This window comes from Punica granatum, chromosome 3, assembly GCF_007655135.1.
Source record: "Punica granatum isolate Tunisia-2019 chromosome 3, ASM765513v2, whole genome shotgun sequence".
NCBI classification, from domain to species: domain Eukaryota; kingdom Viridiplantae; phylum Streptophyta; class Magnoliopsida; order Myrtales; family Lythraceae; genus Punica; species Punica granatum.
In genome coordinates this window covers 11,076,140-11,219,291 of record NC_045129.1, presented here as the reverse complement: position 1 = coordinate 11,219,291, position 143,152 = coordinate 11,076,140, and the positions used below count along the sequence as shown (strand labels likewise).

The window sequence follows — 143,152 nt, the reverse complement described above, 5'->3', positions numbered from 1 at the left end:
AAGGGCCACCGGGCCGCCATTGGATGTAGCTCATTGGGGGGTGCTTTGATCTGGTCGGCGTAGACTTGGCACAAGTGGCAGTGTCTGACGTGTTTGGCGCAGTCGGCCTCCATGGTGGACCAGAAATAACCCAAACGCATAAGTTTCTTGGCGAGCATGAGCCCGCTCATGTGAGGTCCGCAACTTCCCTCGTGTATCTCTCCCATAAGGCGTTGTGCCTCAATCTCATCGACACACCGGAGTAGTGTGGCGTCGAAGGAACGGCGATAAAGGACCTCTCCACTCAAGAAGTAGTGTGCTGCGAGTCGCCGAAGTGTTTTTCTGTCACGCCGGTTGGCGAATGTCGGGTATTGGTCGGTTTGCAGAAAATGTTTGATGTCTTCATACCACGGCTGTTCGTCAGTTGCCTCGATTGCGTCGCAGTGAGCAGGGCCCTTGGCAATCTCGATTTCAAGTAGCTCAATGAGATTCTCTTTCGTGATGCTCACCATGGATGCGAGGGTCGCAAGTGCATCTGCAAATTGGTTCTTGATGCGCGGCGTATATGTGAATGAGATTTTCTCGAAGTTCTCCGCTAACTCCTCGAGATACTCGTGATATGGCACTAGCTTCGCGTCCTTCGTCTTCCATTGCCCCAACGTTTGGAAAATTGTAAGCATGGAATCACCAAACACTTCTAGTTCCTTCACCTTGAAGTCGATCGCTGCCTGCAGGCCGAGGATGCATGCTTCGTATTCGGCCACGTTATTAGTGCAAGGGAAATCAACCTTTGCTGCGACCGGATAGTAGCGTCCGTCGGGGGATATCACCACTGCGCCAATGCCGGACCCAGTGGAATTTACTGCGCCGTCGAAATACATCTTCCATGCGAATTTGTTCTCCTCACTGTCCACTTGGAGAATCCCTTCGTCCGGAAAGTCAGAGTTGATCGGCGTATCGTCTTCGATTGGGAACTCCGCTAAGTGATCCGCAATTGCCTGCCCATTGATCGACGTGCGGGGCACGTATTCAATGTCGTATTCCGTCAGCTGACATCGCCACTTTGAAATATTCTTCATGGAAGATAGACTATCGAGCAAGTACTTCAGGGGATCCGCTTTAGACAATAAGCGGATAGTATGATAGAGAGTGTACTGCCGGAGTCTTTGCATGACCCACACTAGCGCACAGCACATCTTCTCAATCTCTGGGTAATTGGACTCCCCTTCGGTGAACTTCTTGCTTAAATAGTAAATGGCGTGTTCTGCGTGCGTAGACTCGTCTTCCTGCCCTAACATGCATCCTAGAGATTGCCGGCGCACTGTCAGATAGAGAATAAGAGGGCGATCTGGAGTAGGCGGGACCAATACCGGGGGTTGAACCAAGTATGCCTTGATAGTGTCGAAGGCCTTCTGACATTCTTCGTCCCACTTAATCGCTGCATTTTTGCGAAGCAAGCAGAAGAGTGGTTGACATTTGTCTGTCAGGTTTGCAATGAAGCGCGCAATGTAATTCAGCCGTCCCAGAAAGCCTCGTACTTCGCGGACTGTCGATGGTGGAGGTAACTCCCTGATTGCCTTCACCTTGTCGGGATCGACCTCAATGCCTCGTTCACTGACCACGAATCCTAACAGTTTCCCTGACTTGGCGCCGAATGTGCACTTTGCCGGGTTAAGGCGAAGCTTGTATTTCTTGAGTCGGTCGAAGAGGCGTTTTAGATTAACAAGGTGATCCTCTCCTTCTTTTGATTTAGCAATCATGTCGTCGACGTAGACCTCGATCTCTTTATGCATCATATCGTGGAATAGCGTGACCATGGCCCTTTGGTATGTTGCCCCGGCATTTTTGAGGCCGAAAGGCATGACTCGATAACAGAAAGTGCCCCACATTGTAATGAACGTCGTCTTGATCTTGTCCTCATCGGCCATCCGGATCTGGTTGTATCCGGAGAAGCCATCCATGAAGGAGAACAATGTATGGCGTGCGGTGTTGTCAACTAAGACGTCAATGTGAGGCAGGGGGAAGTTATCCTTGGGGCTGGCCTTGTTGAGGTCCCGATAGTCGACGCAAACTCTGACTTTTCTATCTTTCTTCTCTACAGGCACAATGTTCACCACCCACTCAGAGTAATTACAAACTTCCAAGAAGCCCGCGTTGATTTGCTTGATGACCTCTTCCTTAATGCGGAGGAGAAGGCCGGCTCGCTGACGCCGTAAGTGCTGCCGTTTGGGTGGAAACCTCTCCGTATCGAGCGGAAGGAAGTGCTTAACTATTGAGGGATCCAAACCTGGCATGTCGGCATAAGACCAAGCAAAGACTTCTTGGTACTCCTTAAGGAAATCGATCATCCGAGCCCGCTGTGTGGGGTCGAGACCCGTCCCGATTTTCAGAATGTGAGGTTCTTTTTCGGTACCCACGTTGACCTCTTTTGTTGGCTCAACTGAAGTGAATTGACGGTTCTCAAGGCGGCGCAAACTCTCCTCTATCTCGGGCACTCGACCATCTTCGTCGAGTCCTTCCCCGAAGTATATGGGTCGGGACTCTTCGAGGTGTTCCTCGGATGAGTTCGAATCAACGTGTCGATGATTTGGATTCGAGTGGAGCCTGGCAATTTAAATGAGTAGTCTTAGAAATTTAGAGCGTTGCGAGATAAGTGAAAGAAACGAGAAAGTAGACGCGGAAATTCAAAAAAATGCGTGCAGAGATTTTTATTAATGGTGTAAGCATGAAGCCATAACAAAATCCCTCTTCCCTCATGTGGCTTATGGCTATGCCGACACGCGGGGAAACATCAAACACATAGATAGCCTTACACATCGGCGATCACAACCGAGTAGCACGGGACTGAGGTCCAATTGTTGAGCTCCTTATTCTCCTGTGCAAGGCGGATATGGACCCCTAAAGGAGTCTCCTCAGTGATGGCGCATATGGCCGGCAGATCGACAGGCTCGGCGTCTGAAACCGAGGAGGGGCCGTCAAGAGTACCTCCGATGACGTGTGGCGGTGCGGGAAAAAAGTGAGAGAGTGGGGGAACCGGGATGCCCCTTTTGATCTTCCCATAATGCGCGGCGAGATGGTGGAGGTGTTTGCCCCTACGGGCCTCGATAATTTCGTGGCAGGAAGGGCGAAAACCGAGTCCCCTCCTGTTCTTGTACTCTTCAATCTCGATGGGGCAATTGATCCCCTGCCCCTGTGCTCCAAGCCCGGTACCAGGAACGTAGTTGTGACGTAGAAGGACCTTCCCGACCATGCGGTCAGCACGAGATGGACGAACCTCTCCATAGTCCCGAATGACGGAGATGGTCTCGAATGAATGGAATGGGAGGTTCTCGTTGTCTCCGATGCTAATATAGGGCACAGCCGTTTCCTTGTAGATGGCGTAGTCCTCCTCACCCTTGACCGTAATGAGCCGACCATCCGCGATGAACTTGATCCTTTGGTGCAGGGACGAGGGAACGGCTCCAGCTGAGTGGATCCAGGGTCTCCCGAGGAGCAGGCTAAAAGCATTCGGGATGTCAAGGACCTGAAATGTGACGCTGAATAAGCACGGGCCGACATCGATCAAAAGGTCAATCTCCCCATTCACTTCCCTCCGCGAGCCGTCAAAGGCTCTAACCGCGGTTTTGCTCGGGCGGATGCGGTTGAGGTCCACATTCATTTGCTTCAACGTGGACACTGGGCAAACATTGAGGGCGGAGCCGTTGTCGATCATGACCCGGCCAATGATGAAATTGTTGCACTTGCAGACGATGTGCAACGCCCGTGAGTGTGCCCACCCTTCGGAGGGGAGCTCGTCATCTGAAAATGAGATGGCATTGGAGAAAATCGAGCTGACGGTCTCTTCAATCCGATCCGGGGCTGTCTCCTTAGGAACCTGTGTTGCAGTAAGGACCCGTAGGAGGGCTTCTCGGTGTGGCTCTGAACTCAAGAGGAGAGCGAGTAGTGAAATGTGAGCTGGAGACTTACCCATTTGTTCTACTACCTTGTACTCGCTCGCCTTGATCACCTTCATGAAAGCCTCGGCTTCTTCTTCGGTCACCTTCTTCTACGGGATAGGCGGGGCTTCCGGAGCAGCTCCGGATGCAGCAGGAGCCTTTCCCTTGCCTGCGATCTCAGGGTTCGTGTATACCCGGCCCGAGCGTGTCACGCCCATGACACTGAACTGCTGCTCCAGGTTTCCGACACTTCCTTCGTAAGTCCAAGGGACCTTGCTGTCCTGGTACGGCTCTCGAGCGGGGACTTCTATTATGAAGGGGGTGGGTGCTGCACTAGACCCTGTGAACCCTACGGTGGCTTCCGCGGGGACATACTCGATTATAAATGGAGTAGGGCCCTTCTGTTGGCTCTCGTCCTCTCTCACAGTGCAAATACTGATCATATTGATGGTGGGCCCCAAGCTCGACCCATGATCAGGGAGAGGGTAAGCTTGCACGTTCGAGGGCCTAATGGCATTGAACGAGATCTTATTACTGTTGATCAACTTCTGAACCTCCTCCCGCAATTTCCAACGGTTGTCGGTGGTGTGACCGGGTGCACCAGAATGGTACTCGCAGCGTAGACTTTGATCTTGGTTTGCAGGAACGAAACTGGGACCGGGAACCGTTGGTCGGATCATTTCGCCGGCTAATATTTGCCTGTATATGTGGGAGAGCGGGGTAGGCAGGGGTGTGAACTGTATGCGCTGCCGAGCTTGCATTGCGCCGCCTTGTTGACCCTGTGGGGCTGGGGCCTGTTGTGTCGGCTGAGGAGTTCTCGAAGTCGGAGGCCTGTACTGCGGGGTCTGAGGAGGAGCGGGAGCGTAATGATGGACGACTTGTTGCGGGGCCGATGGAAATGCTGTCGGCGGAGCCGAATAATAAATCGGTTGAGCGGGATGCTGAGACGGATAGGGCGAAGGCGGTGGAGCATACGCGGGGGTGGTAGATGGCGCGGGCGTGAAGCTCACCGAGTACTGTTGCGGCGCGTTGTGGCTCACATTGATGGCATTGACTGATGCCTCCTTACTCCTTCTGCCGCCAGTGGGGGTGGCTGCTGAGGCAGTCCTCCTCGAGGACTCTCCTTCCCCTTTCTTTGTCGGGCCCTCTAACCTTCCGAGTTTGATACCCAGGTCTACCTGCTTCCCGGCCATAATCATCTCCGAGAAAGTAGACTTGTGACCCATGAGGTGAGAGTAGTAAGCCCCCTTGAGAGTCCCATGAAACATTTGGATTTGCTGCGCTTCGCAAATTGGAGGGAAATGTTTTGCTGCTTCCGAACGCCAATTCGTGGCGTAATCCTCAAACTTCTGCCCCTCTGCCATTTCCATCGTGCTCAACTCGAGGAAGGACGGGGGCGTCTCCATGTTGTACTGATACTGCTCAACAAACTTGTTGGCCAGTTCGGTCCAGGAAGGGATGTCCTCCGCTCGAAGCGACATGAACCAATTAAGGGCCGATCCTGATAGACTTTCTTGGAAAGTGGCGACGACGAACTGTTCATAGTCCCAGTACTGAAGCATCTTTGTATGATAGTGGCGAAGGTGGTGCCGCGGGTCTTTGGTTCCATCGTATTTCTCGAACTCTGGCATTTTGACTTTCGCGGGTAACTGCATCCCCGGGAAGAGAGTCGAATCTAGATAACTAGTGCTATGTCGGGGATCACTAGCTTGGAGGGCCCTGATAGTCTCTTCCATCTTTTTCAATCTCCTCTCCTGTTCGGTCTCTGTTTCGGAAAAGAAATTTGTGGGTGGAGCTCTGGGGGCCGCTTGAGTCGGCATGCCCGGTTCGGAGAAAGTAATATTTATGGGAGGTGGAGCTTGGTAGGGGAGGCTGATATGGGGTTGTGGAGCTTGGTGAGGGAAAGGCTCAGTTGTGTGAGCGGGAACAGGGGCGTTCGATGTCGGGAAGCCCATCGGCGGAGGAGCAGTATAAACTGTAGCTGGAGCTGGCACGGACACAGGAGGTGGTGCGAATATGGTCGGATCCGGCACGGGAATCGTCATAGGCGGAAGTGAGACAATTGCTGGAATGGTGGACTGAGGATGGCCGGAGTCGACTGGGTGAATTGCTGGCGCGTGCTTCGGATGAGGAGCGGGCACTGGGATAATTGCTGGCGCGGGGGCGGCCGCTATGTCGCCCTCTGATGCATGAGTTGGCGGGACCCAAGGAGCGGGGTCGACAGTTGGCCCACGTGCAAGAGGCGGGATGGAGCTCGAAGACGCGTGATTTGGTCCCCTGAGCAAGGCCATCATCTCGGCCATATTAGCGGCCATAACGTCAACCGTGTTTTGAAGAGTTGTGACGTTGCCCTCGAGCGTGGCCATGCGAGTAGGATCATGGGCAGGCGGTGGTGCTTGAGTTGCCGACGACGGCGCGTGCATCGGTGGTGGCGGCGAGTGCCCAGGTGGTGGTGGTGCGTACCCCAGCGGTAGTGACATGCTTGATGAAATCGGTTGTGGGAGATGGGCCGAGGGAGTCCCATGATGTGGTGGTGGCGCATTCATCGCGGGCTGTGGAGAATAAACCGGCGTCGGTGGTGTATTCCCTTCGAAGACAGCGAGTTGATTTTCCTCTGCCATTCTTAATTGGAAGCGTGTGGGATACCGGTGGGGCGCCGCCAGTTGTTAATACCTGGATTCCATAAGTGTGTGAGTTTCGATGCAAGAATATTCTTTTTAAAATAAACATGTAAAGTAATGAAGAGGGAATGCATGAGATGCATGAATTTTGAAAACTAATGCTGTCATTTGTATTAACTCCGAATGGTTCAAAGTGCAATACAAATTTTGAAAAAAATAGTCCTAAATCGATTTTCCACCGCGCCCGGGGAGCAAGCGACCATCGCTATGGAAAGCCCTAGTTCGAGGGCCCAGCGGAGATGTTTATCCTATGGTGTATATGGACCCCGCGAGCCCTTTTCCTAGACCTCTCCAAAGCGGCGTTCGCTCGCACCAATTCCTGATCGCGCCTCTGTAGCTCGGCACGGGTCTGGGCGAGTTCTCTCTGTAGTTGGCGCTGATCAACAAGCTGCTCGTCCTTCTCTGCGACTTCCCGACGAAGACGATCTCTTTCTGCTCTGAGATGAGTGAGTTCGGCTTGGATGGCCATATACGGAGTGGGAGTTGCGACGGGTGACTCGCCATCTTCAACTCGCGGAGAGTTGACGAGATCCTCGTGTGCTGCTGGACCCCATCGGTAGAAGCGAATGATGTATTCTTCTGTAGCTTGGAAATCCCGCTCATCAAGGGTCGGATGCTCGGGGAAGTATGGACGCTCAGTAATCACAGTTTGCCACGCATCCAGGACCTGTTTGACGTTACTTTGGCGATCTGCGGGTGTTTGATCCTCCCGCCAAGTATGTTTGTTCGCGCCGTATCCTCGGGGACCGTCTGTAAGCCACCGAGCTGCCTCACTACTCGCGCCGGAAAATAAGTGGTGGACCCCGCATGACTCATGAGTGGGACTCCATAAAAATCAGGACACCTAAGGGCCATGGGTCCGGGTGGCATCCACGCGGCACGCCACTTGAAGCCCTTAGGTGCTATTTCACGAAAAATTTTGACCCACTCAGAGACCTTGCGTTCTTCCACACGCAGGAGGGACAACAATCGAGAGATGATCGACTCCGGGCTATTAAAATACATAATCGGGCGCACTAGACCGAAGGGGTTTGCATGGCTTTGAAACCAAATTTGTAAAAGGATGGGGGATCCTCTTATTCTTCGGTCGCGTGTTCTTAATACACGGTCGAGGGACCGAATGGTCTCAGCTACAAGGGCTACCTCGTAACCGCGCCCTCCGACCACTTGGAGGACAACGCTGGCCAAGGCCGCGTCGATGAGACCATGCGAGCGAGGAAATAAAAGGGTCCCGAAAATTAGTAGTAAAACAGCATGACATAAATCCTTTCGAAGAAAATCCCCCTGGACCCTGCGTGCTCGGGACTCAATAAAAAGGAGAAGTTTCTCGATTGTTATCTCCGTGCTGCCGGAGTATGCGAGTTCAGCATTCAAACGAGTCGTCGGAACCCCAAGTAGGCGTGAGACTAGGGTTGATCGGGCAGTGTGGAAGTTGGGTTCCACAATGCTGTGGGCAACTGTGGTTCGACCGATGAGTGTCCGGTATTCCTCAATGGTCGGCGTGAGCTCGGTACCCTGTATGTCGAAGACGGCGCGACTTGGGTTCCAGAATGTGATGGCGGCTTCGAGGAAATTCCAATCGACGTGTCGGGTAGCCAGCAAGGGAATATCTCCCACGAATGCAGCGATATAGTGGCGGTCAACCCGGCGCAGCGTCGTCCATATGCGGGCAATCTCCTCGAGTGGCGGTATGACTCTGTCGAGGCGTGGGCAGGAGACTAGGCGTGACATCCCTTACCAAGATGAAAGGAAGATCGACTTAAGACTAGTTAATACAAATGACACCCTAATTTTGAAATTGGATGATGCATGCATGTAGAAAATAAAATGCCCACGGCTTAATGAATAGTATACATCGCACATCTCTCTCAAGAACAGAAAAAATTCAATTTGGCACGCAGGCCGACTCAAGGACTGTTGTTGGAGCCGAGTTTGAGGATGGCGTGGAGCTCCTGCAGAATGCATGGTTTTAGTACTACAGGGACCGTGCTACGTAAGGATGGGGGCTCCCGACTCAAGGGTGTCAATTCCTTGAAATCGAGCGGGGATCTTTGGGGGCCTAATCGACGGTCCAACCGTGCGACGTACCCTTACTCGGAACCCCTATCTAACCTGTGTTTCCTAAAATCGGTCGTAGGACGCGACCCGTAGGTACCTGAATCTAGTATGATATGCAATGTGCATGCGAGAAATAACGGTGCGTAAAGTAGATAAGCGGGAAATTGCGAAAAACGATAAATAAACAAGCAAACAAAGCAAGCGGGAACGAGCCCGAACCCTCTAAGTGTCCCCAGTGGAGTCGCCAAGCTGTGCGCACCCGAATTTCGTCTCGTCGGGGCACGCATGCGCGCGCTTAAACAACGCGGCTTGGGAGTATCCACCTTCCCGGGGACGCGCGACGGACGCACGTGAGAAGGAGTCGCCACTTGCCATTTTACGACCCGAAGGTCGAGGGCCGGCAAGTTACCCGGGTCTAGGGGTACGGGGTACACCTAAGATGCTAAGGCAATGGTCTGTACGGAACCGAAAATTCCGAATTCGGGGGTTCTATTACGTGTGGGCCTATATCCCACACGCCCTTTCGGTACTCTAACTTGTTTAGGCTTGCCATTTTAATTTAATTACCGCTTTATTAAGTTCCGCTCATCTTATGCGTTTTGACACTGTAAATTCGAAGAAACACTCTGACCGTCGACTCTCCGACTGGGATTTTACATGAATATATGTATAATATAAAACCTTACATTGTTCTCTTAAATAAACAAAAGACAACTACAATGACTAAATCCCAGTCGGTTCACATTCGGCCATGATTTCACTCATGCTTACCGTATAGTTTGAAAAATATCGAAAATTAAATTAAATTAAATGCGCACTCGGTGTATGGGGTATTGGATCCCGTGATCGACGGTTATGGGCATTGGACCCAGTGTGAATCGAGTCCTAAAGGATTGGGCTCGATCCACATAACAATCAAGTGCAAAATATGTAACAAGCAAGTTCAAATAAACGAACAATGGGGGTTTTGTTATCGCCGAATTTACGTGAATTAACTGATTATTACCCGAGATATCTTGGCACATAAATCCTACCTTAAAACAAGCAAAAAGGGGTGATGGATAGGGTATGTAGCATTCGGCATTATTTAAAATGGACCCGATAGACATGACGTCTGTAGCCGAGTCTCAAAGGTGTGGGTTATTTTTAGATTATTCTGTATCGTGGCAATATGGCTTTTACAGATTAAAAGTATTTTCACCTAAAAACCCGAAACCTAACCCTCTATTCGACTATTGCCCATGTTTGATTTAAGCCGAGTTTGTGATTAATTTGTTTTCCCATGTTTTGACCAATTCTATGCACAAACCTACGTTAGGATCACGGCAGAACAAGAACCGGTAATCATGCCCTTGAATCGGTAAATATGTGTGTGCATGTAAAACAAGATTACGCTGTACGTATCTTAGTGCTTTTGAAATTGTGAATTTTGAAAAGGGCATGATTAACAGTTCTTGAACTGTCGACGCGATTACAAATTATTAATCAATTCGTGCAATCCAATTAAAGAAATCAAGTGTTTTAATTTAGCCAAATTTAACGTCCCGATTATCCCGTATGTAGAATTTTAGGTTAATTAAAAATTTGCCGAATGCTTTAATCTACGGATTTCGAGCCGTCGAGATAGCCATTAGTTGACCGCCCGATAAACTCTAATTTCCGACATGGTCACATAATTACAAAAATGAAATATTTAAATGGGCACATACATTGTCGGTGGGTGATCCAAGTAAAAAAAAAAAAGGGCCGGATATTTTTAGAAAATGTCCAGGGGACTAAATTGAACGATTTTAAAAGAGCAAGGACTGATTTGAAAATTTTGAAAAAATTGGGACTGATTTGAAAATTCTAAAAGTTGGGGGACTGATCTGAAAATTCTAAAAAATGGGGACTGTGTAAAAATTTACTGAAAATGTTCTAGGACTTATTTGACATGAATTTGAAAATCGGGACTGATCTGAAAATAAAAAATGGACCCAGGACTAAACTGAAACAACTTGAAAAGTTCCTAGGGATTCTTGAAAAATTCTGAAAATTCCCGGACTGATTGGAAAATAGTAAAATGACTGGGACTTGATTGAAAAGAAATTTTGAAATTCGGGGCAGATCTGAAAAGGGTAAAAAATGGCCCAGGGACTAAACTGAAACAACTTGGAAAGTCCTTTGGGATGCTTGAGAAATTCTGAAAAAATCCAAGGACTGATTGGAAAATAGTAAAATGACCGGGACTTGGTTGAAGATAAATTTTAGAGTTCGGGGCACATCTGAAAAAAATAAAATGAGTCCTCTGGACTGAAATGTGACAAAATGGAAAGTTCATAAAATCGAGTTTGGGACAAATCCGATCACCCACGCGACCCAAGAACACTCATTTCATATTATATCCATCAAGCAAGTAATAATATTCATGAAAGGAACCCTAATCATGCCACTAAGTCGAGAATTTACCTAGTTTGGAAAGTTGAGGGGCTTCTCTGTAAAAAGTAAAAAAATCGCCGGATGAAATCGGGTCGGATCGGATCGCCCGCCCGAAGGAGAACTCGGCCGGAAGAGCGTTGGGCCGGACTGGAGCGCGTTGGGCCTGGCTGGGCTTGGGCTGGGCCTGCGAAAAAAAAGAACTGGGCCGAGGCCCGTTAACCGGAGGCAATCGGGATCGGGGGGCAGCGGCGGCGACGGTGCCGCGGGAGGCGGTTCTCGCCCCTGGACGCCGCGGTGAGGGCCGGAATGGACGCCGGTGACGGTTCTGGACACCGCCGACGCTTCGCCGAGGTCGATATGGGCCTCACCGGAGTTAAAACGGTCGGGATCGGGGAGAATTTTAGGGAGAATTTTGGGATATGGGCCTGCCCGAGATTTGAAAATTTTTTATTTTATTTTATTTATGATACATATATATATATATATAATTTAATTAATTAATTAATTAATTAAATTAAATTAATTTTTTTTTTAGAAAAGGTAATAAATTGAAAAAATGACGATTTTGCTCCTTGGAGCCGATGGACCGAAATGGGGTGCTGACAGTAATATTCTTCTTTTTATTTTTATTATTTTATAATATTTTTTACTTTTTGGCTTAAGCTGCCTGCAGCAATCCTGATTGATAGGTCTATTCCCAGTTCGAGAGATAATTTTCTGTCGCAACTGGCTATTGACTTGATTAGTGAACCCTGCACTTGGGCAATCAATTTTGATAACGTACTTTCATCCTATCATTACTAGCTTTTGAAATTAAGAGAGAAAAGCAGGCGAACAAGCGCATTACAACTTCGTGGTTACATAAACACTTATACATGATTTCCTCAACGCTGATTTACATATCTTAAAAGCATCATCACAGCAAGCTTATGAACAATAACTATTTTTTGTGCACTATGCACGTGATGATCAATGAGAAACTATATTTTGATAAGGATGAGAATGATTACTTGTATCTGCTCCTAAACGATCCTAAAGGAAAAAAAAAAGAGTACATACATATATATGTTATATATGTATAGAGAAAATCTTAATGGTACAGATCTCATATTCTACCCAAGTAAAAGATGAAATTTCTTTTGCTTGATACAGGGGACATTTTTCCCTTCTCCCGATGCCTAAGCCCTACCGTCCCCAACCAACACCAAAAAACTTTTGTCTTGCTTAATTAGCCTAGATAGTTGCTCATTTTGTATTCTTATCTTAGGGAAGTAGATATTTTATCTTAGGGAAGTCTTTTGCTACTTTACAGTGTATGTACAAGGACGATTGAAGTGAATAGATGAGATGAAGATTCCTTCAATTTTGCCTCTGCAAAGTTTATACTTAATCTCTTCCTCCCTTCAATTTGATGCTTCGAAATCCCATGGTGTCCCCAGTAATGTTTCAAGTTTCTTGCTCAGTAAAGGAACTTTCAGGCCCTGGTTTCATTCCTCTGCTTCCCCTTGATGAGAGAGAAATTCATTTGATGGGGACTGAGAGAGAGATAATGGAATGAGAATTGATTGGACATTTTCACTTTTCCCTAAGCCGGAGTAAAAATTGGAGGACTTTTCAAGATGGTCGAAAATTTGGAAGAGGAAGAGAAACATTATTAAGTGCTGAAAAATCTTGCTGACGAGAAACTTTTGCTATGTGTCGCAGCCTGATTACGAGTAAATTGGGGGCATACTTAACAAGTAAACCTGATATTCTGCTTCCACCGAAACGCAGTCCAGGTAAAGCAATTTGCTTAATTAGTTTGGTTCGGTATTACACGTGGCGCAATAATAATTGTAGACGAAAATCACATTTTATATAATAAAAGGGTTAGATCATGATTTTTTATTGTGTTTTTTGAATTTTTAAAACTTATAAAAATGAATGGTTTAAATAGATTAAGGGGAATCTAAGGGTTTAATTAGTTGTGTATGATATAAAAATAAAAATATGCATTGAAAAAGCGGCCTTTTCTCTCGTCCTCTCTAATGAAACCTCCACTAATTATGATCATTACTTCGTGATTGGGATAAGTAGTCAGCCTGGGGAATTCTAAAGTGCAATAAATCAAAAAGATTGTACCATACAACAGAGAAAGTTACGAAAGTTAAGTAAAAAATATATACTTTACTAAAAAGTTAAGTAAAACTATTTGAAAATTATGTATATGATTTTGAAATTTGTATAATTTGCCTTAAAATTTTGATAATTTACTTTAAAATAAGTGTAATTTACTTTACTTGTTAGTAATTTACTAAATACCTAAGTAATTTACATAAATTGTATGATACAATCACTTTAAAATGATTGTATCATATATCTTCCTAAACGAAATAAAAAAGGCAAGGGAAGTTCCCGGTCAACTTGTACCGCTGCAGTAAAAGTTCCTTTTGGGTATTTTTTTTTTCAATTTCTTGGTGGATACATCTCTCCCACCATATAATGAATATATATATATATATATATATATGTATGTATGTATGTATATTGAGAAGGGAAGACTTGACTTGTCCGGAAATCAGGGAATTAGTTGTAAAATGCCAGGAATAAGGGACCAATTTGTAATAAAAGTGTTAGTTTGAGGTCAGTTTGTAAAAATCATGAGTGCTGTCTTGGAAGGTCGTTGAAGATGTATAACTTATAAGCATAGTCATCTTCAATTTCTCCCAAAGATTGTCAAGTGTTTGTTTTGTTTATTATTATTATTATTATTTTCTCTCACGTGTTAAATTGAGGTACTAAATATATTGCATTTGAAACTTTTGGACGGCTTAAAATTACTAAACAAGGCAATGCAAAATAAGTACCAGCGATTTGAAAGTTATGTGCCAAACTTTGTTTTTGGTCGAATTTAACTTTACCGAATTCTTTTTATTTGGTAATATAATCTAATTACTGATAATTCTGTAACTTGTTCTAACACAAAATTTCAAGTAGAAGAGCAACTTTTCGGACCGAGTGAGCAGGGCGCTTGCTATTTGACAACACAACATTTCTCTCTCAAAAATGGATCGAATACATAAATCCAACATTTCCATCACTGCATCATTCTTGTGTGTGTTGCTTCCTAAATCTTTATCTCATCAAATGCGATAACTAGATGGAGACATTCCATGTTTAACTCCAAAAGCATCGAAGCTGGATGAAAGTTTAAGTAGATTGGAGTAAGTCGAAACAGTAAGATTATAACCTCATTCAGTTCCTTTTAAGAGATCGTCGAATCTTGTATGGAAGTGAAAAAAACCCAAACTACCTCAACATATATCGTAGTGTCATCCGAAATTTAAGGTCAAGTTTACCCAATGTCCATGTGTACCAAACTAATATTTGAGGAGGCTATTTATTAATCGACTATTAAGCAGTTGCATCCATACTATGCGTGAATTTTATCGAGATTTTGTCATTTAAAGCTCATTATTGGAGTCTTGGAGATATTTTACGAGAATCTCTTCTTGAAATGAGCAGTGTAATTTGAAAAGAAGAAAATGAGGGCCCTAAAAGCTTTGAATGGAAGAAACATTAAGGGTACGGACCACAAATATAGTCCAAGTCTTTTGTATCTGGAAAGATAATGGGATAGAAGAATAAGTCTTGCTACGGGTTTAGCCTTTTAGATACGTCCCGAATTTATTAGGACACAACATGCCTGTGATGTGATGCAATGATATTCAGTACGCACTAATCATACCCTCGGAAAGCCTATCATTGAACAAGTACAATGGAAAATTAACACGGTAGATAGGTATCCAGCTGTCACTCAAATCTTGATCCATTGTTTGGAGCATCCCCCACAATCCCACATATGAATCCTTGTATAATTTACAGCTCGGATTCCACAAATAAACCTTGTGAGCAACTAGGGCTTCGGCCCCAAATTCACCAAAAAAAAAAACACCCTTGTGACTAGGTTTCTTAAGAAGGGAAGACTTGACTTAGGAATCAGAGAACAAGTTGTAATATGCCAGGAATAAGGGACAATTTGTAATAAAAGTGTTAGTTTGAAGTCAGTTTGTAAAAATCATAAGTGAGGTCTTGGAACGTCGTTGAAGACGTATAACTTATTATTATTAGTATTGTTGTTGTTGTTGTTGTTAGCATTGTTATCAGAACCGGACCGGATCTATGTCCGGTCCAGTTAGGTTAAAAACTAGATATGCACAAATAAATCAATGAACCTAAAAAATCGGTCGATTTTTAGGCAAACCCATCGAACCCATGTGAACCGGCCGGTTGGATGGGTTTAGAGTTTTTTAAACATAAAGGACCTAAATGTAAATCTGAAAAATAAAAAAACTCAAAACTAATGAAATGAAACCCTAGTCTTTGTTCTTCTCTTCTCTGTTGTAGTTGCTGAAGGCCAAAGGCTGCAACATCTCGAAGTCTCCAGGTGAAGTTTTGAACTGACGACTCTTCTTGGTTTCCTCTTCTCCTTCTGTCTCTTCTCGGCTGCCTCTTCTCCTTCTGTCTCTCCTCGGCTTCCTCTTCTCCTTCCGTTCTCCTTCCTGCCTCTTCTCGGCTCATCTTCCAGTCTTAGAGAAGTTCTGACCAAAGTTACAAGAGAGCTTTTGTAGAACTTTGCTTGATCTTTCTTCTTCTTTTGCAGGAGAGCTTTTGTCGGCATTCCAACGATTTGGGTATTGATTGGTGTTATGCACTTGCAATTTGGGTATTGATTGATTGCCTTCCACTTGCAATTTGGGTTCTGCACTTGCAAACACTTTGATGCTACATTTGTTTTCAAAGTAGGATTTTAAAATTAGATTTTGATTTTGAAAAAAAGTGGTATAAATGGTTATGTATGGGGCCCATCCTTTGACTTTGTATGAGTTATTTTGTTTTGTTATGGAAAAAAGAGTGGTATAAATAGGGCCTACCATTTGACTTGTATGAGTTATTTTGTTTTATTGTTGATAGAATTAAGTTAAAGTGTTATTTTAAAATCACACTTTGAAACCAAACAAGCTTTCAATCTCAGAAATTTGACCACTCTCAGATTCCATCTCCATCTGCACTTGCACTTGCAGTTTCAGTTCTGCTTGAATTTTCCCCCAGCACCTTCTCCTTGATTGATCTTGGAGTTGTCCTGTCCTGTCCTGTCCTGCAATGGCGACCCTTTCGAGATTTGTCCTCAAGGACTGCAAGTCACACACATGGGACGCTGGACACGGGGCTGGTTCTTGTTCTCTTCTCGCCACCCGAAGGCCAGTGCGCTACCTTGGTACGTCTGATCCCCGACTGTTTCAGCTTGATTTGGCTTTCTGGGCACGGCTAAATTTCTGTTCTTAGGGCCATTTTTGTGCAATTCTGTGCAAAATGTTTGTGGGCAGTGCTTGTTTTCAGTTCTTGAGTTGAGGCCATATTGGTGCAAATCCTGGCGCTTGCCTCGTGGTTTTGGTTTTTCGGGTATTGTCGTGGTTATTGAATTTTAGCTGCTTCTAAGTGGATTAGTTTGTGGCTTGATCATTGTAGGCAGTGTCCTGTTTTCTTAATTTTGATTGTTAGATCTTAGGAGGGGATACTGTGTGTCTGCGAACGTAAGGAGTATGACCATTCAGGACGGGCCGAGGAGTCCACTTGTTCTAGCAAGGCCGCTTCCCACTAATCCGGCCACAAGGTATGCTCTCTGATCAACATTATGATAGATTTGAATGATGAATTCCGATTCCCAACTCAACTGAAAAAACTAAGCTGCTGAAATGAGGCGGAGGCTTGTTCTTGGTTCTGTGTTTGATTGTTTGGTTAGATCTATCATATGTTCTTAAATCATCAGAAATGATAGCCTAAGCTTCCCTCAGTCAAACAGCAACTTGATGAAGAACTGTACAAAGCCTTGATATGGGTGATGAGGCTGAAGATAATATCGATGGAGGGAATGTCAATGACCAAGTCCAAGGGAATCCATTGTTTGAAACTCCTCAAGCACCAAATGATACTGTAGCTGAAGATAATATTTGTGAAAATTAAGGTGGAGATTGGAGTGCATAGAATTTCTGATGATATTGACTGATTAGTTAGTCATTGTTAGATTTTTGAAGCGATAGTGATTTATCTCTTGTGATATTGAACTGTGATTTATCTTTATACTTTTTCATTGTTAACTTAAGTGTGAGTTGTGTGATTTTTCAATTTTATCTCAATATCTCAAACAACTTATGGTTTTAAATGCTTTCATCAACTATCCCAGTGCTTTGTGTTCCTCTTGAAGATTAGACACTTGTGTGCTAAGGTCGAGGTTGTTGTGGTCTTACAACTCATGTGTTGTATGCTGATTCTAATCCATTTTATCTCTTCGGGTGATTTCTTTCGATATATAGAAATTTTTTTCAGTTCTACGAGTCATTTGCAATCAAATGCAAATAGTTTTTTTCATGTATTTTTTGGACACATACTATCTAATATTTATTATTATTTTCTTGTAATTTATATTATTTTCTTAAAATAATAATATTTTTTAATTAAACACGCGGTCCGACCCATCGAACCCCCGATTGAACCCATAAACCCATGAACCCATAGCTCGATCGGTTCGATGTTCGGTCCGGTTCGGATAACACTGATCGTTAGTATTATTTTTTCTCTCAAGTGTTAAATCGAGGGCACTAAACGGATTGCATTTGAAACTTTTGGACCGCTTCGAATTACTAAACAAGACAATGCAAATTAATTAAAAGCGATTTGAAGGTTATTCGCCAAACTTTTTTTTTTGTTGAATTTAATTCTACCGAATTCTTTTCATTTGGTAACTTAATCTATATTACTGATAATTTTGTAACTTGTTCTACCGCAAAATTTCAAGTAGAGGAGACCTTTTTGGACCGAGTGAGCAAGGCCCTTGCCATTTGACAAAACGACATTTCTCTCTCAAAAATTAATCGAGTCCATAAATCCATTATTTCCATCACTGAGTCCATAAATCCATTATTTCCATCACTGCTATTCTTGTGTGTGTTGCTTCCTAGATCTTTATCTCATCAAACGCGATAACTAAACGGGGACATTCCATGTTGAACTCCAAAAGCATCGAAGCAGGATGAAGGCTGAAGTGGATTGGAGCAAGTCGAAGAAATAAGATTAAAACCTCATTCAATTCCTTTAAGGAGATTAAAGAATCTCGTATGGAAGTGAAAAGAATCCAAACTACCTCAACATATATCGCAGTCTGATCAAAATTTAAGGCCGAGTTTACCTATCCGAGTGTGCCAAACAAAATTTAAGCAGTTGCACCATACGATACCTGAATTGTATGGAGATTTTGTTATTCAAAGCTCATCATTGGAGTCTTGGAGATATTTTACAGAATCTCTGCTTGAAATGAGCAGTATGATTTGAAAAAGAAGAAAATGAGGGCTCAAAAAGCTTTGAATGGAAGAAAGATTAAAAGGATGCGGACCACAAATATAGTCCAAATCATTTGTATCTGAAAGACAATTGGGCAGAAGAATAAGTCTTGTTACGGGTTTGACCCTTTAGATACGTCCTCGAATTTATTAGGATGCAATGATGTTTAGTACGAACTAACCATACCCTCGGAAAGCCTTAAGTATCCAGTTGTCGCTCCAATCTCGATTCATTGTTTGGAACATCCCCCCGCAATCCTACATAGAAATCCTTGTATAATTTATAGCTCGGATTCCACAAATAAACCCGGTGACTAGTTGGGCTTCGGCCCCGAATTCACCCAAAAAAAAATAAAACAAAATAAAAAACCTTGTGACCAGGTTTCTTAAGAAGGGAAGACTTGACTTGTTAGGAATCAGGGAACGAGTTGTAAAATGCAAGGAATAAGGGACCAATTTGTAAAAAAAGTGTTAGCTTGAGGTCAGTTTGTAAAAATCATATGTGGGGTAGTGGAAGGTCGTTGAAGACGTATAACATATAAGCGTAGTAATCTTCAATTTCTCCCAAAGATTGTCATTGTCTTTGTTTTGTTTATTATTTTCTTCTCTCACGTGTTAAATTGAGGGCACTGAACGGATCGCATTTGAAACTTTTGAAGGCTTCGAATTACTAAACAAGGCATTGCAAATTAATTACCAGCGATTTGAAGGTTATGCGCCGAACCCTTTTTTTTTGGTTAAATTTAACTTTGCCGAATTATTTTTATTTGGTAATATAATCTATATTGATAATAACTCTCTAACTTATTTGGTGACGTATCAAAAGACACCGATTACGAACATTATGTTCCACGACAAATTAAGCTCCCATTAAGGCAAATTTCACTTGCAGTGCAAAGATTCGAAAAAACAACTCGTGGCCAGTCAAGCCATCGCTCGAATCAAATCAATTTTCTATCACTAAGTTGGGGTGCCCGTGATATTAAAAAAAATGATATTTGTGACTTTTTCTTAATTGATTATTTGAAGTTCATCAATGTATTATCGAAATCTAAATAAATTAATAAAAGTAGTGACGAAGTGTAGTGCAACAAGCAAGTTGCCCGATCAGTGAGTGGACTTTGCAATGCTAAAAAAACTAGAGGAATCATCTCGTGGTTAGAGACAAATGAATACTCGATCATAAATAGTATTTATCTATCAATTTTTAGGAATATATATATATATATCTTATGTTATATTATTATTTAAGGGATGTGATTTTATAATCATTTTCTTATTTATAGGGTGTCTCAAAAGTCAAAAGTACTCATTATTTTTAATTAAAAATTTATTACAATTTGAAACTAACGAGAGGAGTTAAAAAATAATATACTACATTTCACATTATTCTTCCTCTCTCTATTATCTCATGCGTCGATATATTCGTTTTTCTCTCTTCCTTTCACCTCTCTATCTCACCTTCAATCATTCAAGCTCTGTTCTTTATATATATATATATATATCTCCAGCTTACCTTTGTACTTTTCTCATCCTTAATTTTTTTCTGCATCTTCCAAATCAATTCAACTACTGCACTTGCCGCGCATAACGGACTGACAGAGTCTAATCTTAAAGAAAAAGAAAGAAGTTTAAATTCATGTTGGGAGAGCTATGACCCTTAATGAGTCGATCCTAACTAATTGAATTAGTCAGAGATCAATATATATATATATATATATATATATGTGAAATCTGCAGCAAGTCAACAATGGGAGCAAGAACAATTGACAGAAGATAATCTTTATGTGTTATTCCCTCGAAGAAGACTGTTCTGGACAACAAACAGATAAATACAATTTACCTATTATTTACAAGGAAGGAAACACTGAGAAGGAAATAATGAAAAACTAAATAATCTAGAATAAAGATATAGGAAACTAAATAAAATCCTTCCTTAGTAATCCAAAACTTCCATCACTCCCCCTCAAGTTGGAGCATGGATGCTAGTAATGTCCAACTTGCCAAGTAGAAACTGAAATTGATCACGACCGAGGGCCTTTGTAAAAATATCTGCGAGTTGGAGCTTTGAAGGAACATGGCAAGTAATAATAGACTTCGTTTGAACATGTTCCCTGACAAAATGGCAGTCGATCTCTATGTGTTTAGTCCGCTCATGAAAAACAGGATTTGCAGCGATATGCAGTGCAGCCATGTTATCGCAGTACAGTGTCATAGCTGATGTAGTGGGCACACCAATAGAAGCCAGTAAAGACCGTAACCACAGCAGCTCTACAGTGGTGGGTGCCATGGAACGATATTCAGCTTCGGCGGAAGAACGGGCAACAGTGCTTTGTTTCTTGGTTTTCCATGAAATAGGACATCCACCGAGCATGATGAAGTAACCTGTAAGAGACCTTCTTGTCATTGGGCAAGCTGCCCAGTCGAAATCACAATATGTAGTAAATGGATAAGGAAGATGGTCTCCGGAGTAATATGCCATTCCCTGGACTTTGTTTTAGATAACGAAGTACCCGTAGAGTGGCATCCCAATGTGTTTGTTTCGGCCTCTGCATGAATTGAGAAAGAATATGAACCGGGTAACTCAGTTCGGGTCGTGTGATAGTGAGATATATGAGTCGTCCCACAAGGCGACGATAACGTGATGGATCTTGCAAATCTTCCCCCAATTTTGAGTTGAGCCGTAAGTATTGCTCCATTGGAAAAGATGCTGGTCTACCTCCAAGCATCCCTGTTTCCTGCAAAATGTCGAGACTATATTTCCTTTGACAGAGGAACAAGCAGTCAGGTTGTCGAGCAACTTCAATTCCCAAGAAGTATGTGAGTTTCCCCAAATCCTTGATGCTGAAACAATCATCCAAATACTTCTTGAACTTTTCACAGTGTGCAAGATCATTACTAGTTAAGATCAAGTCATCAACATAAACAAGTACGATCAATATAACTCCGACTTTGTTGTAAACAAACAACGAATAATCAACCGAAGATTGATTAAAGCCATAAGACTTCAGTGCAACAGATAACTTCGCAAACTAGTTACGAGATGTCTGTCGCAATCCATACAACGATTTCTGAAGGTGACATACTTTCTTAGAACCTGCAGAAGTAAGTCCTGGAGGCAACTTCATATACACTTCCTCCTCAAGATCTCTATGTAAAAATGCGTTATTCACATCCAGCTGAAATAACTCCCAGTTCTTATAAAGAGCGACAGTAAGCAGTACTCGAACACTCACCAACTTCGCTACTAGAGCAAAAGTCTCATCGAAATCCAGTCCTTCAATTTGTGTATAGCCCTTTGCTACTAGTCGGGCTTTATAACGCTCGATCGAGCCATCAGCCTTCTGCTTGACTTTGTATACCCATTTGCAACCAATTGCTTACTTTCTAGGTGGTAGATCAGTGACTACCCATGTCCTGTTTCGCTCAAGTGCAGACAATACTGCTTGCATAGCTTCCCGCCAATGACAATAACGGGTAGCTTCTGAATAATTTCGAGGCTCAACATCTTGATCAAGCACCAATATATAACAGCGATAGTCACTCGATAACCTGGAATAATCAAGAAAATGTTCTAAGGCTAGGGACGAACCTGGGGAGATTCTGGAATCGGCGAGAGCTTGAGATGAGGGGGGGGGGGGTTCTGTTGTCGCAATACAGCAGTTGTAATCCTTCTGCCAGGCCAGTGGACAATGGGTGCGTTTCAACCTTGAGCTCGTTCGCAACAATCGTCGAGTTTCACCTGTGTCAGGTGGAGAAACAGGCTGAAGATTTGCGTTCAGGGTCTCCCGTAGCTCAGTCAAGTCGGGTGGAGAAGTTGATGTCGACGAACTCGGGTTCAGATTTGATAGACTTGGGTCTGTTTCACCCCCTGAATCAGACGGGCTTGAAGCCATCTCATTTGCAGTTGGGCTTGTATTTGGGCTGAACATTGGACTAGGCTGGTCCCCTTCACTAGATGAATTCAGGTCAAAATCGCCCACATATTCTCCCCAATTTAACTGATTTCCCGAACCCAAAACCGGCTGTACTGGAGCATTTTGCTCTTTGCTGAATGGGAACACTTCTTCATGAAAAACCATATCCCGTGAAACGAATATTTCTTTGGTCTCAAGGTCATACAACTTCTATCCTTTTTGACCATATGGATATCCCACAAAAATACAACGACGTGCTAGGCTTTCAAATTTATCAATAGGCCTAGGTCTCTTGGTAGCATAACACAAGCAACCAAAAACCTTGATGTGATCAAGCCTCAATGGTTTTTGAAAAATAACTTCAACTGGGGCCTTCCCAGATAATATAGGCGTAGGTGTATAGTTGATCAAATATGCTGCTGTAAGTATGCATTCTCCCCACAACTTAATCGGTAAATGTGCGTCAAAACGCAGAGAACGTGCCATCTCAAGCAAATGCCGATGTTTTCTCTCCACACGCCCATTTTGTTGTGGCGTGTCTACACAAGATGTCTGATGAACTACTCCTTTTGCATGATAAAAATCATGCATTGCCTTAGAAGTGAATTCCCATCCATTATCTGAACGAAAAATCTTAATCGATTTCCCAAACTAGTTCTTTATCATATTGTAGAAACCGAACACCCATTTATATGTTTCAGCTTTGTCTTTCATCAAATACACCCACACACAACGACTATGATCATAAACCAAAGTGAGGAAATACCAAGCACCTGATAAAGAGGTTACACGATAGGGGCCCCAAACATCTCCATGTATTAAGTTAAAACAAGTCTCAGCAGTATTCAAACTTTCAGGAAAAGGACTTCGAGAAATCTTTGCATGTGCACAAGCATCGCAAACAAATTTATTATCTGGTTTTATTGCAACACCAGGGATAGAGTGTAGGACTTTACTAGACAGATGACCCAAACGTTTATGCCATAGAAGATGATCACCCGTGTTAACCGCCAAGTGAGCTGATGTAGACTGTTCGTGCTTAAGCCAATACACCCCCCTCCACAGCTCACCCGATCCAATCACTCTCCCCGTGGGTCGATCCTACAATTTGCAATATTGAGAACAAAACATCAATAAGCAGTCATGATCTACCGTTAACTTCCCAACCGATATTAGATTGCAATTAAGCCCGGCAACATATAACACATTCTTCAGGACAAAATCATTCAAATGAATATTGCCACTCTTAGTAGCAAAGATGGACTTGCCATCTGGGATACCAATCGAGATCGTGTGTGTTTGGTTCCTCACGTCCGAGAGCAAATCGAGATTTCCCGTCATATGCATTGATGCCCCGGTGTCTACCACCCAATTTGTCAAGTAGTTAGGTAAAATGGCGTTACTGGCTATTTGGTCCGACATGGTTGCACGTCCTCCAAACAACGTGACCAGTTGGTTGAGCTGGTCCTCAGAGATTCCAGTGACCGTGACATTTCCCCTGGTTCCCCCTTGATGCACCAGTGCATGACCAGCTTGGTTGCTTGTTGCCTTCATCGAGGGTTGTTCCTGCAATGTCTCAGCTGAAGCAAAATGGGCTTTGTGCCCTCTGTTGCCTTCCGTTTTCTGTCCATACTGCTGCTTGGACCAACTTCCTTGTCTCGTGTCGTTTCTTCCTTTTCCTCTGAAATCTCTATCTGTAGGATAGCCATGAAGCTTCCAGTAATCTGGTCTTTGATGACCAGTCTTTCCACAATAATCACATTGGACTCTCGGTCCTCTCATTTGTGTCGAATCTCCTGCATAATAAGCTGACGAATCTAGTTGTTCATTGCGTCCTCCTTGGGTCATCGACCAACGCAATTCTTCATCGGCTACTTGTGCAAAAGCCCTATTTAACGTGGGCAATAGATCCATATTCAGAATTTGTGAACGTACCGTTGCAAAGATATCCGTATCTAGACCCATTAAAAATTGGTGGAGCTTCTCAACTTCCTTGTTCCTTGCCATTTGATCTACGGCTCCGCATGTACAACCACCACAGGAGCATTCCATGGTCTCGAGATATCCTTCCAGTTCGTCCCAGAGGGACTTCAGCTTAGAATAATGCTCAATTACCTGCTGTCCTGATTGCTTCAGATTGCATATGCTTGTTTTGATCTGTTGCACTCGAGGAGCATTACCTCGTGCAAATTGTTGTTTTATTTCATCTCACATCATCTTGGCGTCATTTGCATGAACGACTGCCCCCTGCAAACTTTTGTCGAGTGAGTTGAATATCCACGAACTTCTCATGGAATTATTGATCTTCCACGATCAGTATTCTGGACTCGTCGGGTCTGGTTGCTTCAACGATCCATCGATGAATCCGGTCTTGTTCTTGGCTTCGAGTGCTCTAATCGTGGCCTTTGCCCAGGTCTAATAGTTCTATCCATTGAGAACTACAGGGACGAGAGCTACGCCCGGATTGTCCGAATGACTCACGAAAAATGGTGAAGTCACGTCCACCGCTTTCTTGTTTGCCATGGCTCTCTTCTTCCTTTCAAGGCTTTGATACCATGTGAAATCTGCAGCAAGTCAACAATGGGAGCAAGAACAATTGACAGAAGATAATCTTTCTGTGTTATTCCCTCGAAGAAGACTGTTCTGTACAGCAAACAGATAAATACAATTTACCTATTATTTACAAGGAAGGAAACACTAAGAAGGAAAGAATGAAAAACTAAATAATCTAGATACAGGAAACTAAATAAAATCCTTCCTCAGTAATCCAAAACTTCCATCAATATATATATATATATATATATAAAAGAAAGAAGTTTACTAGTTGGAGATATTTGTTGACTTTGACTCAGTCAGTCAGCCCACATAATGAACGAACGACTTTGACTCAGTCAGTCGTAATAAATTTGGAAAATGACTGACCAGTCCAGTCACTTTCTCCTCCCTGATTAAACTCGAATTAGCTATACGTACTTTTCCACGGATAATACACACGGCACAACATATATATATAGTATGTAACTTGAGAGGGAAGTGATACGAAGAACAAATTCCTATGGCAGCTCTCCCCCTTCTTCTTGTTCTTCTCATTCATCTTCACATGGCATTCTCATTGTTCCCACTAGCAGCCTCCCGGAGGAACTCAACCATACTCCCCGGCTCTTCTCTGACCGCGGCCACCCCCAACAACTCCTACTGGCTCTCTCCCTCCGGAATCTATGCCTTCGGTTTCTATCCAAGAGGTGGCGGCTATTCCATCGGCATCTTCATGGTCGGCATCCCACAGGAGACCCTCGTGTGGATGGCCCGTCGGGACGACCCTCCTGTCCCGGGAAACTCCACCCTTAGTTTCACCTCCGATGGGAATCTCGTCCTGCAGTCGACCCAGCGTGAGGTCATTGCCACCCCAAACGATACCGCAGTCTCTGCCTCCATGCTTGACACGGGCAACTTCGTCGTCTACAACTCTCAGCAAAACATAACATGGCAAAGCTTCGATAGCCCAACCGACACCCTCTTAGAAGGGCAGTACATCTCGGCGGGAAGGGAGCTGCTTTCAGCTGCCTCAGATGCCGACAATTCAACTGGGATCTTCCGTATCAAGATGCAAGAGGATGGCAATCTTGTCATGTACCCGATCAATACTGTGGACGCAGGTCCTTATGCTTACTGGTCATCTGGCACTTTTGGACGAGGGGACACCGTCACGCTCAATCTTGCGGGCGATGGCCTTCTCTACCTCATGAATGGCACGGGTGCATATCTGAGAAACCTTACTGATCGAGGATTGGCAACGCCTAATATAGTATACCGTGCACGAATCGATCCCGATGGGATTTTCCGATTGTACTCTTATAACATGACAGAGATGGGAAACTGGTCGACGGTGTGGTCAACAACATATAACAAGTGCGACCCAAAGGGCTTATGCGGCTTCAATGCCTTCTGCACCAACTTTGATCAAGTTGCTAGATGCCAATGCCTCCCAGGGTTCGACTTTGTGCAAAGCGGGAATGAGACATCGGGCTGCCAGAGGAGTTTTACGGCAGAGAGCTGCACGGCGATCAACGCACCTGCCAGTTACAACATTTCGGTGGTCTCCAACACTGTATGGGAAGATGATTCCTACTCGGTTGTGGCAGTGCAAACAGAAAATGAATGCCGAATAGAATGTCTGCAGGACTGCAACTGCGAAGCCGCGTATTACCAAGACGGTGCATGCAATAAACAGAGGCTCCCTTTAAGATATGGTAGGAGGGATTTCGAATCATCAAATGCAGTCTTTGTCAAGGTAGGACAAATGACACCCGGTGATAGGAGCGACCCGCAGAGGCCTGAAGGACGAAGAAAGGAACGCATTCGCATGGACATTTTAGTAGTAAGCCTCATTTTAATTGCAGTTGCACTAGTAATTATCATAGCCTGCGGGATCCATCTTTACAAGAACCGTGTTTGGTTGTACAAAACCATTCCGACCGACTGCGCCAATGGGATGATCGAGGATGTTGCACCTAGGTCATTTACGTACGATGAGCTCAAAAAAGTGACTGGAGATTTTAGAGAAGTGATCGGGAAAGGAGCCTTTGGGATAGTTTATAGAGGAACCATGTCAACTGGAAAAGCTATTGCCGTTAAGAGACTTGAGCGGGTGTCCACAGACGGTGAAAGAGAGTTCCATACAGAGATGAAAATCATCGGGAGGACCCATCATCGGAACCTTGTTCGCCTTCTCGGTTATAGCTTTGATGCATCCAACAGGCTTCTGGTGTACGAGTACATGAGCAGCGGGTCGCTTGCTGATCTCCTCTTTGCACCTGACAAGCTTCTTTGTTGGGGAGAGAAGATGGGAATAGTGCGGAACATAGCCCGGGGCCTGCTCTACCTTCACGAGGAGTGCGAGACACAAATTATCCACTGCGACATCAAGCCCGGAAACATACTCATTGATGAGCAGCGATGCGCGAAGATATCCGACTTTGGGCTGTCGAAGCTGCTGAAGCCGGATCAGACCAACACCTTCACCAGGATCCGGGGCACGAGGGGCTACGTCGCGCCAGAATGGCACAAAAACCTGCCTGTCACGACAAAGGCCGATGTCTACAGCTTTGGCATCGTACTACTGGAGATAATTTGCAGCCGGAGGAACATGGACCAGAGCGTTCCAGAAGAAGAGATCATCCTGGAGAACTGGGTCTACGACTGCTTCGAGGCGGGTGAGCTGCACAAGTTAGTCGATGAAGAGGAGGGTGTAGACAGGAGGCAGCTCGAGAGGATGGTTAAGGTAGCTATATGGTGCACCCTTGAGGATCCTTCGCTTCGCCCGCCGATGAGGAAGGTTCTGCTGATGCTCGAAGGCACCATAGACATCTCCTCTCCACCTCGTCCCACTTCATTCATCAGCAGCATCTGAAGCTGGCTTGAGGTGATGAGCAGAATTATCAGAATTGAGATTTCCTATTTTTGTTTCTCGTACTGTTTTGATTAGATCAGCCCTTCTTTGATTGTATGACAATGAAAATAACAATTTGCTTGGCTAATAATCTACAACAAGGTCAGGCACCTCCGATATACTCAGTCATGATTGCAAAATAACGCCAATGACGGGTTTTGGTTCGTCAAGCGACGGAATCTAAGTTCAATTGATTGGCAGGCGACAATCGCCTCATTAGAACCCTCGTGACCAGGTTGGAGGCTCTGTAGACTTTAGCCATAGAGGCTATGGCAATGGCATCCTCTGAGATCATGGACTGAAATCCTGATCCAATCAGCCTGTGTTCCAAGCGAATTGATCCAAACAGACAGTCTTTGTCCGATCTAGTGCATTCTCAAAGAATCACCCGAGATGGCCTACGAGCAAAAGCCAGTTACAAGACTTCATGCAGACTAGCAAAAGCCATCTTTCTCTCGGAAGTGGACGAAATCCATAATTCCATGATTTTTATCACAATACTATTTTTGTTTATTTCTTCCGAAATCTTCAACTCACGTAACTGGCTTAGGTTACGTGAACACGATTTCTAGATGGAGAGTCCATGTTCAACTCCAAAACAGATAGAACTTCGTTCAAGCGAAATGGATAGAACTTCGTTCAGTCCCTACTTGGAGATATGGACTAATTCTCGTGTAGAAGTAACCCAAACAACCAGAATCGCCATCGATTTCTACTGATATTTAGTTACTTCACTGGTCAGTATAAGGGGTTGAGCCCATACTATATATGCACGAATGACACAGATTTTTATTTTAAGCTCATTATCGGCTATATATTACCGGAAGTTCTACTGGAAATGAGTAGTCTGATGGGGAGCATCCCTATACTTTACCCTGCCACTTCCCCTGCTCGTGGAAAGAAGAATTCAAAGCCTAAAGAGCTTTGAATGGACGAAACATTAACAATCAGATCATAAGATCTGTGTTGATATCTTAGGAGTCAAAAGTCTTTTATATCTGAAAGACAATGGGGAAGAAAAATAAGTCCCACTGTTGGGTTTGCCCTTTGTGTACGTTTCGAATTTATAAGGACACGGCATGCCTGCAATGTCCAGTAGGCACTAACCGTACCCTCAACGAGCCCACCAGTCGGACTAAACACGCCGAAAACATGGTTGGATGTTGATGATGTAAACTTTAAGAAGTGAGCCAACTAATGTGTTATACAAGTGTAATTCCGATCTCATGGGTCTGACATGTTACCCTGACCTTCGTAGGTAAAGAACACATGTTTATACTTTCGGAGACTGACTATGAATTTGACATACTACGAAAGAGATGCACAAGGTATCAAATTTCAGAGCAACTATCGCAGAAAATAGAACTGCGAAGACAGCAACGAGATGAACTTCAATATTTGCAAACCGAGTATATATTTCTCCATAGGAAAGCCTCTCATCTTCCCAGATGATCGAGGGCATGGGTTCCAACTTTCATTGGCACGTGTACACATAGATACAGCAGGACGCAGTGGACACAGAACAGGAAAAGACTACATGGAATGTAAGTTCAATTTAATGGGACCTCGATTTATGCTCGAAGATCACCTCAAATAGAGCCTTAACAACCAGGTTCAGGTTGCCTAGACCTTAGCCTGTGTCAGCCTATAAGTAAGATCAGTGGACTGAAATCCTGGTCCAATTCTTGGTTGACAACAACATACACGAATCATTTTTTTTTATTTAACAGTCGAGTGTCCCAAGCTCAATGCATCTTTTATGTCCACTTGAGAGCTAGTTCAAGCATATGAAAAATCAACAATGGGTCGAACTGGGATAGAGAAACAAACAGATGAAAGGAATAATCCTCAGTCTTATTCATCTGATCCTTTCTGTCTCGGGTCAATACATATATACAATCTTCCTGTGATGTGCGAGGAAGAGAACTCAAAAGGAAAGCAAGAATAAAAAATGCAATTGAATGTTCTAGAATAGGGAGAATAAGGAAAGATAAAATTGTCAGTATCCTGTCAAATCTTTCCTAATCGAGCTGAATCTCCATCACTCCCCCTCAAGTTGGAGCATGGATAGTAGTAATGCCCAACTTGCCGAGTAGAAATTGAAATTGTTCTCGACCAAGAGCCTTCGTGAAGATGTCAGCTATCTGAAGTCGTGAAGGAACATGACGTGTGATGATTGACTTTGCCTGTACATGTTCCCTGACGAAGTGGCAATCAATTTCGATGTGTTTTGTCCGCTGGTGAAATATCGGATTCATAGCTATGTGTAAAGCAGCCATATTGTCACAGTACATCGTCATTGCTGATGAAAGAGTCACACCAATTGAAGAAAGCAAAGAACGTAACCATAATAACTCCGCAGTAGTAGACGCCATGGAACAATACTCCGCCTCTGTCGAAGACCGAGCCACAGTACTTTGTTTCTTTGTTTTCCATGACACCAGACATCCACCAAGTATGATAAAATACCCCATGAGAGATCTTCTCATCATCGGGGCAAGCGGCCCAGTCAGAATCGCAATATGCAGTTATAGATAATGAAGACAGCCGTCGCAATAAGAGACCATGTCCTGGGCTCTGTTTGAGATAACGAAGAACCCGAAGAGCTGCATCCCAATGTGCTTGTTTTGGGCTTTGCATAAATTGAGAGAGGATATGAACTGGATAGCTTAGCTCAGGTCGAGTGATGGTGAGATAGATCAGTCGTCCAACTAATCGGCGATAACGTGATGGGTTTGACAAGTCTTCACCCGATTATGAGGTAAGTCTTAGATGCTGCTCCATTGGAAAGGTTGTTGACCTAGCTCCAAGCATCCCAGTCTCCTGTAGAATGTCAAGAGTATACTTCCTTTGGCAGAGGAACAAATAGTCAGGTTGTCGAGCTACTTCAATTCCCAGGAAATATCTCAGTGTGCCCAAATCCTTGATACTAAAACAATCATCCAAATATTGCTTGAACTTGGTACATTGAGCAGGATCATTGCCAGTTAAAATCAAGTCGTCGACATAAACAAGTACGATAAGTATGACACCGTCCTTGTTGAAAGTGAATAATGAGTAATCAGCTGAAGATTGAAGAAAACCATAAGACTTTAGAGCAATCGAGAATTTGGCAAACCAATTACGAGATGCTTGCCGCAATCCATACAACGACTTCTGGAGGCGACAAACTTTGGTACTTCCTACAGAGGTCAACCCTGGAGGTAATTTCATATAGACTTCCTCCTCAAGATCTCCATGCAAAAACGTATTATTCACATCCAATTGGAATAATTCCCAATTCTTATAAAGGGCCATGGTAAGAAGTACCCGAACACTCACCAGCTTCGCCACTGGAGCAAAGGTTTCATCAAAATCTAGCCCTTCAATTTGTGTATAGCCTTTCGTGACTAACCGTGCCTTATAGCGTTCAATAGACCCATTCGCCTTCCGTTTGACTTTGTATAACCATTTGCAACCAATTGCTTTCTTTCCTGCAGGCAAATCAACAATCACCCAAGTCCCATTACGTTCAAGGGCAGATAACTCTACCTTTATAGCCTCCTTCCAATGCTGATACCGCATAGCTTCTGAATAGCTTCTAAGCTCAAAATCTCGATCAATTACTGTGTTAATCGGGAGTAATCAAGATATTGTTCTATGTTATAGGACAAACCTGGGGAGGATTTGGAGTCGGTGGGAGCTGCGGATGGAGGGGGTTTAAACGCTGCAAGTCGACTATCGTAATCCTTCTGCCAGGCCGGAGGTCGACGATTGCGTTTCGGTTTTTTTTTTTTTTTTGGAGATTCGTAGTTGCCCGAGCTATCTGCTACCGCAGTCTGAGACTGTCGCCTGCTACCTGAACCCAGTGAAGTATCTGTCTTAATACTCGGGTCTAGCAAGTTCTGCAACATATCTAAGTCAGGTGGAGAGGCTGAAGAAAAACTTGGACTCATTTCTCCCCCTAAAGTGGATGATGGGCTTGAGCCCATGTCACTTGCTAACGTCCCTTGATCACTGTCTTGATGAGCCCCGCAATCTTCATTTTCTAATGGGCTGGGCTCCTCCATGCTCTGGTCCACTTCTTGCAGCCTTATACCTCCCATAGGCTCTCCCCAGTTCACCGATTTTCCTGAGCCCAATTTTGATTCAATTGTGGCATTTTGATCCTTGTTAAACGAGAATACTTCTTCATGGAAAACCACATCCTGTGAGACAAAAATTTCTTCGGTCTCAACATCATATAATTTCCATCCCTTTTGACCATATGGATATCCCACAAAAATACATCGACGTGCCCGACTCTCAAATTTATCAGTAGGCTTAGGTCTCTTCGAAGCATAACATAAACAACTAAAAACTCTGAGATGATCAAGTCTTAATGGCTTTTGAAAAATTACCTCAATTGGAGCCTTTCTCGATAACAACGGTGTAGGTGTATAATTAATCAAATATGCCGCTGCAAGTACACATTCCCCCCATAACTTGATCGGTAGATGTGCATCAAATCGTAAAGAACGTGTCATTTCTATCAAATGTCGATGTTTTCTCTCCACACGCCCATTTTGTTGTGGCGTATCTACACAAGACGATAAAAATCACGCATCACTTTAGAAGTGAACTCCCTACCATTATTTGATTGAAAAATCTTGATCGATCTCCCAAATTGGTTCTTTATCATATTATAGAAACCAACCACCCATTTATAAGTTTCAGTCTTGTCAGTCATCAAATAGACCCATACACAACGTCTATGATCATCAACTAGAGTAAGGAAATACTGAGCACCCGATAAAGAGGCTACACGATAAGGTCCCCAAACATCTCTATGAATTAAATCAAAACATGTCTTAGCACTGTTCAAACTTTCAAGAAAAGGGCTACATGAAATCTTTGCACGAGCACAAGCATCACAAACAATCTTCTCATTTGTTTTTACGGAAACACCAGGAATAGAGTGCAAAACTTTACTAGACGGGTGACCCAATCCCTTATGCCACAAGAGTTGTCCTTCTTTCTTTGTTGTCATGTGAGCTGATGCAGGTTCCCTTTGCTTGAGCCAATATACCCCCCTCCAAAGCTCACTCGATCCAAACACTCTCTCCGTGGCTCTGTCCTGTAATTTGCAAGATTGAGAACAAAAGGTTAACATACAATCATGGTCTATCGTCAACTTCCCGACCGATATCAGATTGCAATTAAGTTCAGGAGCAAATAACACATTCTTCAATTTGAAATCATTCAAATAAATATTGCCACTTTTGGTAATATTTCCATTGGGCTTATACGGGCTCGAGCTCATATCCACTTAAAAGCTCAAGCTGATAAGTGGTAGTACCCAAGTCATATATTAACCAATGGATTTTCCTTTTCTTTTTCGATGTGAGATTTTTCCCATTTTACTCCTCAACACCCGCCCTCACATGCAACGTGTGGTTTATTTCTGCCTACACGTTGTCATGTACCCTTAAACACCCGCCCTCAACAATTGACCTCGAGCCGGGCTCATCTTTCGTGCTCGAGCGATGGGGGACACTAACACTAGATGCACTCTTGGCTGCACTCGACATATTAGGCCTCACGTGGTGTGGGTGCGCACACGCGCGTAGGCACGCATGCGCTTAACCTAGGCTCTGATACCATATGAAAAATCAACAATGGGTCGAACTGGGATAGAGAAACAAACATATGAAATGAATAAACCTCAGTCTTATTCATCTAATCCTTTCTGTCTCAAGTCAATACATATATACAATCTTCCTGTGATGTGCGAGGAAGAGAACTCAAAAGGAAAGCAAGAATAAAAAATGCAATTGAATGTTCTAGAATAGGGAGAATAAGGAAAGATAAAATTGTCAGTATCCTGTCAAATCTTTCCTAATTGAGCTGAATCTCCATCAAAGCAGACCATCTATATGTTCGGTGTAGTGTTGTTTAGGTATAATAGTCAAGTGTCCCCGGACACGCAGCTAGCTATTTCCTCTTTCCCAGGCTAGTCCAAGTCGACTTTGTATATCAAGTCCAGTGCATTGGCGAGAATTATTTTAGATGGCCCACCAACGAAATTCTATCCCAAAATTTCAAGTAGATGAGCAACTTTCCGGACCGAGTGAGCAGGGCCCTTGCTATTTGACAACACCGCATTTTCTCTCTAAAAAATGGATCGAATCCATAAATCTAATATTTCCATCACTGCATTACTCTTGTGTGAGCTGCTTCCTAGATCTTTACCTCATCAAACACGATGACTAGATGGAGACATTCCATGTTTAACTCCAAAAGCATAGAAGCTGGTTGATGGTTGAAGTGGATTGGAGCAAATCAAAGCGGTAAGATTAGAACCTCATTCTGTCCCTTTTAGGAGATTACCGAATCTCGTATGGAAGTGAAAAGAACCAAAACTACCTCAACATATATCGCAGTCTAATTCGAAATTTAAGGTCAAGTTTACCCAGTGCCCGTGTGTACCAAACTAATATTTGAGGAGGCTATTTTATTGATTGACTATTAAGCAGTTGCATCCATACTATGTGTGAATTGCACAAAGATTTTGTCATTCAAAGCTCATCATTAGAATCTTGGAGATATTTTATGAGAATCTCTCCTTGAAATGAGCAGTATGATTTGAAGAGAAGAAAATGAGGACCCAAAAAGCTTTGAATGAAAGAAACATTAAAAGGGTCCAGACCACAAATATAGTCCAAATCTTTTGTATCTGGAAAGACAACGGGGCATAAGAATAAGCCTTGCCACAGGTTTGATCCTTTAGATATGTCCCAAATTTATTAGGACACAACATGCCTGTGATGTGATGTGATGATGTTCAGTACGCAATAACCATAACCTTAGAAAGCCTATCATTAGGAAAGTACAATGGAAAATTAACACGGTTAATAGGTATCAAGCTGCCACTCCAATCTTGATCCATTGGAAAATTAACACGGTTAATAGGTATCAAGCTGCCACTCCAATCTTGATCCATTGTTTGGAGCATCCCCCGCAGTCCTACATAGGAATCCTTGTATAATTTACGGCTCGTATTCCACAAATAAACCTTGTAACCAGCTGGGACTTCGGCCCCAAATTCACCCAAAAAAGAAAACACCTTATGACCAAGTTTCATAAAAATGGAAGACTTGACTTAGGAATTTGGGAACAAGTCGTTAAATGCGAGGAATAAGGGACCAATTTATAATTAAAGTGTTAGTTTGAGGTAAGTTTGTAAAAATCATAAGTGAGGTCTTGGAAGGTGGTTGAAGACGTATAACTTATAAGCGTAGTAATCTTCAATTTCTCCCCAAGATTGTCATTGTGTTTGTTTTGTTTCTTATTATCATCGTCGTCGTGGTCGTCGTCATTATTTTTCTCTCACATGTTAAATCGAGTGCACTAATGGGATTGCATTTGAAACTTTTGGACCACTTCGAATTACTAAACAAGGCAATGCAGATTAATTACCAGTAATTTGAAGGTTATGCGCCATAACTTTTTTTTTGTTGAATTTAACTTTACCGAATTAATTTTATTTTGTAATATAATCTATATTACTATAATTCTGTAACTTGTTTGGCGACGCATCAAAAGCCTCCAATTATGACCATAATGTTCCAAGACAAATTAAGCTCCCATTAAGGCAAATTTCACTTGCAGTGCAAAGATTCGAGAAAGCAACTCGTGGCCAGTCAAGCCGTCGTTCGAATCAAATCAATTTTCGACCACTAAGTTGGGGGTGCCCGTGATTTTAAAAAATGATATTTGTGACTTTTTTTTAATTGATAGTTTGAAGTTCATCAATGTATTATCTAAATCTAAATAAATTAATAACAGTACTGATGAAGTGTAGTGCAATGAGCAAGTTGCCGGATCGGTGGGTGGACTTTGAAATGCTCAAAAAACTAGAGGAATCACCTTGTGGTTATGGACAAATGGATACTCAAGCATATGTAGGGGGCGTTTGGTTTCAGAGTTAAAGTAATTTTGATTTTGATTTTGATTTTGATTGTGGAAAAAGACAAATGAGATGATATTATAAATTTGACTTGGGAAACGCGTATTTTTGTTGTTTAGTGGGTAGAGTTAAAATCAAAATCATGATTCTAAAATCATTTCATAAAATCAAACAACCCCGTAGTTTCTATCTATCAATTTTCAGATTAAAAATAGATATATATGTATATATATATATATATCTTATATGATACCTTATTTATAGAGGATTTCAAAAGTCGAAAGTATTTATTATTCTTAATCAAAAATTTATTACGATTTGAAACTAGCGAGAAGAGTTAAAATATAATATACTACACTTTCTCCTCCCTGATTAAACTCGAATTAGTTATACGTACTTTTCCACGGATTATGATCATTAATTCCTAATTTCTTATAAGCTGAGTGCGTAGTATTTACTTCAATCCTGGATAATACACACGGCACAACATACGATGAATATATACTATGTAAACTGGGATCGTGACCTCTGGATTTAGCTTCTCTTCGCGACTTCAGGCCACCGAAGGTGATTAGAGGCTGTAGGAGCTTACTGAAATTATCAAAATGTGTCCACTTTGCTAGAACACAGAACAATATTGGGCCAACTTTACTCAGTAATGCAGGATTCAAAACACAGTGACAATGGAATATTTCATGGTTAGAATCAAGCAGATATCGAAATAAGAATTAGTTTAAGCTAATACATTGTAATATCCCGTATTTCAGAAAACAGAGAAAAATATTACGGCTTCTTCTTCATTCTTTTTTTTTTTTTTAATTTTTGGGACAAGGAAGACTTTTTTTTTTTTGGGACAAGGAAGACTTCTTCAATCTTGATCCATCGTTTGGAGCATCCCCGCAATCCTACATAGGAATCCTTGTATAATTTGCAGCTCAAATTCCACAAATAAACCTTGTGAGCAACTGGGGCTTCTGCCCCAAATTCACCCAAAAAAAAAGAAAGAAAACCCTTGTGACCAGGTTTCTTAAGAAGGGAAGACTTGACTTAGGAATCAGGGAACGACTTGTAAAATGCCAGGAATAAGGGACAATTTGTAATAAATGTGTTAGTTTGAGATTAGTTTGTAAAAATCAAAAGTGGGGTCTTGAAACGTCATTGAAGACGTACAACTTATAAACTTAGTAATCTTCAATTTCTCCCAAAGATTATCATTGTGTTTGTTTTGTTTCTTATTATTATTATTATTATTATTATTATTATTATTATTATTATTATCATTTTTCTCTCACGTGTTAAATTGAGGGCCCTAAACAAGGCAATGCAGATTAATTACTAGTGATTTGAGGGTTATGCGCCAAACTTTCTTTTTTGTGTTGAATTTAACTCTACCGGATTCTTTTTATTTGGTAATATAATCTATATAATTTTGTAACTTGTTCTACCACAAAATTTCAAGTAAATGAGCAACTTTCCGGACCTAGTGAGCGGGGCCATTGCCATTTGATAACACAACATTTCTCTCTAAAAAATGAATCGAGTCCATAAATCCATTATTTCCATCACTGTTATTCTTGTATGCGCTGCTTCCTAGATCTTTATCTCATCAAACGCGATAACTAGACGGGGACAGTCCATGTTGAACTCCAAAAGCATCGAAGCTGGATGAAAGTTGAAGCGGATTGGAGCAAGTTTCGACAATACGATTAGAACCTCATTCAATTCCTTTAAGGAGATTAAAGAATCTCGTATGGATGAGAATGATTACTTGTATCTGCTACTAAATGATCCTAAAGAAAAAAAAAGTACATATATATATATATATATATCTGTGTGGGTATAGAGAAAATCTTACTGGTACAGACCTCATATTCTACCTAAGTAAAAGATGATTTTTTTTTTTTGATACAGGGGACATTTTTCCCTTCTCCCGATGCCTAAGCACCACCGCCCAACGAACAGAGAAAAACTTTTGCCTTGCTTAATATTGACATATTTGTCGGGATTGTTTATATTATGTAAAGCTATCATGTAAATTAATTAGCGTAGATAGTTGCTCATTTTGTATTCTTATCTTGGGGAAGTAGATATTTATTACAGTATATGTACATGGACGATTGAAGTGAATAGATGAGATGAAGATTCCTTTCACCTCTGCAAAGTTTATACTTAATCTCTTCCTCTCTTCAGTTTGATTCCTCGAAATCCCATGAGGTCACCAGCGATGCTTCAAGTGTCTTGCTCAGTAAAGAGCTTTCAGGCGCTGGTTCCATGCCTCTGCTTCAATTTGACAAGAGAAAAATTCATTTGATGGGAAGAGGAGAGAGAGATGATGGAATGAGAATTGATTAGACATTTTCTCTTTTCCCTATGCAGGAGAGTAAAAATTGGAGGACCTTTTAAGATGGTCGAAAATTTGGAAGACAAAGAGAAACATTATTAAGTGCTGAAAAAGCCTACTGACGAGGAACTTTTCTCATGTGTTGCGGCCTAATTGCAAGGAAATCGGGGCATACTTAGCAAGTAAACCTGATATTGTGCTTCCACCTGAATGTAGTCCAGTTAAACTGATTTGCTTCACTGATTTGGTTTAGTATTACAGTTGGCGCAATAATAATTGTGAATGAAAATGACATTTTATATAATAAAGGGATCAGATTGTGATTTTTTATGGGTATTTTTTGAAATTTTAGAACTTATAAAAAGGGTTCATATTAGATTAAGAAGAATTTAAGCGTCCAAATTAGTTATGTATGATGTGAAAAAATTAAAAATATACACTAAATAAGCAGCATTTTCTCTCGTCCTCCCTAATGAAACTCTAATTAATTTTGTAATCCTCCACTAGTTATGATCATTACCTCATGATTTGGATAAGTAGACAGCCCAGGGGATTCTAAGGTGTAATCAATCAAAATAATTGGACCATACAATCGAGAAAATTATCAAAATATTAAGTAAAAAGTAGATACTTTACCAAAAACTTAAGAAAAATACTTTGAAAATTATGTAAATGACTTTAAATTTGTATAACTTACCTTAAAATTTGCATAATTTACTTTGAAATAAGTGTAATTTACTAAACATCTAAGTAATTACTTCAATTATATGGTGCAATCACTTTAAACTAAAGTGATTACACCATAGACGTTTCTAAACGAAATTAAAAAAAAAAACACGGGAAGTTCCTCGTCAACTTGTACCGCTCCAGGAAACCTCCTTTTGCGTAAATTTTTCTTTTTCAATTTCTTGATGGGGACATCTCTCCCATCCCACCATATAATGAATATATATATATATATATATGCATATTGATAGGGAAGAGATATGAAGAACGTACATTTGTAGTCATTCCCTCTCTCCTTTCTTCTTGTTCTTCCTCTTCCTCTTCACACTGCATTATTGTTGTTCCCTTTAGCAGCCTCCCAGAGGAACTAAACCATACAGCCGGGTACTTCTCTGTCCCCGGCCACCCCAAACAACTCCTACTAGCTCTCTCCCTCTGGGATATACGCCTTCGGTTTTTATCCAAGACCCGGCGGCTATTCCATCGGCATCTTCATGGTCGGCATCCCACGGAAGACCCTCGTGTGGATGGCCCGTCGGAATGACCCTCCTGTGCCGAGCAATTCCACCCTTCGTTTCACCGCTGATGGGGGGCTCATCCTGCAATCAACCTTGGATACGATCATTGCCACCCGAAACGACATCGCAATCTCTGCCTCCATGCTCGACTCGGGAAACTTTGTCCTCTACAACTCTCGGCAAAACATAACATGGCAAAGCTTTGACAGCCCGACCGATACCCTTTTAGAAGGGCAGCGCCTCACATTGGAACAACAGCTGTATTCAGCAGCTTCAGATGTCGATCCGTCAACTGGCATCTTCCGAATCAGGATGCAAGCTGATGGAAATCTTGTCATGTACCCGAATGCTGATGGCACCGTTGCTAATTCTTAGTTGAAATCTGATGCGGCAGAAGACTTGGCAAGTCAGTACCTGGAAAAAAATAGGTTATGACGGCCCTATTTTGAAGGAAATGGCCTCCGGAGCAAAACTCACCGCTTTGTCGTGATTTTTCGATATTTAAAGCAAATTTCATCGTTTAGGGCCTCAAACAGACAATTTATATTAATTATGGTGTTTTTGCAATTTTTGGAAAGTTTAGTTCTTTTTATGCAATTTAGGTTTATTAATACCCTATTTAAGCTTTATGTAAGCCCTAGGGCAGGAAGAGTCGTCTTTTTAGATTATCAATAAAATTCAGAGCTTTCTTGCTTTGTCCAATCTCAGATCGATTCGAGTTTGATATCTATTTCCTGGTATTCGTAGAATCAACAGGTATAGAAGGTCGTAGTTCCGGTATTCGTGCGCGAATCAACGGGTCTGTGACGGTTACTCGCGTTGTACGCTGCGTCAAAATCTGACACTTATGGAGCAGGGGACACCGTCACGCTCAATCTTGCGGGCGATGGCCTTCTCTACCTCATGAATGGCACCGGTCAATATTTGAAAAATCTTACTACTAGAAGATACACGACGCAAGATATGGTATATCGTGCACGAATCGATCCCAATGGGATTTTCTGATTGTACTCTTATAACACGATAGAGAAAGGAAACTGGTCGACTGTGTGGTCGACCACAGATGACAAGTGCGCCCCCACGGGCTTATGTGGCTTCAATGCCTTCTGCAACAACATCGGCTGAGTTGCTAAATGCCAATGCCTTCCAGGATTAGACTTTGTGCGACCCGGTAATGAGACGTCCGGTTGCGAGAGGAATTTTACAGCGAAGAGCTGCTAGGCAACGGACGCACCTGCCAGTTACACCATTTCGATGGTCGCCAACTTTGAATGGGCAGAATATAATCCCTACTCGATTGTGGCCTTGCAATCCGAGAATGATTGTGGAACGGAGTGTCTGCAGGACTGCAACTGCGAAGCTGCATTTTACCAAGCCGGGTCCTGCAGTAAACAGAGGCTCCCTTTAAGATATGGCAGAATGAAACTCGAATCATACAATGCAGTTCTTGTCAAGGTAGGACAAGTGACACCTGGCAACGGGAGCGACACGTGGAGGCCAGAGGAACGAAGAAAAGAACGTGTCTGCGTAGACATTTTGGCAGTAAGTCTATCACTCATAGCTATTGCACTAGTGATTATCATAGCCTGCGGGATCCTTCTTTACAGGAACCGTGTTTGGTTGTACAAAACCATTCCGACCGACTGCGCCAACGGTATGATCGAGGATGTTGCACCTAGGTCATTTACGTACGATGAGCTCAAAAAAGTGACTGGAGATTTTAGAGAAGTGATCGGGAAAGGAGCCTTTGGGACAGTGTATAGAGGAACCATGTCAACTGGACAAGCTATTGCCGTTGAGAGACTTGAACGAGTGTCCACTGATGGGGAAAGAGAGTTCCGCACAGAGATGCTAATCATCGGAAGGACCCATCATCGGAACCTCGTTAGCCTTCTCAGTTATAGCCTCGACACATCCAACAGGCTTCTGGTGTACGAGTACATGAGCAACAGGTCGCTCGCGGATCTTCTCTTTGCACCTGAGAAGCTTCTCTGTTGGGAAGAGAAGATGGGAATAGTGCGAAACATAGCCCGGGGTCTGCTCTACCTCCATGAGGAGTGTGAAACGCAGATTATCCACTGCGACATAAAGCCTGGAAACATACTCATTGATGAAAACCGACGAGCGAAGATATCCGACTTCGGGCTGTCAAAGCTGCTGAAGCCAGATCAGACCAACACCTTCACAGGGATCTGAGGGACCAGGGGCTACGTCGCGCCATAATGGCACAAGAACCTGCCTATCACAACAAAGGCTGATGTCTACAGCTTCGGAATTGTACTGCTGGAGATCATATGCAGCCGGAGGAACATGGAGCAGAGCCTTCCTGAAGAAGAGATGATCCTTGAGAATTGGGTCTACGACTGCTTCCAGGCGGGCGAGCTGCATAGGTTAGTCGATGAAGAAGAGGGTGTAGACAAGAGACAGCTCGATAGGATGGTTAAGGTTGCTATTTGGTGCACCCTCAAAGAGCCTTCGCTTCGCCCTTCGATGAGGAAGGTTCTGCTGATGCTCGAAGGCACCGTAGACATACCCTCTCCTCCTTGTCCCACTTCGTTCATCAGTTGCATATGAAGCTGAGATGATCTTGAGGTAGTGAGCAGCTCATCCCCACATAAGATATTTTCCAGAATTTTTCTACTCTTTTGATTTAGATCAGCATCAGCTCTACTTTGATTTTATAATTTATTTTTGGTGTTGCCGCTATTTGAGGCCTCCTAATAACAAGTTGATTCACTATATATCCGCTACATGATAAACTATGCTATTACAGTGCCCTATACTGGGCAACCTATTAGTTGTAGGGGCCGGCTCCTGTAATATCACAATCGGTAATATCACGCCCTATACTCCAATACTCTGTCATGATCGGTATTATCACGCCGATGACGGGTTTTTGGTTTGTTCCATAATGGAATGTAAGTTCGATTTAATGGGACCTCAATTTATGCTCGAAGATCACCTCAAATAGAGCCTTAACAACCAGGTTCAAGTTGCCTAGACCGTAGCCGAGGCTATGTCAGCCTATAATTAAGATCAGTGGACTGAAATCCTAGTTCATTTCTTGGTTGACAGCCACAAACACGAGTCCTTTTTTTATATATAATAGTCGGGTGTCCCGGGCTCAACGCAACTTTTATGTCCACCTAAGAGCCAGTTCAAGCATACCATCTATATGTCTGGTCTAGTGTTGTTTAGCTGTCAAATAGCAAGGGCCCTGCTCACTTGGTCCGGAAAGTTGCTCCTCTACTTGAAATTTTGGGATAGAATTTCGTTGGATCGAATCCATAAATCCAATATTTCCATCACTGCATTATTCTTGTGTGAGCTGCTTCCTAGATCTTTATCTCAAAAAACGCGATAACTAGATGGAGACATTCCATGTATAGCTCCAAAAGCATCGAAGTTGGATGAAAGTTGAAGTGGATTGGAGCAAGTCAAAGCAAGATTAGAACCTCATTCAGTTCTTTTTAGGAGATCACCGAATCTCATACGCAAGTGAAAATAACCCAAACTACCTCAACATATGTCGCAGTCATATCCGAAATTTAAGGTCAAGTTTACCTAGTACCCGTGTGTACCAAAGTAATATTTGAGGAGGTTATTTATTGATTGACTATTAAGCAGTTGCATCCATACCATGCGTGAATTTTACGGAGATTTTGTCATTCAAATCTCATCATTTGAGTCTTGGAGATATTTTACGGGAATCTCTCCTTGAAATGAACAGTATGATTTGAAAAGAAGAAAATGAGGGCCCAAAAAGCTTTGAATAGAAGAACCATTAAAAAGGTCCGAACCACAAATATAGTCCAAGTCTTTTGTATATTGAAAGACAATGGGGCATAAGAATAAGTCTTGCTACGGGTTTGGCCCGTTAGATACGTCCCAAATTTATTAGGACTGTCAGCACCCCATTTTGGCTCACCATTCCAAACAATGATATTAGCAATGACCCAAGCCACGACTTGAGCAGAATACAGAAAACGGCTCGGCAGAGCAAGAAATCACTATTCATCCTCAAGTTGGCAAAATTGAGCAAATGGCCCATGGACATGACAGAAGGACTCTAGGGGTCACCAAAGGGGAACAGAGCGACCAAAGAACTCAATAATGTCCAAAACCGGCGTTTTCAGTGTACTACACGGACGACACTATTTTCCGATAGTTCGCTCGGCCGTCGGAAGATAGTGAATATTGGACTCCAAAAATCCACACCAGTGCCAAAAAGATGAAAAGTGTCCCCAAAGGCATTTTTCAAATCATCTGCTCTATACAGAACAATTTTCTGTATACAGACAACTTTTCAGTGGAAGTCCAAAAATGCCGGTTTCCTGGAGAAAAGTTAATTCCAAATATCAGACGCGGCCATGCCCCATCAACACACAGAGTATGAACAACGCTTCAGATTGTCTTTTGGAAGTCACACAGACACTTCAAATGACTTCCGAACGACAAAACAAGCATACCCCTCTTCAGAAGAGCATAGCCGGAGAAGGGTCTGATGGAATTACGGCAAACGAAGTTCATACCGCATTGCCCAGAAAACTCTAGCAGACATTCACAATTGGGCAAAACAAACAGCAAAACCCCTCGCGGTTTCCCGAGTAACCTCCGAAGAGCGGAAATGACCATTTTTAGTGGAAATCCATATCCGGAGGTCCTCTTTGGGGAAACTTAACTCCGAATGCTTACGTTACACAATGCTAGCCTTCTCAAGGCTCAATGTGGAATCGTCGAAATAAATCACACAACTCATCTAGATCTCTCAAACAGTGCTTTAGAGGTCTCAGATACACTTTTCAAGTCCTTGGAGGTTTGATCTCGACAAACAGAGATTACAGTAATCTCCGGAGTGCCCAAGCAACTCAGAAATCATCCTGAGAAATCCAGTTTCGACCTCCTAGGACGTCTCCGGCCCCACGTTAGCATTACCGGCTTAAGGGATAATTGTTCACGTTGTCTGACAATTTATGTCAAAATGACCAACGTGAGATGCGGACACAAGATATGCTGTCAGAAGCGGACAACTTCGCCCTGGTCACTTGCAATGAGCAAAACCGGATTCCGAGCCTCGCACACATCCGGGACATTTCTCCATGAAAAATGTCAATCTCGGGCTCATTAACTCCGTTTTCTCGCGTATATCGACAATTCGACGTTCAATTCGAACCACGAACTTCGAATGCGCGACCAATCGAGACCCGAACTTTGGCCCGAACTTACCTCGCGACCCGTGGGACCCACGGCCAACTCATTGCCGCCTCACCCATGCCCATTGCCCTCCATGTCTCTTGTCATCTTCTTCTTCAAGCCAAGAAGACAACTTGCATTTGTCTTCCTTTTGCAAAATATCTAAGTGTTTCAATTCAACACTCCAACTTCCCATCCAAGCCATCAATGCTCTTATCTCTTCTCCATTAATGCAATGGATGAGGATTGAGCTTGATATTTCCTTAAGAAATTCGGATTCCACTAATCCATGGCCCTAATTGCACTTTTCTTCACTAATCTTGCATTTAAGCTTTTCTATATATTGTCCAAATGTCATTAACTTAAGGGGACACCTTAAAAACACTCTCTCTCTAGCATTTCTCACTCTTCAAAAGCTCTCAAACTCCATAGCAAACCGCAGCAAGCTTCAGCCATTTCCAGCAAGCAAAACCAAGCAAAACCGGGCAAAGTCTTAAGTCGGAATCCATCCCGGCTTGAATCCAAACTTTACCAAACTTCATATCCCACATGTTTTCGAGCCCCTCTATCCATTTCTGAACTTAGATTTTAAGTTTGAAGCCTCTAAGCCATAGAACCAGCCTTGAACAAAATCTGGACAGATTTGGTCCTTCTCGGGTAAAAAATGTCAAACCGGGTTTCAAGCCTTTCCAAGTCGGTTTGAGCTACCAAAACCCATCAAACACCTCCCCACACAACCCTAGGGTGTCAAGAAGTCAAAAAATCCAAGAAAAACCCGTCGGTTTAACCCCAGGAAGAAGAAACAGCCCGACTGCCCAGTCGGGTCGAAATTTCTGACTGTTTGTGCGGTTTTCTTGCAGATCGGGTCGATCCGAGACTCTTTTCGGAAAACGACCACCACAGCCACCTCCAGAGGTGAGTTAGCAGTCGGGAGCCGTTGGCCTTGCTCAACAATTCCATCGGGAACCTCCGTAGCAACGTCCGACCCGACTGGTGCCAGACGGGTCCGAATTTCCAGACGTACTCTGTTTTCCGTGATCTTTGCAGGGCTGTACGGGTCGACCCGATAACTCTGGGACCAAACGACCACCACAGTCACCTCCGGGGGTCAGTTAGGAGTCAGGAGCCACTGACCTTGCCTCAAAATTCCATCGGGAGCCTCCGTGGCGACGTCCGACCCGACTTGTGCCAGTCGGGTCTGTCCAATATTTCAGCCGGGTCTGTTTGATGCCATTCGGGTCTGTTCAACGGAAAACAGCTCAAAACCGACCCATCAACGGTCCAACCCGACTCTTGAAGGTCCCATCCCGCATCTCGGGACTAGTTGGAGCTCTCGGGTGACCAGCGTCCGTCACCGAGCGTCACCGAGCGTAGCCAGCGCCCGTCACCGAGCGTCACCGAGCGCAACCCTCGAGCGTCACCAGCGTCCGTCACCGAGCGTCACCGAGCGCAACCCTCGGGCGTCACCAACGTCCGTCACCGAGCGTCACCAGCGCAACCCGCACCCATCACCAGCACACCCGGGCCCGTCACCCGCGCACGCCCGTGCTCGTCATCCAGCGCCACCCGCGCCCATCACCAGCACACCCGCGCCCGTCACCCGCGCACGCCCGTGCTCGTCATCCAGCGCCACCCGCGCCCATCACCAGCACCCCCGCGCTCGTCATCCAGCGCCACCCGCGCCCATCACCAGCACCCCCGCGCTCGTCATCCAGCGCCACCCGCGCCCATCACCAGCACACCCGCGCTCGTCATCCAGCGCCACCCGCGCCCATCACCAGCACACCCGCGCCCGTCACCCGCGCACGCCCGTGCTCGTCATCCAGCGCCACCCGCGCCCATCACCAGCACACCCGCGCCCGTCACCCGCGCACGCCCGTGCTCGTCATCCAGCGCCACCCGCGCCCATCACCAGCACACCCGCGCCCGTCACCCGCGCACGCCCGTGCTCGTCATCCAGCGCCACCCGCGCCCATCACCAGCACACCCGCGCCCGTCACCCGCGCACGCCCGTGCTCGTCATCCAGCGCCACCCGCGCCCATCACCAGCACGCCCGCGCCCGTCACCAGCGCACGCCCGCGCCCGTCACCAGCGCACGCCCGCGCCCGTCACCAGCGCACGCCCGCGCCCGCCATCCGCGCACGCCCGCGCCCGTCACCCGCGCACGTCCTTGCCCAACACCAGCGCTTGTCAGTGCCCACCAACGCCCGTGCACGTCCACCCTTGCTCCCGAATACCCTTTTAAGGGTTCCACCGAGTCACCCGACTCTCAAACACTTCCCCGACTCTTTCCTCGTATTCCGAGGCTAGGTAAAACACTTCTGACTTAGAGGAGTTAGGACTTTTTATATTTTTGCATGGCTATGGAGTATTATGGTGTTTCATGCATGTTTCATTTGCAAGATTTAATTTTTATGCAATTTTATGTTATATTATGCACGTACACTATCTTAGGACTTGCTACCATGTCGGAAAGGGGCTTGGATCATCATAGAGAAGACTATCCCGACCCTATTATGGCACATTAAGTCTCGGCCAATTCTCTAAAGGAGAGGGTTGAGATTTAAATTGCTCTTTTCGGGTTAAGATCGGTCTCCTTAGCCTATTCAAGTTCATTTCCGAGTTTGTTTATCATTATTGCATGCATGAAGCCGGTGTTATGTTATCCTTTTCCTTAATTAACACGTTTGTGAATGTTTGTATGTTTGAATAAGCTAAACAAATCGTGATAACGCCGGCTTTTGTTAAAAAAGGGTGCTATTTATCACGGTTGATGTTTGAGCATGCGAGAAATAATTAAACCACGATTAGGAAATCATTCGTGACTCGGATAGAGCCATGAGAACCTTCGGCCACCCTTCACAAGATGAAGCCGAGGGCTTCTTGGCCTTCCTTGGGTCAAGAATGAGTTCCTTATCTCAAGTTTAATTTGTTGATCGGATGATGTGAAGTTTTACTTCAATGTCTTTACGATTCCCATTAAAATATCATGTAAAGACTCTTTCAAACGAAGCATGCATGGATTCGAGTATCGATGACTCATTCGGGTCCATTTGGTTATGAGGATAGTTTCGGTCATTAGACCAAATTATCCTCGATCCTTATGGAATCGTCTTGGTCGTCAAGTCGCGAATCGTTTTCACAATTAATGCATTCGGCACAACCCTTAAGCATTAATGCCACAAACTGGTTAATCGGGACGCTCACATGATTAAACTCACTTCACACTGATAAAGTTTACCCGAATTGGACATTAATTGATAACTCGCGTCGACGAGTCGTCAAAGGACGTTGGTGCCCTTTTCAAACTTATCAATTTCAAAACCCGAAACGCGCGGTCCGATGTAGCATGGATGTCTGGAAAGGGCTTCTGTGTCTCAACTTGAGTTTTTACCTGATTCTAGGTAACTCAGGTCAAGATACAGAAGATCTTTCTAGATCACTTCCGGGCAGATCGACCGGTTCTTTGGCTTTTTTTGGGTTCTTGCACAACCCTGGATGATCCAGGGAATCGGTCGACACCGGCTACAGGCCGAGGTGGCCCGCACTGCGATCTTTCCCCTTTTCTGAAAACAATTTTCAAATAGAGGGCAAAATTGTCTTTTCACAATCCAGCGACATCCTTAGGGTTAGCATAACAGAAACACTACAGTACGGGATAAGAACGGGCTACCTGTTCAGGTGCAGGTTCATCTGCATAGCCTTTTCTTATCTAACTGATGAGTTTCTGTTATCCTAACATAGACTCGGGTAACTAGAACAGTTGATCCCTGTGAGAAAACCTGTGAAATGCTGATTAACCTTTCACTTGACCTAACCAAACACTAGATAATGGTTAGGAGGAATTCTAGATTCCAAATCTAGAGTCAAAACACGAGTTTGGTTAATTCAGTGGTAATTCAGTGTCACAATACAGAACAACTGTAAAAGCGATCCACACACTTGAGATTTGACTCTCTTTGTCAAGTTCTCAAAACAAAGCCGAATGCTGAAACATTGGCATATGTTTGATTGTTTAGCATATGGCATTTGCTTGCAAAAACACCCCTGGGTTAATAATCTGTTAATTCACGTAAACACGACAATAACAAACACTTTGTCTGTTATTAACATGTTGCGTGTTATCTTTCCGCACCTGTTTGCCATGCGGGTCGAGCCTGATCCCTAGGCCGAATAATATTAGGGTTCAACGCCCTAATCATCGAGCACAGGGTCCAACACCCTAATCAACAGTCACAGGGTCCAACGCCCTATTCAGTGAGAGCGTCCATTGAATTTCAGTTCTTCGGTCTTTTCCCTAAACTCACGGTGAGTTAGAGTGGAATAATAACCGAACGCAAAACGACTGGAATTCGACCCTTTTGTAATTTGTATTTATTGTTTTCGAGAGCATTGTAAGGATTTTATTTTGTACATTTATTCTGTAAGAATTCCAGTCGGTGAGCGAATGGTCCGAGAGTCGAATTAATCGAATCGGTCTAATGCTTGCCCAGACACAAGTAAATCCAAGATCTCGCGGTTTTGGTTCACGCAGGGATTCAACCTCCATGGTTCGATGAATTGTAACGCAAGATTGTGAACCAATTCCCTGACACACAGATTTACTTCTCTCTTGGCTTCTCAACCGACATCGTTTAATTCATCGAGTTTACGGTGTCAAAACGTGCGAGCTAAGCGCAACTTAATCCACGCGGTAAATAATAAAACATGCAAGCCTAGCAAACCAGAGTACCGAAAGGGCGTGCGGGATATAGGCCCGCACGTAACATGAACCCCCGAACACGGATTTTCCGGTTCCGCACAGATCAATGCCTTAACAACAAACTAGGTGTTCCATACCCCTAGACCCCGGGTAACTTATCTGCCCTCGACCTTCGGGTCGTAAAATGATAAGTGGCGACTCCTTCTCTCACGCGTGTCCGACGCGCGTCCCCGCGGGAAGGTGGACGTTCCGACCAAGCCGCGCGATCCAAAAGCGCGCGATGCGGGCCCCGACGAGAGTCCACATTCGGGTCCGTACAAGGACGCAACATGCTTGTGATGTGATGTGATGATGTTTAGTATGCACTAACCATACCCTTGGAAAGCCTTTCATTGGACAAGTACAATGGAAAATTAACACGGTACATGGGTATCCAGCTACCGACTCCAATCTTGATCCATTGTTTGGAGCATCGCAATCTTACATAGGAATCCTTGTATAATTTACCGCTCAGATTCCACAAATAAACCTTGTAACCAACTGGGCTTCAGCCCCGAATTCATCAAAAAAAAAACAACAAAAAGAAAAAACCTTGTGACCAGGTTTCTTAAGAAAGAAAGACTTGACTTGTTAAGAATCAGGGAACGAGTTGTAAAATGTGAGGAATAAGGGACCAATTTGTAAAAAAAGTGTTAGTTTGAGGTCAGTTTGTAAAAATAATAAGTGGGGTCTCGGAAGATTGTTGAAGATGCATAACTTGTAAGCGTAGTAATCTTCAATTTCTCTTAATAAATTAATAAAAATAGTGATGAAGTGTAGTGCAATGAGGAAATTGCCTTATCAGTGGGTGAACTTTGCAGTGCTAACAAAACTAGAGGACTTATCTTGTGGTTAGGGACAAATGGGTACTCAAGCATAAATAGTATCTATCTATCAATTTTTAGAAAAAAAAATAGATATATATATATATCTCTTATATTATACTATTATTTAAGTATATGATTTTATAATCATTTTCTTATTTATAGAGGGTCTCAAAAGTCAAAAGTGCTTATTATTCTTAACCAAAAATTTATTACGATTTAAAACTAACAAGAGGAGTTAAAATATAATATACTACATTTGACATTATTCTTCCTCTCTCTATTCTCTCATGCGTCAATATTTTCGTTTTTCTCTTTTCTTTTCACCTCCCATCTCACCTTCTACCATACAAGCTTTGTTCTTTACAAATATATATATATATATATATCTCCGGCTTACTTTTGTAGTTTTCTCATCCTTAACTTTTTTCTGCATCTTCCAAATCAATTCAACTATTGCACCTGCCGCGCGGAACAGGACTAGTAGAGTCTAGTAATAAAGAAAAAGAAAGAAGTTTAAATTCACGCTGGAAGAATTTTATCCCTTCGTGTGCCGATCCGAATTGACTAGATTAATCGAGATTTAATTGAACATTCGAATATCAGGGTTAACACAAAAAAATAAAAATGACAGAAGTTTACTAATTGGTGCAATAAAAATAAAAGGAGATATTTGTTGACTTTGACTCAGTCAGTCAGCCCACGTAATGAACGAAGGACCACTTAGTCATAATAAATTTGGAAAATGACTGACCAGTCCTGTCACTTTCTCCTCCCCGATGAAACTCGAATTAGTTCTACGTACTTTTCCACTGATTACGATCATTAATTCCTAATTTCTTACAAGCTGAGTGCGTAGTCTTTACTTCAATCCTGGATAATACACACGGCACAACATATAATGCATATATACTATATACATGTTATATATATTATATACAAATGAGTATGTAACTTGAGAGGGAAGTGATACGAAGAACAAATTCCTATGGCAGCTCTCACCCTTCTTCTTGTTCTTCTCATTCATCTTCACATTGCATTCTCATTGTTCCCACTAGCAGCCTCCCGGAGGAACTCAACCATACTCCCCGGCTCTTCTCTGACCGCGGCCACCCCCAACAACTCCTACTGGCTCTCTCCCTCCGGAATCTATGCCTTCGGTTTCTATCCAAGAGGTGGCGGCTATTCCATCGGCATCTTCATGGTCGGCATCCCACAGGAGACCCTCGTGTGGATGGCCCGTCGGGACGACCCTCCTGTCCCGGGAAACTCCACCCTTCGTTTCACCGCTGAGGGGGGGCTCATCCTGCAATCAACCTTCGATACGCCCATTGCCAAACCAAATGACATCGCAGTCTCTGCCTCCATGCTTGACTCGGGAAACTTTGTCCTCTACAACTCTCAGCAAAACATAGCATGGCAAAGCTTCGATAGCCCAACCGACACCCTCTTAAATGGGCAGTACATCTCGGCGGGAATGGAGCTGCGCTCGGCTGCCTCAGATAACGACACATCAACCGGGATCTTCCGTATCAAGATGCAAGACGATGGGAATCTTGTCATGTACCCGATCAATACTGAGGACACAGCTCCTTATTCTTACTGGTCATCTAGCACTAATGGACAAGGGGACAACGTCACGCTCAATCTTGCGGGCGATGGCCTTCTCTACCTCATGAATGGCACGGGTACATATCTGACAAACCTCACTGATCGAGGATTGGCAACGCCTAATATAGTATATCGTGCACGAATCGATCCCGATGGGATTTTCCGATTGTACTCTTATAACATGACAGAGAGGGGAAACTGGTCGACGGTGTGGTCAACAACAAATAACAAGTGCGAACCCAAGGGCTTATGCGGCTTCAATGCCTTCTGCATCAACGTCGACCAAGTTGCTAGATGCCAATGCCTCCCAGGGTTCGACTTTGTGCAAAGTGGGAATGAGACATCGGGCTGCCAGAGGAGTTTTACTGCAGAGAGCTGCACGGCGACCAACGCACCTGCCAGTTACAACATTTCGGTGGTCTCCAACACCGTATGGGAAGATAATTCCTACTCGGTTGTGGCAGTGCAAACAGAAAATGAATGCCGAATGGAATGTCTGCAAGACTGCAACTGCGAAGCCGCGTATTACCAAGTCGGTTTGTGCAATAAACAGAGGCTCCCTTTAAGATATGGTAGAAGGGATCTCGGATCATCAAATAAAGTCTTTGTCAAGGTAGGACAAATGACACCCGGTAATAGGACTGGGAGTGATCCACAGAGGCCTGAAGGACGAAGAAAAGAACGCATTCGCATGGACATTTTAGTAGTAAGTCTCATTTTAATTGCAGTTGCACTAGCAATTATCATAGCCTGCGGGATCCTTCTTTACAGGAACCGTGTTTGGTTGTACAAAACCATTCCGACGGTCGGTACTGGCAGGATGATTGAGGATGTCGCACCTAGATCATTTACTTATGATGAGCTCGTGACAGTGACTAGAGATTTTAGAGAAGTGATCGGGAAAGGAGCCTTTGGGATAGTCTATAGAGGAACCATGTCGAATGGAAAAGCCGTTGCTGTCAAGAGAATTGAACGGGTGTCCACAGACGGTGAAAGAGAGTTCCATACAGAGATGAAAATCATCGGGAGGACCCATCATCGGAACCTCGTTCGCCTTCTCGGTTATAGCTTTGATGTATCCAACAGGCTTCTGGTGTACGAGTACATGAGCAACGGGTCGCTTGCTGATCTTCTCTTTGCACCTGACAAGCTTCTTTGTTGGGAAGAGAAGATGGGAATAGTGCGGAACATAGCCCGGGGTCTGCTCTACCTCCACGAGGAGTGTGAGACACAAATTATCCACTGTGACATCAAGCCCGAAAACATACTCATTGATGAGCAGCGATGCGCGAAGATATCCGACTTTGGGCTGTCAAAGCTGCTGAAGCCGGATCAGACCAACACCTACACCAGGATCCGGGGCACGAGGGGCTACGTCGCACCAGAATGGCACAAAAACCTGCCTGTCACGACAAAGGCCGATGTCTACAGCTTTGGCATCGTACTACTGGAGATAATTGGCAGCCGGAGGAACATGGATCAGAGCGTTCCAGAAGAAGAGATCATCCTGGAGAACTGGGTCTACGACTGCTTCGAGGCGGGTGAGCTGCACAAGTTAGTCGATGAAGAGGAGGGTGTAGACAGGAGGCAGCTCGAGAGGATGGTTAAGGTAGCTATATGGTGCACCCTTGAGGATCCTTCGCTTCGCCCGCCGATGAGGAAGGTTCTGCTGATGCTCGAAGGCACCATAGACATCTCCTCTCCACCTCGTCCCACTTCATTCATCAGCAGCATCTGAAGCTGGCTTGAGGTGATGAGCAGAATTATCAGAATTGAGATTTCCTATTTTTGTTTCTCGTACTGTTTTGATTAGATCAGCCCTTCTTTGATTGTATGACAATGAAAATAACAATTTGCTTGGCTAATAATCTACAACAAGGTCAGGCACCTCCGATATACTCAGTCATGATTGCAAAATAACGCCAATGACGGGTTTTGGTTCGTCAAGCGACAGGAATCTAAGTTCAATTGATTGGCAGGCGACAATCGCCTCATTAGAACCCTCGTGACCAGGTTGGAGGCTCTGTAGACTTTAGCCATAGAGGCTATGGCAATGGCATCCTCTGAGATCATGGACCGAAATCCTGATCCAATCAGCCTGTGTTCCACGCGAATTGATCCAAACAGACAATCTTTGTCCGATCTAGTGCATTCTCAAAGAATCATTCAAGACGGCCTACGAGCAAAAGCCGGTTACAAGACTTCAAGTAACTAGCAATTTGCCTCACCATGTGAGCTGGCCCCTTGCTAATTGAAATCATTTCTTTCTCTCGGAAGTGGACGAAATCCATAATTCCATGATTTTTATCACAATACTATTTTTGTGTATTTCTTCCGAAATCTTCAACTCACATAACTGGCTTAGGCTACGTGAACACGATTTCCATCACTGCATTATTCTTGTGTGTGCTGCTTTCTAGATCTTTATCTCATCAAATGCGATGACTAGATGAGACATTCCATGTTTAACTCCAGAAGCATCGAAGTTGGATGAAAGTTGTAGTGGATTGGAGCAAATCGAAGCAATAAGATTAGAACCTCATTGTGCTCCTTTTAGGAGATTATCGAATCTCGTATGGAAGTGAAAAGAATCCAAACTACATCAACATATATCGTAGTCTGGTTCGAAATTTAAGGTCAAGTTTACCCGGTGCCCATGTGTACCAAACTAATATTTAAGGAGGCTATTTATTGATTGAGTATTAAGCAGTTGCATCCATATTATGTGTGAATTTTACGGAGATTTTGTCATTCAAAGCTCATCAATGGAGTCTTGGAGATATTTTATGGGAAACTCTCCCTGAAATGAGCAATATTATGAGACCCGACAAATTTCATAAAGATACACATAAAAATATATATATATATATATATATATTATTACATATATCATATTTGCTTTATAGGTGGCTTGAAACAATAATATAGTTATAAAAAAAAAAGGTGTTTAGCTTGTTTATTATAGACTTTCTCGCACCCTATAACTTTAGGGATGTCTAACTTGTCTATTGTGGACATAGTGATTATGGACTCGTCCAAGAACATTGAGTAGACGGTTGATGTGCCAGACTCAACCCTATCTCTCGTAGCATGCCCACACCCTATCACCCTCCCCGTTCTTTTTCCACCGCCTCAACACTTTCATCTATCATTTTCCATTGTCTTCCTTTTCTTTCCTTTTTGGGCTGGGAAATCGAGAAAGGAAACTGACGCAACGTACACGCGAGTAACCTATTACAGACTCGTTGATTCGCGCACGAATACCGGAATTACGACCTTTTATCACCTGTTGATTCTACGAATACCAGGAATAGGCATAAACTCGAATCGACTCCGAGATGGGACAAAGAACGAAAGCTCTAAATTTTATTCACTTATGAAAAAGACAACTGATTCAACCCTAGGGATTACACGAAACTTAAATATGGTTTAAGAAAACCTAAATTGCATAAAAAGAATTAAACTTTTTTAAAATTGCAAAAACACTCTAATTAACATAAAATTGCCTGTTTGAAACCCTAAACGATGGAATTTGCCTTAAATATCGAAAAAACACAACAAAGCAGTAAGTTTTGTTCTGGATGTCGTTTCCTTCGAAATAGGGTCGTCAGAACCTATTTTTCTCCAGGTACCGACTTGCCAGGTCTTCTGCCGCATCAGAAACAGAGGGGGAGAGAGAGAGAGAGAGAGAGAGAGAGTGAAGGAGAGCAAGTGTGAGACTACGTGAGAGGTAGAGGGAACTTGAGAGGCATGCAACTCGCGAAAGAAGGAAAGGAGAAGCAGAGGAGGAGGTGAGAGCAGCAGGGGGTTAGTGACTGAAGGACAGAGCAAGCTGAGGGGAGATTGAAGGACTTAGACTTGAGACAGAGGACCATCGAAGCGGAAGCGTAGATCATAAGGCAGAGGCTGCACGATCTTAATAACATCGTTTTCATACTATTTAGTAAGTTCTTGGTCTCGTTTATGAGTTATTTGCATCGTTCTAGTTTTGGTTTAACTAGGCTTTGAGATATACAACTCTTAGGGTCGTTAATGGAAACTCTTCATAGGGACCTTTACTGGCCCAAATTTCTCAATGCTTTCATTGTCTAGATCACTATAATGCTATTGGATTTTACGGAACCGAATTTGGTTGAATCGTCTGGAAGATATTATGTTTTCAAGTTTCTGCAAATATGATGAAAAGTGATTTTTGAGCCAGTTTTCTGATCTGTTTTCTTCGTCCTTTGAAATTCTGTTTGATTCTGATCTGTACCCTGTTGTTAGGGGATTTCTTAGACACCTAAAATGCAGTAATCCGAGTTTTGTGAACATAGAAGCACTCTTTCGAAGTTGGCCTGACAAACAGTTCAGGGCTGCCCTTTCTAGTGACGCACAACAACTTCTAGAGGCTCGTTTAACACTTCCTGATGTCAGATTTCACTGATTTTGGCTAGTATGAATTCGTATTTCGCTATGATTTTCAGAAAATATAAATACTTAAGGTACCTTTGGATATAAATGCAATTGTCGAGTCTTTGGTCCTCATGAGAGCTAAAACATATACATAGGTTTTCCGCTTTTATTTCCAGAAAATTATAAAAGAATTCTCGTGTTGGAAATGTGCTTGTATTGGTATTGATTAAGTTTGTTTAGGTATAGTAAGTTGAAAATACTAATTTTCTGAAAATTTGGATCTTGAACCATAATATTGATTTTAAAAAGTGCTGAATTTGGATAAATTATGTTTTATCATAGACTATTTAGATGGAGTTACGACCCTTTACCGGCAAATAAAGGTATTTTTAGGCTTTTCGATTTCGAGGAGTTTTCGAACCATAAGCTACATTAGAAGTTCATAGGAGGTATTAGAATGGTGCTATGTTAATGATTCTCTAAATTTATGTTTGCAAATCTTAGGGATCGATGAGATTGGATTCTTGCATTTTGAAGGCTCGACCCAATTGAGCTAACTTTCTTGGAGTTATCTGTGAATACTTCATTCCACTGTGAAATGATATATATATATATATATATATTATATGAATACAAAATTATATGAAGGATTATTAAAGGAAATACTGTAATAATTTGGGAATAAGAATTTGGTATGGATATATAAGGTGAGATGGTATGGTTGCAATTGATTATGCTTGTGGTTATTGTGTGATTACAAACCATGGGACTGTTGGATCCGGTGGATTATAAAAGGGGCTTGATCGGCTACTGGATTTAGTGGAATACAAACAGAATTTGATCGGCCGCTGGACCTAACAAAATACAAATAGGGCTTGATCGGCCGCTGGACCTAACGGAATACAAATAGGGCTTTGATCAGTCGCTGGACCCAACGGAATAAAAATAGGGTCTTGATCGGCCGCTGGATCCAGCGGAATAGAAAAAGGGACCCGATTGGCCGCTAGACTTGGCGGAATATAAATTGAGGTCAACTTTTACTACCAGAGGTTAATTGGTGCCCCCGCTTATGAGATATGAGTATTGAGAGTTGAGGATGATATGAGTGAGAAGTGCGAGGTTATGGTACTATCTTAACTGGTCGCAAGGAAATGCGACCCTATAACTATATTGATTGATTGTGCTATATATTATTTGTCTGATCTGATTGTTGTAGATGTGATAATTGTTGAGGTTATCTGAAATTGTTCTATGAAAGCCGTGTTATATGCTAGAGCTGAATATAGTCAGTGTATGAATATTAAGTGGTGCCGAGTTAATGGTTAATTATTATATGATTATAAAGATAATTGATAGTCTAAGAATCAATTTAGTAATTATTTGTGTACAATGTATAACATGATGTGTTGGTGCATTAAATGACGGACTTGAGTATGTTAGTAATATGTATATGAACACTTGGTCGTTTAAAAATATATTTATTACATAATATTAATTCATTTTATCTTGGAATATAGTACTCACTGAGATGCAACTCACACCCTATATATATTTTTCTACTTAAGCTTTTAGCTGTGCGGAAGAACCACTTTTGATATCGGGGATCGGCTCGAAAGACTATGTAGAGACTTTAGTTATTTGATAGGTATTCTTTTTGTATAGAATATATTTGAAAATGTTACGATCTGAAACTTTTATTTAGTTGGATTACTGATGTGGGTGAGAAAAAGTAATCTCTTAAGAAATATATATACATATTAGAGTTTATTGGATTTGTTATATATATATATATTGGGAGTTTATGGAAAGCCGGTTTTTATATGAATAGTTTATATGGTAATGGATATCAGGAAAATATATGAGAAACTTTGCTGAAATTTCGAGTCGTGACAAATATGATTTGAAAAGAAGAAAATGAGGGCCCAAAAAGTTTTGAATGGAAGAAACATTAAAAGGATTCGGACCACAAATATAGTCTAAGTCTTTTGTATTTGGAAAGACAATGGAGCATAAGAAGAAGTCTTGCCACGAGTTTGGCCTTTTAGATACGTCCCGAATTTATTAGAACGCAACATGCCTGTGATGTGATGCGATGATGTTCAGTACGCATTAACCATATCCTCAGAAAGCCTATCATTGGACAAGTACAATGGAAAACTAACACAGTAGATAGGTATATAGCTGCCACTCCAATCTTGATCCATTGTTTGGAGCATCTCCCGCAGTCTTGCATATGAATCCTTGTATAATTTACAACACAAATAAACCTTCTGACCAGCTGGGGCTTTGGCCCCGAATTCACCCAAAAATAAGCCCTTGTGACCAGGTTTCTTAAGAAGGGAAGACTTGACTTGGGAATAAGGGAACGAGTTGTAAAATGCGAGGAATAAGGGACCAATTTGTAATAAAAGTGTTAGTTTGAGGTCATTTTGTAAAAATTATAAATGGGGACTTGGAAGGTCGTTACAGACATATAATTTATAAGCGTAATAATCTTCAATTTCCCCAAAAGATTGCCATTGTGTTTGTTTTGTTTCTTATTCTTATTATTATTATTAGCGTAGTAATCTTCAATTTCTCCCAAAGATTGTCATTGTATTTGTTTTGTTTCTTATTATTATTATTATTATTATTATTATTATTATTATTATTATTTTCTCTCACGTGTTAATCTAGTGCACTAATGGGATTGCATTTGAAACTTTTGGACTGCTTCGAATTACTAAACAAGGGAAAGCCGATTAATTACTAGCGATTTGAAGGTTATGTGCCAAACTTTTTTTTGTTGAATTTAACTTTAGCGAATTATTTTTATTTGGTAATATAATCTATATTACTGATAATTCTTTAACTTGTTTGGTGATGCATCAAAAGCCACCAATTACGTACATAATGTTCCATGACAAATCAAGCTTCCTTTAAGGCAAATTTCACTTGCAGCGCAAAGATTCGAGAAAGTAACTCGTGGCCAATCAAGCCGTCGCTCGAATCAAATCAATTTTCGACTACTAAGTTGGGGGTACCCGTGATTTAAAAAATAATAATATTTGTGACTTTTTTTTAATTGATAGTTTGAAGTTCATCAATGTATTATCTAAATCTAAATAAATTAATAAAACTAGTGATAGTGCAATGAGCAAGTTGCCTGATCAGTGAGTGGACTTTGCAATGCTAAAAAAGTCGAGGAATCACTTTATGGTTAGAGACAAATGGATACTCGAGGATTTATCTATCAATTTTCAGGGAAAAAAAGATATGTATTATATTATACTATTATTTATTTATCTATCAATTTTCAGAAAAAAGATGTATATATATATATATATATATCTTATATTATACTATTATTTAAGCGATATGATTTTTAAATCATTTCCTTATTTATAAAGTCTCAAAAGTTGAAAGTAATTATTATTCTTAATCGAAAATTTATTACGATTTGAAACTAACTAGAGGAGTTAAAATATAATATATTACCTTTGACATTAGTCTTCCTCTCTCTATTCTCTCATGCATCAATATTTTCGTTTTTTCTCTTTTCTTTTCACCTCCCACCTCACCTTCTATCATACAAGCTTTGTTCTTTATATATATATATATATATATATATATATATATATATCCAGATTACTTTTGTACTTTTCCCATCCTTAATTTTTTTCTGCGTCCTCCAAATCAATTCAACTATTGCATTTGCCGTGCAGAACGGGATTGGTAGAGTCTAGTAATAAAGAAAAAGAAAGAAAATTTTAAATTCACGTTGGGAAAATTTTATTCTTTAGTGAATCGATATTATTTAACTGAATTAGTCGAGATCCAATTGAATTTTCAAATATCATACTAAAAAAAAAAGAAGAAGAAAGTTTACCAATTGGTGCAAGAGAAATAAAAGGAGAAATTTGCCGACTTTGACTTAGTGAGTCACCCCACATAATGAACGAACGACCACTTAGTCGGAATAAATTTGGAAAATGACTGACCAGTCCAGTCACTTTCTCCTCCCCGATTGACTGAGTGCGTAGTCTTTACTTCAATCCTGGATAATACACACGACACAACACATAATTAATACATACTATGCAAACTGGGATCGTGACCCTGGATTTAGTTTCTCTTCGCTACTTCAGGCCACCGAAGTTGATCAATGTACAAATGAGAATTAGTTTCAGCTAATATATCGTAATATTCTGTATTTCAAAAAACAAAGAAATAGAAAACAGAGAAAAATATTACGGCTTCTTCTTCATTCTTTTTATTATTTTTGGGACAATGAAGACTTATCCTTCTTTTTTTTCCGGTGAAGGAAGACCTTTCTTTTTTCGGTGAAGAAAGGAATACTTTTCTTTAACCTAATATAAGTGGGACAAGGAAGACTTTGACTTTGATATCAATTTGGAAAGTGAATGCCAGAATAATCACATAAGTCATTTCTCTTGGTCAAATTGCACTGTGCATATCAATGTGGGTTGATTTTAACAGTTCGGTACTTGTCCATTTAAATAAAATCTGGGGTTCAATTCGTTATGAATATAGACAATTCATGTTGGGAGAGCTTTACCCCTTAGTAAGTCGATCGTCTCGACTGTATTAGTCTAGATCCAGTTGGATTTCCGGATATTAGGGTTCACATCCACAAAAATTCCACGATGCATAATTTCGATTTTTTTTCACATCGTATAAAACCAATATGAGCCCTTATATCCCTCGGTTTAATATGAACCATTCATTATATAAAAATTTTGAAGTATTTTCATTCTTTACTTTTATCATTCAAACCTTCAATAACATTACAAATTAACCCCTCACGCATGGACCAATGAGGAAGTGCCGAGTCATCGACTATAAATCACTCGTGGAACCGGCTACATCAATTAAATAGTACCTCTAAATGAACCGGTTCGAAGCAAAAAATTAAAAAACAGAAAGTTACTTATGTCAATATTCTTCCTTTTATTATTATTATTTTATAATTTTTTTATATTTTGGCTTAAGCTGCCTGCAGCGATCTTGATTGATAGGTTATTCCCAGTTCAAGAGATAATTTTCTGCCGCAACTGGTTATTGACTTGATTAATGAACCCTGCACTTGGGCAATCAATTTTGATAACGTACTTTCATCCTATCACTCCTAGCTATTGAAATTAAGAGAAAAAGGTAGGTAAACAAGAGCATTACAACTTCGTGATTACATAAACACTTATACATGATTTCCTCAACGCTGATATACACATCTTACAAGCATCATCGCAGCAAGCTTATGAACGATGACTATTTTTTGCGCCCTATGCACGTGATGATCAATGAGAAACTATTTTTTGATAAGGATGAGAATGATGACTTGTATCTGCTCCTAAATGATCCTAAAGGAAAAAAAAAAAAAGTACATATGTATATGTTATATATTTATAGAGAAAATCTTAATGGTAGAGATCTCATATTCTACCTAAGTAGAAGACGAAATTTCTTTTGCTTGATACAGGGGACACTTTTCCCTTCTCCCGATGCCTAAACACTACCGTTCCCAACAGCCTTTTCTTTCATCCCCTCTAATGAAACTCTAATTAATTTTGTATCCTCCACTAATTATGATCATTACTTCATGATTTGGATAAGTAGACAGCCCGGGATTCTAAGGTGCAATCAATCAAAATGGTTGCACCATACAAATGAGAAAATTACTAAAAAGTTAAGTAAAAAGTAGATACTTTACTAAAAAGTTAAGGAAAATTCTTTGAAAATTATATAAATGACTTGGAAATTTGCATAACTTACCTTAAAATTTATGTAATTCATTTTGAAATAAGTATAGTTTACTTTATTTGCGTAATTTTTTTTTTCAATTTCTTGATGGGGACATCTCTCCCATCCACCATATAATATATATATATATATATATATATGCATATTCAGAGGGAAGAGATATGAAGAACGTATATTTCTGGTCACACCTATGGCGGCTCTCTCCTTTCTTCTTGTTCTTCTTCTTCCTCTTCACACTGCATTATTGTTGTTCCCTTTAGCAGCCTCCCAGAGGAACTCAACCATACAGCCGGGTACTTCTCTGTCCCCGGCCACCCCAAACAACTCCTACTGGCTCTCTCCCTCTGGGATATACGCCTTCGGTTTCTATCCAAGACCCGGCGGCTATTCCATCGGCATCTTCATGGCCGGCATCCCAAATAAGACCCTCGTCTGGATGGCCCATCGGAATGACCCTCCTGTTCCGAGCAATTCCACCCTTCGTTTCACCGCTGAGGGGGGGCTCATCCTGCAATCAACCTTCGATACGACCATTGCCAAACCAAATGACATCGCAGTCTCTGCCTCCATGCTCGACTCGGGAAACTTTGTCCTCTACAACTCTCAGCAAAACATAACATGGCAAAGCTTTGACAGCCCGACCGACACCCTTTTAGAATGGGCAGCGCCTCCTGTCGGAACAACAGCTGTATTCAGCAGCTTCAGATGACGACCCGTCAACTGGCATCTTCCGAATAAGGATGCAAGCTGATGGAAATCTTGTCATGTACCCCAATGATGCTGGCAGCCCTGCTAATTCTTACTGGAAATCTGACACTTATGGAGCAGGGAACACCGCCACGCTCAATCTTGCGGGCGGTGGCCTTCTCTACCTCATGAATGGCACTGGTCAATATTTGAAAAATTTTACTAATAGAAGCTACACGACCCAAGATATGGTATATCGTGCACGAATCGATCCCGATGGGATTTTCCGTTTGTACTCTTATAACACGACAGAGAAAGGAAACTGGTCGACTGTGTGGTCGACCACAGATGACAAGTGCGCCCCCACGGGCTTATGTGGCTTCAATGCCTTCTGCAACAATGACGGCCGAGTTGCTAAATGCCATTGCCTTCCAGGATTCGACTTTGTGCGACCCGGTAATGAGACGTCCGGTTGCGAGAGGAATTTTACAGCGGAGAGCTGCAAGGCAACGGACGCACCTGCCAGTTACACCATTTCAATGGTTGCCAACGTTGAATGGCCAGATAATATTTCCTACTCGGTTGTGGCCGTGCAATCCGAGAATGATTGTCGAACGGAGTGTCTGCAGGACTGCAACTGTGAAGCTGCATTTTACCAAGTCGGGTCCTGCAGTAAACAGAGGCTCCCTTTAAGATATGGCAGAATGAATCTCGGATCATCCAATGCAGTTCTTGTCAAGGTAGGACAAGTGACACCCGGTAAAGGGAGCGACACCCAAGAGGAACGAAGAAAAGAACGTGTCCGTGTAGACATTTTGGCAGTAAGTCTATCACTCATGGCTATTGCACTAGTGATTATCATAGCCTGCGGGATCCTTCTTTACAGGAACCGTGTTTGGTTGTACAAAAACATTCCGACCGACTGCACCAATGGTATGATCGAGGATGTTGCACCTAGGTCATTTACGTACGATGAGCTCAAAAAGGTGACTGGAGATTTTAGAGAAGTGATAGGGAAAGGAGCCTTTGGGATAGTTTATAGAGGAACCATGTCAACTGGACAAGCTATTGCCGTTAAGAGACTTGAACAAGTGTCCACTGACAGGGAAAGAGAGTTCCGCACAGAGATGCTAATCATCGGGCGGACCCATCATCGGAACCTCGTCCGCCTTCTCGGTTATAGCCTCGACACATCCAACAAGGTTCTGGTGTACGAGTACATGAGCAACGGGTCACTTGCGGATCTTCTCTTTGCACCTGAGAAGCTTCTCTGTTGGGAAGGGAAGATGGGAATAGTGCGAAACATAGCACGGGGTCTGCTCTACCTCCACGAGGAGTGTGAAACGCAGATTATCCACTGCGACATAAAGCCTGGAAACATACTCATTGATGAAAACCGACGAGCGAAGATATCCGACTTTGGGCTGTCAAAGCTGCTGAAGCCAGATCAGACCAACACCTTCACAGGGATCCGAGGGACCAGGGGCTACGTCGCGCCAGAATGGCACAAGAACCTGCCTATCACAGCAAAGGCTGATGTCTACAGCTTCGGAATTGTACTGCTGGAAATCATATGCAGCCGGAGGAACATTGAGCAGAGCCTTCCTGAAGAAGAGATGATCCTTGAGAACTGGGTCTACGACTGCTTCCAGGCGGGCGAGCTGAATAGGTTAGTCGATGAAGAAGAGGGTGTAGACAGGAGACAGCTCGATAGGATGGTTAAGGTTGCTATTTGGTGCACCCTTGAAGAGCCTTCGCTTCGCCCGTCGATGAGGAAGGTTCTGCTGATGCTCGAAGGCACCGTAGACATACCCTCTCCTCCTTGTCCCACTTCGTTCATCAGTTGCATATGAAGCTGAGATGATCTTGAGGTAGTGAGCAGCTCATCCCCACATAAGATATTTTCCAGAATTTTTCTACTCTTTTGATTTAGATCAGTATCAGCTCTACTTTGATTTTATAATTTCTTTTTGATGTTGCTGCTATTTGAGGCCTCCTAATAACAAGTTGATTCACTATATATCCACTACTTGATATATTACGTTATTACAGTGCCCTATACTGGGCAACATATTAGTTGTAGGGGCCGCACCTGTAATATCACAATCGGTAATATCGCGCACTATACTCCAATACTGTGTCATAATGGAATGTAAGTTCAATTTAATGGGACCTCGATATATGCTCGAAGATCACCTCAAGTAGAGCCTTAACAACCAGGTTCAAGTTGCCTAGACCGTACCGAGGTTATGTCAGCCTATAATTAAGATCAGTGGACTGAAATCCTAGTCCAATTCTTGGTTGACAGCCACATACACGAGTCCTTTATATATATATATATTAGTCAGGTGTCCCGGGCTCAACGCAGCTTTTATGTCCACCTGAGAGCCAGTTCAAGCATACCATCTATACGTCCGGTTTAGTGTTGTTTAGGTACGCAGCTAGCTATGTCCTCTTTCCCAAGCTAGTCCAAGCCGACTCTGTATATCGAGTCCAGTGCATTGGCGAGAATTATTTCAGATGGCCTACCAACGAAATTCTATCCCAATTTGAAGTAGAGGAACAACTTTTCGGACCGAGTGAGCAGGGCCCTTGCTATTTGACAACACCGCATTTTCTCTCTAAAAAATGTATCGAATCCATAAATCCAATATTTCCATCACTGCATTACTCTTGAGTGAGCTGCTTCCTTGATCTTTATCCCAAAAAAACGCTATAACTAGATGGAGACATTCCATGTATAACTCCAAAAGCATCAAAGTTGGATGAAAGCTGAAAGGATGAAAGTTGAAGTGATGGAGACATTCCATGTATAACTCCAAAAGCATCAAAGTTGGATGAAAGTTGAAAAGATGAAAGTTGAAGTGGATTAGAGCAAGTCGAAGCTGTAAGATTAGAACCTCATTCAGTGTAATTTAGGAGATCACCGAATCTCATATGCAAGTGAAAAGAACTCAAACTACCTCAACGTATGTCGCAGTCTAATCCGAAATTTAAGGTCAAGTTTACCCTATGCCCGTGTGTGCCAAACTAATATTTCAGGAGACTATTTATTGATTGACTATTAAGCAGTTGCTATCATACTATGCGTGAATTTTATGGAGATTTTGTCATTCAAAACTCATCATTGAAGTCTTGGAAATATTTTACGAGAATCTCTCCTTGAAATGAGCAGTATAATTTGAAAAGAAGAAAATGTGGGCCCAAAAAACTTTGAATGGAAGAAACATTAAAAGAGTTTGGACCACAAATATAGTCAAAGTCTTTTGTATTTTGAAAGACAACGGGGCAGAAGAATAACTCTTACTACGGGGTTTGGCCCTTTAGATACGTCCCAAATGTATTAGGACGCAACATGGCTATGATTGTGAGACCCAAAAAAAAAACAAGACGAAGAAGAAGGGGATGTTTAACTTGTTTCCTATGGACTTGCCCACACCCTATTACTTTAATGATGTCTAACTTGTTTATTATGGACATGCCCGTACCCTATCACCCTCCCCACTCTTTTTCCACCGCCCCAGCACCTTCATCTATCAATTTCCATTGTCTTCCTTTTCTTTTATTTTTGGGCTGGGAAATCGAAGAAAGAAAACAGAGGGGAGAGAGAGAGAGAGAGAACGAAGGAGAGCAAGCGAGAGTTAGAGGGAACTCGAGAGGCATGCAACTCGCGAAAGAAGGAAAGGAGAAGCGGAGAAGAGGAGGTGAGAGCAGTAGGGGGTTCAAAGAAAGGGAGAGCGGAGAGGAACCGGGAGGAACGAGCAAACACGGATAGTGAGCGCGGGCTGCAGGTAATTCCAGTGGGGAAGTCTGTCGAGCTTAGTTAGGTTATGTAAATGATTTTATTCAAGATTTACTTATTAAAAACAATTGTGGCTATTCTTGTGAAATTAGAAGTTTGGGTTAGCTGGATTGATGGTGAAGGAAGTGGGTAAGCTTAGATCATTTTAGATTATCGTTGTTTTGGGTACGTGTAGCTCAACTCATTTTCTTTGGAGGGTTCTTCTAGCTGATTCTGTTTACTGTTTGTGAACTAGGAAGTATAAGCTAGTTAAATCACCAAATATGAAGAGTTAGCACATTCGATTAGGTCAATGTATGTTTTGATGGATAATATTGATTTTGTATATTCTTAAGTCTTATTTTGCTTATATATATATATATATATATATATATCATTTGATGAATTGGAATCATGATTGAATAGACGATTAGGTTGACAAGCCTGGGGTGATAATTAATTAAGGTTCTTGTGGAAGCCATGGACATGGAAGCTGATTTTATAGAGTCAGCTGAAATTATTTCTTTCTTTTGTTATTGAAATGCTCTGTTAATAGCTGAATTGGAACTGCTCTCATAGTTGGCATAAATGGTGGAATGTGAATTTGTGTAAGCAATGGTTAAAGGAGTTGGTTGTTTATTATTTAATGATATGCACGCCATTGATAGGAGAAAGCTTGAAGGGTCGTTAATGGCATATCATCATAGCTATGTTGTTTGATAGGAATTGCATTATAATTCATTGCTTAGATCTATAGGATTTTACATAACCGAATTTGGTTGAGTTTGAAAAATATCGCATTTTAAAGTCAGCTTCAGAAATGATGAATAGAGGATTTCGAGCTAGTTTTCCGACCTGTTTTCTCCATATTTTTCACTTCTTTCTGATTCTAAACTGAAGCCTGTTGTTTGAGGTTTCCAGAGACACCTAGAACGCAGAAATCCGAATCCTGTAGAGATAGAAACACTCTCCCAAAGTTGGTCCAATAGGCTGTCTGGTGCTGTTTTTGCTTGTGACGCCAGCAACTTCTGGAGGCTCGTCTAACACACCCCGACCTCCGTTTTTATTGATTTTTGTGCCTAATAACTCGTATTTCAATTTCCTATTTTTAGTAATTTTATGGGATTTTTTCTGAAAATATAAGTATTCGACGTATTTTTGGAAATAAATGGAAATTGTTCTGTTTTTGGGTCTCGGGAGAGCTGAAACATATCCTCAGGTTTTCTGTTTTCATTTTCAGCTAACTTAAAGACAATTTACATACTGAAATGCATGTGCTTGGTATCGATTAAGTCGGTTTCATAAGATTTGATTATCTGCATCTTTGAGAGGGAGTTTGGTTTTTGTACAATTTGATTAAGCTAATTATGATAGAGATTATGATATAGGATATAATTCTTTACGATAATGAGTGTTAATCAATGTGGTGATCCTAGTGTGAATTAGAGAACTGCTTATGTGCTTATGGATTGTGAATTGGTGAGCATATGCTGGTATTGTTCGGGAATAAATGTACTGCCAACGAGTATGATTACTTACTTGATTGTGTGATATATGCTTATAAATTGGTTTCTTATTAAAATTATTATATGTCAGGGATGGAGTATACAAAAGCTATGCATCTCGAAGATTTGAACTTGGTGATTTATTTTTGGGAGTTATTGGATAGTAATTTATTTCATTGTGAAATAATATATATTTATATATATATATATACACACATATATATTACGTTAAGTGGATGGTAATGATGGTGTGATTAATATAATTGGCATTTTCTGTTTGTGCTATAGTTGTCTGTTTGAGGGTATGTGATTATTGTTATCATAGCAAGAACTTTAACTGGTAATAATTGTATGAAGTGTATAAATTGATTTATGCAGATATAGGATAAGTGATGGATTCTGATGTCATTATATGAGACATGAATTGTATGGATATTATTAAAGAAAATATTGTGATAATTTGGAAATAAAAGTTTGGTGTGGGTATATGATATTAGATGACATGGTTGCAATATGATTGTGTATGCTGAGTGTGTGTGAGATATGTGATGATAACATGTTGTCATTGTAATGTGATTGGTATTGTGCTTGTGTATACTGAGATTGTTTGACTATAGCTATGGAACCGCTGATCCGGCGGGATATAAAATGGACGTCCAAAGCGCTGATCCGGCGGGATACAAAAATGGACGCCTATAATGCTGATCCGACGGGATATAAAATGGACGCCTAGACCGCTGATCCGACGGGATATAAAAAGGGACGCTTAGACCGTTGATCTGACGGGATATAAAATGAACGCTTAGACTCCTACTACTAGAAGATAATGGGCAACCTCCGCTTATGAGAAATGAAATGAGGAATTTGTGGATATGAGTGCAGGGTCACGGTACTGTCACAATTCTGTTACGAGGAAATGGAACCCTATGGCTATATTGATTGGTTTGTGTTGTATATTGTTTGGCTGGTATGATTGTTGGAGATGTGATGATTGTTGAGATTGTTGGAGATGTGATGATTGTTGAGATTGTTAGAGTTGTGATGATTGTTGAGATTGTTGGAGATGTGATGATTGTTGAGATTGTCTAAAGTTGTTCTATGAAAGCCGTGGTATTGCTAGAGCTTGATCTGTCAATTGATTGTGTTGTGAGTTACTATGGAATGCTAATGAATGGATATTTGAAGTTTATGTGATATTGGATATTAAAAAAATGGTTGGAAGAGTTGTGTGTATCTGTTAGTAGGATTTAAGTTTAGTCACTATAGTTGATAAAATTAATTTTTATTAAATATGTATACATATAATATATACCGCGTATATATGCTGGTAAGCTGATAGCTGGATTGAATGTGATTGTATTATTTATTTAAATATTTGGTTGTTTGCAGTTAAATATTTATTTAATAATAATTCATTTTGTTTTGGAATATAGTACTCACTAAGATGCAGCTTACATTCTGTATATATTTTTCAGATGAGCTAAAGCTAGACTAGCAGCATAGGGAGACTCTTTTGATATCGGGGATCAGCTCGGAGGATTAGGTAAGAACCTTAGTTATTTAACAAGTATTTTTTTGTATAGAATGTATCTAAATATCTTATGACCTGAAATTTCTGTTTAGTTTTGGTTTAGTGATTGACTAATAAAAGAAAATTACTCTCTTTTGATATGTATATACATATTAGAGTTTACTAGATTGGTTTTATATTTTTGGGAGTTTATGAAAAGCCGATTTTATGTGAATAATTATGTGGTAATGGACATCGAGGAAATATAGGGAAAATTCAGCTAAAATTTCGGGTCGTGACAATTTTGGTATCAGAGCGTTGGTTAGGAGATCCTATAAACCTTAGTTATTGGTTGATCCCCAAGAAACTTTTTGATGGTTTCATATACCTTTTATTATGATTTTTTCCATTTTGTATTTTTTATTATTTTGACGAATTTATGCTTTTGCTAATGAATACAGATTGGAACCTTTGCATGCCTTTTGGAATCAAAATAAATAATTTACCGTTAGAGATATGGGTAAAGGAAAAAGGGTTTCGGTTTCTATAGTTCAATGGTCCTCTCAGTTCAGATCTTAAGAAGCCTTTACAACTTTTTTAGTATACGTGTTAGGGACTGATTGTACTTACTGTTAGTAATCTAATGACATATTCTTTTGCTCTTGAGGTGAAACAAATTTGCTGATATCGAACCTTAATTATAGTGTTTGGTGTTTGTATATGTGTTTGACTTTGAGCGAGTTATCGTTCTTTGATTGAGTTTTATCTGGTTGAGAGCTCTTGTTCTTAAACCAGTGTTATTTGATTTCCATGATGTGGTGGGATATTTTGATCGCCCTTGGCTGAGGTTGAGATAAGTTCTTGTTTGTGTCCTCCTGTAGGTGTCTTGCTCAACTTGATGACATTTAATATTTCATTTTTTTGTTGACATTGACTAAAGTTTGATTTTTGTATATTGATCTGATCTGCTGTGTTGAAAGTTATGCTATATATGATTCCTATCTATTCTAGTTCTCTTGACTTTTTCAGATTGGAACCCTAATTATTTGGGAGTACTTGCTCTTGATTTTATTCTATTTGGTTTTCATAAATCAATGGGTTATTCTTTTTGTACTGGACTTATATTGTTAGTGAATCTCATGAGTTTGAATGGAATTGGATGTGTTAGTTTACTAATGTACTGTGAATGATTCTTCATTGTTGATTTTGCCTTAAAAAAAATGAAAATGAAAATGAAATGAGACCTGTCATTTTAAACTGCTTCAAAAAAAAATGAGCGAATTACCTTATCGGTGTACCATTGAAGCTATGTTTTCTAGCTGCAATTGGTCCATGATGGGTTTCTTCACTTGAAATTCCAAGTGGAAATGAGCTTAGGTTCTTGATCTGATTCTGCACATGTACAAATTGTTGTTGATTGTAAGAGTATTTTGTCACCTGTTTGGTCATTCGTTAAAAAGTATTTTTCTCTGTATGCTTGGAATTATCTGATAGTAACAGATCTTTTCTACTACTACACTTTTTCTCTCATTTATGGGATCCTTATTTGAAGGATACCTGCAATTGTGAATAAATATTTTTTTTATTTAAACATAGTCTTAGCATGATACTATAGAGGAATTAGTACATGAGCTACTTGGGGACCTAAGAGTGCTATAAACCTTAATAATATTTTGTAGATCTTCAAATAAATTTCGGGGACGAAATTTTTATAAGTGGGAGAGATTGTGAGACCAAAAAAAAAAAGAAGAAGAAAGGGATGTTTAACTTGTTTACTATGGACTTGCCCACACCCTATTACTCTAGTGATGTCTAACTTGTTTATTATGGACATGCCCATACCCTATTACTCTAGTGATGTCTAACTTGTTTATTATGGACATGCCCATACCCTATCACCCTCCCCACTCTTTTTCCACCGCCTCAGCACCTTCATCTATCAATTTCCATTGTCTTCCTTTTCTTTTATTTTTGGGCTGGGAAATTGAAGAAAGAAAACAGAGGAAATAGAGAGAGACAGAGACAGAGAGGGGCATGCAACTCGCGAAAGAAGGAAAGGAGAAGCAGAGAAAAGGAGGTGAGAGCAGTTGGGGGTTCAAAGAAAGGGAGAGCGGAGACGAATCGGGAGGAACGAGCAAACACAGATAGTGAGCGCGGGGCTGCAGGTTATTCCAGTGGGGAAGTCTGTCGAGCTTAGTTAGGTTATGTAAATGATTTTATTCAAGCTTTACTTATTAAAAACAATTGTGGCTATTCTTGTGAAATTAGAAGTTTGGGTTAAGTGGATTGATGGTGAAGGAAGTGGGTAAGCTTAGACCCTTTTAGATTATCGTTGTTTTGGGTACGTATAGCTCAACTCATTTTCTTTGGAGGGTTCTTCTAGCTGATTCTGTTTTCTGTTTGTGAACTAGGAAGTATAAGCTAGTTAAATCACCAAATATGGAGAGTTAGTACATTCGATTAGGTCAATGTATGTTTTGATGGATAATATTGATTTTGTATATGGTTAAGTCTTATTTTGCTTACAATGATCTGATGTGATAATGTACAATATGCACTAACCGTACCCTCAGAAAGCCTTTCATCGGACAAGTACAATGAAAAATTAACACGGCATATAGGTATTCAGCTGCCGACTCTAATCTTGATCCATTGTTTGGAGCATCCCCCACAATCTTACATATATAATTTACCACTCGGATTCCACAAATAAACCTTGTAACCAACTGGGTTTCAGCCCCGAATTCATCCAAAAAAAAACAACAAAAAGAAAAAACCTTGTGACCAAGTTTCTTAAGAAGGGAAGACTTGACTTGTTAGGAAAGAGGGAACAAGTTGTAAAATGCGAGGAATAAGGGACCAGTTTGTAAAAAAAGGGTCATTTTGTAAAATTAATATGTGGGGTCTCAGAAGGTCGTTGAAGATGCATAACTTATGAGAGTAGTAATCTTCAATTTCTCCCAATAATTGTCATTGTGTTTGTTTTGTTTATTATTATTATTATTATTCTCTCACACGTTAAATCGAGGGCACTAAACGGATTGCATTTGAAACTTTTGGACGGCTTTGAAATACTAAGCAAGGCAATGCCTATTAATTACCGGCGATTTGAAGGTTATGCGCAAAACTTTTTTTTTTGGTTGAATTTAACTTTACCGAATTCATTTTATTTTTTAATATAATTTATATTACTACTGTAACTTGTTCAGTGACACATCAAAAGCCACCAATTACGAACATAATGTTCCACAACAAATTAAGCCCTCATTAAGGCAAATTTCACTTGCAGTGCAAAGATTCGAGAAAACAACTCGTGGTCAGTCAAGTTGTCACTCGAATCAAATCAATTTTTGACCATTAAGTTGAGGGTACCAATGATCTTAAAATAAATTAAATTTGTGATTTTTTTTAATTGATACTTTGAAGTTCATCAATGTATTATCTAAATCTTAATAAATTAATAAAAGTAGTGATGAAGTGTAATGCAATGAGCAAGTTGCCTAATCAGTGGGTGAACTTTGCAATGCGCAAAAAACTAGAGGAATTATCTTGTGGTTAGGGACAAATGGATACTCGAGCATAAATAATATTTATCTATTAACTTTTAGAAAAGAATAGATACATATATCTTATATTTTACTATTTTATAAGCATATGATTTTATAATCTTTTCCTTATTTATAGAGGGTCTCAAAGTCAAAGGGCTTATTATTCTTAACCAAAAATTTATTACCATTTGAAACTAAAGAAAGGAGTTAAAAGATAATATACTACATTTGATATTATTCTTCCTCTCTCTATTCTCTCATGCGTCAATATTTTCGTTTTTCTCTCTTCTTTTCACCTCCCATCTCACCTTCTACCATACAAGCTTTGTTCTTTACAAAATATATATATATATATATATATATATATGTGTGTATGTATGTATCATCCTTAGCTTTTTTCTGCATCTTCCAAATCAATTCAACTATTGCACTTGCTGCACGGAATGGGACCGGTAGAGTTTAGTAATAAAGAAACAAAAAGAACTTTAAATTTACGCTGGAAGAATTTTATCTTTTCTACCGATCCGATTTGACTGGATTAGTCGAGATTCAATTAGACATTCAAATATAGGAGTTTACAAAAAAAAAAAAAAGGGAAGAAGTTTACTAATCGGTGCAATAAAAATAAAAGGAGATATTTGCTGACTTTGACTCAGTCAGTCAGCCCACATAATGAACGAACGACCACTTAATCGTAATAAATTTGGAAAATGACTGACCAGTCCAGTCACTTTCTCCTCCCCGATTAAACTGAGTGCGTAGTCTTTACTTCAATCCTCGATAATACACACGGCGCAACATATAATGAATACATACTATATACACGTTATATATATATATATTATATACATATGAGTATGTAACTTGAGAGGGAAGTGATACGAAGAACAAATTCCTTTGGCAGCTCTCACCCTTCTTCTTGTTCTTCTCATTCATCTTCATATTGCATTCTCGTTGTTCCCACTAGCAGCCTCCCGGAGGAACTCAACCATACTTCCCGGCTCTTCTCTCAACTCGGCAACCCCCAACAACTCCTACTGGCTCTCTCCCTCCGGAATCTATGCCTTCGGTTTCTATCCAAGAGGTGGCGGCTATTCCATCGGCATCTTCATGGTCGGCATCCCACAGGAGACCCTCGTGTGGATGGCCCGTCGGGACGACCCTCCTGTCCCGGGAAACTCCACCCTTCTTTTCACCTCCAATGGGAATCTCGTCCTGCAATCGACCCAGCGTACGGTGATCGCCACCCTGAATGGGCCCGCTGTCTCTGCCTCCATGCTCGACTCGGGAAATTTTGTCCTCTATAACTCTCAACAAAACATAACATGGCAAACCTTCGATAGCCCAACCGACACCCTCTTAGAAGGGCAGTACATCTCGGGGGGAATGGAGCTGCGTTCGGCTGCCTCAGATAACGACACATCAACCGGGATCTTCCGTACCAAGATGCAATACGATGGGAATCTTGTCATGTACCCGATCAAGATGCAGTCTAGCGGGCGATGGCCTTCTCTACCTCATGAATGGGACGGGTACATATCTGACAAACCTTACTGATCGAGGATTGGCAACGCCTAATATAGTATATCGTGCACGAATCGATCCCGATGGGATTTTCCGATTGTACTCTTACAACATGACAGAGATGGGAAACTGGTCGACGGTTTGGTCAACAACAAATAACAAGTGCGACCCCAAGGGCTTATGCGGCTTCAATGCCTTCTGCATCAACATCGACCAAGTTGGCAGATGCCAATGCCTCCCAGGTTTCGACTTTGTGCAAAGTGGGAATGAGACATCAGGCTGCCAGAGGAGTTACGGCAGAGAGCTGCACGGCGATCAACGCACCTGCCAGTTACAACATTTCGGTGGTCTCCAGCACTGAATGGGAAGATAATTCCTACTCGGTTGTGGCGGTGCAAACAGAAAATGAATGCCGAATGGAATATCTGCAGGACTGCAACTGCGAAGCTGCGTATTACCAAGTTGGTTTGTGCAATAAACAGAGGCTCCCTTTAAGATATGGTAGAAGGGATCTCAGATCATCGAATGTAGTCCTTGTCAAGGTAGGACAAATGACACCCGGTAATAGGACTGGGAGTGACCCGCAGAGGCCTGAAGGACAAAGAAAAGAACGCATTCGCATGGACATTTTAGTAGTAAGTCTCATTTTAATTGCAGTTGCACTAGTAATCATCATAGCCTGTGGGATCCTTCTTTACAGGAACCGTGTTTGGTTGTACAAAACCATTCCGACGGTCGGTACTGGCAGGATGATTGAGGATGTCGCACCTTGATCATTTACTTATGATGAGCTCGTGACAGTGACTCGAGATTTTAGAGAAGTGATCGGGAAAGGAGCCTTTGGGATAGTCTATAGAGGAACCATGTCGAATGGAAAAGCCGTTGCTGTCAAGAGAATTGAACGGGTGTCCACAGACGGTGAAAGAAAGTTCCATACAGAGATGAAAATCATCGGGAGGACCCATCATCGGAACCTCGTTCGCTTTCTCGGTTATAGCTTTGATGTATCCAACAGGCTTCTGGTGTACGAGTACATGAGCAACGGGTCGCTTGCTGATCTTCTCTTTGCACCTGACAAGCTTCTTTGTTGGGAAGAGAAGATGGGAATAGTGCGGAACATAGCCCGGGGTCTGCTCTACCTCCACGAGGAGTGTGAGACACAAATTATCCACTTGGACATCAAGCCCAAAAACATACTCATTGATGAGCAGCGATGCGCGAAGATATCCGACTTTAGGCTGTCAAAGCTGCTGAAGCCGGATCAGACCAACACCTACACCAGGATCCGGGGCACAAGGGGCTATGTCGCACCAGAATGGCACAAAAACCTGCCTGTCACGACAAAGGCCGATGTCTACAGCTTTGGCATCGTACTACTGGAGATAATTTGCAGCCGGAGGAACATGGACCAGAGCGTTCCAGAAGAAGAGATCATCCTGGAGAACTGGGTCTACGACTGCTTCGAGGCGGGTGAGCTGCACAAGTTAGTCGATGAAGAGGAGGGTGTAGACAGGAGGCAGCTCGAGAGGATGGTTAAGGTAGCTATATGTTGCACCCTTGAGGATCCTTCGCTTCGCCCACCGATGAGGAAGGTTCTGCTGATGCTCGAAGGCACCATAGACATCTCCTCTCCACCTCGTCCCACTTCATTCATCAGCAGCATCTGAAGCTGGCTTGAGGTGATGAGCAGAATTATCAGAATTGAGATTTCCTATTTTTGTTTCTCGTACTGTTTTGATTAGATCAGCCCTTCTTTGATTGTATGACAATGAAAATAACAATTTGCTTGGCTAATAATCTACAACAAGGTCAGGCACCTCTGATATACTCAGTCATGATTGCAAAATAATGCCAATGACGGGTTTTGGCTCGTCAAGCGACGGAATCTAAGTTCAATTGATTGGCAGGCGACAATCGCCTCATTAGAACCCTCGTGACCAGGTTGGAGGCTCTGTAGACTTTAGCTATAGAGGCTATGGCAATGGCATCCTCTGAGAGCATGGACTGAAATCCTGATCCAATCAGCCTATGTTCCTCGCCAATTGATCCAAACAGACCATCTTTGTCCGATCTTGTGCATTCGCAAAGAATCATTCAAGACAGCCTACGAGCAAAAGCCGGGTTACAAGACTTCGAGTGGACTAGCAGATTGCCTCACATGTGAGCTGGGCCGTTGCTAATTGACAACATTTGTATCTCTCGGAAGAGGATGACATCCATAATTCCATGATTTTTATCACAATACTATTTTTGTGTATTTCTTCCGAAATCTTCAACTCACGTAACTGGCTTTGGTTACGTGAACACGATTTCTAGATGGAGAGTCCATGTTCAACTCCAAAATCACGTTTAGGTTCTGCTATAGAAGCTAGCAGGATAAAAATTGAAAGTGGACAGGAACAAGTCCAAGCAACACGGATAGAACTTCGTTCAGTTCCTACTTGGAGATATGGACTAATTCTCGTGTAGAAGTAACCCGAACTAACTGAATCGCCATCGATTTCTACTGATATTTAGGTACTTTACTGGACAGTATAAGGGGTTGAGCTGATACTATATATGCACGAATTACACAGATTTTTATTGTAAGCTCGTTATCGGATATATATTACAGGAAGTTCTACTTGAAATGAGTAGTCTGATGGGGAGCATCCTCATACTTTACCCTGCCACTTCCCCTGCTCGTGGAAAGAAGAATTCAAAGCCTAAAGAGCTTTAAATGGACGAAACATTAACAATCAGATCATAAGATATGATATCTTAGGAGTCGAAAGTCTTTTATATCTGAGAGACAATGGGAAGAAAAATAAGTCCCACTGCTGGGTTTGCCCTTAGGATACGTTTCGAATTTATAAGGACACGACATGCCTGCAATGTCCAGTAGGCACTAACCGTACCCTCAATGAGCCCACCAGTCGGACTAAACACACCGAAAACATGGTCGGATGTTGGCGATGTAAACTTTAGGAAGTGAGCCAACTAATGTGTTATACAAGTGTAATTCCGATCTCATGGGTCTGACATGTTACCCTGACCTTCGTAGGTAAAGAACACATGTTTATACTTTTGGAGACTGACTACGAATTTGACATACTATGAAAGAGATGCACAAGGTGTCAAATTTCAGAGCAACTATTGCAGAAAATAGAACTGTAAAGACAGCAACGAGATGAACTTCAATATTTACAAACCGAGTATATATTTCTTCATAGGAAAGCCTCTCATCTTCCCAGATGATCGAGGGCATGGGTTCCAACTTTCATAGGCACGTGTACAGATAGATACAGCAGGACACAGTGGACACAGAACAGGAAAAGACTAATTGAGTTAATGTAATGAAAGAACATTTGCATACCGTTCTGCCAGCTCACGAGGATCTCGTGATCGTGTACTGCAGTACAAACGGGAAATGTCATCCAGCTCATGGCTTAGTGTTGTTTAATTAGTTCCGCAAAACTTCTTATCCACCTCGACCTCTCACAAAAGTCTAAGATGTTAAAAGCTATATCGTGTGTACCAAAGAACTCTCCTCCTTTCAGCAACTGTTCTTGCAGTTCGACGCAAACAGGAGCATCATTTCTCAGAGATTCACTTACAAACCCATTATGATCATTTCGAAGCTTTAGAAAGCGCATCAAAAACACTTTGGATCATGACGTCCTCCACAATCAGAACCTTGTCTCGAGATCTTGAGCCAGAACCAAGCAAAACCTGTCTCTTTTTTACCCCTAAGACCTGCCAAGCACAACAAAAGAGGAAAAATGAGTTAAGATGAAAGAACCAAACTAAAGACAGATTCAAATGGAATAGCAGCACCGCATACATATGCACACACATACATATAACTCTGTTCCAGTTTAACATCCATGACCATTACCGAGTTTAACTAATCAATTCTATAATGATCAGTTCTTCTGTTATCTAGTCGTCTAATGAGCGGATTTTTTAATCATAAAAAGAACATTGCAGCGAGAGTGCGGACACGAATCATGCCACTATTTGAACAATATGAATCAGTGCATCCATCCACTATTAAAAATGTTTCTTCAGATATTCGCAATTGTTTGGGACCTCAATAGTTCGAGCTTATATTTCACCTCCTCACTCTGACCACTTGTAAGTTGTAATGTATAATACTTTTGCAGAATGCGCGACTGAAGTTCAATTTTTTTCGAGCTTAACCCATGACCGGGATTCCTAACAGTTACAGGACAGAATTCCCAACAAGAAATCGCAATAGTTATCTATTCAAGTAACAAAGATCGTTAATTGACACCCTGCATATCCGAAATTTCAGCTTAGCTTGATTGCATGACCAATGAACAAATCAAAAGTGTAAACTTTATCGAAATGGTGCGCAGGTAGGGTACACGGACCGAGCTCATGTAATCGAGAAGTGCTGCGTTGGCCTCGCCGTCCTTGGGCGGCGCGTCGATTTGCACGCCCACAGCCTCGTCGCTCAAATCTGCAGAAATGGATCGCAATCGCAAACCCTAGTTAATCGATCAAAGAGAAGAGGTTCGTGCACAAACAGAGGGGTGAGGTGCACGTGTAAGGGATCTGTACGCACCGGTGATGGAGGCTGATTTGGAGCCGGGCTTGGCGTGGATGGTGATGGCGACGGAGGAAGGAGGGACGGGACGGAGGCACGATGGGAAGCTACTCGTTGGAGGCTGAGGTTTCTCGGCCGAGCTCGGCTTCGCCTTGCCTTTCTTCGCAGGAGCCATCTGAGCTCTCTGCTCTTTTTGAACTGTTCTGTTCCCCTCACGGTCGTCGCCGGTTCTCTGATAAAAGTCCGCCTACTACTATTTTAGTGGGGGAATTTTTTTATTTTTTTTTTTGGGTGTACGTGATGATATCCGAAACTTTAATTGAATCCCGACTAATCGAATCGAAATTTTTTAGGTGGGAATCATTGTAAAGCTCTCCCAAACCCAGTATGAAATTTTTTTTATTCATAAAATTCGAATATGACACATTATTATAAAAATCGAACTATTTGAATCAATTCACTTGGTCATTTTCATAATTTTTTCAATAAGAAGTTTTTTTTTTTCTTTTTTCCCGATTAACCAATATAAAAAGGGAGACCCGTCAACCTAGGAGCGAATCGGGACAAAGGAGAAAAGAATATAACTTACTAGAAACCTGGTTAAAAGAAGAGCCTTTGTTTAGTAGGAATATTTACTTTTCATGGCCGAATACCAGTCTTATTCGGAGTTAGTTGAAGGAACTACGAACGGGCAGCAGTTCATTCAGTCATGCGACGATCTTTTACCTCTGGTATTGTCCCCCTATAGACGATCTTTTCATGGTCCAATACCAATCTTATTGAACTTATTCGTTGTCCTCTGGAGCTCCTTGCTGAGCTCGGAGCGTAGCAAGTTATGCTACGACCAGCTTTACATACCAGTGAAGCCTGGGTTAGCACCTAAGCGAGTAGGGCCTGCTCTCCAAGCAAATGTATCAGAACGAACATCTGAAGTTTATGAATGATACGGAAATCTTTATCGTGAAGCAGAAAGTCCCGGGAAATCATCCAGGAAGGCATATGAGGTTTCCTCTACGCATTTAAGAATCAGTATGCCTGCGGTTGAGTTGAATAGAAGACCTGCGGCTGCCATTTCTTTTATGTCCAATAGAAGCTTACTTAAGCCATTCGTGCCGAAACTAAGCAGTTTCTTCTGATTGGTGCAGGCCATCATGGTCATCCCTGCCTCAAAATTCTTGCAGAGGATTTGCAGAACTAGTTCCTCGCGAATCTTGAACATGTCGCTGATGGTGTAGAATGGGGCAAAAACAGTAGGGTGATTTATTGTATGAGGATCAGTCACCATGCTGCATACGCAAGTGAATGATCGTCGCAGAATAAGAAGTTGACTGCATATCATGAAATGGACTCACTATCTAAATCCAAGTACGCATAGCGGAGTACCAATTCTGCAGAGCCTCCTGATAAAAGATTCCAACCAAAATCTCATGACAATTCAATTCAAGCCTGGGACCTGCTTCTGTTATTCTCTGTCCCGCCTCTCTTCCCGGTTCGAAATTCTCTCGGTAAAATATCTCTGGTTTTCGCAGCAGAAAACGAATGATTTATTGGTAAACTGCTGGGGAAGCAACATAATATGTCATAATATACTCATTGTCACCATGTCAATTTGCAGTTCTGATGGCATCGTTAATCAGCTAAGTCCTTTAAGCTGCAAAATAGTATATCATAAGCCGAGTTTCTTGTGCTCTGCATGGGGAAAAGGGTTATGTCATTTAAGAATAGAGCAGCAAAATTATTTAAATGTAGAAATATATCATCGAGACTTTTATTCTCTCCAAAGGGGAACTTGCATCGAGACTGTTACAGACTTGCAAACATCATAGAAAGAAATTGATGGAGATGCTTTCAGCAGAAAGAGTGCATTACAAGATCTCATCTTCGCATTCTAATCTATCGTGCTTCATCTCTCGAACAACTTCAGTTGACGGAAGCAGTCGGACATGGAGGGATAGAAATCTCTGTCACTCCTTCCAGCATCATAACCACAGACTTCATTGAAGGACGGAGCACTGCCTCCTCCCGAATGCACCACAGCCCAACTTTAACGAGCCTCTCCAACGACTTCTTTTCTGCACCTTCCTGACCCCGAACTTGCTTATCCACTTACCTAGCAATAAAACTCTTGTACACCCAGGGTACAAGGAGGATCTCCTCGGGATCTCGAGGTGTCCAAATCCATGTTCCTTCGACAACAGACAATCTCTAGCAGCACAACCCCAAAGCTGTAAACATCAACCTTCATCGAGATTGGGATGTTCTGGTTCCATGCTGGCACGGGGTAAACCCCTTGTTCCTCTTGCAGTGGTGAAGGTCCGCATTTGGTCGGGCATCAGCAGCTTCACGAGCCCAAAGTCCGAGATTTTAGTTGTCCAGAACTCCTCCATCAATATGTTATGTGGCTTTATGTCACAGTAAATGATAGGACTCTTGCACGTCATGGAGATAGAGGATACCCCGAGCAATGTCAAGGGCGATCCTAACCCTCTCAATCCAATCTGTTGGGCAAGGGAGCCCACCCACAAGTATAAACTTGGCAAATAATAATCTCCACTATAACCTGGGAAATAGAATCAGGACGGAAATAATAAATGAAGGATAATGAAGGACACCAGAGTACAGAGGGAAAAACCACAAGGGGCTAACGGGTAAATATTTCACTATGTAATCAACTTGTTACACAAACACCAATCTTTGTGTAGACCTACAGTAATTGGACCAAACACAACCTTCTCAGGGACCTACCACTCTCTCCACTCGGAGACTCGGGATATTAGTTCTCTATTATTAATATACGGCACAATCCGAGAAATATACCCAATTACTGTATTATCTTGCCCCCGTACTCTCTCCGTGGAATACAAATCTCTCACACCAATTCCTTTCCCTCTCTCACGCACACCCTCTCACTCTTTTTCTCTCAATCTGAATCTCAAATCGGAGGACTCTGCCTTAGTGTGCATGTTTCCGTGCGGGAGAGCCTCCTTATATAGGTGCAAGAGATTATTAAACAATTATGCAAGTTGAGGGCAAATCTCCTCCAAGGAGATAGGATGAAGATTTTGTCAGAATGTAATCTCATCCTCTTCCCCAAATCATCCAACTTGAATACAAATTCGGTCATACCACTTTCTTTTTTTTTTTTTTGGTTTTACGTGGGGTCGGAGGCCACGTCAACAATCTCCCCCGTCTGGTCCCACGAGGAGAAGATCCTTCTCCAGACTCCTCACTTGGAGTCCATCCCGGCCTGCTTCAAGCAAAGCTCCAGCTTCTCTCTAGGAATGATCTTTGTAAGTATATCAGCGGTGTTCTTATCTCTGTGGATCAAGGTTATCAGAATCGCGATCCTACCTAGAATCGGTCGAAGGTCGTAGAATCGTGAATCGTAGAATCGTATCATGAATCGTAAGATTCTACCTGTGATTAAAAAATAATTTATATAAATGTATCATAATTTTCTGAGCCAAAAAAAATTAATCCTTGTATTCAAAAAAGGACCACAAATCAACAAGTCAACAATAATTTGCAACAAACTGATTCACAATAATTTGTAACAATTTGAATCAAACGACTATCCTCATTTCTTTTATTTTCTTCTTCCATTTTCTTTGCAATGCACGACCCATGCATTTCTTTTTCACGTTTTCAGCTTTCTGTTGCCCTCTGCTTCTTCCCAATTCTTTTCTTTCCTTTCCTCTACCGACTCTGCAGCCCGCCCTTTCTCGGTTGACTGACTGTCCTTATGTGTTGCTTTCTTTTTTTCTTCTCTTTTCCCTCCTTCTTCAGGCAAGTTTGTCCTACACCAATCCTTTGATCATCCATCTGCAACCTCTGATCTGCAAGCTGGCCAAGGCAGGCCCATCCCCTGCAAAAATCAAAGCCTGCAAGCCCGTGACTGCAACCTGCAACTCCTTTCTCTCCATGCCAACTCTTTCTGCAGCTCTATCATCCATTACTACAGAGACTTCCCTTGAAAAAAAAAAAAGGGATCAGCTTCCCTCCTCCTCGGCTTCCTCTGGAGTCTGGACGCAATCACCCGCTCTGGAAGAAGCTTAGACTCTGTCTCCAATCTTTCAAAATGGGGAAAGAAGGGAGAGGATACGCAAAAGGGATCTCCTCGGAACAAGAAGGAACGGGCAGAACAAGAACTTCAAGAAGATGTGCCGAACAAGAAGAAATCGTGGAAGCTGGGAGCCTGGGACCGTCGGAGACTCGGAGGATTAGCCGATTAGGGCGCAGTCGGGGACTCGAGGAGAAAGGGGGAATGCCGAAGAAGAAGAAGAAAGGGAGGGGGAAAAAAAAAGGAGTCAGGCTCAGGACCTATGGGCTGGGCTTCGGCTCGACTCTGACCCTGCCTTCATCCTCGGGCCCAAATCAGGGCTGGGCTTCGCCCGAGTCTGGGCTGAATCTGGAATCACAGAATCGGCCGGATTCCGCGATTCCGCGATTCAGCCCACGATTCACCTACGATTCTGCATTTTCCGACTCACCCACCTGAATCAGAATCGTAGAACCCCCCTTGAATCGTAGAATCGTACGATTCTACGATTCGAATCACGATTCTGAAAACCATGTTGTGGATCTTCTTCAGCTACATATACTGCTCCTCTATCACTAATCTCAATCCTTTATCACTAATCTCAACCAGTGATATTTGACACCAATGTGTTTCATCCTTGCATGGTACAAGGAATTCTTGCTCAAGTCTAATGCACTCCAACCATCGCAAAAGACCACATACTCGTCCTACTTCAAGCCCACTTCTTGAAGAAACCTCTTCATCCAAAGCATTTCTTTTTCCTGCTTCATTGGCTACAATATACTCAGCCTCCGTCGTGGATAAGGCAACACACTTTTGCAATTTAGATTGCCACGAGATAGCTCTCTCGGCAAAAGTAAACAAATACCCCGAAGTAGACTTTCTGCTATAGTGGTCACCCGCCATATCTGCGCCCGTGAATCCTTCAAGAATCAGCTTCCTATTGTCTAAACATTGGCACAACCTCGAAATTCCCCTTAGATATCTCAAGATCCATTTCATCACTTCCCAGTGTATCTTCCTGGGATTCGAAAGATACCTACCTACAATGCCAACTGCGTGAGCAATATCTGATCATGTACACACCATGGCATACATCAGCGAACCGACTACAGAGGAATAAGGGATATTCACCATGGCCTCATTTTCCTCTTCTATGGTTGGACAAGATTGTCTACTCAACTTGAAGTGGTTAGCAAGAAGTATGACCACCAGCTTCACCTGTTTCATGTTGAACCTCTCAAGCACCCATTCAACATACTTTTCTTGTGATAACCATAACTTCCCAGCTTTCCTGTCACAGAAAATCTCTATGCCCGAAATTTGTCTCACAGGACCCAAATCCTTTATGTTAAAGGACTTGGACAGCTCCTCTTTCAGCCTGCAAATCATTACCATATCTTGTCCAACAATCAACGTGTCATCTACATACAACAACAAGATGACGAAGTTGTCGTTGGGAAACTGCTTCACATATACACATGGATCTGCCTCCGTTTGTTTAGAACTCTGCCTGGTCATAAACGAATCGAACGTCTTGTACCACTAACGTGGCGCGTGCTTTAGCCCATACAGGCTTTTCTTGAACTTGCAAACCATGTGTTCCTTCCCCTTCACTTCAAATCCTTTTGGCTATTTCATGTAGATCTCCTCTTGCGAATCTCCGTGCAGGAATGTAGTCTTCATGTCAAGTTGTTCAAGCTCTAAGTTCAAGCTAGCCGCCAGGTCAAGTACAACTTTGATTGAACTCATCTTCACTACCGGAGAGAAAATCTCGTCAAAGTCAACGCCTTGTCTCTGTGCAAAGCCTTTGACCACTAATCGAGCTTTGCACTTCATTAGCTTGTCACCATATTTCTTCAACTTGAACACCCACTTGTTCTGCAAAGCTTTCCTACCCTTTGGTAGCTCCACCAATTCATAAGTGTTGTTCTTCTGCAAAGAACTCGTCTCTTCTTGCATCGCTCAAATCCAACACTCCTTATCATTGTGCTTCTACACATCATGGAAATTCTCCAGCTCCCCCTCATTAGGAATTAAGATATACTCAAAACTAGAATACCTTGTCGATGGTCGGCTTTACCTCTCAGATCTCCTAACCTAAGGTACCGGGGTTGGCTTCCCCTGCTCAACACCTCTATTATCCGACTCAGTTGCACCATCAATTATAGTAGCTAGCTCCTCATCATCCCTTAGTTCTGCTTCATGAGGTTCTATTCCATCTGTGGCATCTTTTTTTCCGGAATAGGAATCAATGCTACATTGCAAACACCTGTTGATATGCAAATAATAAAAAGTAGATACAATGACATGAACATTCAATCAATGCTTTTGCAGTAATTGTTATAGTCTTAGTTTGTTTTATTTACAATATATCTTATATTTTTTTCCCTACATATGTTATTGGTAATTTCTACGCTACTAGAGACATTGAAAAAGTTAATATTGCAATTTGCTTTACTCACAAAATTGACATTGAGCTACTACTCCTCAAGCATTATTTTACTTAATTATTTTTTGTTTAATGGATGAATGGTTTATATTCATGATATAACTAATTCAAATTCATAAAATTAATATTTTTGGGATGAAAAGATAAAGGTGACCCTATAAGAGCCCATGATGAAATAGATTGAAGAAATTTTCTTACTTGAGGACTTGAAACATTCCATCATCATTATTACATCAACGATCGTGAAGGAATTTCGAAGTAAGTCGATCAGATTAATTTGAATAACTATTAAATCCTTCATGCTGTTTTCTCAAAATTACTTCTTCATTTAAAAAAATTGCAGGACAATACACCTTTTCCACATTTATGGCCACCAAATTGTACACTAATCTACAAATTTCGGAAACTGAGCAACTATTGGAAAGGTAATGTATTATCTAGGAAACAATTCTTTTTTATAATAGAGTTATATTTTCTTATTATTCTTTGATTTCTTTCCTTTAGTTAAGTCATTTGAAATAATATATATATAATTTTCCATTAAAGGATTTTCTAATATACAATTTATTATGCTATATATGGTGTTCAAATTATATTATTCTAATACATAGTTGATTTCGTGTATCATGGAGAATAACGAAGAGATTTGCTTTCAATAGTATATATTCTTAATTACTTCAATAATCTTCTGCAATATTCTTAAAATTTGATTTATTTTTTTATTTTATTTTTTTATTTTGCTTAATAACATAAATAGGTACTTGAATAAAGGACATCGCATACTAAATTTACGTTATAAGTACGTAGTTTACATACTACAACATAGTTAATTTATATAATTTTAATAATACGTACATAATTAATATATGAAACAAAACAAAGTATACTACAACATAATTAATTTATTATTCACGTAAAGAATTCTTCTGATTAATGTATTTAATCTTCATAAGATTACATGTATTAAATATAATTAAAAAAATAATTTAATAGGAGCGCCCGCCCAACACGCGAATATTCACCTAGTTTTACAAATAATAAAACTCGTCCAAATTTGCATAGAAAGAGTGAGTAAGGTGGGTTTTCCCCATCCACATGCCAATCACAACCTTTTTTTATTTTATGTTTTTTAGTATTTTTATTTTTGTATAGAAATTTATTCTAATTAGTCGCCAATTTAAATAGTCTCTTTTTATTTATGACCTTATAAATTTTTTAGTTCTTTTTTTCCGGAGCAAAGTAACTTTAGGCCGTCTTATTTGGTTGAACATTTTGACGTCAGTACTACCCTAAATTTTTTGATGAAATACAATGTTACACTTGTCTACTTACTAAGACTAACTTTCGATTGGACATTAACTTGATCCCGACCACGAAATGCTTTTAATGAATTTCACATATCATGTGTGGCTACTTAAACCTATATTATATTCCAATCATGATTTTCTATTTAGAAGTACATCGCTTGAGTAGGAAGTGTTTTCCCACGCATAGATGAGACCCCATTTTTTTAATTTTGTGTATTCTAGTAAGTTCTTTAATTAAGTATAAATATTGTTTATCAATTTAAGTAGTCTCTTTCTAATTGTACATTAAAATAGTTTTTTTGTTTTAGTGAAACGCAAAATTATACCAGCCTATTGACTGATTATTTTGCGTTAGAAGTTTTTTTTTTTGAAACATAACTTTTGGCCAACCTATTGACTAAGATCAATTATTAATTGGGCATTGATTTGGTCGTGACCACGATATGCTTGTAATGAATTTTGAACGCATCTAAAATTTGCAATTTTTTTTTATAGATAAGTGAGTCCACTTTTAAGCCTATTATATTGGGATAATAATTTTCTAATTAGAAATGTCAAAAACTTATATAAGGATTAACAAGGAGATATCTTAGCTTTTATACCATATTAATTATTAATTATGGCATATTAATTAACATAATATTTTATAAAAGTTCGATGGCTTATTTCACTAATCTGGACCTCACTGGGGCTATCGTTTTATTCCTCTAAGCTCCATTTCTGAAGAGACTGATTTTGTAAGTTGGGAGCCACCTTCTTTTCTCGATACAAGCTCTGGCCGGGTTCCGAGCAGAGTGAGGTATTTCGCGAATCCTTTGGGGCTATCTTTCGATGGTCACCGAAAGATGAGGAGTTTAAGCTTTTTGAGACTATTGAGAAGCGTAGAATGCCAGTCAATGGTGCCGGGCCAAGTAAAATTGCGGAGAGCTCTGCTGCAAAGAACTGCCCCTGAACTTAAAAGGCTCGACTCCTCCATTAGTTATGAAAAAAAAAGACCTCTAATGTTCACTGACAAAGTATGTACCAGGAAATCTTTGGGGGCTGCTCATGCTGTTCAATGATTCCAAAGATCATTTTTATTAGAATGTTCGTGGTTTTAAACTGTAAAAAAGAAAAGATCTATCTTGAGAAATTTCTTGCAGCATCACCATCCTCATCTTCTGGCTTTGCAAGAAACAAAAATGGAGAAGATTACTCTGAGGGTGGTTAGAAGTTTTTGGTACGACTCGCACTTGGATTGGGCTTATTTTCCTGAGTTCTTCTCATTTGGGACAACAGACTCTTTGAGAAAATTCATGTGTTGTTGCGGGACTTTCTCTATCTCTTGTAAACTCAAATGTGCTGATGATGATCTTGTGTGGTGTATATCTGCAGTATATGGCCCGAACATGAATGACAGTGTTCGCAGTGACTTCTGGACCGATCTGAGAATGTGAGAAATAGTTGGGTCATTCTGACAAGTCCAATACAAAGGCGTGATAGTAGTCTCTCTTTCTCTGCGTCGATGTTAGATTTCTCAAACTTCATTAATAATTCTCAACTGGTGGATTAATAAGCTTCAAATTGGCCTCTTTACTTGGATCAATAAGCTTTACAGTTCCAAAATTGATAGATTTCTCTACTCTGCCGACTGGGAGGATCATTTTCCTGACACCACACTGTCCTTGCTTCCCAGAATCATGTCGGATCACTTTCCTCTTGTTCTTGAAGGCAAAGCTCAAAGATCTGGGATAGACGTTTTTTCAAGTTTGAGAATATGTGGCTTAAAGTGGATGGATTTCTCGATCTGATTAAGAAGTGGTGGGACTGGTTATTCTGTTTCAAGGCAATCCCAGCCATGTTTTAGCTCGAATGTTGAAGCTTTTGAAAGAAGACTTACCGATTTGGAACAAAGAAGTCTTTGAGATGTCGGTGCTAACAAGAATCGCCTGCTCGATGATTTGAATAGATTAGACAGTGCTGAAGCTGCCGGAACCATTTCTCCTTCTGAAATGGCCAACCGCGAACACGTGCAAGAGATTCGACACTCATCGTCGCTTCTGGAGTAAATCAGTTGGCGTCAAAGGAGCCAGTTGGCTTAGAGAAGGTGATGGCAATCAAGGTTGTCTGAATCGCAATTCTAACTAGAATCGGTCGAGAGTCGTGGAATCGTGAATCGTAGAATAGAATCGTGAATTATAAGATTCTACTTGTAATTAAAAAAACAACATATATATAGAAACTAAATCACAGATCATACAAAGTCTCGAAATAGAACTAAAAAGCTAACGACATAACATAGGATGGACAAACAGATCAAATGCCATTCAAATCTTCATCGCCAACACCAACATCATCAACGCACAACAGAGCAATAGCAGAGAGCTCGAAGCATACGGCAGCACACAACAGTGCTCGAAGGACGAAGGTTTCAATCGGCAATTTTAACCGAAGGAGGAAGGACGACAATTACAATCGGCAATTTGAGCTGGGGATGAAGGCAATTTTAACATGAGAATGCAAGATTTAAGCAATGGGAGAAGCTAGGGCTGCAGCCTTTTCTTTCTTCAAGACTTCGATAGAGCTCAGAAGTCATGAGTCGATTCTCAATTCATTCGCCGATCGGTAGAAAGGGAAAAAAATCCAATCGGGCTGCTCTATGGGCTGAACAACTGGACTGGGTTTGGTCCAATTTTTAGTTTTGAGCCTAATGTAGGATCGGTAGAATTGAACCGATTCTATGATTCTATGACTTTGGACGCGATCCTACCACGATTCCATGATTTCGATTCCCGGGGTGAAATCCGAATCGCTAGTCCCCTGTGCATCGTAAAATCATGTAATTCTATGATTCGACTCTCGAGTCTAACAACCATGATGGCAATACAAAGTTTTTCCACAATATGGCTAAAGCTCATGGAAGATACGATGAGTTTAAGCTATGCAGGTTTGAGAAGTGCCTTAATGCCGCATTTATTCATCTTATTCCAAAGAGAGCTGGTGCCGAGGACATCATGGACTTCAGACCCATAAGTTTGATCGGGAGCATATACAAAATTTTTGGCAAAAGTGCTAGCAAATCGTATTAGACCTGCCATCGACAAAGTGATCTCAAACAGCCAACTTGCCTTTTTATCTCATAGACAGATCCTTGATGCTGTCCTGATTGCAAATGAATGTCTTGACAATTGCTTGAAGATTATGCAACCGGGTCTTGTTTGTAAGCTGGACATCGAGAAGGCTTTGTTCGTGTAAACTGGGAATTTTCTGATTTATTTAATGAGAAGGATGTGCTTCAGAGTTAGATGGCTGAAATGGATCCAATGGTGCATCTCTACTGTTCGGTTGTCAATCCTTGTTAATGGCGAGCCTTTTGATTTCTTCGGCAGCTCTAGAGGCATTCGACACGGAGATCCGTTCTCTCCTTATCTCTTTATTTTGGTGATGGAGGCTCTTAGCAAGCTTCTTGATCGGGCATGCGACATCGGAATAATAAGTGGACTTGAAACTTCCCCTTCGACCAGCTCAGAGCTCCGGATTTCTCATCTCCTTTATGCTGATGATACCATTCTCTTCTGTGGGGACAATGACGAGGAGCTTCGTAACTTGAGGTGCGTTCTTCTTTGTTTTGAAGCAGTTTATGGTCTGAAAATTAATATGGAGAGGAGCGAAATTGTTCTTGTCAGATCTAATTATGCTGCTGCTCTAGCTGATATTTTGGATTGCAAAATTGGTTCTTTTCCTTTGAATTATCTGGGCTTGCCTGTTGGAGCTGGAGCAAGAAACAAAGATGTTTGGAATGTTATTATTGACAGGATGGAGAGGAAACTTGCTGGCTGGAAGAAGATGCATTTATCAAAAGGTGCTCGACTGACTCTTATAAAAGCCTCTCTATCTTCTCTTCCCACGTACTTTATGTCCCCGTTTGTCATTCCGAAATCGGTTGCTGACTGCATTGAAAAAATTCAAAGAGACTTTCTCTGGGATTCGGGCGAGAATACTTGCAACTTTCATCTGGTCAAGTGGTCAGATGTTTGCCAACCACTTTCCTCAGGAGGTCTCGGCATTAGGAGTTTGGTGAATTTCAGCAAGGCTCTTTTATGGAAATGGTTTTGGAGGTTCGCAAATGAAAGGTCTGCTCTTTGGAGGCAGGTTATTTCATCTAAATTCGGAACATCTAAAAGTGATTGGCATACTAAAGTCCCTTCCTTTTTTAGTGGAGTTAGCCTATGGAAGCCGATGCTCAAATTTTCTCCGATCTTTGAGATGCAAGTGAAATTTAATGCAGGTGAGGGTGATGGCAGGAAGATTAATTTCTGGAATGATTGTTGGTGTGGTGATCAATCTCTGCGAACTGAATTTCCTTCTTTGTTTCAAGTCTCTTTGAATGAGGAGGTCAAAGTCGGTGATCTTTATTGCTACTCCAATGGAGTATGGAACCTCTCTTTCAGCAGGAACTTCTATGGTTTTGAACTTCTTCATTCAGTCTCTTCTTTCTTCTCCAAAATATATTCTGATTTCAAGAGAGTTGAGGGACCTGATTCTATGTACTGGAAGTTGATGAAAAGTGGTATGCTTTCGATCAAATCATATTATGACAGTCTTGTTGATACGGGGAACTCCTCATTTCCATGAAGACAAATTTGGAGGAGCAAAGTGCCACGAAGGATCGCTTTTTTCGGTTGGTTGGTAGCCCGAGGAAGGATTTCGACTTTGAATAATTTGAGAAAAAGAGGACTTTACATTGTGGATTGGTGTTGCACGTGTAAGCAACATGGATAATTAGTTAATAGTCTCCTAATCCATTGTGGAGTTGAACTCTTTCCTTTGGTATAATGTTTTGAAGGTTGCTGGTGTTAGTATTTGCCTCCCGGATTCCTTCGAAGATATCCTTAAAAGTTAGAATTACATCTATCCAAGGCAAGGTAACAAGAAGCTATGGGGTGTCATTCCTTTCTTCATCGTTTGGACAATATGGTTAGAGATGAATCAAAGGACCTTTGAAGACTGAGAAGTCGCTTTCTTCTATATTACTGGTTTTTAGTTCAACTCGGTCCCAATTCTGCAATTCGTGGAAGCTTCCCTTCATTGTCTGATCTTTGCTCTCAATCTTGTCTTTTCCATTTTCAGTTCTTTGTTTGATTCTCTCTATTCTGCTCATTTATGAGCTTTGAAGGGCTTCGTATACTCATTGGTTCTTTATCTCATAAATGAATCATTATTATCTATCAAAAAAAAAAAAACAGGATATCTTGCCAAGCCCACCTACATGGAATTTCGCTAAGACTGGGGCTAGGGATCAAGATATCCTAACCCGGTGGAACGCGCATAAATCGTGCGAGAGAAATCATAAGCCCTGCTCAGTAACACTTCATCAGGCAGCAGAGATCGGCAAATGTAAATCAACTAAGAAAAGATAATACATCAAAGGGGCTAATCGCAAACCACTGCAGCTTTATGTTCACAAATATATTTTTTTCCTTTATGATAATTTATGTTCACATGTATACAGTTATATATATATATATATACATAAATATATACACACACCTTGTACAAGGAAAACAACTAGATTATAGCTGCAGCAACACCAAAAGGCGACCCCGACTCCGGGTTGATCTGTTGATGTTCAGCAATAAACACATCATAGGTTGAGGGCTATTTACATGTTAGGGATACATGGAGCAACCTCCACTCATTGTGCATAGGTTAGTTCTCGTCTTAGATACGGTACGAGTTCGCATGATGCAATCTAGCAACCCTCTGGTAGTAGAGCAAAGCCATATTAAAAAACTATAGTAAATGTTGTATGTGTGCGCATGGGATTTTTAAACACAAAGTTCTCACTTTGTGCCTTTTCCCATGCTCTCCACTGCAGAGGCATAACCGGTCAGCATCTGAGGTCTCCCACCTTGGCTAAGCAACAAGTTCTTCATCTCTCGATAAGTCCCGAGTTCTTCCAGGGCATCAGCTGTTGTCTTGGACACAAGAATCCCAGAAGAGGTAACACTCGAGGTGCAAACTTGAACTGTCTGTGACTTGGAGATCAAATCGGGATCATCAGTGCCTGTTTTATAAGCTTCGTCACTGTGGATCTGTGAGGGGATTGTGGAATGAGAGTATTCTTGAGAAAGAGGCGGTGCTTTCTTCAGCAGGTCTACAAGAGCACCGACAGCAGCACCCTGAGATTTCCGCATGGGCATCAACCCCCCTGGCTCCAGTGGTTCCCTGAGACATCCCTTCTGATCAAATGATTCAGGCCTGAAAACACAGGTAGAGTCAAGTCACTTTCACAAGCACTGGGTCGAAGTCTCTATCTCATAACATGACTTGGGAAACAAGGTATAGTTTATCAAAGAGACATTATTCCGGTCAATATCACCTGCAAATTGCCCGTTTAAGAGGGCCCAGGTACTGTTCTTACAGTCAAAATCACAAGCATCTTCAGAAAGCAGGCCTTTTAGCACAAGAAAATGATCTTTCCTAACAAATTTCAAAAAATTAAACCTCCTGGACTTTGCACCAAAATACCAGCCACCTGTTAAAGTACAGAAAATGGTGTGGAAATAAGGACAGCACTTCTCTGTTTGAGCTGTTACATGTCATAGCACCATGTGATGACTTTACCATTTCCACTATCACCACCAGGCACCAGGGACTCAGAGAAATTTAAGCTCCTAACATTCACCATCTAATGATGACTAAGAAGTTGAAGGGAAGAACAATAAGGGAAGCTGAAATGTTAGGCTTCATCAGCTCCCCATGAAACAGCAGAAAAATGCTTACCATGGACGACCATACATGTATCACAGTACAAACAACAAACAGTTCCGTAGGGGAAATCATCAATCATCTAATTTTCCATTTGCCTTCAGAAAACATCCATAGAAGCCCTGAGACTGGGCCGCAGCAACCAGAACATGCATTTAAAATTATACAAATCACCAACCAAAGAATGAGATAAAGATGAATCCTACCTGGTACCATGATCTATTATGTCATCATCATCCACATCAAATGGGCAAGTCAACTCTGACTCGTCAAAATCCTCATGAAAAGATCTGCTGGAGCTTCTGGAAATTGATATTTTCACACCAGTGTATCTTTTACTATCATCTTTCCCAACAAGCATCTATATGAGAGAGACGACATCATCTTAGAACAACAATAGTGGCATTTGAAGGCTAGTAAATTACTACAATATGATAAAGTACCTTCTCAACTGTCGCATTAAGCTGGGTTGGAACCATGGTTTTATCGGCCCTAGGGGTGCCTCCTCTTGTACCTTTAAGGGGAGGAGAGGGGGGCAAATTTGGATTCTTTAGTGAAGAAGTTTGGAGTTTTTTGGTAGGTATGTTAACTGGAGCACTTTCAGATCGTAAGAGGACTTTCGATATGTGACTCCCAGGTATATAAATAGGAGGAGAGGGAGATGGAGAAGGAGAGAAGGTAGGGGAAGGACAATATTCATCAAAGCTAGCATTATCCTTCCGACGGTTGGATGTCTCGGGTGGGTGAGGTGGCAAGCTCGGAGGTGGAAAACGACAAGGGTTTGAAGTGGGAGCATAAGGTTCAGAATATGTCGGCGAGGGTGAAATGGAAATAGGTGGAGAGGCTCTATATTGATCGAAACTCCAGCTATGCCGTCTTGAAAATGGCAAAGATGGTGAGCCATGAGACATTGGAACTGAGGGGAACCTCTTAAGCGGGTCTGCCAATGGGCTTCCAACATAATCAGGGATAAACTGGGGAGACATTGGCGTAAATCCCTCAGAACTCACATCAGAGAGTGATGAGCGATACATCACTGAAAGGCAAAGCCTACCACAAGATGTATCGACGGGGCCAAAACTGAATCGCTGCATTTCTGCCTCTTCTCTGCGAGTAAAGGGCTCAGCAAAAGAAGAGACTCGATGAGCAAGAGAATAAGAGCGAATTTGGCCAGTCAAATTGAGGTCACGAAAAATTTTATATGCAGGTAAAAGCCTAACGGTCACATATAAAGATCTCAAGAGCAGCATTGACTTCTTATACAATAAGGACAGAAGATTACTGCTCGACCTTTTTCCCCCTTTTCCACCACCCTTCGTCTTCCTGACTTCATACTGCACAACCCACCTCTCAATAATCTTTTCACACTGTCCCTCAGTTCCTAACTCCTCTTGATCAGAATTCCAGCAATTCAAGTATGCTTCTTTCGATGACAAATTCTTAGGAAGCTCAGGTTTAGGGGAAAAGTTGATCGGATCCCAGTCAAGAGATCTCTTTACCAAGATAACATCAACAACCATAGGCTCAAGGTTGCTTTGGCGCCAGAGATCAAGGTTCTCTAACGCTTCAGGGCATTCCCTGAGAGCCAAGTTAAACCATTTGTCTCTCGGCCTCACACTCGATGAGGATGAAGAGGAAGAAGACGGCGATGATACAGTCTGCTCACCACTAAAATTACGTGAGGACATGTAAGGGGACCTTGTCTCGAGTATTATGTGGAGACTCTTGGCAAAGAATTCAGTGATAATCTGTTCCATTCGAGCAGCATCCGAGTGAGAAGATGCCATATTTACCCAAAACTTCACTGTTTGAGCACACCCTTCAAGTGAAAAGGGAATAAACAGTGCCGAACACTCAAAGACCCGACTTCAAAACACGAAATTCAACCTGCCAAACATTCCAAGAATCAAAAACAGAGAAACCTCAACCATTATAAGCCATCAATCAATAGCATAGTGATCAAACAGTAAGCCCACGACAGTAAGAAATGATTATCGCCTCCCATCACACTCCCTCAACTGAGCTTCCAACCAGTCACTGCAATTACCTTGAAATAACCGACTGCCGCCCATACACGATACATGCCCATATACGCTGGTACGTGTATATGTATAAAAGAGCGTAAATTCATAAGTTGGCAAGAACAAAAGAACTTCAATTTTGACATAATTCTCCACAAAGCAACAGGATTCTACGTCATCCGATCACTCATCCAACTTTCTCTGTCCCTTCGTACTTCACTACAGAAGCTAGAACCCTAAACAACCGCGTCTTCTGCGTACAGAGAGAGACAGAGGAGAGAGAGGAGGGAGAGAGAGAGAGAGAGATAGAGAGAGTCGTACAGTTCAAGGAACGTTCATGGAAGCAGACAGAGAGCGGGCAAACCGAGCTTCCGGTGTCACCGTGACCAGCAGAGTTGCCATCAACGAAGAAGGAGAAGACGACGACTAGGTCCTGGCTATGGCTACGTGGGGCCCCCTTTTTTTATCTGTGTGGGAAATGGAGGCCGAGGATGCAGGAGAGGGAAGAGACAGGGCAGTTGGAGGCTGGGCCTGAGGTTCGATCCTACGGCCCTGATCTCGACACGTCATCTCTTGTTCCACAGGCTCTGCTCTTCAGCCCATCAACCGCAGCGACGGTCGAATCGACGGTCGCCCCTTCGCCCGAGCAGACCGGTTTCCGGCTACTCGAGCCGGGCCTCGCCTGTTGATGGATAACGAGCCGGCCCGTACTACTGGGCCGGGCTAGTGCATTGTTCCTTTTCTTTTTCTTTTTTTTTTTTAAAAAAAATTTTGAATACTTCATAGTAATCTTATATTCATATTCAGTTGTCATCTTAATAAAAGGTTTTCCATTTTTTGATTGAGAATGAAATTATTGAAATTTGTTTTATTTTTCCAAAATAATCTGCAAAAGCAAGCTAAAGTTAGTCAACGTACGGATGGAACGTCATATGGAGAGAGTTCAAAAAACCATCATGCGCAATGTTGGATCATTAGACAAGCACTGTGCAGAGTGATTAATCGATAAAATGAGCGTTAGTCATTAGAACTTTGTTATTTCGGTTGCCCCGGGGTGCTATGAAAGTAAGACTAGATGGCATATGCTCCAACTTTGTCAAGTTAAAAGGCCATACTTGTAACCCCTCGTGTTCGGCGGACAGAATACTGTACATGCAATATGACACGAACTAGTTTTGTAATCACTAACATAATTCCCATCGTTTGTGCTAGAATGAGAGGCATTGGCATTCCTGTAACCTACCAATCCTACAAAGAAAATTGTACGCATATGTGCAATATTAAGATAATTATAATTGTTTAATTTAAAATGTTAGTTTTATTAGATGGGACGTAATTTATTTATTTATTATTTAATGAAAAATTAAATTATCGTTGGGTGTCCGTAAGTGGAAAGTTTCAAAGACTCAGTATGTGGGGTGCCACCAAGCCAACCATAATGGAAAAAAGAAGCACTTTCATAAAAATATAAATAATAAAATAATTGCACCCATAAGATTCTAATTTGAAAAAGAGAGAGAGAGAGAGAGAGAGATGCCCACTTGGGTTTCGCATCTCTAATTTATAAAATGCCCCCCGTTTTCCTTATAAGCAACATGGCATGCCTCACAAAGGAGATAAATGCCAGCCATGAATTGATATCCAGGGAGATTTTGAAGGAACAAAAAAGCAAAAAAAAAAGAGAGAGAGATATTATTTTGTTTTTCTTTTGTTATTTAATTAATACGAAAAAATAAATATTTTTGTGATTATGAAAGAATGTAATGAGGAGTAACAGATGTGTTAAAAGGAAATAAAAAATTACAGAAAATTTTGCTTATGAAAATCAAATATAGAACTCATAATTAGTTCCAATTCTTCTCCATTTCGCACACGACAGTTATTATGGCACTCAAGAAAGTAAGTATAAGTGGAGAAGACACGATATCAACTTCTGAAAAAGGTCCGGTACTAAAGCAGTTCTAACGGGAGACTTCTGAATCATGTAAAATGACATACACGTCTTATTAAATTATTTATTTAAGGAATTAAAAATGATCAATCCAAGTGATAACTGGATGAAAAACCCTTATTCGCTTCACCATTTGCATCGAATATATGTGGATATTGATCGGTCTTTAACCGATATCAATCTATCAAAGACATGTATCATGGTTTGCGCAAGTATGAACTATATACAAGATAACCCACATGGATTAATTCTTAGGACGTGGATTAATTCTATAAATAGGAAACGAGAATATATATCTATATATATATATATATTATCCATATAGTCTGAGATCTCTAGTCAGTTTGCTATGGTTATAAAATGTCTTTCTCTTTCTAGGTGCCAACCCAACTAATAACTATATTGCCCTTTTCCTTCAACGACATGGGTTGTACTATGCACATGTAAGCACATGTATGTTCTCTGGCAAAAGAATTTATATCTCTAGAAGATTAAATATATAGTATATAAAAATGTTTTTGTCAACCTTTACCTCATCGGCATGCAATGATGCAAATAGCAAATGCATTAACAAAAGGCATTCCATTTTTTTCATGCGTATAAATATACATATTAAAAGAGAAAAAAAATCAAAGAATATCCCATTTCATTCGATATTGCCATCTTTCTCAAGAATTTATTCTGCCTTTTGGTGGTTCTTCATTTATTGGATCTTGGAGTGGTCATTGTGATCGTATATGTAACATATGTTAATTAGATAGCTTAGCTAATTATATGATTAGCTCGTTATGGTACGTGCGTGCACTAGAGAATGCAAAGACACGATAAGAATTATTCCGCACAACGGAAGTGTATAGAAGGAGGGATGACCATGAAGCGTCGGACTCAAATGAAATGAATAAAAGGTTAACAACGAAAAAGCGCATCTTCGATAATCAAGTTTCTAAAATCCAGAAGTGAAAATTGCAGGTTAAGTGAGACTAGTACCGTCCGAGATATCCCCCTCTTTTCTGAAGTCCTCAAATTGTGATCTCTATCTTCTTACTTCGAATGTACTCGAGCAATGTATTGGAGCAGCCTTCGAATCGAACGAATGATGTAAGTCATGACAACCACAGTACATTTCCATTCGTGTTCTTCTCCTAACTAATAACTGTCATTGTACCCATAATCTCAAAATAACCAACCAATCTCTCTGGGAAATTTCTTTTCCGTCGTTTCCTTTTGCATGCTATTAGAAAGGAGAGGAAGTCACGGCGGTCCAACAAAGAACATATAATAACAATTCGGCATTATCTCTCAGCCACTCGTGACTATAATTTCCATAAGTAATGTTTTACTTTCTTGGGGCAGAAGAGAACTTACTTGTTCGTGAAAAACGAGAAACGATTTACATAAACTTCTCGTCATAGACATACGCAAAGGAAAGTACGTTATTTGCCGCAATCACGGCAAACTTAAGCGACCACATATAGGTTAGTCAAATGGTAGAGATAGCCGGCATGCATGGTGCGATTACATCACAAGCCTCAATTTAGACATCCTTGATAGATTGAACTGTTGGTGATGAACAACCTGGTCCTTGGACGAAGTAGGTTGGCTTGTGTTTTTTTTCTCTCAAAAAAGAGAAAGGAAAAAAAAAAATCTGATCCGTGCTGTACCCCGCCGACCTCTGGGCTGGTCGGCTTCTTTATTTTTGGGCCGAAAAGCTAGTCGGCTTGGCCGGCAGACAATTGAACCCCTCTTCATTTGACCGAGGAAGGCAGTCAAAAAGAGGCTCGGTCGGACGACATTCTTCGCACCTTGACCCGACCCACGCGGCCCGGAGCTGCGCCCGGAACCCGATGCTTCGTTGCCCGATGATTAATCCAACGGTGGAGATCAAATCTAACGGCCCGGGGAACGGGATCTGAAAAATCGGGAGAAACATCGGGGGAGCAAAGGAAGGCCTCCGGACAGGTCAGGCCCCCCCATCCCCGCTGCCTTTTTCTCGTGGTGGAAATGATTCCTTCTCTCACCATTTTATTGCTAATTGATTAGTACACAAATTATCAATTAATTATTTACAGGTGTAATAATTAATGAGCTATCAATTCTTAATATGGGAAAATTACAACTCCAAGTGTATCTTAAAATGCATTTACCCCAAATTGGCCCCCTCAAGTTTTCCTCACTCTTCACTTCGCTTAAAGAGTAAACTGCCACTCCACATGCAAATCAAATGAAAATAATATTTTTGCTGATACCGAAAAGATAATGACGAAAAATTTAATTCACTCTGTGTTTTTTAAATGAAATCTATGTCAGTCCGTATCTTTATTGATTTCGAAAAACTCAAAATCATTATAAAATGATCGAACAAGTCAATTTTTGGCTTCTGATAGCTTTGAGACTTGCCTTTTGCTTCCTTCCTCATTGATTTATGGTCTCACTCTCAATGGTTAGGTTTGTACCTAAAATTTCCACGGAGATTGTTAGTTGAGCAACGAGAATGAAGTACGAGGGTTATATTGAAATAAAAGTGAATATCAGGGGGCAAAATGAAATTAAAGCACCCAAGGATCTCCACCACTGCTGAGCTCCCTCTCTCTCTATGTAAACCCCCTTAATCCGCGCTTTCCTTTTGCTATAGAGAGAGAGAGAGAGAGAGACAGACAGACAGACAGACAGAGAGACAGAAGCAGGGGGCCATCGTCATCGGAGGTTGGTTTCGCTGCTTCTTCGAGCTCAATCCCCCTTCGATTTCCGTCTCTGTGAACAAGGTAACCTCGGATCTTGACCTCTCTCCATCCATCTTCTCCTCTCGCTTCCCGATTCGTAAGATCTTTCATGGCTGCGCTTGAACGATCTGATGCCTCCGTGCTTTCATTCTTCCTGAAAGCTTGTTTAGATTGCGAGTCGATGGGTTTCATTTGATGGTTTGATTTTTGCATTTTCATGATAAGACGGACGTAATGTGATTGAAATCGTCATTTCTGGTTATTCGAGCATGGAAATGGCATCTAAGGAAAGTAAAACTTGTACATCTTCGATCTGTAGATACCGTGACATCTTTTCAATCTGAAATTGCTATTCTTTCTGGAAGAAATCTTCAATTTCCAAATTTCTGAGCTCCAAAAGGTTAGTGGATTCATATTACTACGAAATCTATACTTGGAAACCCGTCGTCTTCCATTTTAGTTTCACTTATGTACCAAAAGTGTTATATATGATGCGTATGATATGAAATTAACGTTCTGATTTATTAGATCTATTATCGAATTTCAGAATTGATTTACATCCATCGATTGCAAAATTGAGAGAAAAAAATGTTCTCTCCATTTAGAACTTAGAAGAAAGTTTCATGAAACATAAACCTTGAAGGACCTCTGGATGGAATGAAAAGATTAGAATTGGGTATAGTCTGTGACAATGGAACTGGAATGGTGAAACATCTTCCATATTTTTTTTTTTAAAAGAAGCTCAATTTGGAGCTGTTTCATCTTGATTGGACCTTTAACATCATATGCGTATCAAAGATTATGTTTTTCGGGTGACTCCGTTGCCGATCCATTAGATTATGGTGCACATGCTTTAATTTGGCTTGTTAAAAGCTATTGTATCATGTCTATTGATTAGTAGTTTTCTCATGTCAGTGCAATCTGTTGTGCAGATCTTTTAAAATGGCAGATGCAGAGGATATTCAGCCCCTTGTCTGTGACAATGGAACTGGAATGGTGAAGGTAAGAAAATGATTCTTGCTCACTGAAAGTTCAAAGCTGAATTGGTAGTTTTCGGCTTCTAAAATGCTGCTTGGCTTTATAATTTTATTGTGTAGGCGGGATTTGCTGGTGATGATGCTCCCAGGGCAGTCTTTCCGAGTATTGTTGGTCGTCCCAGGCACACCGGTGTCATGGTCGGAATGGGACAAAAGGACGCCTACGTCGGTGACGAGGCCCAATCGAAGAGAGGTATCCTCACATTGAAGTACCCAATTGAACATGGTATTGTAAGCAACTGGGACGACATGGAGAAGATCTGGCATCACACCTTCTACAATGAGCTCCGTGTTGCTCCTGAAGAGCACCCTGTGCTTCTGACAGAGGCACCTCTCAACCCTAAGGCCAACAGGGAAAAGATGACCCAGATCATGTTCGAGACCTTTAACTGCCCTGCCATGTATGTCGCCATTCAGGCTGTTCTCTCTCTATATGCCAGCGGTCGTACAACTGGTGCGTGTAGCATTTTCAAACTTGATCTTTCTTTATGTTGACAGAAGTTGTTTCTGCTTCTGACTTAAATCTGCTGATTTCTCTAGGTATTGTGTTGGATTCTGGTGATGGTGTGAGTCACACTGTGCCCATCTATGAGGGTTATGCCCTTCCACATGCTATCCTCCGTCTCGACCTTGCTGGCCGTGATCTTACTGATGCTTTGATGAAGATTCTCACTGAGAGAGGGTACATGTTCACAACTACTGCCGAACGGGAAATTGTCCGTGACATGAAGGAAAAGCTTGCTTATGTTGCCCTCGACTATGAGCAGGAGCTGGAGACTGCCAAGAGCAGTTCATCTGTTGAGAAGAACTATGAGCTTCCTGACGGACAGGTCATCACCATCGGGGCTGAGAGGTTCCGATGCCCAGAAGTCCTCTTCCAGCCATCTCTGATTGGAATGGAAGCTGCAGGAATTCACGAGACTACCTACAACTCCATCATGAAGTGTGACGTTGATATCAGAAAGGATCTCTATGGAAACATTGTGCTCAGTGGAGGCTCCACTATGTTCCCTGGTATTGCTGACAGGATGAGCAAGGAAATCACTGCTCTTGCCCCGAGCAGCATGAAGATCAAGGTGGTCGCTCCCCCAGAGAGAAAATACAGTGTCTGGATTGGAGGGTCCATTCTTGCATCCCTTAGCACCTTCCAACAGGTATGTCTTGTCTTCAGTTTGCTTTCCTAGCTCAGACATTTTGGGCTTATATACTGAGGAACTTATGGTTTTCATCTTTCTTAAAAATCAGATGTGGATCTCCAAGGGTGAATATGATGAGTCTGGTCCATCCATCGTCCACAGGAAGTGCTTCTAAATTCAGCAAGTTTATTATTCAATGGTGAGTTATTTTTTCCGCTTCAGTTGGCTTTGTTTGTGTCTGTCCTATGAACTCGAGCTCTATCGCCGTGGCGAAGAATCAAAAGTATGGGAGTCGAAGAAGGAGGGCGTTCTCAGCTTGGCGTATCTATAGCTTCTCATCCATTTCATGGTCGGTTAATTTCTCGCTGAGAAGCAGGTCTAGTCTGTCTTGGTGCTGTAGGATCTTGTAGCTGGAAGTGATATCGGATGTTTTTCATTTCCTTTTTTTACCCTCTTCCAATTAAGACATCATCAATTCAAGGCTCCCCCATCTGAACATTATTGTTAATATTTTGCATGAGAGACTTATGCTAGTGCCAGTTTGCGATTTATAAACTTGCTATTGGAATTCTCCATTATATAAGAAGATTCTTGGTTTGAAATTTTGAATGCCGCTTGTTTATGTGCATACCTGGTGTGAAAAAAGATTTAGCGTTTGCCTGGTCTCTCTTGAATTGCGGTGCACTGCCTTCTCTCTTGTATGGAATCAGGATGCAGCATCGGCTCTGCTGAACGTGAGTTTTCCATTTTTGGGACGATTCAGGAGTAGAGAGTATGAATAGATAGGAGCAGAGCAGTTCTCTTTCGGAATCATTATCAATAGTAGTTTTGAATATTGAATATTTCTCTCTTAATGATTTGGAAAGCTGAGCTTCTCGGTGAAGCCGATGAATTGAATCGATCAAACAGGCGGCCGAAGGAGATGAATGAGACGCAAAGAAGCGTGATGTAATGAAAGTGAAAGGGATCTTAGTGGCGAAGCAATCTTCCAAGGGGGGGAATGGATTAATTACTTGAATCATCCAATTAGAAGCAGAGGCGTAAAGCGTTTTTTGGCCGTCTCTTTTCGCAAGTTGGGGTTGAATTTGGCAAGTCGGGTTGAATTGTGAAGTGCTTCTAGATGGACCCACCGTACATTTTCTTAGGATTATGTTGGTGCCACAAAAACGATATACAGGTGACTGCTCATATCGTCACCGTTCTAAATTTGTCATTGAATGCGTCATTTCATAGATAAGTAGTTGTTTTACGGCGTCTATAGAGTTGATACGGATGCCATCGCTAAGTTGAATCGATTGGCCAATATTGTCCGATCTTTCGGCTTTAACATGCACAGAAAAATCACGAAAATAAGCGACATTGTTAAGAAGCGAAAAAATGAAACAAATGATAGACTCAATATTTATATCCGAACACTTTCTTTAGATTAGAGGAGAATGGATTTTAAGAAAAGGGGGTGAAGGAAATTTATATATATAACTCAAAAAAATTCTATACGAAGTCCCCTTTCCCACCTTTTTATTTTTCTTCATTCAAATAGAGTTAGTGACATCATTTTTTTGCTGTTTCTTGATGCCATTAAACCTAAAAAGGATCCGTTCGAAACTCGCAAGTATTGATCCAACAACTTTCAAAGAATCGAGAATTCGGGCCGAGGACCAATTACTGAAGAACTAGGAAAAGAGACCCGCGCTTCGATGCGGGATAGCAACAAATATGAATTGTATTCCTAATTCAATTTTAGAAAAATACTATTTAAATTACGATCGAAAAAAATACTATTTCAATCAATTATATTATAAGTTTAAATATATGAATAAGGTCGTCTATATAATAATATCAAGCAAATGTTACTTTTACACTTTTATTTATCTTTGTGTTGTTGAATTTTATCTAGTTGAATTATTACAATGTATTTCATTAGTATTGTCCTGTGAATGAGGTATGAAGTTCGAATGGATTGCTCCACTCACTATTTTATATGGAGTTTTCAATAATTAGGTTACTTGTGGAATGCTAATAGTGAGCACCCTATACTTATGAAAATCTTATATATCAATTGAGAAGTATGATTAAAGAAGTTTTGTTTGGAAAATAAAAAGTCAAAGTTGTACGAATTTTTTTTTTAAGATAAGATGTCAAAGTTATTAATCAACATTTACCAAAAAAGTTAATAATTGACAAAATTTGATAAAAGAAAAGAGAATACAAAATTGGTAAATTTAATTAGAGGGTAACTACCTTTTATATGATCAAACCTCTTATGAACTCTATCTCATCTTTAATAGTTAGATAACGATAAAGCTATGTTTTCAAACCCAACCCAAGTGTCGAATCGGAATCTTCACTTGATCGTGAGTCTCTGGTTCATTTGTCTACTTTTATTTTGCAATTTTCATTTTTTTCGGTGAACTCAACGGAGCCAAAGCTCGAGATAAGAAAGAAAGACAACATAAGATAAAAGAAAACTACGCCAAACAAAAGCGAGGTATGAGAGCATCCGCAGGGTGCCCAATTTCTGGGCCAGTTAGGTTCACGTGGCAATTGGCCCGGCCCCGAAATAGCACTCCCTCTGTGGGAGCCCTGAGCCCGTGGCACTTGCCCACTTTTTGCCTAATTTAGTTATATATATCGGCTGAAAGAGTTGTGGGCTCTTTCAGCCGTTAATGATTAATTATAAAGAAAAATTGTAAGCGTTGACTGATTTAATTATTTTTTAAAATTTTTTTTATAAATACGTCATATAAATGAATTATCGATTTGTACCATTATAGTATTTTAATATGCAATATCATTCTCTATGTAATGTATTTTCTAATGTACTATATAAATTATGTAATGCTATCGCTAATCATCGAATCTTATCCGTAATTAATATTTTTAAATTGAAAAATATAAATAAATATTAAATAATTGCAATTTTAATAAAAACAAAAAATTGAAATGCTTATTTATTAAGTAAGTAAAATAATAGTTTAATAAATATGTACACGTTTTTTTAAAGAAAAAATCAACTGGGAACTACATGAGTTCCACGAAATGGGATTTACATCGTAGAGTGAGTGTCAATTTTTTCATTGAGTGTCACTTTACTTACTTGGCCACATGTGGGGCCCACAAAAGAGGAATTGGCCTCCTAATTGACCCTTGCACCGCGGATGCTCTAAAGACCCAACAATAGTTGCAGTGCCAATAGAGCCATTCAATCCGCACACGGGTCTAAATGTGCTGATTCTCCAAGGACCAACTTCTCTGAAGAGCTCTTTTGATAGCCCTAACCAGATGAGAAATATGTGGAGCAAACACATTAGCCGAATTCAGAAGGCCATAAACGACCTCCGAATCCACCTCCCAAATAATCAACCTGTGGGCAAGATCCCACGCATGCGAATCCCACATTATAAGCATAGAGATTATTTAGTTAAGTTTTAGAAACATTAATAAATTCACCCCCTACAATTTCACATTTGAATTTGAAAATATAAGTTATATGACTATCGGTATAGAGATTATAAAAAAAAAAAAGTTGAGAATTGATATCCCAAAATTCAAAATTTTAATTTTGAAAGATTACTTTTTACACGAGATCAATTTACAATATAAAATTGAAATTAAAAATAGATACAGCATATATCCAATTTGTATATCTAACGTCTTAAACACAAAATTAATTCTGATTATTCTAGCAATGAATATTCTAATGAATATTGGGGAAAGAAAATACTTTTTTCTATGAACAATTGGTCCGTAAAAATCAAGTCATTTAGATCAATGGGAGAATCATGTTATGCGCTATCTTGTCCGAATCAGGATGGATTCTAAAACATAAACAAAGATGGGGTCTTTTTTAAGTAAAATGTAAAAGAAAAAAAGGGTTTTGATTATTCTAGCAAAAATTATAAATACATAATTCTTTTTCTCGGAATAATTTGCCCAACAGTAAAGATTGTTTAAATGATGTTGTAGACGGGATTACGCGTTACATTGTCCGAATCAAGATGGGTTCTAAAATATGAAAAATATGGATTTAAAAAGAAAAAGAAAGTGAAAAGTGCAAAAAAGGAAAAAGAAAAAGAAAAAGAAAGGAGATGCGACTGGGAAAAATACATGTCATAGCATAATCTTTTGCTTCCGTGTCAATTTTACCACAATTTTTAAAAATTATACTATATAGCACATCATTTAGGATGTAATGTCAATCATAACAAAATATTTTTCTTTTATATAAATTTTATCATAACTTTTTAAAATTATACTATATACAACATTGTTTATGGTGTAGTATCAATTATGACATGACGTCAAACTTTTCGTAAAAATTGGGCCTAAACTCTTGCCACATGCGAAATTACTCATATTCATGTTCAATGCCCTTTTACTCACCTAATTCTTTTATCATCAATGCTCGAATCACATTTCCGCCTCTTCACGCATCTCCCATAGCATTGTAGCCTAAATTTCTTTTCAATTCAGCGTTTTGCCATTTCTCTCCCCTCTTCACCCACGAACTTGCTAGTTTCTCTCTTCACACTTCTCCCTTTTTTGTCCCATAAAAGAAAACGATTTAAAGTTTACATTTCATTTTATAGGTATGAGCTTCTCTTTTTTTCTAATAATTTTTCATCCATTGTTCATTATATGAACTGCGATAAGTTCAATATATAATTTTTTTTCACTCTATTGTTAGTGTGGTTAGTTTTTAGAAAGAGTATTTCCGTATATGAAGAGGAAGGAAAGGGATTCGACTATTGATGATGAAAGAGTCGGGTGGGTAAAAGGACACCTAACAGATTGAAATATGGGTTATTTCGCATATAGCAAGAGTTTAGATCTACTATTCATCCATATATGCTACACATCAGCCTTAAGTTTGATTTTCAACGTCAGGCTATAATTAATACTACACCCTAAATGTTGTGCTATATAGTATAATTTTAAAGGATTGTGATAAAATTGACACAAAAACAAAATGTTGTGCTATAACATGTATTTTTCCCTTATTTTTTTATGGTCTCTGCTTCTCTTGGGAAGAGGTGGCATAGGAGGAGCTTGGGCTCTGGTCAATGTGATGGGGTTGAGAAAAAAGGGAGAGTGAGTATTTGAATTTTTAATTTTTTTCCTTTAACATGTCAAATTGGGGGATTTTAGGAATAAAATTTGAATTTTTAAATGACCATCAAATACCAAACAAGGTTATGTAAATTACTAGCAATCTGAAAGCAATGTACCAAACACTTGTAATCTACATTACCATGAATTTAATTGGTAGTAATTAGGGATGTGCACGGGTACTGGGTATACCCGGAACCGGTTGAAACCTACCATAACGGGTAGGGTCCGGGTAACTCGTATTGAAAATAAGCTAGGTTCTGGATATTAAAATTAGGAACCTATGAAAATCGATTCCGGTTCCTGCCTACAGGGTACCCGGAACCGATTATTTATTAAAAAAAAAAAAGAAAGAGTAAAGTTACTATCTCCTCTAATGAATCAGAACATAGACACTTTGTTGTGTGAGATCGTATTATGGATGTTCAATTTTGTCGATGGATTGATGAGACATATTATTATTTCATTGTTGTGAATTAATCTAAATTTTGTTGATATTCTATTCGGCGTGATTACTAATTATGTATGTGATATTTTCAATTTTATTTAACATGAGAAAAAAATTTACAGGTTTCAACAGGGTATCCAGAACCTGTGGTATAATACAGGTTCCGGGTAAGTTCCGGTTCCATAATTCAATAGGGTAGGGTTCGGTTCCAAAATCTTGGAACATGTTCCTTACAAGGTAGGGTCCGGGTATTATGAAAAATAGAGGGTATCTGGAACCGATCACCCCTAGTAATAATCTATATAAATGGGAATCCATATTACCAATAATATTATTTGGTAATGTATCAAACGCCACCTTAAGTATAGAATGATAAAAGTTTATACATAATTTTAAAATAGTGATTAAATAGTTTCTACATGAGAAAGAGAGAATTATACATATATATACATATATATAAGTTAGAGATGTAACTAATTTTATAAGATTAAGAATATTAATGTTTATTCTACATATATATGAAATACAAAATCTATTTGTATTACGTATAAAATTGTCACTAAGGTAATGTGTTTGGAGTTTTTATAGGTCCGTGAAGAATAAATTCCAAGAGTGGAACACTGAGAGAAGATTTCCCATTGGCAACCTAAATTTTGAAAAAAAGAGAGTTACAAATATCCTTATATGAATATATAGTATTTTTATATATTAAATTTCTTCTGATTTCTCTAGATAAACGTCAGGGCATGGTTCTTAAAATCATGATTCGAATCGTAGAATCGTACGATTCTACGATTCAAGGGGGGTCATGCGATTCCGATACAATGGGCTAAATCGGAAACTGTAGAATCGCATCTGAATCGGGCCGTGAATCGCGGAATCGCGGAATCGGGCCGATTCTGCGATTCCGGATTCGGCCCAGACTCGAGCGAAGGGCAGGCCTGATTCGGGCCCTTGGGAGAAGGCCAAGCCAGAGTGGGCTGAAGGCCTTCAGCCCAGCCCATTAGCCTGAGCCCGACAGCTTTTTTTTTTCCTCTCCCTTCCTTTCCCTTTCTTCTCTGACGCTCCTCCTTTCTCCCAAGAGTCCGAACATTTCTGTGCCCTAATCCACCGGACCTCCAACTCTCCAACGGTCCGAGCTTCAACAATTTCTTAGGATTCTTTTTGTTCTGCTAGTGCCGGGTTCTCTTGTTCGGTTGTTTCGACTCCGACGAGCTTGAAGCTCAGCAGATTTGAGTGATCGGGTCGAGAAGAACATATTCCCCTCGCTTCTTGTTACGGCAGTTGAAGTGATGTCCGCTAAAATGTTTGAGTCTTTACTATCCTTCATATCAGGGTCAAGAGCATGGTCAATGGTGATCTGCTGCTCCTTTGCATCGAAGCTAATTGCATCCTCCACGAATGAGAGCTGCAAGGAAGCAGCCATAGAAATCAGCGAGTTCAAGAAAGTAGATACTGTACTGCAATCCTTCACCGGCAGCAAGACTCAAAAAGAATATTAGCATCAAGAAAGAGGATGGACAGGAAGAATTGAGGAGATTGGAATCCAGCATTCAAATTCTTGAACAGGAGCTCGAGTTCTTGCATGTCATATAATTAGAACCCGGACATTTCTTCTCAACATCTTCACGTATAAGTTGAAATCATTGTTTAGGCAAAGCTTAGTAGGAAATTGAATTCAGCTACGCTTCTGTTTACATATTAGTAAACGATGTCGTATTAAAGAGATAACAAAGTATAGACTTAATCAAAGTATATGAACTGCAGAAAAACATGACAATTAAGTTCCAAAAAGTAGTGGACGAACTCATGACTCGATCTCTCATGTTCCTAGATTTCACGAGGTTATTGCACTTCTGATACGAAATGAGCGCTCATTAATCTATTTTGCCTTTGGTTCGTTTATCAGGTCTGCCACGTGATATAGTAAGTAGTTCGAGGTGGCTGAACACGTGTACATTGTTATACGATTTGACATTCTATGTTATGACTTATGTTGTTAACCGTTTATTTTGAGAGATTGAGTTATGATTTGGGCTTTGAATTTTCATAATTTGTAACGATGTTTTGTGCTTTTATGATTTATTATTGGTTTGTTGGTTTTTGATCCTTTTTTTAATATGAGGAATTAAGGATTGATTTTTTTTTTTGCTCAAAAAAGTATGATACATGTATATATATGCTATTTTTTTAATTACAGGTAGAATCTTACGATTCACGATACGATTCTACGATTTACGATTCTACGACCCTCAACCGATTTTAGGTAGAATCGCGATTCTAAAAACCTTGCGTCAGGGAAAATGTTTTTCTTGAAAATAATTGATTCGATCATAATAACCATATCGTTTATGTTGACGGGTCAATCGGATTACTAGTTATCTTGATCAGGTCGAATTTAATATTTAAACAAAGAGGTTGAAAATGTAAAAAGTTAAAAATGAGAGTTAAAAAAAAAGAAAAGAAATTCATGAGGGCATAAACAATAATGATTGGATTGTTTGTCTAGATGGATCGACCATATCACTTTCTACTTTTTTTTTTTATCGAATTTAAAAGTACTTAAAAAGGAGAAATTTAAAATGTGAAAATTTAATTAAAATCGGATAAAAGTTAACCAAAAAAAAAGAAGAAAAATCCTTAGGATGCCATAGATGATGTTGTTTAAAGAAAGATACATTAAAGAAAGATTTATCCTTATAATTTTTCGAAGATGTAGTAATGGAGTAAAAAATAATAATTTCCCTCTTACTAGTACTAGGGAATCCAGAGACTTGCCAGGACGACGATCCGCGTGCATACCCCCCAGCCGAAATCTGAACCGTCCAAAGGAACCATCAGATCAACGGTTCTCAGTCAAACCACCAAAATCCCAAATTCATCCGCCAATTTTCCCTCCAAAATTTTCAATCTTCTTCCCCAATATTAATCGAAACCCTCGCAGTCACTCCATCAGTCAAATCATTTCAGATCACTCTCTCCATAGAAGCAATCTCTCTCCTTCTCTTGCCTGCCTCTCTCGCAATCCCTGAAGATGGCCAGAACTAAGCAAACGGCCAGGAAGTCCACCGGAGGCAAGGCCCCGCGCAAGCAGCTCGCCACCAAGGCCGCCCGGAAGTCCGCCCCGGCCACCGGCGGCGTCAAGAAGCCCCATCGCTTCAGGCCCGGCACCGTGGCCCTGAGGGAGATCCGGAAGTACCAGAAGAGCACGGAGCTTCTGATCCGGAAGCTCCCGTTCCAGAGGCTGGTGAGGGAGATCGCCCAGGACTTCAAGACCGACCTTAGGTTCCAGAGCAGTGCCGTGGCGGCGCTCCAGGAGGCCGCCGAGGCTTACTTGGTCGGGCTGTTTGAGGACACGAACCTGTGCGCGATTCATGCCAAGAGGGTCACGATTATGCCCAAGGATATTCAGCTCGCCAGGAGAATCAGGGGAGAGAGGGCTTAGGAGGATCAACAGCTTAGGGTTTATAGCTTTCTCTTGGATTGTTTTGGTAGGGATTTCTTTGAGCTTCACGATGAACGGTAGTGTAATCGTTTGATGAAATTGATGAAAATATGTCTTGTTGAAGTATGGAATTTATCGAGTAGCCCATCTCTATCTGGCACCTTCGTTTCTTGATCGGAACTTAAAATCATAAATCACGCCCAAAATTGAAAATTGCACTCAATCGTTAGCACTGTCGGCTCTCGATTGTCACTTCTCCGTTTGCTTGGCATGATGTGCCTCTTTTCTCCGTGTCCTGGGGCTTCCACCATGAAACTGATTCGACATCTGATAGCAGGCAATTGATGGGTAATGGAGGCAAATGGGTGATGGATAGTGGAAGAATGGGAAGCGAGTTTAATGGGGACAATGTGGATTACAGGATCCATCTCCATGATTCAGGTAGTATTTCCGAGCTGTTTCACGGTAAACTCAGCCGAAACTGCTAATTGCTTCTGTACTCTGTGCTGAATATAAAGAGCAATCTTATCGGTTTATTGGCAGCTTCATGCAATTCCTTTGTCTGCAAGAAATCCTCATTGATTAAGAGTCCTAATAACTTAGTTATCAAGTTTGCTTGTTTCGGTAAAATGTCTTTTCTAGATTTATACTCAAAACATTATTTTCTCGACATAAACAACATTATCTGCACTCATGGAAATGCAGTTGACGGATAACGTCTGCTTACATTAGAATTCTGCATGTTCTACGAACACGTCCTTTTGCAGTGCATCTGACTGGGGCATATTTGTCAATAAATCGAGAGAGAACGACAAGAATGTAATCGATCTTGATGGTTTGTTCCGATTATATAGGCATCAAACTCTGAGGAAGTTGTGATCCACAGCTCGCTGCATATTCACTCACAAATGCCAAGAGGGTGAATTGCAAGACATGCCACCAATTCTTGCACTTCAAGTGCACAATCCATATCCATCCTATCCTGTTCATAAATTCTATACATCTCTCACCAACTCTACACCCACCAATCAGATACAACCCGAAAAAAGAATATGATTTTCACAAGAACACATCTAACCATCTCTGTTGCCATTCTTGCAGCTGCTATAACTGCAAATATCACTACCCCGAACGTCTCTTCCCTCTTTAGTATTCTCGACTCGAGCGTTCCCTTTCCCTTCGGATCGCTGGTTCTATTCGATTTCATCCACTGGCTCCCTGTTGGTCGCCACCACAGACACCACAGAGAACCCCGTGAAAGTGACAAGGTTTCGATTTGCGATGATTTTCCTCCCAACATTCCCCCACCAGAGACGAATATGACCTTGACCCTCTGTGTTGATCCAAATGGTTGTTGCAATTTCACGACAGTCCAAGCAGCAGTTGACGCGGTTGGGAATTTTAGCGAGAAGAGAACTGTGATTTGGATTAACAGTGGCATCTACTAGTAAGCTGGTTACTTATTTCATTTGTTTCCTGTATGATATGTTCGATCGGTTTCTAAATAATCCTCCAGGGCTAGATATTTGAATTTTATTAAGCCAGCATTGCATTTTATCGTACATTACTTCTTTCAGAACTTTCTGACATGACATGGTTTTTGCAGTGAAAAGGTTACTATTCCGAGGACAAAACCGAATATTACATTTCAAGGACAAGGGTACACATCTACTGCAGTTGCATGGAATGATACTGCAAATTCTGCTCATGGCACATTCTACAGTGGCTCTGTTCAAGTTTTCGCGAACAACTTTGTTGCAAAGAACATAAGCTTCATGGTGAGATATGCGAACTGATATCCGTACTTATGATGCATGACATCTGGAAACTAAAAGTACTCCTAGGAATTCTGGCAATCGATGTTAAAACATACTGTGATACTGATTCCTTATGCTGATGTGTTGCAAAAATTGTAGAATGTGGCTCCAATACCGAGCCCGGGCGATGTGGGGGCCCAAGCAGTGGCCATAAGAATAGCAGGGGACCAAGCGGCCTTCTTGGGGTGTGGTTTCTTTGGAGCTCAGGACACTCTCCATGACGATAGGGGCCGTCATTACTTCAAGGACTGCTATATCCAGGGCTCCATTGATTTTATCTTTGGCGATGCTCGCTCATTGTACGAGGTAAGCTTGCCGCCAAGAAACTGAATGTAGTTCGATTTCAAATTATTATGCGCATCTCTAGAGTGTTTTGAGATAATATATAAAAGTTGAATGTTTTAAACTATGAACGATACACTTATTTAGTCTAGTTGAACATTTGAAAGGATACTTAGATTATGGGTTTGCTTCTTGTATTTTGCCCGTCCATTCCCCAGATTATTCACCTTCCTTCCTTAACCGACCAAATGCATAAGTTAATCGGTTCTAATTTGTACATTCTGGTGGCAGAATTGCCAGTTGATATCCATGGCCAATCCCGTCCCAGCTGGGCAGAAGGTAATTAACGGAGCCGTTACGGCCCACGGTAGAGTCTCGAAAGATGAGAACACGGGCTTCACTTTTGTGAACAGCTCCATTGGAGGCACAGGCCGGATCTGGCTTGGCCGAGCATGGCGACCCTTTTCACGGGTCGTTTTTGCCCTCACGTCCATGACAGATATCATTGCCCCTGAGGGCTGGAATGACTTCAATGACCCGGCCAGAGACCAGTACGTGAAAAATTCTCTGATCTATTTACCATTGCTTAACACATATTGATTCTGGGACCACCTTCAGATTCAGATAATTTGATGAAACTTTTGGTTTGAGTTAAGCTTTCGATTTCATCATTGCAGGAACATATTCTACGCCGAGTATAATTGCACGGGAGCAGGTGCAAATATGGCTCAAAGAGCTCCGTATGTTCAGAGACTCAACGATACCCAAGCTTCGCCTTTCCTAAACACCACCTTCATCGACGGGGATCAATGGCTCCAACAAGTCCTAATTACATGATATCTCTTACTTTGAATACATCTATTCCTCTAATCCATAACATCTTTTTTTTTTTTGGGGGGGGGGGGGGGGGGGGGGGGGGGGGAATACACCAACTAAGATCATTCAATCAAGCTATAATTATATTTTCATTGATCTATGAAGAACACAAATTCGAACCCGATGGAATTGCTTCCATGAACGAATGATATCTCTCTAAGACGTGGGATGAATAAGTTTTTAGTACGTAGTTTAATGGAGCACACGACGCAATTATAAGGACACCACAACCTGTTCCTCTCTTTGTCCTCTTTCCTTTCTTGTGTTTTGTTTATTATATGATGTTATTGAGGAAACAAGGGACAGCACAACTTGGCAAGTCGTGCAACTGAACCACAAGAGTTGGTATTATGATCATGACCTAATTAATTAGAATATTTGGCCACCTTGAAACTCGACAGCATTTACTAGCTAGATTCTGGTCCTTCAATGAATCTTTCGTGATTAAAACCAAAAGCATTTCTGCAGTGCAAATGGAATGCCTGCAAACTCCCATGAGAATGACTTGAAAACCCTAATTCGTAAATTTGGAACGGCCGTCTTCAAACTCATTAATTGAAGTCCCTTAACAGCACACGGGGTTCATGTCCCTTTAACTTAAACTAAGAAGGCTGATCGGTATTAGGATCTCATTTGGGCCTGCTAGCCGCAGGGATTTATCTCTGTGAACCCTCCTTGACCGATTATGGGTGACCCGTCTTTGATCATAACCTTACGATCATGAGCAACTATACCTGCTAATCGATCAATCAATTATAATATACAAGGGCCGTGAAGTTCAATAAGAAATGGCTACATTAAATTTTTCTTAGTACTCGCAGCTCGTGATTGAGTGATTCTTCAATTACTCGGTCAATTAAATTGAAAAATTTCTCCATAATTATCATGTCAATAAAGTATTATTATTGGACTTGGGTTAAAGAATATAATTATGGGAAGAGTCCATGTGAGCTGAACTATTGTTATTGTTGTTATCGGTACGCTGTGATTTTCCATGCATAGCCGACCAATGTTCCCCACCGAAGCCCAAAAGCAACCAGCAACAGTCCCAAAATTTACTCACCTTGCCCCGTGCCTTTTTTTTTGGTGGGGGGGTGTTGTGGTTTTTGTGTGTGTGTATATAAATATAACAAAGTGTAAACTTCTATAGAAAAGAATAGGGAAAAAAAGAAAAAAAAACAGAAACTGCTCATCAGACAGAAATATATATTGAGCCGTGAAGACACCATATTTGAACAACCCACGGGAATGGGATTCTCTAAGGCAGTTACGTGCATGGCCAGTTATAATTGCAAGACTACTAGCATTTTGGTGTTGCATCGCTCATTGGTTTATATATAAACTGATTTAGGGACTTAACTGATATAGAAGGTATCTTTTGAATACGAAATTATTAATTTACTACAATTTTTATTAAGGTGGGATAAAGCGGTCCCAACAACATGACCATGCAATCAGTTCAACATTTTAGTATAGCTTAGGGCATTGAATATTTTCTAATGCACACTTTGTTAGGAAAGGTCTATGGTGCAATCAGTTGTACCATACAATCAAAGTAAAGTAGTATAAATCTTCCGGGATTTTGGCCCCATAAATTTGCTCATATTTGACAGGCTGTCCCCCCTCCAAGTTCAACATCACTTGAAGTAATGAAATTAATTTCCCAATTTCGATTAAATTTCTGACATTGATTTATTTATCTACAATTTTCACTCAATCTTAATGTTACATCAACAAAACCATCCTCTTAAATTTGAGCCTGCGATATGTAGGAAACTATACCACCAAAACATAATAAGCGACATTCATATAATCAAAAAGGAGAAAAAAAAAGAAAATCTAAAAACGATTGTAAAAGGTCATGAGAACAAATTTCTTCTTTAATAGCTTTGTTTGGATGGCGGATTATGGAAAGATAGGTTATGAATGATTATTTTATAAAATTATCGTATATCATTATAACGTTTCTAATTTAAATCATCATATAAAATTAATAACATTGTTCTACCATATTCTCTAATTGCATTTCTATGTTCACCTCAAAAGCATATTTCAAGAAGAGGACAAGTTTGTATATTTATCATGAGTAATTTGTTAAAATATAAGAAATTAAGGAATTCATTATAATTTTTTGGGCCATTTGTTATCAATTATTAACCGACCGAAAAAAGAGAGAAAAAGAAAAAAAGAAAAGGGGGCAGGCGCCTCAATTTCCCCGCCTTTTATATATAACGCCACTCTCTCTTCTTCCATGCCCGTTTTCAGAGATTTCGTTTCCTCTTCCTTAATTCAGCCCGAGAAAGGTAACCATGGGCGGCTGTGCGACGAAGCCGAAGGTGTCGAAGGGCGCCGATGCCGGCGAGCCACCGGTTCCGGCGCCGGAGCCCGTTAAGGATCAGGAGGTTGCTGCTGTCACGGCTTCAGAGGCGAAGGCCGTGGAGTCCACTGTCACTTTGCCAGAGACGGTCGAGAAGAAGGACGAGGCGGCGGCAGTGGCGGCTGAGGTATTGGAGCTCACTGAAGGAGTTAAGGAGATCGTGGTGGACGACGATAAGGTCGACGACCAAGCAAGCAAGCGCCGGTCCCTGAGTCTCCTGTTCAACAAGGAGGTAATGTCACGGTTCCACTTTCCGATTGCTTTGCACGTTTTGCGATGACGCCGGGGATCTTCGTCCTTTGGCTGATTACTTTGTATAGAAATGATAATTTCCGGTTGCCTAGAGTTTCTGGCTTATCCGATTTCGATGAAACTGAAGAACTGCTAGGATCAATTGCAATTTTTGGCACAATTCCTGAGTGAAAAATTCAGTGGAAAACTCTTCGATTGCTGCTAGTCAATCGAGAAGGTGGAAATTGACCGTTTTTAGCTTTAGCTCATGATTGGTGGAATCATGAATTGATTGAGTTGAAATTGAAGCTGCAACTTGGAAAATAATGAGGACTGCTGTTCCTCTGTCTGTGAGTCAATCATCTGCCCCGAACATGCGGAGTTGGTTTGTGATGTCTGCCCATGATGGTATTTCATCATTGTGTTCTGATCACCATGATTAATTTATCCACCTCTTATTCTACATTCCTTTATTTATTTTTTTAATTACTTTTTGTGTAAGTTCCCAACCCCCCCACCCCAAGCACCTCCCTTTCTCTCTTTCCTATCAGTATTACCAGCTGCCATTTCTTGTCTTTTCAACTGCTCGTCCTTCATATGTCTTGTCTCTGGTCTTGTTTCTTTCCGATAAACATTGATTACATCGGGATATTAACTTGGTGTCCTTTTGTCTTTTTGACTTGGAGATTCGATGTTTGTGTCTAGGTTGTTCGGTCATTCATCGGGACCTACTCCTCTTAATTACAATAAAAACTATGCTTAGCCAACTTGATTGAAGCTGGCACGTTAGTTTATGCATCCAGTGACCTGTCAACATCGGCAAATAATATTTCTACATTCAAAGGTTGCTCTTGCCTGTGCCCTTTTTACTGTTTTGTGCCTTCTTTATTGGGATTTGATGAGCAACAAAAGCTTTTCTGATATGGAGCTTTGGCTGAAATCTATTTCAAGTTGGACTGACATTTGTGAGGAATCTTCAGAGTTCTATCAGATCTTGATTTGCTGACACAACGAAAAAAAGATGGTTTTTTATCTGTGGGCCCCCCAAGCCTTTGGATCCTCGTTGGCTCTAGCATTGTTGGGTAGTAGGATTCTTTTTCGGTCCATTTGTTTGTTTCTTTGTTTGTTTGCTGGTGTTCCCGAATATAGAGAGATGAGTCGTACCCTGTTTCTTCTGCATATACATGCTCAAGGAGTACCTGATCCGCTGTGAATATATATAAAAATAAACGTGAATTATATCAGCAAGTGTACTGGATCAGATCAAATAATATAGTGATAAATAGAGTGTCGATCCCACGAGAATTAATTAAGTACTAAATCTATATTAGATTTTATTATTATCTAGACAATCAAATTGAGAGAATTAACTAATTAACTACTAATCAACATAAATCGTCACAAAGAGCAAAAAGAGAATTGTATAAAAATATATCAATTGAAAGTGGAAAAAACATAATCCACCATAGTTTCACTAATCAGATTGCTATCATGTTATATAGATTAATTGCTATGTGGTCATTCAAGTGAGTTTATCAAGCCTTTTAAACCCCTAATTAATTAATCCGCTCCCGCATCTCTAATTAATAGTGGACTCTAAACTATAATTATACACTTTCCAGTACTATGATTGCCTAATGTCCTAAATTAATTATCCCTAATGTCTTAGCGAATAACTAACTAGAAACATTGCATTAATCCCTGGAGAATCTCTAATTAAACTAATTAACGCAGCTTCCGCATTTAACTAATTAGTCTAATCAATAATTCCTAACAAGCCATGTATCAACTCCCGTATCAATAGTGTTTCTAACAATTATAATCAATTAAGAATTATAATTGAAATTATAGGAATTGCAATCATGAATCATCCACACATCTATTGATCCTACAACATGGCTACAATCATCATATTAGCTACCTAGGGTTTCATCATATTCCCACAAAAGAAGCTTAGAACATCATGGAATTGAAAACACAATTATAATTCAAAAGAGTCATTGCAATAAAATTCATATTCAGCAGTATACTCAAGATATTGAATCTTAAAACAAAAACCCAATTATTCCTTCAAGGAGTAGTCTCTTCCACAATGTTTTGCTTCCAATCAATTGATCAAGGTGATGGTTCAAGAACAAGACTCTGTCCAGGACTCTCTAGGTTAAAAGAATAGTAAAAGATAGCTAAAAAAGGGGTTCTTCTAATCTCCTCATAAGGAGTATATTTTTTCTTTCCAAAACAAAGAAAGATTTACAAAAGATATAGTGACTCCCAAATTTGGCGAAAGCTGCCAGCCTAGATGATTTAGCTCCCTGTAAATTACGTAAAACTCCTCAATATTGCTCGTAATTCCATCTAAATCCTCAAAAACCTACAATATCAAACTACACATAATTAAGCACCAATTTTTTATAATTTCTATAAAATTAATAATAATTTAACATGAATTGCACAATAAAATATAAGTATAATATGTCCTTATCATACCCATAGCCTTCCGATGTTTCGGGCTCTTATGATCGACCAGCTTCAATTAAACGATTTATATACAACTGTTAAACCATATCCTCTTGCAACTAAGATTGAAATGGACGGGCACAGATTTGGGTCAATGAATCTACAGTCTTCATAGGATTTTCAACTTCTGATTAGAAAACATAAGACTATTTACGGTTGGTAGGAAACAGAGCACGAGTTGTTTCCCAATGTCTATGAGTGGTTATGTGCATGCTTTTGTCTGATTCTAGAAAGAGGCCAGTCAAAAGTTTGGCCTTGACCGGCTGAACTTTATAGATCTTTGTTCTTGGACTATCTAATTGTTATGTTCTTTTCTTCTTGATTCAACGTACGGGCTGAGGATGAAAAGTGCTGCTTTTTCATTGCCTTAGATGTGCATTCTGCATTTATTTTACTGGTTAACGCTTAACATTACAACGTCCCCAAAAGTTTTGGAGCAAGGGATTTTTCGCTAGTTTTTATCGTGTTTTGATTCTGTATTTGTGGAAAATAAAATAGAAGTTCATGGAACGAGTCTGTGTAGAAGAGTTCTGTTACGTTGTACGTTTGGCTTCTGAAAGTGAGACCTTCTTATGTAGAATGAAGAAAAGAAGTCCCCCACAGAGAGCGAAGAGCCATCCTCGGAGCCGACAAAACCTGAAGAGCCCTCAGCAATTGTAACCTCGGTGAAGGAATCTGACGCCGAGAGCGAGCCAGTTGAAACTGAAAAGTCTGTGACGCACATTGAACCCAAAGAAGTACCTGCTCCAGCTGCCGTAGAGGAGGCTCAAGAGAAGGCAGAACAAGAGAAAGATACTGAAGTTGCAGAAGTGGTAGCAACTGAACCTAGCAATACACTAGAGAAGAAAGCCGAGGCGGAAAAGGCTACTCTGGATGAAAAGGAGAACAAAGCATAGTTGATCTGGAGTCGACCGGAACGGTTTGATGGTCTATTCTTGTTGGCTTGTTCTTTGATGAGTTTCGGGCATAAGTTATTTCCATTGTTTTGTAAAATATATATATCTGAATTTTTTCCCCCTTAAATCTCTCTGTACCTCTTTGTCTTGATCAACAGTGTCGTCTAAATATCACATTTAAGAGTTTGATCTTTCCGTACATAGACACAAATGGATCTCACCACCGGGGTGTTTCTTATCTCCAAGCTCTCGTTTGGCCTGAAATCTACCCTCAGAGGCTGCAAATTCCAGCACTTAGATGACAACATGACTGACCAATTGAGCAAGATTATAATCGGACGCAGAGCTTGAGCTATGTTCAGAGTAGGTCTGGATGTAATATATATGAGAAATCGGGTGAGAATTACCCTGAAGAGTTCATGGAAGTGCAACTGGTCACCCCCATACGCATCCAGTGGCAGCTCTCTCTCTTTGTTCCATTCCGAGCCTATTTATGAATACAAAGAAATGCTCTCTGCTAAGTTAAGTATGCTAGAGTCCATATACGTAGACGGGACCAACTTCACTTATATCGTGCAATGGCAGTAATGTCGTGATCGATTGAGAGCTACATCTCAACATGTTCTGAATCTAATTTCTCTTTTCCTTATAGATAATGGGTAATCTTTTCGAAGACGGATGCACTTACACTAGTACTCAGTTTTAAGTTTCCCCTACAGAAGCTGCGAGTTTGATGCAATGTTATGAGGAGAATAATGGTGAGAATTGCGTCGGGGATTATCAGCAACGGGAGCTTTAGTTAAGTGAAAAGATAATACCAGTTCATCATTTTGTCTTGGAGAACTAATACTCGCTTATTTGTCTTTAGATCTCTCATGCGATCTTCATATCTTTCATCTCTCGCCGTAGAGCTTTTAGCCTCTTTTTTCAGGTGACATTTCTGGGGTCTTCATGTCCAATCAGTGGCATGCACACTTGGTTCACACATTCAAAGGGAAATCTTTATACTGACTGAATTGCTCGGATGTCTTTAAATATCTCATGGTATCTTCATTTCTTCGTATCCCAGAGAACTTTGAGGTTCTTCTTTCAAGTGGCATTACTAGGTTCTCCATGTACCAGTTTTTGTGTACTTTATTTTCTTTTGAGCTTTGGCCCCTTGATTGTACCTTAAAATATTATGTGGACCTATTTGATCAGCCTCTATGAGTCACGTGACACCATCAAGTGTTATGTCATCAATCATATTAAAATTAATGAGCAAATTGATGTTGTACTAAAATTGATACCAAATAAAGATAAATAAACAATTCGTGCTAAAATTAATAAAAAAAGTGTAAAATTTGGATTTTTTTAGGTTACTACTGTATTATGCAATAGCAAAGCCTAATAGGCCTTGGCAAGCCCGCTAGGGCCCAAATTGGGCAGTTGTAATGTGATTAGTGTGAGAAAGCCCAGCTCTGGAAAAGAACTCGAAGAAATCAAAATCTTATGCCATTTCTAGAAATAGTTCGATGAATCGAAATACGAGTTGGCATTATAATAAACTAATACAATAGTCCGTGCTGCCCACGATCATATTTTGCTAAGTTGCTAGTTATATATTTATAAAATAATAATAATAATAATAATAATAATAATAATATTATTATTATTATTATTATTATTATTATTATTATTTCCCAGTTGTATTTTGCTAACATCTTCATTTCATTGTAGTTGTGATCTTGTGTAGCTTTTTTTATTTTTTTTATTTTATTACGATGTTATTTCTGATGAAAAGATAATGTCCTCTATGAATTTATTAATATCATAAATTTGTCAACATCATAATTAAAATATAAAACTATGTATGTCGAAGCAGTACATTTGATAGTCAATAAAAGAATGCTAGAGCAGAAGATATATAGCGGGCGGAAAGATGAGGGAAAGAATGAATTCATGAATCAAAGAAAGAAGAAATTAAGCAATTGTAACAGAAAAAAAGAAGAAGAAAGCATATGAAATATAAAATAGAATTCTTAATCTTTTTGGTCTTTTATTTCTATATTTTACTTGATTCCGTCTTTGTAAACCGATCGGAGAAACATGATTTGCCTAATTTTAGCATTACACCAAAATGTAGTAACCATAAAATTGAAAAAAAAAAAAAAACTGAACTCTCACGTATATGTTGTTGCTTGTGGGGTGTACCACCACCGATTACTCTATGTAGATGCTCACAATTTCTTTTTCTCGTTGAAACACAAGACAGGGGACATATTTATATAGAACAAAAGTTGTACCAAAAAAGGAAAAAAAAAACTGAACAGAAGGATAATAAAGAAAAGAAAAAGATAAAGAATACAAACTCATTAGACGCTGATCAGGAGGTGGTTGAGAAAAGATAAACATCTCTTAATATCATCTCTTATGAGATGGATGTCATGGTTGTAGCTCAGCTCTCCATCGCCTTACTATTACTAGACGAAAGGCCCATATATATGCATATGCTAGAATTGTTGTGTATATATGTATTAAAAAGATCATATGACAATTGAACAGGTACATAGGTTGTATAAAATCTAGTCGTGACTAACTTTTGTCTATGAAAAAGTTAATTTTTATCTTATTTTAAGTTGTTGCAATTTATTTAATTAAAAAATTACTTTTTTATTAATCATACTTTTATTAAAGTTCCTTTTTCCTCGTCACACCAACTTCCAGAACAATAAGAAATTCTCTTTTTTAGGGTAGAAGTGTTTTTTGTTTTGCTCTGGTGATGATACTAAAGGGGCGTGCATCAATAAATTGAAAGTTTTATAATATTTTAAACACTATACATATGTTTATATAAATAAATATAAAGCACTTTTTGACTTCCATAACTGCAAATTTTGGAGTTTCGTGGGTAATATTGTGGCATGATAAAAATGACGCCATTTGCTGCATAGATTTGTTAGAATTTTAAAAGTCACTCAATTAGAGACTTTCTATGTCCTATATGGAATCGTCATGAGTTATTTTAATTTTTATAATTGTATATAGATTAATGTTTATAGCTATAAACATTACACTTCTTGGATTGGAAATATAAATAACCGAATTAATAATTAAAAATAGTATATATAGTAGGAGATCGAAAAATAATACAAAGAGTACTGCATATAGTTTTAATGAACTAATCAAGATGGGATGAAAATTTTTTTAAAGGAAGCCCAAAATAAAAAAGAAAAAGAAAAAGAAAAAGAAAAAGGTAAGGTTGCATCTCTTTTATGCGATTCAAGAGTAGTAAAGAGGCAAAGAAGTCGAGGTTAGACACACGGATTGTTTCTTTTCCTTTTTTACTAATTCAATAACCTTTTTTTATATATATAATTTCATGCTAAAACGTATTATGTATATGGATAAATTTGTTTTCCCTTCTTTTTTATTAATTTAAATTGTTAAAAAAGTATACTATAATAAAAAATTAAGATAACACCAAACTTAAAGAAACTGCGTCATCACCTCGAATTGCAAGATGAAAAATATATTTGGTTATATTTTCTTATTAATCATATTTTTATTCAAATTTCTTTATTTTTCTCAAAAAACTGATAACATTTATAAAAAGATGTGATCTTCGTAGTTCATTTGATAGAACAATTTTTTATTTTGTTTAATCATGAGGGCATGTAGCCACCAAAAGCGTCTTTTTTCTTTTTCAAACAATATATATATATATATACATATATCTGAATTTTGACTACTTTAACTAACAAACCTCTGGAGCTCATGAGTCATGTGGAAAAATCATGAATTTTGCTCTGGAAAAAAAAATTATGAATTCTTGATTGAAGTAAATGATCCAATTTTTTAAATCAGATCTTTTCATTTTTAATAATTTAGTAACCTCAAAAGTTATGCTAATTAATATGCGATACAGTATAAAAGTTAACATTTCTCCCATTAATAATCTCCACTTGAATTTACAATATCTATATTAAAAATCCACGATACTATATAATAGGCCTTTAGTCACCTGCTAATTTTAAGTGAATGAACTCTACTTCCAATGCATGTAGGAGTTCGAAATTCATTAAAATATCTTTTAGTCAAACCCAAGTCAATGTCTAAGTCACGATTAGTTTTAGTCAATAGATTGACATAATTTTACATTTCATTGAAAAAGAATATGTTTGTAACATCACAAGTAAAAGGAGGCCATTTAAATTGATTGACGACCATTGAAATATGTCTTTATACTTAAATAGATAAATTATTGAAAAAATAGAAAAACAAAGAATAGAGTGAGTCCCAAAGGATGGGAAAACTCATCCTACTGAATCACTGATTATGTGAGAATAGGAGACCCATAATGGTTTTTTTGGATAATATTAAAGAAAATATTAAAAATGGAAACTTTTCTTTAAAAGAGAAAAAAAGAAAAGGTGGTCCTATCCATCACAGGTGCTACAGGCACCTATTTTTCATTGCTTTATACGTTAAATCCCTATAGAGAGATAGATATCATTTGATAATGTGACATCAATCTAAGGATGACAAACAAATCATTGATTTTAGACTGTTAAAACTAATTAAAGCTCCTTTTTTATTTTTATTTTCCTTTCATGTTTGCCCCAACACCCCACCCCATGGTAGACGAGAAGAGTCTCAAAGCTTGTTTTGATTGTGAGTATTTTTTTTTTTTGGACGCGGATGTTTAGATTGTGAGTGATGGATGATTAAGAAAGAAGGTTATGGAGAGCTCCATAATCCAGTCCTATAACCATTCATAACCCACCATCAAACAAGCTCTTGATTACTATTGTAGAATTATGCAGTCATCCTAAAATTTAAATATTAGAAAATTTATATAAAATTGAAATGACTTTGTTTAGAAAAATTTCTTCTCCATTATTCAGATTTGTAAATGAATTAGAAATTCCTTTTTCTTAAATAGTTCTTCAATTTTATTTTTTATTTTCTAATTTGTGAGTTTCCTTTTTTAATTATTTCTCATTAATAAATTGGATTTATAAATTAAATCGCATCTTTTACTAAAAAAATTGTAAAAGTTTTTGTTCCTTTTTATTTTTCGGGTCTCTTTCTTTAATTTGTTTATTTTTAATTCTATTTTATTGTTTTATTAGTTCATCATCATGAAACCCGTTGGAAAATTTTATTGGTGGAAATTTATAAGTACACAATGAAAAAATTCTACAAGTAAGAGTGAGGAAATTAAAATTGCATTTCTTTCAGATTAATTAATTCATGAAAGTGATCGAATTCATTCCTTTCAGATTATCATTTCATTTCGGATAAGCATTTTCTTTTTTTTATGTAGAACCCAGAAAAACATTAAAGAATGTATTCTTTTGTAATTCTAATTAATTTTGTCATTACGAAATAGAAACAAAGTTTTATAAGAAAAACATAATAGTGTCACAACTTGTGGAGATTTCAAAACAAAATCCATACAAAACTCTTTGATTTTTATTTTTGGTGGGAAAAATAAAATTCTCTGATCTAATATAATATATAATAGCCCAAAAAACGCTCATGAGATGTTGTCTTTTGCAAACCCTCATCTTGTGGTTAATTACCGCTTGGCCTGATTGGGAAATTAAGTTTCTAATAAAACACTCACATATCCGTCCATTTACGTGTAATAAAGGCAGAAAAGATTCATGTATCTACCAATTCGAATTAAATGAATTTTGCAAGATTTTGGATGTATCGGTTCAATGAATTGTAGATATTAGTCCACATTATTTGTATTTAGAAATATAATTGAATATTCTTTTTTGAAAATTTAAAAATTCTATCGATAATTCAAAAGTTTTTCGTTGAAATATAAAATGTATTTCTTAATGCAATGTATAGTATATCCTATAAATAGAGCACATGAAAATTCATTTTTTACAATATTTTCTTTCTACTCTTATTTCTCTTTACGCCTTATCTCGAGCCGATTCTCTCATGATCATTATGCTCTTAAGTATTTTAAGTCTAAGTGTAAACAATAACTATTTCTACTGTATTTTGTGTTTATATCATGTGTATATAATGCAATTTTATAAAGTTTTATTAGCAATAATAATCTCAAACAAATCAAATTAATTCTTATCATCTCAATTTTGTTTTTCTTAATTTTATTGGATGAGTTTTCTTTTCATAATAAACAATATTATGTATATTTTACAAATTTTTTTATGATTATATTATTGAAATTAAATTTTTGATTCCTGTATTACTTAACTTCTTATGCATTTAAACCACCTGTTAAAATTATAAAAAAAATACTATACAATACTCGGAAGTTCAATTTTTACAATTCTCAATTACAGTTTCATTATTTATCTATTATTTTATTTTTAATAAAATTGTAAAAATTATTTTAAAAAAAACCTTAAAAGTTTTAAAGTGAAACGTTAAATCAATTCACGAATGTATTATAAGTCTCTAAAAAAGTAATTAAAAAGTTACATAGATTAAATAATTTCTCAAATGCGGGCTTGTACCCAGTTCATGTTAAACCTAAAAAAAAATGTTGGTTGGTAAAAAATTCATTAAAATTAAATTAAAACGAGGGCCGTGCTTGGAAGCATAAGATACTAATGTTAAAAAGATAAATGGCAAACTTCAGCATTGATTTAAAACTTCTTAGAATAATGAGTACATTTGACGAGTTACGAGCATGATCATTTTCGTAGGAATGTAGATATGTAGCCTCGGCTTTTGATACCCGTATCTTGGCAGACGCACAGCTGGTACATCTGTAACATTGAGAAAATGCTTGTAAGGCATCTTACTTGGCTTTATATCGACCATTTATTATCTAAACCTTAACATGGTTATAAGCTAATATTCACAGAGCATATTATTTGTTGAGTTTATACATACATACATACATACATATATATATATATATATATCTCAATTATAAAAATTCGAACGGATAGATTGGTGAGCTCAAATATTTTATATACTGGGAATCTTTTTCATGGAAATTCCAGGATTATCGAGAAGTTCGAATTAGGTTTACACGGATATATATTGTATGAAATTCTCAAATTGTATCACGCCTCATAGTTTTACTTTCTGAGTAAGTTAGGACTGCAGGATTGTCTTATATATGCCGAGTACATTCGAGTTTCATTTTTAATTTTTTCAAAGAGGTCATGAGATATCCTCTGCTTCCTGTCGAATAAAATTATTTCATATTCAAGAGTCGGACCAGTACATTTAGGTAAAATCTGCTCAGTGTGAAAGCAAGTGTAGTTTGTCATCAGTTGTACCACACCTTGTGTTGCATTTAGCTAGTTGCACTTTTAATCGCATGGCCTAAGATGTTTATCACTGAAAGCTACATCTCTTCAAAGAATCCCTTATGTGAACTTTGACGTGCAATGGGTTAGGGTTCTGGACCATAAAAGAAACATATGCTCTTCCGCTCTTCAAGTTTCGTCATCGAATCCTTCACTTTTCAGCTCTTCTCTCATAATCGAATCTAACTCTAAGAATGTGATTTCTTGGATTAATAAGTCATCAGGCTTCCGTGGAGATACATGAGTTTCTTCATAGACATCACCTGTTCTCCCTTCACTTTGCTGAAGTCCGATACCAACATTCTCCTAGGAAATCGAACACATTCGCGCCATGATTAGCTAAATCAGGGTCAATAGAGTTTCGAATTTGTTGCTTGGATGTAGCGCTAATCTTTTCATCGTAACTGCTTCCTGTTAACTTTTGTTGTTGTGCGTAATCTATGAGATCCTCGATCTTTTTGTTGTACTCTATAATATTTTCTTAATTGAAACTTCAGATGAGTTATTAAAAAGAAAAAAAAAAGAAAAAGAAATATGTGCTCTCTATCTACCCTCACCAGACACGGTCATTTGCGTTTCATGGCAAGTGGTAATCGTGATAGCAGCCTCCTCGTCGTCGTCTTGGGTCTTTCTATTTACCGATCAGAATCGACCATACGTGCGTGAATGAAGAGCTTCAAAAGGTCAACTTCAGCTACTACAAATAGACGCGAGATCTCATATATTTCCGACTGGCTGGTCTCCCCGCCCCCGGTGTTTTTTATACTCCAACCCTAAACTACGTAAAAAAACTACAAAATGGGTCCTCAAATTGGAAGGAATTGCGCAGATTCATCCCGTGACAAGGAACTTCGTCAATTATTTTGACTATGCTCAACTTCATACTTGCGGCTCCATCATCACCCGCCCTCAATAACTAATATCGAGTCGAGCTCTTTTTTCGCGAATGACGTGGTGTGGGTGTGCATACGTGCGTGGACGTAAATACGCGTAACCTGAACTTTGATATCATATTAAATTTTTATTAGATTTATACGGACTCAAGTCTATATTCACTTAAAAGCTCGAATTGTTAAGTGTTGGTGTCTAAATCACATGTAAACAACCAATTGAATTACTCTTAAATTTTATTGTGTGAGATTCTTACTCTGAAAAGAATGGTCACACAAAATTAGGGTAAATTGCACTGGTGGTTCAAAATGTTTTACAAATGTTTCATTATGGTCCAAAACGTTTTTTTTTGGTTATATGATGGTACAAAATGTCTTAAAGTTGTTTCATGATGGTGCAAACCGTCAACTCGAGCTTGATGCCGTCAAGCCGACGCTGACGTGGCTACTACGTGTCACCTCCTTGCTGACGTGGCCGAAAATTTTTAAATAATTCGAAAAATTTAAAAATTTAAAAACTTTTAAAAATAATTTTAAAGGTTAAAAACGGGGAAAAAGAAATTTTAAACGGGTAAGGGAAAATTTAAAGGGAAAAGAATTTTTATTATTTTAAATTTAAAATAATTTTAATATTAAATTTAAAAATTTTTATAATTTTTATAATTTATTTTTAGAAAAAAATTTTAATTTATTTTTTAAAATAAAAAAATTTAAAATTTTTTAAATTTTTTAAAAATAATTTTCAAAATTTAAAAATATTTTTTTTATTTTTTCAAAATTTTAACTCTTTTTTGTATTTTTGTATTATTTTTTGTATTTTTTTGGACTTTTTATATTTTATTTTCTCTTAAATGACGTGGCGCACTATGATTGGTTCCACGTAACAAAAGTGATACATAGGACGTTCCACGTCAGCAAAATGTTAACGGCGTTAGGGCCAATTGACAGTTTGTACCATAATGAAATAATTTTGAAACATTTTATACCATCATGTAGCGAAAAAAAATTTTTGAACCATAATGAAATATTTATAAAATATTTTGGACCACCAGTGCAATTTAACTCACAAAATTATTATATCCAGGAACAAAATTGGACGAAGAAGAGAGAGAAAACTTTTCTTAGTTTTGAATTTAATAAATAGTCAAGAAACTTCCTCTTTGTTTCAAAAAGTGTTTTGCCCCCACGTATATGGGACAAATATGTTCTTGAGAGCCTAGTTAAAAATTGATAATACCAACTAATATATGTTGATTTAAGCGGTTTGACTCTTGTTCCGTTAAGTAAAGTCTCGAGTTTGAGTCTCTGTGAATGCAGAAAATTCATACTGAGAGAGTTTTACCCCTTAATAAGCCAAGTCGGCTCAATTAGATTAGTTTAGGCCAATTGGGCTTTCGGATACTATGATTCACAAAAAAAAGAAATAATAATAATAATACCAATTTGTCCCCCAAGTGCTTAGAAAATGTAAGAATATCGAGAAAGTTCATTATAATGACTCTTGCATTTGACATGGAAATTAAGATGATTTCGTTATCTAGCTTGGTTCGGAGAGCACTTGTTGGGTTATCCATTTGGATTAGTATGCAGTAGGATTTCCCACACTCCCTTTCCTATTTTCCTATCTCTTACTTGACACGAGTGTCTCTAATAACTCAAAAGAAAATAATTGAGATTTCCAATTTGGTCACTGCAGTTCAATTTCTTGCACATCTTGCCCAGTCTATTTACGTTTGCCTTGTTAGGCTCCCCAGTTTTAAAGTTTTTTTGATGGTTAACCTAGTTAATGAAAAGAAACTGAAACAATATCATTAGAGAGCAGATGATTTTTGAAACACGTGGAGTAATCGAGGACCACACTAAATAAGCATAACATAACAATATTGGAGACAAATCTTACCCTGAATCGATCGGATTAGTGTTGTTGATGGACTCTACGTTTCTCCATAGATGGAAAAGAAGAAAAACAGTGCTGACCAGCGTTTCGTGTGCTTATATTTATTGTGTGAAGACGTTGGTTTACGTCTCTTTATATTATTTAATTTGTACCTTGACCGGTTTATAGATGGGAGTGCTGTTGAAGTAGTCAATCTGACTCAGAACTTACCTGATGCGATATGATGACAACATTGCAGTTGCTATTAATCAAGAAGGAATCCAAAAGGAACTGACTTTATGGTGCAGACTAGTGTTTCGTGTGCTTATATTTTTATTGGCATTACGTGCTTATGTACTCAGCTCAAGTGTTCTCGCACATCAATCCCCGTTTGATTACCTTTTTGGGCAAACTGTTAAAAGAGGCTAGAGGCTCTGTAAGTTTTTTTTTTGGTTAATATTTTGTATGTGTATTTTGTTTGCAGGTGGATGGGGTGTTGGGAAAAAAATAATAATAAGACAAAAACAAACGTGTAAAGATAAAAGATTCTTCAAATGGGCTATGTGGTCTGTGAGTGACGAGAAATTCTTTTATGAAACGAATATATTACGTGACATATATTACAAGTCAATGACTATTAAACACATCGGTCAAAACGATACTAAATCTATGACATGTTATCTTTTAAATAAATAATTTTTTTATTAAGCTTTGTTATACAATACTATGCGATAAACCTGTTACTCACAATATTTTCTCGTGAGCGAGAGGGTGTTCGGGCAAACCTAGAAGAGAAATGAAAATATTGAAGAGGTAGGACCATTAAATAGTTTTAGCAGCTCAATATCCGCTTTCAAAAATGCTAAATCCTTTTAATATTTCTGACTCTTGAATATTGTGTAAAATTCTCGAAGTTGTACACCAAAAAAAAACATAAAATTAAATTATAACTCATGCTACTGTGAATGGAATTTGATTATTAGGTTAATTTTTAAGAAGATAGAGCAACACACGTCTGTCTTAGACCATCTATAGATTGTTAGCAGGATTGTGAGGCTTATCTAAATAAACAAAGAAGGAAAAACTTGAACGTAAAGGACATGAGCGATTAGCAATGAGAATTGGTTTAAGTGGTTCGTCACTTGTTGTCCTCAAGCAATATTTCATATTCGAATATTGTGAATGAAAAATTTTTAATTGGAAGAGTTTTACCTTTTAATAGACTGATCCGACTTGAACTGAATTTATTGAGTTTTCAGATATACACCGTAAAAGAAAGGAACGATTTCACATGAATAAAATCGGAAGGCTTTGATTTCATAGGAGGTGAGGCGAAGCAAAGCAGTCCAGCCTCAATAAAAGCCACATTTAAGGCCTCCAACGGTCACATACCGACCGCCTTCCATCTGTTTGCCTTCAATTAAAGCCACATTTAATTCATTCATTCACTGAAATAAATAAATCAACTAACCAAATAAATAATAAATTAATTACGATATTCACACAAAACCATACTAGACGTGAATTTTTTTTAAAGTTGTTATATTCCTAATAATTATTAAAAGTCCATCTAATTTAAAATTCCAATTATAATGGTACGAATTATAATTTACGCAAGATCTAAGAGCTATTCAATAGAGGCAAGTGTTACGATGATTATTAGACCACTCACTAGAGCTAGGATATCGCATTTTTTGAAAAATTTATCTAAGCACTAATAAGTTGTTTTGAGTTTTTGCCCCAAATAGACTTATTTATGAAACTTATTCCCAAATTAGATCTCTTTGGAAAGTAATTCCGAATCTAGACTTGCATACGTGCAATTCTTTTCAATTCAATCCTTATTTTTTTAACTCTTTTAAACATATCCTCAAAGATACTCTTATGTCTCGTTTGCGAACCATTTTCCCGATTCGGTTAACTGATCAATCTAATTTTTAAAAATATTGAAACCTAGATTAGAATTAATCTGTTCGTCTACATTGTACGCAATTATTAAGAGTCAAGCGTAAATTAAAGTCGATATTCGTACTTTTAAAGACACTGATACATCTTATTTACCATTTTTTTTTCAGATTAGGTAAACCAATTAACTGCATGTTTTAGAAAACATTAAAATTATGAAATTTAATTGAGTTCGGCTACGTTGGAGGCAAACTTTAAGAATTCATAATATGTCTGGCTTATGAATGAAAGAAAGACTTGGGCCTTAAAATTTTAAGAATTCCTAAAATAACTAAAATAGAATTCGTAAAATAATTAAAAAAATTAAAATGTAACAATAAAATAAGAGCCCTAAAAAAACCGCTTCAATTTATGTTTGATTCTTAAAATTTGCATCCAACATAGTTGAACCCAGTTAAATTTTATATAGATTTTAACGTTTTTAGAAAAATTTGATTAATTGATTTATCGATTCAGAAAACAGTTATATTTGGTAAATAAGACGTATGATTATCTTTAAAAAGACGAAAATCGATTTCAATTTATGTTTGACTCTTAAGAATTGCACATGTAGCCGAACCGACTAATTTTTAACAACCTTTCAGTATTTTAAAAAAAAAAAGGTTGCCCGGTTAACCGAATAGGAAAAACTGTTATTTTTGACAAATAAGATATAAGAGCATCTTTGAGGTATTGAGGTATTTCTAAAAGGGTAAAAAAAGATAAGGATTGCATTGAAAATAATTTCACACATACAAGTCCAGATTGAGAATTATTCACAAAAGAGATCTAGTTCGGAAATAAGTTTTAAAAATAAATCTATTTGGGACAAAAACTCGTTTGTAAAAAGCAAGAATGCATCGAGGAGGAGGGGTTTTTCGAGACACGACGAATGCTCCCCTTGCGCATCCTCTCCAGTGCCCTCGGTCCATAAGGTGATCAACCAAGAGTGGCAAGTTTGCGTGTCTCACCCTTACAAGGAAGGGAACGTATGCACGGACTAGCTCACAAGGAAATCCTTGAAGCTTTCTTGGGGTCTTCATCTTCTCCATTCTCTCCGACGGGAAGTCTCCAAAACCTTCTAATAGGTGATCTTATTGGAGCCAACCGTACCCCATTTTTGCGTAGCATAGTTTTATTTTTTTTAAGCATTGGCCACTTAAAAACTTATGCCGTCATGACAAAATTTATATATAATTCCTCAAATTTTAAAAAATTGCTTATACTTACCCCATATCTTGAGAAAAAAAGAGAGAGTATTTTCTCAATTTGCTCCCTTCAAGAATCTCTCTCCCTTTAATTCAAATCCCGCTTTTGTCCTCGAATTAAAATGGTGGCTGTCGTGTGCCCAGTTCATCGAACGAGCTGTGTCACGCTCGGTATTATTCTAGATACTATTACAAAACACGTGGTACGTACGTGATCATGATGACTTTAATCCGACCAACTGAACGTACAAAGCAGTGCGACTATGGAAACACGGATTGCCAATTTGAACATTTGTTGAGGGGGACATTGGATGTACAATTTCCTTTTCTGCGTCTAGACGTGATGGATGGACCCACCAAACACAACCTTCTTGGGTGCCCTGCCACCATTCATCTTCTCCATCCGTCCACCACATCCATTATTCCGGTTCATTTTTCTGCAATTCAGGGTAAAACTACATTAATGTTGTCCATATTTTGAATTTTATTATGTGAACGCCCGGCGCTACACATGGGTTTATTAATCTCAATTAGATTATTATGACCTTTATTGCATTTGCTCCAGTAACTGAATATATGTGACTTTAAAAAGGAGAATCACACTTATTAGGAGGAAAAATAATTTCTCATACTTAATATCTCGAAATTAGGAGAATAATATATCTTCCACAATAAATATAAGTGACTTTTTCAATAAAAAATTAATTTGTATTATAATAAAGTATTAAAAGATTTTTTCTCAGAATGTGTCATAGTATTTAGAAGTCTAACAAATCTTAACTAGTTCAGTCTGACTTGGACCGATCAATTAAGAAATAAAACTCTATCAATCAAAATTTTTCTCAATTTATTTATATTTTTAAAAATAATTATGGGAACATTTATAACTCTGAAAATCAAGTAGTAATGATTATTTTCTCATTGCGCTTTCAGATTCCAACATTAAAAAGCTTTTTCTTTTCTTTTTCAGAAAGGGGTTTTTGTACTTGCACGAGAGTGGATTTCTTTTTTGGTCAACCCGTGAGTGGATTTGGAGGATGGACAGAGAGAGAAGCGGAAGAGGGAGAAAATGGGAGGAAGAACTGTATAATTATCTCGTTAAATTTAGAATAATATCTTAATACTTTTTTCATTACAAGATAGATCTATAAATTTAGTATAATAAAATAAAAATCATAACAGTTAATACAAATATACAAGTAGTTTTATTGAATATCTAACTTGAAATCTTTTAGTTACCAGACGATGACATATGTTAATGTGCTAACCCTATTTTAATGAAATTTAATATCAATAACTATATCTATATAAATACTAAAATCCAAGTGAAAACATCAAAAAATGCCATGTGAGACGAAAAAGGCTTCTCCTTCTCCTTGTATGACTCTTCATTTGACCATTAATAGTTATGCCACAAGTGACCCATATTACTTCATGGAACCGAAATTATTAGCAAGCATGAAAGACGAAAAGTTTAATATAATAAATTTATCGAACTGTTCATATTTTTTTTTGGGTGTTTACATTTCGACTGGGTACTTGCATGGAAATATTAGACTTCCACGAAAATATATAATGAAGAAACTTATATAGCAGTCAAAAATAATTTTATTAATATGAGCAGTAATGAGCCAAAATGTTAAATATAATGAATCAATTAAACTAATCATATTTTGGTGAACCAAAATATTTAGTATGAACAACAATGAAGATAAAAGCCATTTTCATAGAGGTCATAATGAAAAAACTTATAAAAATCAAAATGTATAATTATCGCAATTTTTCTTGCCCGTGCATATGCGCCCATACATCTAGTTTTTATAAATTAAAGTATGAGGAGTATGTGCATTTTGGGGAAGTAAAAGTTACTGTGCATGTACGGGCCCATTGATATGGGTTAATCATTTGAAAAGTACGATATTTATACATTTTTTTAAATATTACACGACTTTTAGAAAATAATATAAAAATATATGACATTTTTTTAAATATAGCATGATCTCTGGAGAGTAGTATAAAAATTCACGATTTTTGTATATTTTTCTAAATATAGCACGATCTTTAAAAAATAATACAGAAATACGCGATCTTCAAATTTAATTGCGATTTTAGCACGTTAAAAAGAAGATTATGCCTAAAAACCGTACCTTTCTGTATTACTCTCCAAATATAGTACTATATTTAGGAAAAATACAAAGATTATATCTTTCTGTGTTATTTTCAAAAGATGTGTTATATTTAAGAAAAAATATAAAAGTAATACATTTTTAGATAATTAACTCTAGTTTAAATTAAAGTGTAAGAAGTATGTACATTTTGGAAAAGTAAAAGCTGCAGTAAATGTACCGTTTTCCTTTACAATGGTAGATAGTAGATATAAATGTAATTTATTTAACTATTTGTTGGATTTTTTTTTTAAACCATTCATTTCTTTAAATTATTTTTTTATAATAAAATAAAAATTTTAATAATTAATAAATGAATTGGATAATTTTACTGCTATTCGAGAATATAACTTCTCAGTTGTTAAATGGGTCCTGGTCACTGACCTACACCATGTTTGATTAATTTAAATAACGCCATTTTCTTTTTCTGGTTACTGTCCGCCCTCTCTCCTCTCAGGTCAGTCGGTGACATTATAACATTATATAAGCGGGTAAAGCCCCAGCGCGGCGAGAGTCCAATACTCACCAGAGCAAGTCAGGAGCACAGTAGAGCAGAGAGGAAGAGAGAGAGAGAGGGATGGCGAAAGCTCCATGTCAGGAACACCCACAGAAGGTTCTGGGTTGGGCTGCCGTGGACAAGTCCGGCACCCTTTCTCCCTTCCATTTCTCTCGAAGGTTCAGCCTTTCCTCTTCCCCTTCTCGTTTCATTCTTTCAAACGATTCTTCTGTCCATCCATCCGTCTGTCAATGTGGTTGCGAATGTACCATCTGCTCCTGATGTCTGCCGAGGTTTGATCATGTCTGTACTACTTCCCATGTTGGTTTGATGGTTTATGTTGTCCCTGTTCATTCTTCTGCAAGTGATTTATAATAACCACCCAGACAGGAGATGAGAGGAAATGTTGATCATTACTATCAATTGAGTTTAGTTCATTTTTCTGCAAAACGCAAATTTTTTTTGATTTTTGAAGATCGAGCTGTTGCAGAAGAAGTTAATTGCCGGGCAAGGTTAAAGCTTTTTGGTTGGAAACATATTAAATATGTATGTCTTCCCATGCTGGGGTCTGCTTCTGGATGCCCCTTCTCAGGATTAAGAATTAATTTTAGCATGGGGCCACTTAAAAGGACATGGCAGCATTCAATTTTTGCTGCATCTCTTAATGAGTTCGTTGTTTAGCATACTAGGTCTTATTCTGTTGATTCTTGGGGGGATTGATTCATCAGCTTCCTTTCTGGTGACATCTCTCAAAATCTGATAAGCAAAGGTTAAGCTTCAGTGTTGCCCTTTTGGAAAATTATCGTGTTTTCATTGTCTGGACGGTTGATCAGATTGATATTTGCGTGTTTAGTTTTTTTCGGCGATTTTTTTTATTTTAATATTATTTGCTGATTCTCTTGGATGTTTCTGTTGTTCCTGAAAGTTACTTAACTGATTGTCTATTCGTTGCAATGGCGTTGAGCCTCTGATCGAAAAGGGCACACTCTGTAGCCCCTCCTCAGATTTGATTTATTTATTGCTGCCTGGTCAATTATCCTAATCTCTCTAGCATTCACTATCTTATCATCAATTGGATGTCTTGGCTTTTATTTTTGTGGTACTGATGCTTTCAAGAATACCTATACTCTTAGGAGCTGTTAAACTATTATTATTTTGTTGAAAGTTTTTAATTTTCCACTTATGCATGTTTATAAAGTTTAGCTGACCTGATTGCCTTGTTAATTTATTCCATTTTGTTTTACTGAAGAGCAATTTTTCCTTCGTCAGGGAAAATGGTGATGATGATGTCACTGTTAAGATTCAGTACTGTGGAGTTTGCCATTCCGATCTGCATTTGGCCAAGAATGACTGGGGATTCACAAACTATCCTGTTGTCCCAGGGTAACATTGCTTTCTTAATCCGTAATTTACTTTCTAAATTAGCAATCAAAATGCATGATTTTATTCTCAGTCTGTACCTGTTGATGCTATTCTTGTGATGAATGAGACACGCTAAGGCTGTCCTTTTGCTCCAACTATGTATGCTTGTGCCAAACAACCGTAACAGTTCATGCCTTCAATTGGTATGCCTTGACTAACTTGAGCTGGTGATCATGTTGATATATGGGACCGCATGTTTCTTTAATGTTTGTTAGATGGTAATGAATTGATGGAAAGAATCCAAATGGTCTATACAAGCTGAAATACGGGGGCATAATTTGAGTGACCTCATGATTGAAAACATGATGGCAAATTCATTTGAAAATTATTGTCTTTCAGGCACGAGATTGTCGGTGCTGTGACAAAAGTGGGGAGCAATGTGAACAAATTCAAGGTGGGAGATCGCGTGGGGGTCGGAGTCATTGTGGACTCATGCAGGTCGTGTGAGTGCTGCCAGCAAGATTTAGAAAACTATTGTCCACAAGTTATTTTCACCTACAACTCCCACTCCAAGGATGGGTCAAAAACATATGGGGGCTATTCTGACTTCATAGTTGTTGACCAGCGATTTGTGCTTCGCTTTCCTGAGGGCTTGCCTTCTGATGCTGGGGCGCCACTTCTCTGTGCTGGCATCACAGTCTACAGCCCAATGAAGTACTATGGGATGACTGAGCCTGGCAAACATCTGGGTGTTGCTGGCCTTGGCGGGCTTGGTCATATTGCTGTGAAACTGGGGAAAGCTTTTGGACTGAAAGTTACTGTGATTAGTTCCTCTCCTCGTAAGGAGGCAGAGGCGATTCAGAGACTCGGTGCTGATTCATTTCTTGTCACCAGTGATCTTGTGAAAATGAAGGTCCGTATGATACTAACTATACATCATTGTTCTTGAATTTTGGGATCCAACTTCAGGCCAGTAAAGACTAATTTCTGAAGTGGAAATTGTTAGTTTGCTATCTTGGGGCACCTCGTTAATTAATCCTCCGAGTTCACAGTTTTTGTCTTCCAAGGTCTTAGTCCTGACTAGTCTTATAGTGTTAGATTGACCTTATGAAAGAAGTTGTTTCCTCGATCTAGTTATCAGGTTTTGCCCAGCAGATAGAAGAGATGACTCCTCTCAGAGGATCCAGCTTTGTTTGGTTTTGAAACTAGCGAAATTTTTTATTACATTTACTGCTCCCTGGATACTTGTTAGGATGCACTGCTCACTGCTGTACTTGTGTGAGTTTTGTTTGTGATTGTAATTGTAATTTAACCTAGCCCGTAAAAACCAATTCGACATGCTCTTTTTTCCCTTGAAAACCCCGCTTTTTAATAAACCGGGCACAGATTATTGGAGTAAGATACTAGGTTTGCTCTACTCTAATGGATTGGTTTAGTTTCAATAATATCCTTGTTTTTGTGCCTATTTGCAGGCAGCTTTTGGTACAATGGACTACATTATCGACACAGTTTCTGCAGTCCATCCTCTGGCACCATTGATCAGTCTGCTAAAGCTTAATGGGAAACTAGTTACTGTTGGGCTGCCCGATAAGCCCCTGGAGTTGCCCATCTTTCCTCTCGTTCTTGGTAAGACTTCAATGCCAGGCACCTCCAGACTTGTGATCCTTAATGGCTTTATGAGCGTATACTGTATCAGTAAAGCTTATCTTTGGACATTGTGTGCAACTTAGTATCAGTTAACCATGGGCTGGAAAGATGCCATCGATTAAGAAAAGTCCTGGCTAAATCAGCCATATTATGATGTCTTTGCAAAATGTAGTCCATTAATAAATTATGATCGTTGTACGAACTTGACTAGTCGATCTCTGAAAATCATCCTCTTTGCTGTGTTTGAAGGGCGAAAGCTTGTCGGAGGGAGCGACGTAGGGGGCATGAAGGAGACACAGGAGATGCTGGACTTTTGCGCCATGCACAATATTGCTGCTGACATCGAGCTGATCCGGATGGAGGAAATCAACACGGCTATGGAGAGGCTCGCAAAGTCTGATGTCAAATACCGGTTCGTGATTGATGTGGGCAACTCCTTACCGAGCAGATATTAATGCATGGTTGCATTATTACCCCTTTGCTATATCAGAACTTGGTGTCTGTCCATTTGATTATGAGAAGGGTATTATTCCTAATGCTTCTTTTGGGATGTTGAAGGAACTGAAGTTTTCTTTTTATTATTATTATGATCATCATAATGGGCGCGTATTATTATTTTATTACTTTAAATTTGTTTAAGACTTTTATGGCCAGTTTGATTTTTCAATTCGATTTTAAGATTTTAACTCTAACTTTTAACTCTACTCACTACACAATAAAAGTCAATAACATAATTTTTTATTTTTTATTTTTTTTGAATTTTTTTAACCATTTAATTCAATTTTTAATAATAATTCTCTCAATTATTCATTATTTTTTCACATTTTTTTTTTCATAATTTAACATCATAATCATTATAAACTAATTAAAATTAAAACTCCCCTCAACTAAAGAATCAAACACACTATTAGAGTGCACTATTAGATTTGTTTTGTTTAACTAATCAAATACTAAATTATTGTGTGGTAATGTTTAAATCAATCAAAGATTCCCTAAACGATACCACACATCCTCGAAGAAGGTAAATTTAACAAAAAAAACTCTGCAACCCTTTTTTGTTTTCAAATATATTGTGATTTTTTTAACTGTAAAATTATTAATTTTTTTAAAAAAATTTCTCGCATTCACCAAATCGTCTAAACTCTAATTTCTCTATCTAGTACTGTAATTTTTCTATTGAGTTGATGAGATGGAACAGTAACGTGGCTAAAAGATTATTGAGCCGACAGGGTGATGATGAATGAAAGTACAATCATGCTTGCGTTGAACTCTACTCTTTCACTTAATTTCATCTGGACAAAATGAGTTGTAGGCATATGCCTTCATAAGATGCCCATATTCGCAGCCGGCCCCTTCTTTGGACATATTCAAAGTCATGGGCGGGTGTCCAACTCGAAATTGCGGCGAGGAAGAGTTTCGTTTGAAGATTATGAATACCGGGACTTGAAGTGAGGGGGAGGCTAGACTATTGAGAGGTTGAATGTGGAAAAATATTTTTAAGAGTTAGGAGACGAATACAAGGAATTTTATTAGAATTTGAAAAGTAATTCATAAATTTTCTTTAAACATTAAAATTTAGGGAGTAATAAATGTCTTAACCCCGATCACTCCATCTTTTTGCGACTTTTGAAGGCCACTCTTTGCGTGCCATAGTTTCAATATGACTGCTGGTTTTTATGAGTTCAACCAGATGTAGCATGCAAAAAGAGTTAATTGAATAATCAGAACAGTTGGGTGTTCAGTTTTTGATCAAACCAGTGGCTTGGCCACTTCGATTTGATACTAAAAACTATGTTCTGAAGTGAGTATTTTCAAACATATTTTTATACTCCATGAAATTCCTTTATAATCTATAAATATATATATTTTCATAGTCCTATATTATGAAAATTGAGCAAGAATGTGAAGAGGAGGAAGAATGGAGAATTAACTTTAGCCTAGCTCCTTTCTTTGGCAAATAAAATTTCATTTATTGCTAACAATTTTTTTAAAGGTGGTTCTATAAAGAAATACAAATTCTAATGATTTTAATAATTAATAAAAAGCACGAATAGTTCCACCATGATAATCGAATCCGAAATTTTCTTATTCGTCACCGCGTTATAATACCCCGTATCTCTTATTTCTAATCGTTTTAGTTTTGTTGAAAATGAAGGTACATCAGTATAGGGGTTTTTATTCCTTTTTCTCATGAAGATTCTATTCTTTTAAAAAGTTTCTTTTTGAATAAAAATTCTTATATATATATATATATATATATATATATACACACGCTAATTTACATATAATAAGAGTCAAACTTTTCATAGCTCCTATTTTGATTCCCCTAAGCACAAGATTGGAACTTAACCGCAAGTATCAAAGAATTTATCATTATAATTAACTCGGGTAGAGCCTATACTCTTTTTTTTTTAAATTTTTTTATGGGTTGGCAGACCCTATACTCATTCACGTCTTTTTTTTTCCCCTTCTCTCTCTTCCCCTAGAAAATCCAATTCGACTTATTATCAAAATTATTAACTTTATTTTCTGTTGATACATACGGTACTTACTTTTTCTGAGTAATATGACATGAAAAGATATATTACAGTGCTCATATCAGCACCCGGAATCTTATCTCATCTTATAAATATACTAAATCTCTTACTCGAGGTCCATTGCATAAGAAAAGGCCACGTGTCTCCCTTTTTTCAATTCTACCCCATTTCTTCCTATTTTAAATATTTTCCTACAAAGTTTTTTCTTTTTCCATTTTTATCCCTTCATTTAATTTCTCTTCGCGTCCTTCAAAAGAATTTCAAAACTAACCCTGTAGCCCGCGTGTTGCACGGGCAGTTTTATGTATTTTCTTAGTAAATGTTTTGTTAATTTTATTTTAAAGAAAGATAATTTATCAAAATTAAATGAAAGAGAATAAAAAAATGGTACACGAAAATTTTAAAAAATAATTATGACAATCTATATAATTTGACTTGAGGTGTACTTGAGGTTCGTGTATAACCTTTAATGCAGTATCGTGAAAGGATATCGTGGGTGTAGTTTGAACTAATAATATATATAGATTAACATATATATATATAGATCATGGCACATTTTGTAAAAGTGGAGTTGGTATCATTTTCATACTCATTTGTTTTATTTTCTACAAAATCATACTCAGTAAATTTCTTAATATAAAAATAGAGAAAAATGAAAGGAAGAGGTGGGTGTTATTGGTTTAATAGAATTTTTTTATTGTGATACTTTGGGTTCTAACTGAATTTACCAGTTCTTTCTTCTATCTTTTTTATAGCAACAAATAGTATAGTAATATGGGTTAATTTTATTAAAATTAATGATAAATTCAAGCATCCATATATTTTAAGCTAATAGTGCCAAACTAAAATTTAGTTCCAGGGGTTAATTTGTTACTTTATATAACAATATAGGTGCTTAACAAAAACAATTATAGTATAGTATTGTAATTCGAGAAGTAACAAATAAACATATGAATAATATATTTACTAGAAATAATATATTTTGACTAGAATAATCCTTATAAGATTGTAATAATACTACTACTTTATAATTAGTTTGTTTGGTTTAAGTGGTTTGATGATTATTCCATCTAATTTATTCCATGAATAAGTGCTTAAATAACAGTTATTGTATTATTAGATTTTGATCAAATGCTCAAGAAACAAGTTAAAATTTTAATTTTAAAAATAAAAGGCCATAGATCACTTGTAATTGAAAAGGAAAAAGGAAAATGAATGATGAGAGCCACCGCTGAAAAATTTTAAAAAATAAAATGCCATAGACCACTTGCAATTAAGCAAAAAAGCTATGTAAATGCTAATACGTAGAGAGACGATGGGCAACGTGCAGTATCTTTCATAGGACAAGCACTCCCTTCAAGTTCAAA

General features: G+C 39.6%; 13 protein-coding genes across 18 annotated transcripts; 10 read left to right on the top strand and 3 right to left on the bottom strand.

Annotated features, from left to right (window-relative positions):
* Positions 1-4,024: 4,024 nt before the first annotated feature.
* On the bottom strand, positions 4,025-6,535 carry LOC116200375 (BRD4-interacting chromatin-remodeling complex-associated protein-like). Its single transcript, XM_031531224.1, has one exon. It carries the CDS (start codon positions 6,533-6,535, stop codon positions 4,025-4,027), a length of 2,511 nt encoding a protein of 836 aa, XP_031387084.1.
* An 18,754-nt stretch (positions 6,536-25,289) lies between these two features.
* LOC116198742 (G-type lectin S-receptor-like serine/threonine-protein kinase LECRK1) lies at positions 25,290-27,925 on the top strand. The gene has a single exon (XM_031528968.1). It carries the CDS (start codon positions 25,420-25,422, stop codon positions 27,772-27,774), a length of 2,355 nt encoding a protein of 784 aa, XP_031384828.1. The 5' UTR covers positions 25,290-25,419; the 3' UTR covers positions 27,775-27,925.
* A 13,100-nt stretch (positions 27,926-41,025) lies between these two features.
* LOC116199296 (G-type lectin S-receptor-like serine/threonine-protein kinase LECRK4) lies at positions 41,026-42,117 on the top strand. The gene has a single exon (XM_031529604.1). The coding sequence runs from the start codon at positions 41,096-41,098 to the stop codon at positions 41,519-41,521; it is 426 nt and encodes a 141-aa protein (XP_031385464.1). The 5' UTR covers positions 41,026-41,095; the 3' UTR covers positions 41,522-42,117.
* An 8,508-nt stretch (positions 42,118-50,625) lies between these two features.
* Positions 50,626-53,584, top strand: LOC116198967 (G-type lectin S-receptor-like serine/threonine-protein kinase LECRK3). The gene has a single exon (XM_031529247.1). The coding sequence runs from the start codon at positions 51,073-51,075 to the stop codon at positions 53,431-53,433; it is 2,361 nt and encodes a 786-aa protein (XP_031385107.1). The 5' UTR covers positions 50,626-51,072; the 3' UTR covers positions 53,434-53,584.
* An 8,980-nt stretch (positions 53,585-62,564) lies between these two features.
* LOC116199286 (G-type lectin S-receptor-like serine/threonine-protein kinase LECRK3) lies at positions 62,565-64,548 on the top strand. Its single transcript, XM_031529592.1, has one exon. It carries the CDS (start codon positions 62,591-62,593, stop codon positions 64,388-64,390), a length of 1,800 nt encoding a protein of 599 aa, XP_031385452.1. The 5' UTR covers positions 62,565-62,590; the 3' UTR covers positions 64,391-64,548.
* A 1,484-nt stretch (positions 64,549-66,032) lies between these two features.
* LOC116199422 (G-type lectin S-receptor-like serine/threonine-protein kinase LECRK3) lies at positions 66,033-76,236 on the top strand. 4 transcript variants are annotated; one of them, XM_031529765.1, is made up of 3 exons: positions 66,033-66,328; positions 69,299-69,366; positions 73,849-76,236. In XM_031529765.1, the coding sequence occupies exon 3, from the start codon at positions 75,269-75,271 to the stop codon at positions 76,070-76,072; it is 804 nt and encodes a 267-aa protein (XP_031385625.1). In that variant the 5' UTR covers positions 66,033-66,328; positions 69,299-69,366; positions 73,849-75,268; the 3' UTR covers positions 76,073-76,236. The 4 variants fall into 4 exon arrangements, 2 of the variants coding, with proteins under 2 accessions (XP_031385625.1, XP_031385624.1); XM_031529764.1 differs by having other exon boundaries at positions 66,034-66,328; positions 73,852-76,236; XR_004155535.1 differs by lacking the exon at positions 73,849-76,236 and adding an exon at positions 71,324-71,861 and having other exon boundaries at positions 66,064-66,328.
* A 1,336-nt stretch (positions 76,237-77,572) lies between these two features.
* On the bottom strand, positions 77,573-79,231 carry LOC116199423 (UPF0235 protein C15orf40). Its single transcript, XM_031529766.1, has 3 exons — positions 78,976-79,231; positions 78,782-78,870; positions 77,573-78,140 (listed from the first exon to the last, which is right to left on the bottom strand). Exons 1-3 carry the CDS (start codon positions 79,130-79,132, stop codon positions 78,015-78,017), a joined length of 372 nt encoding a protein of 123 aa, XP_031385626.1. The 5' UTR covers positions 79,133-79,231; the 3' UTR covers positions 77,573-78,014.
* Positions 79,232-92,285: 13,054 nt separating this feature from the next.
* LOC116200248 (autophagy-related protein 13b-like) lies at positions 92,286-96,010 on the bottom strand. 2 transcript variants are annotated; one of them, XM_031531060.1, is made up of 4 exons: positions 95,848-96,010; positions 93,949-95,392; positions 93,712-93,866; positions 92,286-92,995 (listed from the first exon to the last, which is right to left on the bottom strand). In XM_031531060.1, exons 2-4 carry the CDS (start codon positions 95,290-95,292, stop codon positions 92,578-92,580), a joined length of 1,917 nt encoding a protein of 638 aa, XP_031386920.1. In that variant the 5' UTR covers positions 95,293-95,392; positions 95,848-96,010; the 3' UTR covers positions 92,286-92,577. The 2 variants fall into 2 exon arrangements, with proteins under 2 accessions (XP_031386920.1, XP_031386921.1); XM_031531061.1 differs by lacking the exon at positions 95,848-96,010 and adding an exon at positions 95,553-95,822.
* Positions 96,011-100,079: 4,069 nt separating this feature from the next.
* On the top strand, positions 100,080-102,972 carry LOC116200207 (actin-7-like). 2 transcript variants are annotated; one of them, XM_031530993.1, is made up of 5 exons: positions 100,080-100,239; positions 101,130-101,199; positions 101,295-101,688; positions 101,775-102,388; positions 102,480-102,972. In XM_031530993.1, the coding sequence occupies exons 2-5, from the start codon at positions 101,140-101,142 to the stop codon at positions 102,543-102,545; spliced, it is 1,134 nt and encodes a 377-aa protein (XP_031386853.1). In that variant the 5' UTR covers positions 100,080-100,239; positions 101,130-101,139; the 3' UTR covers positions 102,546-102,972. The 2 variants fall into 2 exon arrangements, with proteins under 2 accessions (XP_031386853.1, XP_031386854.1); XM_031530994.1 differs by having other exon boundaries at positions 100,102-100,239; positions 101,113-101,199.
* A 7,886-nt stretch (positions 102,973-110,858) lies between these two features.
* On the top strand, positions 110,859-111,511 carry LOC116198544 (histone H3.2). The gene has a single exon (XM_031528713.1). It carries the CDS (start codon positions 110,962-110,964, stop codon positions 111,370-111,372), a length of 411 nt encoding a protein of 136 aa, XP_031384573.1. The 5' UTR covers positions 110,859-110,961; the 3' UTR covers positions 111,373-111,511.
* A 153-nt stretch (positions 111,512-111,664) lies between these two features.
* LOC116198543 (probable pectinesterase 8) lies at positions 111,665-114,343 on the top strand. Its single transcript, XM_031528712.1, has 6 exons — positions 111,665-111,813; positions 112,474-112,819; positions 112,979-113,150; positions 113,289-113,495; positions 113,763-114,022; positions 114,149-114,343. The coding sequence occupies exons 1-6, from the start codon at positions 111,717-111,719 to the stop codon at positions 114,306-114,308; spliced, it is 1,242 nt and encodes a 413-aa protein (XP_031384572.1). The 5' UTR covers positions 111,665-111,716; the 3' UTR covers positions 114,309-114,343.
* A 2,217-nt stretch (positions 114,344-116,560) lies between these two features.
* Positions 116,561-120,569, top strand: LOC116201372 (major latex allergen Hev b 5). Its single transcript, XM_031532593.1, has 2 exons — positions 116,561-116,956; positions 120,051-120,569. Exons 1-2 carry the CDS (start codon positions 116,657-116,659, stop codon positions 120,366-120,368), a joined length of 618 nt encoding a protein of 205 aa, XP_031388453.1. The 5' UTR covers positions 116,561-116,656; the 3' UTR covers positions 120,369-120,569.
* A 15,626-nt stretch (positions 120,570-136,195) lies between these two features.
* LOC116201151 (probable cinnamyl alcohol dehydrogenase 9) lies at positions 136,196-139,878 on the top strand. The gene is made up of 5 exons (XM_031532280.1): positions 136,196-136,418; positions 137,509-137,622; positions 138,001-138,514; positions 139,074-139,227; positions 139,498-139,878. Exons 1-5 carry the CDS (start codon positions 136,321-136,323, stop codon positions 139,701-139,703), a joined length of 1,086 nt encoding a protein of 361 aa, XP_031388140.1. The 5' UTR covers positions 136,196-136,320; the 3' UTR covers positions 139,704-139,878.
* Positions 139,879-143,152: the final 3,274 nt, after the last annotated feature.

Excerpts from the sequence above, each read along its gene's own strand:
- LOC116198543 (XM_031528712.1), top strand. The coding sequence starts at position 111,717 with ATGGGTAATGGAGGCAAATGGGTGATGGATAGTGGAAGAATGGGAAGC. Across the intron at positions 111,814-112,473 it reads GATCCATCTCCATGATTCAG|CTGCTATAACTGCAAATATC; the intron begins GTAGTATTTCCG and ends CCATTCTTGCAG. Across the intron at positions 113,496-113,762 it reads ATGCTCGCTCATTGTACGAG|AATTGCCAGTTGATATCCAT; the intron begins GTAAGCTTGCCG and ends TTCTGGTGGCAG.
- LOC116199423 (XM_031529766.1), bottom strand. The coding sequence starts at position 79,132 with ATGGCTCCTGCGAAGAAAGGCAAGGCGAAGCCGAGCTCGGCCGAGAAA. Across the intron at positions 78,871-78,975 it reads CAAATCAGCCTCCATCACCG|ATTTGAGCGACGAGGCTGTG; the intron begins GTGCGTACAGAT and ends CCATTTCTGCAG. Across the intron at positions 78,141-78,781 it reads TTCTCGATTACATGAGCTCG|GTCTTAGGGGTAAAAAAGAG; the intron begins GTCCGTGTACCC and ends TGTGCTTGGCAG.
- LOC116200375 (XM_031531224.1), bottom strand. The coding sequence starts at position 6,535 with ATGGCAGAGGAAAATCAACTCGCTGTCTTCGAAGGGAATACACCACCG.
- LOC116198967 (XM_031529247.1), top strand. The coding sequence starts at position 51,073 with ATGGCAGCTCTCACCCTTCTTCTTGTTCTTCTCATTCATCTTCACATT.
- LOC116198544 (XM_031528713.1), top strand. The coding sequence starts at position 110,962 with ATGGCCAGAACTAAGCAAACGGCCAGGAAGTCCACCGGAGGCAAGGCC.
- LOC116200248 (XM_031531060.1), bottom strand. The coding sequence starts at position 95,292 with ATGGCATCTTCTCACTCGGATGCTGCTCGAATGGAACAGATTATCACT. Across the intron at positions 93,867-93,948 it reads TTAATGCGACAGTTGAGAAG|ATGCTTGTTGGGAAAGATGA; the intron begins GTACTTTATCAT and ends TCTCTCATATAG. Across the intron at positions 92,996-93,711 it reads ATAATAGATCATGGTACCAG|GCCTGAATCATTTGATCAGA; the intron begins GTAGGATTCATC and ends CTGTGTTTTCAG.
- LOC116199422 (XM_031529765.1), top strand. The coding sequence starts at position 75,269 with ATGTCGAATGGAAAAGCCGTTGCTGTCAAGAGAATTGAACGGGTGTCC.
- LOC116200207 (XM_031530993.1), top strand. The coding sequence starts at position 101,140 with ATGGCAGATGCAGAGGATATTCAGCCCCTTGTCTGTGACAATGGAACT. Across the intron at positions 101,689-101,774 it reads TGCCAGCGGTCGTACAACTG|GTATTGTGTTGGATTCTGGT; the intron begins GTGCGTGTAGCA and ends TGATTTCTCTAG. Across the intron at positions 102,389-102,479 it reads CCCTTAGCACCTTCCAACAG|ATGTGGATCTCCAAGGGTGA; the intron begins GTATGTCTTGTC and ends CTTAAAAATCAG.
- LOC116201372 (XM_031532593.1), top strand. The coding sequence starts at position 116,657 with ATGGGCGGCTGTGCGACGAAGCCGAAGGTGTCGAAGGGCGCCGATGCC. Across the intron at positions 116,957-120,050 it reads GTCTCCTGTTCAACAAGGAG|AATGAAGAAAAGAAGTCCCC; the intron begins GTAATGTCACGG and ends CTTCTTATGTAG.
- LOC116198742 (XM_031528968.1), top strand. The coding sequence starts at position 25,420 with ATGGCAGCTCTCCCCCTTCTTCTTGTTCTTCTCATTCATCTTCACATG.
- LOC116199286 (XM_031529592.1), top strand. The coding sequence starts at position 62,591 with ATGCAAGCTGATGGAAATCTTGTCATGTACCCCAATGATGCTGGCAGC.
- LOC116199296 (XM_031529604.1), top strand. The coding sequence starts at position 41,096 with ATGTCAACTGGACAAGCTATTGCCGTTGAGAGACTTGAACGAGTGTCC.
- LOC116201151 (XM_031532280.1), top strand. The coding sequence starts at position 136,321 with ATGGCGAAAGCTCCATGTCAGGAACACCCACAGAAGGTTCTGGGTTGG. Across the intron at positions 136,419-137,508 it reads CCCTTCCATTTCTCTCGAAG|GGAAAATGGTGATGATGATG; the intron begins GTTCAGCCTTTC and ends TTCCTTCGTCAG. Across the intron at positions 138,515-139,073 it reads GTGATCTTGTGAAAATGAAG|GCAGCTTTTGGTACAATGGA; the intron begins GTCCGTATGATA and ends GCCTATTTGCAG.